The sequence below is a fragment of the Lissotriton vulgaris genome, chromosome 10, assembly GCF_964263255.1.
Source record: "Lissotriton vulgaris chromosome 10, aLisVul1.2, whole genome shotgun sequence".
Taxonomy (NCBI): Eukaryota; Metazoa; Chordata; class Amphibia; order Caudata; family Salamandridae; genus Lissotriton; species Lissotriton vulgaris.
This window is the reverse complement of record NC_141698.1, coordinates 73,288,235-73,432,413: the sequence shown is the minus strand read 5'-3', so window position 1 is coordinate 73,432,413 and position 144,179 is coordinate 73,288,235.

The following is a 144,179-nucleotide window of genomic DNA, read 5'->3' as shown; positions in this document are numbered from 1 at the left end:
CACGTGTATAACTGCCAGAGCTTACCCAGGCCAAGTTTTTTTATGCTGTCCTCAAGATACCTTTTAAAGTTGCTCTTCCCTCTTTGTAGGTTAATTTTGGACCAAACCTGTTGAGCTAATGACTCATTAGCTGCTTTCTTCAGCTTGTGGCAGCATTTTAGGAATGCCCCAGGCCTGGCAAGGGTTTGCCTAACAACCAAGAACTCGCACTTGACTTGCACTGATGATGCAGGTCTCGGATGTTGGAAGACTCGCTGAAATGGCTGTGCTATGATTTTATCCAGCAGGCTGGTGTGATTTTGCCTCCATATGGAAGGGTTGGCATCAACTTTGACCTGATTACTGTAACCAGGGTTTTTCAAATTATTACCCCAGAGAAATGTCGCTAGAGTTGAAAAAGCAAAGTTTAGAGCCAAAGCTTTTCCTTTGATAGTTTCCCTTTGCGATACAAACGAGTCCCTCGAGTCTATATTGACCCCTTGATAAACATAGCTGGTTGTTTCATCTACCATAGATCCATTGAGTAGCCATCTGCTCTGCTTGGAAATGCGCTGATCACATAGAATGACCTTGATTTTCTTAAGGTTGATCTCTAGCTGGTTATCAACTGCATACACCACTAGGCGATGGATTAACCTTTGTAACCCTATTCCAGTGCTGCTGAGAAGAAGCAGGTCATCTGCATATAGGATATTTGACAGCAGAAGACCACCAAGACTTGGGACGTCAGATGCCTACTCAAATAGAGCCAGAGAGACATCCGAGATGTATAGATTGAATAGGAGGAGGGCAGGGACGCACCCTTGGTTTAAGCCGATCGATGTCCTCACAAATGGGTTCCATCTTTGACCTTGATCTTAACCCAAGTATGATTGCCCTCAGAAGGTTATACGGGATCCCCCTGTGCTGAAGCTTTTTTTAACCACTTGTCCCCGAGGACACAATCAAGCTCTGCTTTCAAATCAACAAAGCACGGATACAGCTGTGTGCGGGTATCGTTTGCTCTTTTCATGATTAGTCCTACAGTCGTCAAATTTGAAAGTGTCCCTTGGCTCTTTGTGAACCCCATCTGGTTTAGGGGCAGCCTGCCTGTTTTAAGTGCCCATTCCGATAGATCTTGAAGCAGCAATGATAAAAACTATTTGAGGTCTACATCCAACAGTGCTATTAGAGAGTAGTTACTTGGGGATGAAGCCGATCATCTTTTGAAGATTGGATGGATGATTGAGCCCCTCCAGCTACCTGGAAGGATCCCACCAACTGATACAGCTTTAAATATCACAGCCAGAAAACTCACCCATACAGGTATATTTTATTTGAAGAGTGTTTGGGGATATCATTTGGTCCAGGAGTGCAATGAGATCTCGAGTTCTCAATAATCTTAGCTATTACTGGGACCGGATAATGCAGTGGGACACAGGCATTACTCGGCACTTGAGAGTACTCCCAAGGGTGGCTCTGAAGAGGCTTAACCAGTCAAGCTCTCTGCAAAGCGTGACTTTGAGTACTCTATCCAAGCATCCTGACTGATGCTAGCATTGCTTGCCGCCATTGTACCTTAGTCTGTTTCATTAACCAGTTTCCAAAACTTCCTCTAGTCCTTTTGCTTTGAGGCATGTAGGAAGTTAGCCCATAGAGTTTCTTGTCTTTTTCTGTTGATGGCCCATACCTCTCTGTTCAGGATTTTCTTGTCCCTACGTAATGATTGCAAAAGCTCTGGAATTTTGGGGGAATCACCGTAAAAGCCTGAGAGTTCTGCCATTTTTGGATCTGATCAGTCGGTGGACCTCAACATAATAATGCTCTTTTGATCACGATGCACACCCCCTTGTTCAAGCTTTGGGGAAGGTATTAAATTAGTTGGTGAAACATTCCCAAGTTGACATTGGGTTGGAATCCTTAGTAGCAGTAGTTTTTAAGATCTATACAGCGGTGCCTGACACATTGTTTATAGTTCTTGAGTTCCACTTTAAGCAGTTTAGGTCTTCAGTATGGGCATCTGTTTGCAGGACTCTTGCAGGGCCATGTTTGTTCTTATCAATTCCAATCCATATCATTTGGTGGAGATGATCACTGTCTGGTCAATGCGTGATTCTAAAATCCATGACCTAACTATATAGGGGACAGTTTGCCATGGAGTAATCCAAATAGGAGACAGTTTTATCTGTTGACTTAGTCCATGATTGTGAGATGTCACCTGGGAAGCAACCATTCAAGACTATCAGGCCAGCTGACTCGCAGACTCCTAACAGTTTTTGCCCAATCTTACCTTGATGACTGTAGCATGGATGAATTTGGTCTGACAGTGCCCTGGTTACATCAGCATGCTCATCGCCGGTGTGATGGAATAAGTTTGAGTTGTCGTCTCCAGTGATTAAAATATTGGCTGAGTGAGCAATGTTTTACAACTGCACCATACATGTAATAAACGTTTCCACTGTCGCTGATTTCCCTATAGGATGGATATAAACTTTTACAACAGAGGATGCGCCAGCTATTGAGACCAGTCATCCAAGTGCAGAGCCAGTAGCCATGGTTCTTGTATGTCCAAAACTGTATTTTTTTCAGATATATTATTATTTACACAAAGGGCTAAACCACCCTTTGATCTTCCAAAGAGACTACTTTTTTGTGAAATTCTGCTATACTCCACAAACCCTAAAAGGGTATGTTGACTAAGGCCCAAGTTTCCTGTACAGCTATGATATCAAAAGCATTCAGGTAGTCCACTACGAAGACATCCTCAATTTTTTAGTCAATCTTTCCAGATTCCATGTACATATAGTTAGGCCACTGCATTCCTTGTCAGCAGTAATAGGTTGCATCTTTATTCAATCCTTTGGGTAGTCGCGGATAAGTCAGAAGGGCGCCAGCTCCAGCACTCCGGATCATTTTGTCTCTTATAATCCTTTTCTGCTCAGCAGGCTGACACCCTAGCTTTGTGGGAATTGTCAGACTTGGGTGCTGGGCAGAAGTAGATGAAGAAGTGGAAGGAGGATAGCACCCAAGCACACTTCTCAGTATTGATCTAGTAGAGCCTCTTCCCTTAATGGAGCGTTCTTGCTGCCGAAACAATGGGGGGTATAGGGCAACATTAGGGGATTCACTGCACCAGCCTTCCGTAACTGGCATGTCCAGGTTGGACAAAGCAGTGGGTACGTTTCTTGTTATCACAATGTTGGGAGACAGAGGAACCAGAAAGGGACCATGTAGTGAGATTGCATTATTTCCTTTCCGAACAGAACTAGGAGTTGAGGGTGTAACCCGGCTTTGCAATGCAATTATACAAAGAACAGACTGGCAACAGTTCCATGCCAGCACTGGCTGCATGTGCTGCTACTGTCCTGCCCAGTCTCACTCTCCCGAGGTGCTCGCAGAAGGCGGAGCTCGCTAATGTAAATAGAAGAAATTTAAAGAACAGACACCCCATTCTGTGGGGCACCGATGACTGTGCATTAATGTTCTCCCAGAAAATGTTCCAATTTTGTCTCATGAACAGACCAGTGCTTAATTTTCAGTGTTAAGCACGGGTACGTATTTCATAGACCCAGGGCTATGGTGTTTGTATTCCGTCGGTGGTGGGGCTTGGTAGTTATTAAAAATAAATGTGCCTGTCCTTCATGGTGGCTGCCTGGTGTGCATTCCCAGGCAAGCCTATCCTGGTCCAGGCATCATGATGACCGTACATCATCACTTAGTGATGTCAGCACAGCTGTCTGTTATGTTTCCTCAATTTTGCTGATGCAGATTGGATCATTGGGTCTGAGCCCTGGCCCCTGCCCCCTGGCTACCGTCGCGGAGCTGAGGCAGGCTAGGGCTGTGCAGGTGCAGGAAGAAGTTTTCTTCAAAGGTATGACTTATGAAGAGGAAATTAGGTGTGCATGCCTTGCTGCATAGAAATAAAGCGGGCCTGCCATGCTCTGCCCTCATCGTTGTGCCGGTAACCCACCACCAACTCTAGTCAGATCACTCTGCCTGGTGGTCATAGGGCCGGACTGGGAACCAAAACTGGCCCTGGCAAAGAGCTCGGCCGGCCCCCCTGGGAGCGGCCGAGCTGTTTGCCAGGGCCGGTCGCGGCCGATTTTGTTAAAGGCCGTTCTGCAAAAACGGCCCTGTAACAAAAACAGCCCCCAGGGGCCCAAAATCGGCCCCCACCCTAGCGGCCCACCGGGGAAACGCCCGGTGCCCCCTACGGCCAGTCCGGCCCTAGGTGTGCTGCACTGCAGTGTCTAACAGCCAGCACCACCCAAAATCAACGTATTTGTGGGAGCACAGTATTCAGGAAGTAAAGTGTAACCTCTCCATTATTATCTTCAATACCAAAGTCCTCTGTAATCAGCCTCTATCATTATCGATGTTTCCTCATGTGAAAAACCGTTTTTTCACATGAGGAAACATCGATTATGATACGTTGATTTTGGGAACCTTTTCCATCGCTATATACGATTTGTTCGCTTTTGGTTAGATACAGAGTCCCATTTCTTAATAGCCCTGACGAAGTCTGTGGTTGACACCAAGAAAGACGAAACACATGTTGGCTAGGACCAAGTTTGGAATATAACTGTGAAGAATAAATGAAGTACTAAAAAGAAGATCGTCTGTTTTGTTCTGTATGTATGTATGTATGTATAGGCATTTATATAGCGCACTACTTACCCGGAGGGTCTCAAGGCGCTTCGACCGCTGCGAAACCCTTCCTGGCTTCCCTGAGAGATGGTCCCTTAATGGGTATCTCCAGGGTGAGACCAGGCATCCCCGGCGGTCTGGTGGGGCCGTTAGTGAAGATGAGGCAAGCTAATGCCCAGAGTTGCCGAGTGTGATCGCTGATCAGAGTGGGCACCGAGGCGAGAGAATTATCGAGTCCGCTGACCCTGGTCCAGAAACCTGCCGCGCCGGGAATCGAACCCTGGTCCCGGGCCGTCCTCTGCTCTCGGGTCTGCCGCCTCTAACCAGTGAGCCACACTACCTCACTGATTTAACAAGGACATTTATTTGTGCGGATTCAAGCTCAGGATATATTAGCTTTTTGCTTCATTGAGAGCTTCCGTAAATGGTGAAGGCACAGTCACGTAAGTGAGGTTGACGTGACAATGATGGTTCAGGGCAATGTGCAAAGCACTATGCAATCACACATGTGTTGTGTGTACTCGTACTTGCTCATGCGTTTGCTGATAAAACAAGCATTTGCAATGCAATAGGTCTTGCATTTGCAAGATTAAGCTATTGGCATTGTAAATGACAATGCCTTTTATTTATCTGTTTTGATAATTAATACATAAATAAAAGGCATTGTCATTTACAAAGCCAATAGCTCAAACTCTTGCGAGATCTATTTCATTTCAAAGAAGTGTACGCCAATGTCCCAGTCTGCTTGGAAAATGAAAGTGTGCATGGCACACTGAATGTTGCAGGAAAGCATATCCTGCCTGCAGTAGGGAAAACTCACTAAAGAAAATAGTGCTTATAGACTAAATAGGACATACCATGTACCAACAGAAGTAAAAGGGGCCAGTCTTCATGGGAGGTTACAAATTACGAGAAGGCGGTACTAAGGAGGGACTAACAAGCCTATTAACAAATCAGAAGCCAGCATTTATAAAGGACAGAGACACAAGTCAATAAAAAATATGGGCCGAGAGTGGGTGAAGCTTCAAAGTCCATACTCGAAAACAGCATGCCTCGTAGAGCATGCGCTGCCTAGGCTCGACCTAAAAAAAATATGTGAAGCAAAATCGGAGCTCTGCCCCTTTCCTATTAATTAATTTTTTTCACATTTACACAGACAGTTTGTCTGAGTAGTGTCATTTATAGGGGATTCATTTATTCATTCTAACCCATGTTATAAATATTTATATACAGATTCCCCTGTTGAGATGATGTAGCAAAGCCAATTGTACCATTTTCCAAGAGGGAAAGGGTATTTAAATCGGAACCTTTCGGTTCTTCGCAGATTTCGATCCCAAAACAATGACAATGTTAAAATACATTACATCTTTTATTTAAATTAAGTAGTTGCACAAGAAGTCTGTCTTTAATAGCTGTGCAGACAGAATGTGCTTCTATATATTAATTTAATTTAAAATTGCATTTGTATTCATTTTTTGAAGTTTTTCTTGGTTGCACTGAAAACGCCTCAATTTGAGCCCTAACCAAAGCACTGATTTATGGGGAACGTCATTTATTTTTCCTCAACTAACTTTGAACTAGAGCATCAGAGAGACAAAAACAAAAGGGAAAAGAAGGAAGAAGGAAGAAGAGAAAAACAGAAAAACAATGACAAAGACAAAGGAAAGATGAAAAATAACATGCATGAGTGTGGTAGAGATGCAAAAAAAACAGATGATGGACGGAATGCTGAATTAATCAAACATTCACCCCCAATCACAGATCTGGGTTAAGTCCATTGTTTTTTTTGCACGCCATGCCATTCCAGTTTAGATCCAGCCATATGCAAATCAGTCTTGACCCTGTTCCCATGGGAACAGTCCAGCCCGAACTGCCAGGCCTGGTCTTTCCTGGACCAGAAACAAGCATACTAGGTCCGGTTTCTGGGTAACACCCCTCATCAGCCAGGCTAGCTTGAATCGGTGGCATAGTGAACACGGAGCCACATCTGGGCATACCCTTCCCACTTAGGACAACAAATGCAAAAAGAACAGATGATGGACGGAATGCTGAATTTATCAAACCTTCCCAGCAGTGACAGATCTGGGTTAAATCCATCTTTTTTTGTATGCCACGCCATTCTAGCTTAGACGCAGCCATATGCAAATCAGTCTTGGCCCTGTTCCCAGAAGAACAGTCCAGCCCGAACTGCCATGCCAGGTCTTCCCAGGAACAGAAAAAGCATCCTGGGACCGGTTTCAGGGTAGCACCCTTCATCAGCCAGGCCAGCTTGAAGATGATTGAGATAGAGTGGCAGGGAGTGACTAGTGGTGGATTAAAGTGGCATGAGAGGTGGAATTCTGGGCATGTTCTTCTGAGCTACTTTGGGCCCGGCACTCATTCTTTTCCAAATTAAGCACTGGAATAGACAGAAATGGATTATAGTCAGGGTCACCAGAATTGCAGAGTTTTACCCGTAATTATGGATTTGCCAAATTTTCCACATAATCCATCATCTGCTGCACAATTTACAAATTTGATCAAAAAGCCATCTTAAATGGATAAAAAATTACTGAAAAGGCAGTCACATGTTGCTGCACAGTAGAAGGCCCATAGCAAAGGTTAACTTGTCACATTTCAGCTGCTTACTGCTCTATATGCATTTTAAATTGGTAATAATGATGTCAAATCTTTTTCCGGACAGAGGTAACGTGTAAAAAAATGACAAAATATTAAAGTAGCACTACCTCGCATTACACTGCAAAATGGAGTCAACCCTGCTGAAAAATGTGGACCTTCTGTGTTCCATTCCAGTGGCCCTGATTTTAATGCTGTTATTACCCCTTGGGTCCTAAACATACCTGATCGCCACCGCCACCATCCGCTTCATCCCGCTCTGCCTACTGCTTCTGAGACAGGCTCCCAGACTGCATTGCGGTCAATCATGATGCTGCAGAAAAGCAGCATCATGATTGGCCTGACCACTACAAATGTGCTCTCTCTGGCTGCCTGGGAGCCTGTTCCTGCTTTCTCCTGCACTAGCAACGCAGTTGGGGCTGGAGAAAGCTTTGCTGCACATGAGATGCTTGGCTGGCCTGAAACAACTGACCAAACACCTCATGCGCTGTGAGGGGACCCCACCACAGTGTCATCACCATGGACCCGCCCCCAAGACCCGTCAGGGGGATAAAATAAAACAATAATAAAACTGGTGAGAAACCTGTTTTATTGTTGTTTTATTTGCGGCTGGTAACAGGGGGGCAGCGGTGCTCCTCCGCTCTAATGGAAGGCCCATTGCTGAAAGGCCTGCAAAACACCAGGACATGTGGATTTTAGTATGCTAAGCTCCAACATCCACATGTTATGCCATATTTCAGGGGAAAACCCCATAATAGGTGCTCTTTATAGCACCAGATAAATACCATACCCAATGAAAGTGTTATTTCCCACTTGCGATAAATATCACACCTACCACCGGACTACTCGTAATGAGGGCCGATATTGTCTCAAAGGAGCCTTTTTGTCCAGAAGCTCTATACACTACACTACACTTCTCTGGTCCTTCAGATGCAGGTAATATTACAAGTAACTGGAGCTTTGCAAATGCTTCCCGGGATTGACATGCTAGGTGCAAATTAACCGCTTAACCGCAGCGGCAATTCCGCCGCAGTGCCGTGGTTTTATTGAGTGGAGGTGGCCGCGTCGGACAACTGACGTGGGCAGCACTACGGAGGTAGTGCTCACGACGGCCGTTGGCCGATGGGCGCATCGAAGGGGATAAAGTCAATCCTGTGGAGCACTGTTTATTCTATTGCCCCAATCATCTTTTCTAAAGCGCTTTGATACCCACTTGGGTCATCATGTTCACGCTATATAAAACTCCAAAATAACTAAATATACTTCACAAAGGAGCTAAGGGGCATATTACCTAGAAGTGCGTTAGAAAATGCACAACGCACATTCCCATATCCGCGGCTATCGCCGGATTTTTTTGCTGTGATAGCGCGCAATTATCAATGCGCATCACGTAGGCGAAATGAAATCTGGCGATAGTCGGTGATATGGCACATTAGAGCATCAAAACAAACGTTTTCATGCGCTAATGTGTGCATTGATAATATGGGGGGTTGGAATCAGCGTTATGATCCACACCCCAATGTTATTAATGCCCTAACACCTGGTCAGAGCAGGCGTTGGGAGACCTGCGATAAACAAGATTATCGCAGGTCTGCCTCTCCCAACGCCTGCCGTGGTGATAGGGTGTTCCTACCTCCAACCACATTTTACATGTGGTTGGACGTGGGAACGCCCACTTTGCATGTCATTAGCGATGTTTGTCGCCGACATGCAAAGTGGGATTGAGCCAGGCGTTAAAATGCCCTTGTGGATAGGGCTGTAGAAGTATCGCCGCTTTCTCGGCACAATTCGCCGAAAAAGCGGCGATACTTCCCCTTGCTAATATGCCCCTACGTTTTTAACAACCCGGTTATCTTTAACTGAACAAGGCCTGACATGGTGTTAGATCAGGTTTCGTCCCAGTTAAAGGTCCTTGAAACATCTAGATAACTTGGAATACGTGTAGGAAAGACTGACAAATGGGTACAATCAAACACTTGGGTCCCATGTATGTAATTGTGTGATGTTTCAATTTCTTAAATCCCAGTGAATGAAATTGTAAATATGTGCATCTGCACAACTATTTCATAACTTTGTAATTTTTATATTGGACCCTTCTTGGCTTATGCTGTCGACGGATTAACAATCTCTTACATAAAGATTCTATATTTTATTCATGTTTGCATCGGTTCATGGGCTATAACCTCTCCATGAAACATTTATTGAATCAAAAGTTTTTTTTTGCTTTGGTACTCAACTGAGGACCACAAATTTAAAGAACAATTACAGAACATAAGCATAATCAATATAATTTTAAAAAGGATTTTAAAAATTTATAAAAATTATAACAAACCCATTCGTCAGTTGGTTGTTTACATAATGCTAGTAAACTGTTTACTGTAGTAATATTGCATTTCTGGTATATCGGCTTAAGATATCTAGCACGTGCTTTAACTACACTTTCGTGTGGACAAACAAATAAAATATGCACAATATCTTGATCACCACCAAAACAGAGTTTACAAATGGGGGAGTCTCCTGGTGACCATTTAGATGTAACAGTGGAGACTGGGAGAATGCCTAAACGCAACATAGTTATGGACCTTCTTGCTCCATATGTAAGGCAGAGCCCCAGGTATGGACGTAATTGCTTATATTCCAGAGACTCTATGTATGTTTTGTATGTAGATAACTTACTACAATGCATAAGGTCTAAATCATAGCTTAGTCTTGGAGTAAAGCATTTCAGAAACAGTTTTAACTGGGGTTTTGTCCATGCTATCAGAATATCTTCAGTCAGGTTCGCTGTTTTAAACGCTTCAAACATGTTTTTTGTGAAGTTGAGTTGTCGCGAATCTGTTTTAAATATCTCAATCTTCAACAGGAATCTCAATGTTCCTTTCTTTGCGTGCAGAATGTTATAAGCCCATCGAATAACATTTGCTATTGCTGTTGCGTATGAACTTGTCAGAGCGAATTCCAATCTGAGGGCCTGTACCGATGTTGATGTGGAAACCTTTAATAATCTTTTCAAGATCTTTCCTTCGGTCATATCCATAAAAGACCATTGTTTTATAGGTAGGTGTTCAGTTGCATAGGACAGGACCGAGGGTATTTTTACTTTATACACCTTGAGTAATGAGGAAAAATGCCTACTTCCTGTGGCAGTATACATTCTAGAGAGTGCCCCGGCATGGATTTCAGATTTTTTCTTTAGATTGTTTATATGTTTAAGATTTTGTAAGTTCTTGGTAAAGATCCTGCCGAGGTAAGTATATTCATCTACTTCCTCTACTCTTGTCCCATCAAGGTTCCAGTGATATTTAGCGCTTTTCTTCCGACCAGAAAACACCACTACTTTTGTTTTAGTTAGATTAGGGATTAGAAAATGTTCCTTCGAGTAAACATTTAAAGAATCCAGTAAATTTTGGAGACCAAAAGGGGTGAGGTCTAACATAACTATATCGTCTGCGTAAAGTAGCGCGTGTATGCTCTGAAGAGCAATCTTTGGTGGCAGGCTCGAGCATTTTTGTAAGTGAGATGGTAGATCGCTCAGATATAGTGAAAAAAGAATTGGTGCAAGAAGACATCCTTGTTTAAGACCATTTGAAGTATTAATTGGTTTCGTCAGACCTTTTTCACTTCCCATTTGTACCTGGGACCAGGTGTTCGTATGCAATGTGATTATAATTTGCAATAGATTTTCAGAAATCCCCAGTCCTCTCAGTTTTCTCCATAACGTTGGTCTATCCACGCGATCAAACGCAGTGGAATAATCTATGAAGGCAGCATACACTGGTTGTGATTTCCTCCCAATGTATTTATCGAGAATAGTCTGAAGTATTGAGATATTATCTGTTACTGAATGATGGGGGCGAAAGCCAGCTTGAAACTTAGGTATTATTCCATTCGAGAAGCACCAGTCTTTTAATCTGTCCAGTACCTCAGCTGCGAATATTTTACCAGTGGCGTCCATTAGTGCAATTTGGCGGTAATTACTAGCTACATTTCGATTCCCTTTTTTATAAATAGGGATTATTGTACTTCCTTGCCATGATTTAGGTATTCTCCTGGTACAGAAGATAAGATTAAAAAGTGATGTTAACATCAGACTCCATTCCTTAGGATTTGACTGCAAAACTTTAATCGGTATCAGGTCAGGACCTGACGCTGAAGTGTTCCTGGCATTTCTTATGTGATTTTCAATAGAGTGTGCTGTAATTTTTTCTGTTGGTGTTAGGATGCTCTTCAGACTAATTTCAGAGGCATTGTTGCCAGTCTTAGTTGGGTTCGCTTTATATAGGTCAGTTAAATAGACTTCCCATTCCTGGGGTGGTACTGGTATAGCATATAACTTCTTTTTTGTTCCAGTTATTTTAGCTATCAGAGACCAATATTTTCTTTGGTTATATTGTTTCGCTGCTTCTTGAATGTCCACCCAGTTTTTGTCTTGTTGCATTCTTTTTTCGCTCATCTTCTCCCTTTTAAGCTGATTTTTTAACTTATTTATCTCTTGCTGTATAACAGATGAGTAATCTAAGAATTGTCCTCGTATAAGTTTATTTAATTTCCTCCTATGTATATTTTCATTAGCGTTCTTGTAAACTTTGTTTTTGCGTGGTTTCTCTCCGTAAAGAAGAAATCTTTTAAGGATTGTCATTATACATTCGAAGTTAATTATTTGGTCTTCCGAATGTATTGTGGTTAAAATGTTGTTTTGTAGAATCTTTCCATTTATATAGTCTAATGTCCCTGAATTCCAGAAGATTCGTCTCTGCTTTTTATCAATTTCAATATTCCCCTTGTGGTACATAATCGGAATAGAAGAGGCAGTTTTTATCGACCAACCAGTGTGTAGGCATAAAAGCGCATGGTCGCTTTCTTCTGTAAAGATGACTTTCAAGTGATGGAATGTGTCCGAAATCTCTATACTACATATTAAGTAATCGATGATAGAAGAGGATCCATTTCCACGCCTTGTGTAGGATGCCGGTCTATCACCTTCTACGTTACCATTCAAGATTAGACCGTTTATATTTGGTAATGATGCTAATAGCATTTTCCCTCTTTTAGCGGCTACTTTTCCTTTTGGGAATATTGGAATAGGTAGATCTATTGACTCATCTTCGTATATTTTTGCCCATTTGCCAATTTCATTATTAGAAAGTTTCCCGTTCACATCACCCACAATTAAATACGGAGTATTGTCTCGTTCTTCAATTATCTTGGATATTGAATCTATGGTTTCCAAGAAAGATGTATCCTGTATTGTGCCTGGAGGATTGTACATGTTGAAAAACAAGAGGGCTTTTTTTTGGTCAGAAATATTTGTTTTTAATATGATCTTGATACATTGAAAGTTGTCAGATTTCGAGTCAATTATTTCTTGTGACCATTGATGCTCCTCGCTTAAAAGAATAGCCAAACCTCCCTTGGCATGACCTCTGCTAGTTGTTGTGGCTGGGGTAGCATAAACATAGTAACCTTTCTGTTTGAATGAATTTATTGCCCATGTCTCCTGTATAGCTAGAGTGTCAGGGTTTTCTCTTAGTGCTGTAGTCATTTTGTTGGATAGTTTTCCGGCCATATTCCACGAGATAATCTTTAGGCAACTGTTAAACAGTGCATTGTGATTGGTGTACTAGTTTGTTGCTGTTTAAGGCCTCTGATATCCAGGCCCAGGATTCTGTTGTTTTTCTGGCCTCTTTTTCCTCATGATATTGAGTCCATACATTCCTTTGACCATTATTGACCTGAATTTTTAGAATGTCCTTCCTAGGGGTAGTTCGCCCCAATTCAGCATGATCAGAGGTATTTATGGTCCAATTGTTTGAGTAAGTATTGGTAGTAAAGTTTTGGGGACAGGTCAATTTGGTTGCAAAGCTCTTTGGTGGAAATATTTCAATAACATCATATCCATATTTATGCAATATTTCTTTTTCCCTTACAATGATCCCAGGAACAACAGTTGACCAAAAAGCGACTTTCGCGATTTTTTGATTTTCTTTTATAGGAAATGTGACTAAATCTATTTCTTTACTAGTGATGGATTGTAGCGTATAGATTTGTTGCAACAAATTGATTATTCTTTCTCGATTTAACGATAGGTCATCAGTAGGAAAAAGTTCTTCAAATTGTAGGTATTTGGTTGAGGGTTGATCACCACCTTGGGGTTGCAACTTATTAGTTCTACTTTCTCTATTTGTTTGATCTATACTGTTTCTGAGGGGAACATATTCAGGTGCTTTATGATTCAGTTGTTTTGTGGGCAATATATTTGTGGTTTCATTTTGTTCCACTACCATAGTTTGATTAGTTGTTACCTTTTCCAATCCTTCCTCAATATTTTGATCAATACTTTCGTTTTCAAATCTGATCTTTCTAGTTTTCTTTTTGTTGATTCTTCTTAGCGACCTCCTATTGCTCATTTTTCTTTTTGCCCTTCTGTTACTTTTCTTTTGATAGGGTTTTCCATTTCCAGCCTCATCTAGTACAGGTGCTAGAGTAGTTAGTTCATTTCCTTCAACGGTATCTTTTATCATTTTGGTATTTTTAATCGAGAAGATCGGGTATTCTTTGACTATTGATGAAGGTTCCTCTCTAAACAATTTCTTTAGAGAGTATATTCGGTCCTCATTAGGATTTTTCTGGGTCGTAGTGTTAGGTAAACATACTGATTTTTGATCGGTAGTTTGAGTACTATTGTCACATTTATTTTGAGATTTAGGAGTTGGAGTTTTTGTTGAAAGGAACGATTCAGAGAGATCTTTTGTTTCCTCTTGTGTCTGTATATTTTTTGTTAAATGAATATGCTCTTTTTTCCTCTTTTCTTCTACCAAGAATTTCAGAATGCCAATTTGTACATCCAGAGTTTGGTCAGAATTTTCTAAGATGTTACTTAAAAAAGAGAGGACAGATTCTAGTATTTCCTGTAAAGTATGTAGAGATTTTGAAATAGGTGTCGCCATGTTAGTAGAGTTCATATTATCTGGCAGAAATGTATCTATTGATGCTTCCAGGTCTATTTTATGATCAAATATTTGATTATGAGATTCCGTTTGCGGGCCAGCTGAGTTAGATGATATCTCAGAGATATTTTCTATTGGTTTTGTACCGTTCAAGTAGGGATCCTCGATGTCGAAAAGATGATTTATTTGTTTTACCGGTGTGTTAGGGATTATTTTAGGAGAGTCAGATGTCAATGTTTGAGATTCCTGTGTTGAACAAAATATCTGAGGTTTTGATTGGGACCCTTGATCAGTTGAAATTTAGATATTCTGTGCATCCGTAATAGGCAACTCAGTAGGCTCTTTAGCTGGGTTATTTTCCATTGTTATAGGCAATTCACGATCAGGTAGACAAGATTGATTTTTTGGAGTAGGAGCTGAGAAATAATTACTGATAGCTGGTGTACCAATTAACCGACCCTGTTTCACTGCTTTTACGGAACTTTGTCTTACTGCTTCCTCTGTACCCATTCTCTTCATAAAAATGGTACGCGATCTTAGTTTTTTATATGCCATAAATAATTATCACGGTCAAATAAAGTATATTGTAAGCAGTTACCGTGATGTTATCAGATGTGTTGTTTATCAGCGTCGGGAGTCGATGACAGGGACTTTTAGGTGAAGAAGCTTTTCCACGGTTCCGCAGATTTCTCTTGGTAGCAGGGTCTATATGTCTATCAAACTTTTAAAACCAGGTATTAGTATCACAGCAGATAATCAGGAGATGGAATAAGGGGGGGTGGCCCGTCCCGTCCTTGTGCGTCCTTGGACGGCCTAAGACGGCCCGCCCTTTGTCCGGGCTTCGTTCCGCGCTTGGTCCCGCGCGCGTCCCGCGTCGCGGGAGGCAACTCGTTTTTCTACGTTTCGTCAGGGGCGTGTCCGTGGGCGTGTCGCCTGGGGGAAGAGGAACCAGCTGACCCCAGCAGGGAGTTCTGGTCCTCGCAGTCCCCCAGGTTAGGCGCTCTGTGTTTTTCCCCCTTGCCTCAACCCTTCAGACTCCAGCTGGGAGCGGTGGACAGAGCATGCGGATTGCAGCTCACGCTCACACCAGCGAGTCAAGGGGAGGCACACCACGGAGAGATGAAAGATAGAGCGTCAGCTCTGGCAGAACAAAAACGGGATACAGTCAGCAACTTGGGATTAATATCCCTCGCCAAGCACAGATGAGCAACAGTTTTCGAATCCAGATAGCGGTGAATAATCTTCCTTCTGTCTTTACAGACTAGAGGGACCGAGCCTGAATTTGAGAACGCCCTGGAATTAGCAGAACAGCAGATTCAAGAGCGGTCTGTTGCAGTAGTCAAAACTGGAAAGGTTAGTTGCTTTCATAAGTGTTTATTTGACAGAGATATTTGGAAATTGCTTTAAGAAGCGTGGAAACCAAATTAAACCACAGCTTCTCCCTGAGGCTCCCAGAAAAGGTTGATGTCAATCAAAGGTAAAGGGACAAAGAGATGCAAACACCTTAAATTCATAAGCGCATCATCCATATTTGTTTACCGAAAAACTGGTAGTACAGCACCCTCAGGCTGGCTTCCCCAGCATCTAGTGCCCACAGATATTTTTCAAGGCGGCTGCCTGACTAAATGCCTATGGCTTAGCTGCTGAGCATCCCACTGGGAGCAGAGATGTTTCTTAGACCACGGGCGGATGGTCAAAATCAGTCTCTAAACTCACAATTGGATATAAATGTACCTAGTACCCGTATATGAAATACTACAATGCAGACTCAAGCAATCCCAACGTCGCCAAGTGACACCTGAGCTCCACGTCTTTCCAGATGGTGTGCTCAAGATCATTTCCAAACAGACAGTCAACAGGCATGGCTGGAATGGTGAACAGACAAAATATCGACTCCAAAATATCGACTGGACATAATATCGAGTTTTAAATATAGACTGGACAAAATATCGACTGGACATAATATCGACTACAAAAATATCGTTTTTCAGGTAAGTGAAGTAATATCGACTGTTTAAAATATAGATAGCAAAAATATCGAATTTTTAATAATATATAATATTTTATAGTGTATTTTTATGTAAAATATGTGTGAAAAGTGTGTATTAATGTAATAAAATATTTTATTAAATGGAATTTGTTTTTTTAATAATTGCGTTATGTAATTCTGTAGCGGGTTGTGGGTTTATAGGGGAATAGGGTGGGAAGTAATTTAATAATAATTAATTAATTAATATATGTTTGTAAATATTTATAATTAATAATTAATTGATAATTAATAATAATTAGTTAATTAATTAATATAATTGTGTACATATTTTGAATTAGTAATTAATTGGTAATTGATTAATTGTAATTAGTTAATTACATTAATTATAGTACATTTTAATATATATAATTTTGTGTTATTGTTAAGTAATTAATTGGGAAAAATAATATTAATTAATTAAATAATTACAGCTAATGTGCTAATATATTTACTTTATTGTTATTGTTAATTAATAATTAATTGGTAATTAAATAATATTGATACATTTTGGGTAAAGGAGTATTTTTAGGGTTCAGGGTCAGTTTTTAGTTTTTGGGTAAAGGGGCATTTTTAGGGTTCAGGGTCAGTTTTCAGTTTTTGGGTAAAGGGGCATTTTTAGGGTTCACGGTCAGTTTTCAGTTTTTGGGTAAAGGAGTATTTTTGGGGTTCAGGGTCAGTTTTTAGTTTTTGGGTAAAGGGGCATTTTTAGGGTTCAGGGTCAGTTTTCAGTTTTTGGGTAAAGGGGCATTTTTAGGGTTCAGGGTCAGTTTTCAGTTTTTTGGGTAAAGGGGCATTTTTAGGGTTCAAGGTCAGTTTTCAGTTTTTGGGTAAAGGGGCATTTTTAGGGTTCAGGGTCAGTTTTCAGTTTTTGGGTAAAGGGGCATTTTTAGGGTTCAGGGTCAGTTTTTAGTTTTTGGGTAAAGGAGAATTTTTAGGGTTCAGGGTCAGTTTTGGGTTTTTGGGTAAAGGGGTATATTATAGGGTTCAGGGTCAACAAATAAGATTGTAAATTTTTTTTTATTATTTTCATTTATTATTTAATTATTATAATTTAATTTAAGTATTTTTAAGTATATTTTAGTCATTAAAATTTAATATTAATTTAATTTAACACTGTTTTTAATAAAGTCGATATTTTTTACATCTATATTATTGTTAACGATATTTTGTACTCAATATTTTTGTACTTACCTGTTTGTAGATAGAAAGTCGATATTTTGTCTGTCGATATTTTGTCAACGATATTTTTGCAGGTCGATATTTTGGCAGTCTATATTATTTCAGTGATCCGGCTGGAATCATAGCTACCTTCAAAGTAACTGAGGGGCAAATTTACAAGACCCTATCGTCACAGGAACATCACTTTCTTTTAATGATATTCCTGTGGCAATAGAGGCTTTGCCTTATTTACAAGATGGACTTCAGCCACTTAACATGGCTTAAGGGTGTCTTTTAGATAAGGCACCCTTTCATGCTATAGTTAGCATGAAAGGGATGGGCAATGGGTGTTGCCATTGGCGTTCCGCTGCAATACCCATTGATTTTGACTTTGCCTCCTATTTACAAGGGTGGCGTAAATAGGAGGCAGCGCCAAAATTAAGATCAAGGAAAACCTGGTCTTAATATAACAAAACGAGGAGAAGTGCATTACTTCTCCTTGTTTTTGCTGCTTCTGTGTGTGCTGCTGTAGTGCACTGTGGTGCAAGGGGGCCTGGTTGGAGCTAGGCAGATTACTTTAGCGCCAGGTGCACTTTAGGGGTGCACTATATCTTTGTAAATATGGTGCATTTTCAGAATGGCGGAGCGTGGTGTTAGCGTTTTGTACTTAAAGCCATGCTCTGCCATTCCCTTGTAAATATGCCCCTGAGAACCCTCCTAAGGAACTAAAGCCACTGGGTATTGGCTCACATGGTGTGTTACTGTCATAACCTGGTGACCTACATCAAGGAATGCAACACAAAAGGATGATGGACGGAATACTAAACATTGTCAAACGTTCAACCACAGTCACAGATCTTGGTTTAATCCATCGTCATTTTGTTTGCCACACCATTCCAGCCTGGACCTACCCATATACAAATCCGCCTTGACCCTGCTCCCCATGGGAACAGTCCAGACTGAACTGCCAGGCCAGGTCCTCCCTGGACCGAAAAAAACATCCTAGGAACGGTTGTGGGACATCACCGCTCATCAGCCAGGCGAGCTTGAAACCGGTGGCATAGCGAGCAAAAGGGTGAGTGGTTGAAATGTGTTAGCACTCCGTCCATTATCTTGTGCTTGCTACCTCAAGAACTACCTGCTCTGAGGTCACTAGATGGCAACTAACAATAGTCATAATGGCTTTTGTTGTGTCTTTCAGAGCCTTCACCCTCTGTCCACTGATGGTGACCCACTGCTTAACCTTTTTGGTATTGTTAGGCATGTAAGCCTTTGGCACAATCATTTTTGTCACCCAGGGACACTAGGATAACCTCTGCTCTCCCCCAAAACTAACTGGGAAAGCCTCCTCCCGAGCACTACACTGACCGTTCCTGTTGTGCTTGCTGCAACAGCAGATGGCATTCCCCTTAAAGTGCCTGGGGCCTTTAGAGAACTCCTATGGATGTTCTTTACCTCCTTCTTGTAGAGGGGGCCCTGTCCAGGCTTCCGAAAATCCCTTCTTCGACACATTGGAACAAATCTAGAGGTCAGCCTCCTTTGTAAGTTCCCTGCGCACAATGAGTTTTGAATATATCAGACGTTGGCACCGCTCTGCAAATCAATTATTAAACGTGTGACCTTTCAAAAATAGATTGTACATCCCATCATAGTCACTCACTTTGCTGCCCTTCAATCAATCTTCTTGTGCCTTCCTAGAGTAATCCATGAAATCCACCCAAGACTGGTGAGACAGTTTCTGGCTGACACTAACCTTAAAGTGGTACTTCTCCATTGTGAAAACAAATTTAACAACAAGGGCTTCTTTAATGAGGGATGCGTCATCCTACCACCCTTAACTAAGGCCACTAGTGTATCCATCCTTGACGTGGGTATATGCTTCCAGAGGCTTTCCCCACATCCTCCTTAAGGACTCAGTGCATTTCCAAGCCCGCCTCGTAGGCCTCCAACCACTTCACAATATCATCCCCCACCACAATGTTAGGCACCAGGTCTTTGATGTGGATGCTTTTATCTCCTCTAGGCACCGTTGTCACCCTCATCACTGGACTCTGTGACACTCCTGGCTTTCAGGTCCAGTTCTTTCTGTTTTATCTCATGTGCCAACAAACTTTTCTTCTCCTCCAGAGCTAGCCGTTTCTCCTCCAAGGCTTCTGCCCCTTTCTCCTGCAGGGCCCTGGATGCAGCTTCTACTTCCATGGCAATCTTTTTTTCCTCCATGGCTAGAGCGGCCAGTTGCAGCCTCAGCTCTCTCTCAGCTTTCCCGTCATCGAACTCTTCAGGGGTCTGATTGTGTGAGAACGCATTGCTGCAATTAGGGGGATTCACTCCTGGGAGCCCTCCTCTCTTCTCTGGCTCAGTGTCCATCATCAGGAGGTTCCCTTCCTTCTCCACCTCTTCATCCTACTTTTCTGCACCACTGTCCTCCTGCCCCTGTGATGCAGACCGTAATAGGTGGACGGTGGACATCTTCTGAGGCTCTTAGGGTTATCTGGTACTCCAGTTTCTTGAAGCCTTTTGCCAGCTTCAGCTCCCTCTCCTTACACAATTTCTTAAGCTCTGTCACAGAGAAGCCTTCATTGTTGCTGAGATCATTCTTCCTTCTTGCAAAATCACAGATGCAAAATGTAAGGATGGGAGTGAAATTTAGGAAAAAGTAAAAATAAGTCCCCAATTAAAAACTAAAGTAGAGAGGAGGAGCCAAGATGGCGATCGGGACGGACGCGTAAGCTCCGGGCTCCGCGAGCCGTCCGATCCTGCATTGAAATCCTGACACGAATCCTGAATATCTCTCGCTCAAACGGAGACATGTGAGCTAGAAAGTCGCTGGCTTTCTTTTGAGACCTCCGCCGCTCATTTCCGTGGTGAATTGGTGCCGTTCTGCGGCCCCGACTCTGACCCGGGACCTGGAGCTGAATGCCTGCCACTGGACACGGCTGGGCGCTGTGGGTCGGGCGCGTCGCGGCGGCGCTGGCTGGGACAGAAGCGATATTGATTGTTGGTGCGGACTCCATCGCCTCCCCTTTCAGCGGTAAGGCTCTTGTTGGGTGGCCCTGCCTCCGAGAGACACTGGACCCGAGTCGCTACGACCCCCGCCCGCCTTGCTGATTACGGGCTGACCGGAGTCCATCTTGGGGTGCTTGCTTTACCGCTGCCTGTACACATCGCTGGCTGGAGATATTTCTCTCACCCTGCCCTGCCCTAGACCTGCGTGCCGCTGGCTTGTTGGGGGTTCCCACTCCTTCTGCTCCCGTTAGCAATGCCATTCCCCCCCCCCTCTACTCTGCGAGCTTCTTGCTGGGACTGCCGTGACGCCCCCTTCCCGGTGGAAGGAAGATGGCGGCTTCTTTGTTCTCACCGGGCGGTATCCTCGCTATAGCAGACCTGGCTGTTGACCCGGGGGAATGTTCGTGCTGTGAACGTCAGCCCGTATCACAGAGGGAGCCAACCTATGGCGACATCCTGACTGCCCTGCTTGGACTGCGAACTACGTGGCGGCAACAAGCCTATATCCTGGAGCAAAAGATAGTGAGAGCTGCCTCATGTATCCCGAAATTGGGTTCGAGTGCCCCCCCGCTGCCACTGCCTATCCCTGTCCAAGAGGCTGCTTTACACCACGCGCTTGGAGACGTGCTACCGGCCCTTGGATGTACCGATGTCTGTTCCACTATCGACGGGGACACTGCTACAAAGTCACCTTCCGTTTTTCTGCTGGAAACTGTAGCTATTCCTCCGACACTGTGGCACTCCCCAGAGACTTCCCGGGCGCTGGTCCCCCTCCCTGCCTCTGCCACCTTGACTTTTTCTCTGCTGCTGCGGAACACGTATCCACTTGGGGCCGGGGGGGCGACTTGCCAACTGGATATTGATACTGTTGATTATTGGGAGTGTTCACCTCCTCCTCCTCTTTGCCCTCCTTGTCGGGGGTGGCCATTTTGTTTCTTTGTTCAGCTGGAGGGGAGTGTACGGCGGTGGACATGCCTGGTTGTCTTTCGGCGCTCTGGTCAGGGCTGAAGATCCTCTGCACATTGACTGGCCGATTGACTGGAGATGACATGGCCTGGAACGGTTTTTGCCCTGTTCAATGTGATGGGGGGGGTTGCTTCTTTATTTGGAGGTGGTGGTAACAGCATCCTATCGATCCTGCATTCTTGTTTGCGGCACAGTCGGGGCCTCAATTGACTATCCTGATACCTAGTATGCCATCGGCTCTGTTAATTTTTGGGGGGTCTGACTTGCCAATAACGACTACTGTGACGGGGGGTTGCCTTCATGTCTAAGATCTGGGTCCGGGGCGACACGGGGGTCTGGAGGCGGGCTACTTGCTTATACTTGTCGTGAGGTCATTTAATTCTGAAGCTCCGTTTGTGATATTAACCACTGCCTTGCTCGCTAGCTTGGGGAGCTTGATAATGGCTGGCTCCTCCCCACCTTTTCTCATCTTTGGGGGGTTATAGACCAGTTTGCGTACTTGTCTTCCTCCCTATATGTCAAATGTGACACTTTCTCTTTTATGACTATTTTCCGACTTTGGACTTTACTTTCTCTTCTTTCTCTCCTCCTTTCTCTTTCTTGCTACATTTCGGGTTTATGGGGCGACAGACACTCTGCTGGGGGGGGGCAGGCCATAGCCTCTGCATGTGTGTAGGGTGGGGGGGTATGTTTTAGTTTTGCTCATTTCTATGGTACCTATTTATGATCTCTTTATAATTTTCTCTTTCCTTGTTCTGGGTCTGTACTGCGGGTTTGTAAGGAGTGGGTGGCGCTGTGGGTGGAACGCTGATGCGGACTGCTGCTCCTGTTGTTTAGGATTGTGCCGCCAAACTGTTGGGTGCTATCACTGCTACTATGTTTATTGCTGCCTGCAAGTGTTGCGAGCGGACTGTATGGACTCAGTACTCCTTGACTTAACTTTTTACCAATTTATGTTTGGAAAAAAAAACTTTTAAAATTAACCTTCACTGCTCCTTCTCCTTGGCGGCGTGATCTAACTTAGTGTAACTGCTTTATTTGATGCTATACTGCCTGATACCGCTGGGGGGGTCTAAATTGTTTGCTCTCGTGCTCAACTGTTTCGTGGCCGGCCTGACGGTTGTAGGCCCGTATTTGTCCTCCTTTTCATGCACAATAAAGGTTTCCAAAAATTTAAAAAAAAAAAAAAAAAACTAAAGTAGAATTTAAAAATCCAGAAATCGATTTGGATGTCAAATTCTAACAAGGGACTTTTAGTTTTGCACAAATCGCGAAGTGGCACTACAAAAACACAAGTACTGAATCCCACTGCTAAATATACATTTTAGAAATTGGAGCATTATTTAAGGGGGTGAGAATCCACTATAAAATAATAATCACAGCCCTCTGGTAGCTTGGCACAAAGTATGTATGCACTACTCGAACAGTGATAAAGTGAAAATACAAAAAAAAACTTTTTAGGAAAAGAGTACATCTGAATACATACAATGACACAAAAATGACAACAATGCTATAAGTAGAATGGGAGATTTGAATTTTGAAAGATTGAATTAACAATAGCACCAAAAAGCACAAACCGCCAACCGAGGTTATCTGGTCATGCTAGACCAGTTCAAAGTCAAATGTGTAGGCCAGCTGCATTGGATACAGGGACCAGGTTCATCTTGGTGGAAAGTTTGCCTTCGAACTCACAATTAGTTTCTGGAGAAAAATAATCATCAAATAGTCAGCGGTGAGTCAAGCTGCAAACTAGATCCGAAATAAGGCTTGACAATGGTAGGTTGTTAAAGAACGGGGTCCTGGTGTGGTCGTTGATGACAGTTGAAAAGCTCGGAGTGAACGGATTCTGAAGGCTGTGCCATGAAGGGGCATAACATCAACAGTTTACTGCTTTGTGTTGGCCCTGCACTACATTTGGAATGGGAAACTTTTCTGGAAGTCATATCTCCGTCAGCGAGACATACCACGTTGAATATGACTGGTGAATAAATGGTGATGGCTTTGGCTCAATGCTTGTCCCTCTCTCCCTCTGGTTCTCTGCAGAGAGAGTTGACAAAAAGATTCTAAGTTCAGGACCTGAGGAGCAGCACTTGCGGGCTAGGACTCACAGCAACAGTGGCCAGCAGCAGGGCAGAGGACAGGTCCAGTTGGAACTGGCGAACAAGGCAGTTGCAGCGGGAGAAGTCTCTGGAAGTTTGTTGAGTCCTTGTAGCTCAAACAAGAGGTCAGCCAACTGAAATTTATCAAACATACAAAATGTGATGAGAGGAATGCTTGCAGCAAGTTGAATCATTGACTATCACCTGGGGTAGCATTCAAACCCATCATTGTTTTGTACAGCATGCCACTTTCAGTTAGGGCCCAGCCATGTGCAAATCAGTCTTGACCCTGCTCCAATAGGAACAGTCCGGTCCAAACTACCAGACTAGGTCATCCTTTTAACAGGAAACCCAGCAACCCAAGACCAGTTTTGCCCTGATTTATTAATTATCTTTGGATCCACTTCAATAGCAGAGTAGGAATGTGCCATGTCTTGAAATTCTTCAACCAGAACATACCACTAGCTAACCATCATACCTTCCAGAAACTGTAAATAAATCCAGGCCATTTCCTGTATAGGCTGTACAGTGCAATTGTGGCTTGGTTGACAATATACTGCTTCCAAAACTGCTTCTATTCCAGAAAAACTACCTGGTGCAATTTGTCAGGCTCTTTGGGGAACCATAATTATTTAAATGCTGACTCAGGAACTTCATCTTACTTTTATCTTGGGCAAAGTGGCACCTGAATTTAGAGAACACATCTGACCAATCTTATCAAAGGCAATGTTATACAGCTCACACTCCAGCAACGTAATATGCACCATTGGAGTAGCACTGGTCTTCAGCATTCATTTATGACTACCACATATTCTGTGCCATTTTACCAATCTATCCACTTCTAGATCTAATCCTGGCCATTAATAAAGCTACAAAGTAGTCTCTTAGTTTCAGATATCCCAGATTGACCTATATGTGCATTCTTCTTAAGTTTATTTTCCACACCCCTTGAAAGCACACTTTAACCCACCTAGAATAACACATCTCCATCAACACCCAATTCTTTTAACGTGTGGTAGAATGACCTTAAATATAGTTTTATAGCCTGCTGCTGAGGGCTATTCCAGTTGTTAAAGGCACTGAACCCTAGATATATATATATATATATATATATATATATATATATATATATATATATATATATATATATATATATATATATATATATATATATATATATATATTCATTCACTGAAAAAAACATAGGTTTCAGGCCTTATATAGTTAGGAATTAACATATAAAAAACCATTGAAATTTCTCCTATATAGTTAGTTGGACTAACTATATTTGGCGCACCCGCAATCCACTGCTGATGATGTCACATATTACATCATTCATGACATGGTCAGTGACATCACTGATGACATCACTGATGACATCTCAAATGACATCACTGATGACATCTCATTTGACATCACTGATGACATCACTGATTACATCATCCAGTGACTGTGTTTTTCTGTAAAGTTTAAATATGTTTTACATATTGAAGAATGAGTGGATGTATAAGTGTCTGGATGAAGGATTTAGTAGGTGCGTGACTGACTGTATGAGTGAGTGATTAAATGTGTCTTACTGAATGCATAGGTTAGTGACTAAACTGTGTGAATGTGTGCATCAGTATGTATGTTGTTGTGTAAGCTGCTGCATGTGTTGATCAGTAGCTATATGAGTGGCTATATGGGTTATTGATTGGTTGCCCAAGTATTTGTATGGGAGACTGAGTGAGTGTGTGGCTGGCTGGGAGGTGTGTGACTCTGTGCAGATCAATGTGTACTTGTATCAGTGATTGTATAAGAGAGTAAGTATGTGTTAGTATATGTTTGAATAAGTAAGGTGTTGTGTGTATAACTATATAGATGAGGAAATGGAAGTGTGATTGATTCTTTACATGACTGACTAGGTGTGTGAGTAACTCCATGGATGAGTGGCAGTGTGTGAGTGTCTGCATAGGTGTATAAGTGCATATGATAGTGTTGCATTGATGAGTGACTGTATGTATGAGTGATTGTATGGGTGAATGAGTGGATGTGTGTGTAGACCTAGGAATCAGTGAGTGCCTATGTAGTAACTGGTATTGGTGTGTCAATGGTTTCAAGAATGGTAGTCTGTATTTAACACTGGGTGTATCAAAGGTTATATTAGAGTGTGAGGAGATGCATCGTATTATCACATGAATGATGTAATCAGTGATGTCATCAGTGATGTCAAACGAGATGGCATCAGTGATGTCATCAATGATGTGATTTGAGATGTTGTAATATATGACATCATCAGCAGTGGATTGCGGGTGCGCCAAATATAGTTAGTCCAACTGACTATATAGGAGCAATTTCAATGGTTTTTTATATGCTAATTCCTAACTGTATATGGCCTGAAACCTATGGTTTTTTCAGTGAATTTTAAAGGTTTTTTAAATGCTAATTCCTAACTATATAAGGCCTAAAACCTATGGTTTTTTCAGTGAATTTCAAAGGTTTTTTAAATGCTAATTCCTAACTATATAAGGCCTGAAACCTATGTTTTTTTCAGTGAATTTGCAAGGTTTTTTAAATGCTAATTGCTAACTAAATAAGGCCTGAAACCGATGGTTTTTTCAGTGAATTTGCAAGGTTTTTAAAATGCTAATTCTATTAGCGGATAACGTTTAAATATGTTAATATCCTTGTGGGACCACCTGAGCAGCCCTAGGGATCCTATTTTTGGACCGGAGCAAGATGCTCTCTGATTGTGCCGTATTTCTTGCCTTCTGCCCCCCTGATTGTGCCGTATTTCTTGCTTCTGCCCCCCTGATTGTGCCATATTTCTTGGCTTCTGCCCCCCTGATTGTGCCACTGTGGAGGGAGAAAGCAAAATGTGGATGACACTGAAACAAAAGTGATGAGTCAGAAGAGGTCTGACAGAAAGCCAATATGTGTTACATATATGTACGCATTTTTGTTAAGATTTTTTTCTGGAAAGCATGAGGTTGGTGAGGCAACTAAAGTTGTCTCTAAGCCAGGCCTAATAATACTTGTACTACACACACTCGTACTGAACAAGTATGTGATTTCGTAGCATTTTCTACATAATAATGGATTTTTCACATTTGCCGAATAATCAATCATCAGCTGCATAATCTGCAGATTTTACCCAAAAATGTTTTATCTAGCTCTAAGGGGTAAAAAGTTAGTAAAATCACAGCAACCTGTGTTGCTGTGCAGTGGAAAGCCCTATGAACAGATTGACTAGTCATCTTTCAGTTCCTTATTACTTGTATTTGGATGTTAAACTGGTACTAATGAGGCGCAACCTTTGCACACACAATGTTAACATGTATAAAGTTGACACAATATTAATATCCCACAATGTACCGCACTAGTGCCCATAATGTGTCTGTTCATGCTGCATAATTTAGTCAACAGTGCTGCATAATTTGGTCCTCCCCTGCCGCATAATTCCAGTGGCCCTTAATATCAAGGAAGCTTGTGCTGCTGCAGCTGGCCAGTACCTATTTGTGTTAGGAAAGCTTGCACTTCTCCTGTCCGTGGTGTACCTGTATCGTGGGGCATTAAAGCTTGGAAAAGCAATTTTCAAACAAGAGCCAAAACGATTGGCAATGCCAGTGCTTGTTTGTTTTCAGATTACAGGCACGTTTTAGCAGCCGAACCTCCATGTTTTAGACAATAAAGTGCAGGAATGTATATGTATTTAATGCTTTCCCAGATAGTTAGTAAAACTTATGTCCCTGCCACAGTGGCGTAACGAAATTTGAGGGGGCCCCCCTACAAAGCTCCGGCACCCCCGTACTCATCCTAACATAGGTAAATTGTATTTCACATACAAAGGAACTATAGGGTCTAATAAGGAGGAAAGACACAGCGCATCAGAGAACTTTGGGACAGGTCCTCGCTACTCAGGCAATGAGCCTTGGCACATCATCCTCGGTGACGGAATGCTAGATTTTCCCGCACATGTGGGTAAGTCTTAGCCAAACATACCACTCTTACAAGACTATCTGATCTCTTTGGCGTAGCAATGGTGCCATGGGCACTTGTGCAAGAAAGTAAATGAGCCCTTGTGCAAGAAAGTAAATGGAAACGCTACTCACTGGCTGAGAAGTAAAATACAAATAGCATGTGTGCGCATTGGCACCCTAGAGCCCCTAGACCCCGGTGCAACTGCACCTGCTGCACTATTTGTAACCAGCTGCTGCCTCATTTCATGACTCCCATCATACGCATATGGTGCGCGACTCACTCAGCGAGGCTTTGTTCAGTCCTCGTGAGTCAGAAGCGTCTCAAACTCTCACTCGGGGAAACCAGCACGTTTCCTTCAATTAGAAAGAAAGTCCAAGCGCCTCACACTTGCACAGTCAGTGAGGACAAACTTATTGTCGAGACAGACTTCAACCATCTAACCCTCTCAAACAGGCAGCTGTGCGGCCCACCTTCACACAGAGCCCAAACAGTTCACCCTCACAGGAATACCGAGCATCTCACCTTCACATAAGCTCACCCATAATACGTGACCCTCGAGTACCTCACCCTCACGCCGGCAGCTGCGGGGCTCACCCAACACCACGGGGGCCCCGCTGCCTCTCCGCTGGCAGCTGCGGGGCTCTCCCAACACCACGGGGGCCCTGCTGCGGGACAGGCAGCGTCTCCTCTTTTCCCGGGGCTCCCTCAGCACACGGGAGCCCCGCACCAGCCCAAGCTTCTCCCTCGGGCCGGCAGCATCACCCGGTCTCCCCCTCGGCACGGGAGACCGGACGGGCACATCAAAGGCTTCCCCCAGGCAGGGGGAAGCGGAAACCACGTCCTCCCGGCCCCGCCCACAACCAGGCGGCGGCCATCTTGAGGCGGCTCGGGTCGCGGCAGTGATTTTGGGGGGGCAAAACGAGGGGTGGGCACCCTCAATATTAAAATAAAGACATTAAAATAAAAGATAGAAGCCCCCCAAGACCCCCCCCCCAATTTTTTTTTCTGAAAAATCGCAGGCTGCGCGCACGGTGCGCGCTTACAGATATATAATTGTTTTCTCTTTTAATTTTCTCAGGAACTACTGGAGGGATTTACACTATTTAACCAAAAGCATGGTCTGCGTACCAGACTCTACCATTTCGACAAGTTTGGTGTAATTCCGTTCAGCGGTTCAAGCTGTAGCCGTGTCTAAAGGTCCTATGGAAATGAACATGGGGAAAACACGTTTTGGGACCCCCTTTTTTCTCAGCCCCCACTTGACTAATCCCCCCAAAACTTTCAGGGAAGGAGAGGAGCGGAGCGGGCCATCTTCTTTGAGAAATTTGCGAAGATTCATCAACCAGCGTCAAAGTTATTCCCAATAGAATGTTGCAGATTTCCTATGGAAACTAGGTCCTAACTATATATACCTACTGGCGATCGGATAACGAGGGAGAGAGCCTTTAGCAACTGGTTTAGCCAGAGGCAGATGGCCTAAAAGATTAGGATATTCAACTCACTAAGGGTAGAATGTCCTAAATTAAAAAGGTAGAACCATGAAGACAAACATTGGGATGTTGGATCTCCGGGCTTAAACCTGGAGCCATGGAGCTCTCACATTCCAATGTTCTAATATAGCCACCCCAGAGTTAAAGGCCCGAGCTGAAAGAGAGGGCCTTTAACAAGGGAGTGGGACTTTAATGCCGGTATAGCCCAGCTATGGAGGGCTATAAGGCTATTAGAAGATTCCGCCACTAGTGGGTAGAATATTCTAAGAAATAAAACAAAGGCCTCATGGAGCCCAAGGAGACTGAAATCCCCTCGGGCTTCATGAGGCCTTTGTTTCAAGCATCAGCTGTGAAGGACAACATTGGAATGTTGGAGCTCCGGGTCTACCGCACATTAGAGGCCCAGAGCACTCCATTGTTTTCAATGGAACCCCCAACATTCCAATGTTCAAATGAAGCTTTATAGCCCTCTGTAGCGGGATATACCGGCCATTAAAGGCCTGCTCCAGCGGTAAATGCCCAAGCCGAAGGCGAGGGTCTTTAACAAGGAGAATCCAGATTGTGGGAGCCAGGAACAAAGGCAGCTCCTACCTAGCAGGAAAAGCTGCTGCCGCTCGCGCTCCCATGTGAGAAGGTGCCAGGCAGTGCAGGACTGGGCTCACAATGCTGCCCTTATGTGTAAAAAGGCTATGGGTACCCCAGGTGGGACTGGAACACCCCTTTTAGAAACAAAAGGAGGAGAAACAAAAGCCATTGCATGCAGCACAGCTGGTAAACCCATTCATTAAAATTCACCACTCCAAGGAGGGAGCTCCCCATAATGCCCTGCAGGGCCTGATTTTTTATATGATTCTCGACTTGTGAGTCTAAGGAAGTGCTTGGGGGCTACAGGAGTGCAGCAGTTCCCCTCTGGTGTAACTTTTAAAAGTAACCTTATGTCTCCCAGGACCCAAAACGCATGACCTGGGGAGGCCTTTCATTCTCTTTCAAACACTCCTTAGATTGGAACTGTTGTTCTACACCATGGTGAGGCAACATTCTCTAGAGGTTGGTGCTGTGGCTGCATTTTAAATGGCCTAATGGTATTTGTGAAAGACTCATACACTTATAACTCCAATTCATCGATGATAATGCTTTATTGACAACATGTTGCCGAAAGTGATTTTTGATAAACATTGAAAGGCTTTATTGACAATAGTGTTTACATTTAGCCATGGTTATTGATTTCAGTAAAATAATGGTGATACGTAACAAGCATATACTATTGCTCTTCAGTAAATCATAGACTATCATCCAAACCAGTGCGTTCTGACACTGAAGAGTTGCAAGATACAAAAGCTAAAGCCCCATCGATTGCAGACCTACTAGTTTCTAACAATGAGTTATTGTCTGTGATAGGACACAAAATGGTTTTCAAATAATATGCCCAACTTGATTTTGAGATGATGGAGTAGTTGATCATATTGGGGGCTCTATTAAGGCCGTTCACCAATCTCCAGAAATCACTCCAGTTAGATTTCTTGCTGAGGAATAACGCCTTGGCCCAAAATGTGTGTCTGTAGAACTTCTTTCCTCTCACAGTTTTTTATACAACATTTTTAGATGTCACAAGTTTTGCAGACTGCATTGATCATTTGGGGCATGCCTCAGTAAACGCAGGGCTCTGTTTACCTCTTTTGACTGCCCTTAAGCAGAGAGAGGCGAATCATTTTATAATTGTATTGTACGCTGGAGCGAAGGCTACTGACTTATGTTGCTTGTGGTGGCTGATCATTGAGCACAAATCTAGAAGGGTGGTCATGATAAGTTCCTAGTAAGTAGTCAGGGATTGATCATGATTATTTGACCATTGTAGGATACGTACCGCAAAATATTCTATTGAGTTGATTGTACAGTCAGTCCATCAAATCCTCCCAAAGTTAATTGACTCCATGTTGCCAGGCAGAGTATTTGTGTGCTTGAAACAAATAGTGTTGAGATTAATGACCGCAGGCTGTTGGGATTAGAGAGAACCAGAGTTCTGTGCATCTCCAGCTGGAATCAGTCTTGGCCTTTGCCTTACATACTGCTAAGTCAGAAATACAGGGTAGGGGCCAACAACCCCCATTTAAGACTACTCTTCATAGATTCAAAAGGAGGCCATTTCTATTAAGCCATTTCACTAGCTTCAGTATGTTATTATTATTTTCATCAAAGATAATATAGCACAACAGCTAACCACATGGGGTTTCCCAGCGCTAGGGGATGGATAAGGTGCAGCCAGAGCTTACTAACTCAAAACATTCAGGTCTTAAGATGTTTCCGAAAAGTAGTTAGTGAAGCACAGCTTCTCAAGGATTGGGGCAGTTTGTTACAAAGCTTAGGGCCCTGGTAAGCAAAGGACCAGCCTACCATATGAGTCCATTTAACTCTCGGAACCATGTACAGTGGGCAGAGCATGAAGATGGAGTAGTTGGGCAAGAATCAGTACCATCGGGCCAGAATCATGACGCTGTGGATGGGCAAGGGTCTCATCTGGGAAATGCTTTGGTTGGATTTTGGAGGTTTGGCAGGATTTGGATGGGCTAGATGCATCCCAAATGTATATACTGAGGGATGCGCAGTGGGAGGCCCGATCTCCAGGGTCCGCCTCCGGCACTGTGCATGGGCAGCAGGACCCTGACCTGAGAGCTCCGGAGTGCGGGCCCTTCCATTTATTTTGCAGGGGGTCCTCCTCAAGTTTCATGACGCCACTGGGGATGTGGTATCATAGCAGGGATTGTGGTGTATGGCTGTCAGTTGGTTCTAGTCCCCCAGTTGTTCGCAGAAGCCCTAGGCATAACTATCACTGAGTTGAACTGAGTCATAACGTTGTGCATCCTTCATGAAAAGACAATCTGGGAGGCTTGGTGGATTCAAATAAGACATGTAAGCCAGACACATCCGTAGGACATTAAACCTCATCATACCAGCAGGAGAAATGAAATATACTTGAAAATAAAGAATAGTGAGTTCATTCATTTGTGATTTAACTGATGCATGTGTAGTGTATTTATTTTGTGCTACCTGTTTATCACAATAACTAGGGCTGATTTAGAGTTCGGCAGAAGAGTTTCTCGGTCACAAAAACGATGGATAGCCCGTCCTCCTTATTACAAGTGCATTAAATCCCATTGCACCTGGTGGTCCACCAAAGTCTAAATCAGGCTCCCAGTTACATAAGTTGCTCACTTTCCATCTCATTCTTAAATTGTATCGCACTCTTGGTTTTCCTGTGTTCATGAATGTGCATCAAATTGAAATTGAGACTAACAGAGGGCCCTACTTCCAAGAGACCTTATTGAACTCAGCTGCCATCTCTGTCTAAACTTTGACTGTGCGTGGTCATTTCCAGATCTGCTGCTCTTCCTTATGCAGAGACAGAAGAACTCCAGGGGAATTCAAATGTAATAAGTTGCGGCTTACCCCTATTACTATCAATGCATGCATACCATGGAGAAGACTACATTCCCCCTACCTTTCACTTGCCCATACTCCCCGCATCTACCGTAGAAAGAAGTGAAGGCGCTCCTTCGCCCACATCGCAACAAAGACCTGGTACAGCCTCCCCAAACACCTCCGGACCATCACCTCGCTTCTGGAATTCTGAATGGCCCTCAGTCCTCGCTGATCAAGTAAGCCTCCGGGGCCTGCAAGTGCCTGGATAGCCTATCAGGTGATTAGTCACGCTTTAAGAATCCGAAGTGATTGATTGAGGCAGACACTATGAACCCGAGGTCCAGACTACTTTTTAATGTGTGTGTCTACTAATCTCACTACTACATCAACCTCTCAGATCCTATGTTGAAGAGCCATGGCTCAGTGCATGCTGCCCCTGTGTCTGCTCTGGAGTTGTATAGACTTTTAGAGGTGGCTGTTTCAGATATTCTTCCTACTGGACAAGATCCTCTGCAAGAAGGCGAAGGATGCCTTAGACAAGGTTGGATGAGTGGAGACGAGGGTTAGACCTTTACATGGCAGCTGAGAGGGTCACTTACAAAGCAAGGGGTTGCCCGAAGAAGTTCCGCAAGGTCTGGGGTAGATGGAGACACTATCACGGAATGGATGGGGGGCTCTGAGGAAGTTTTGAAAAATTGTAAAGTACATGTCTGTACGAGCACACAACAGAGGTCTCAGTGTCCGAAAATAAGAAAAGATTGCACCTTGGCACTTTGGACTTTGGGTCAGATCGAAATGGAACTTAATAGAGCTGTGAAGTGGGGAGGGTGGCGGGTGGAAACATGAGTGTGCGAACTGCTGATTTCATGATTGTATTGTTGAGTTATAATAAAATGCAAATAAAAATACTTTTAAAAAAATGGATGCCTTAAACAAGTTTAAAACAGAGCTCCGACAAGCACAGATATAATCAACATGACTATGAATGACTGGGAGAAGAAAGGGGTTGACCCTCAGTCTGAAAAAAAGGAAAGGGGCCACGCCCTTCTTTGTGTGCAGTTAAAAACAATGGCAAGTACTTTAGAAAAAAAGCTCAGCAAAGTGGTCCCCTTCTATGCACATCCCCAGGGCAGTACATTGGTTTCCAGAGGCATTATGTAAAGGGAAAGTCTGAAGCATAATTGCCTTTACACCAGCAGACAAAGTCATTTCAAAGAAAAAAGATCTATCAGAATTGAAGTCTGCAATTCAAGCAGGAAGTACCCCAGACATGGGGGTAGTCAGGTATTCTTGAACTTTTTCTCAATTGGCCTTTAGTCATTCGATAATTGCAGGGCACTCATTTACAAGACGTGTGTGTTAGTACATAATTTTCATCATATGATGTTGTGAGACCCTTATTATCCTTTACACATGCATGGCTGTGTGATTAAAAGCAGGTTGATTGCATTCCATTGAGTCTCTTCCTCTGCCCTTTTCAGGAGGTGGCTCCACAATTCCTTGTAAACCTTTCAGTCTGTATACTCCTATCGTCTGGGAGGTGATACCTGGTATTTCATTCATCTGCATCTCATATTTGGACATCTGGGCCTTGGCGCACAGCCACAGAAACCTGTGTTGGTTGTTATTGGGCATTGCTGCATCTTGCTTTCCTCTTCACCTCACCTGATGCACTTTACTTTGAGCCTCTGTTTCAAGTCCACCCCTGTGCAGTCATCCTGTAGCCCGGTGTCATCTACATAGATATTTATGTTGTCAACTTCAGCCTTGCTTTGTGAGCCAGTCACTGCTGTCTTTCAGTGACTTTTCAAAATCTTTGGGGCATATTTACAAGAAAGTGGCAAAGCGTGTCGTTAAGGCAAAAAGGCTAACGACATGCTTCATCGCTTTAGAAACGCAGGGCTGCACCCTATTTACTAGAATAGGGTACAGCCCTGCGTTGCCCCCTGCGTTGGCGCTACATTTAGCTGCCTAGGGCCTACGCAGGCACCCTTGCTCCATAGTGCAAGGGTGCCTGTGTTGGTGGGAAGATTGTTTATGTGCAGGAAGGTCCTCCATCCTGCACATAAACGGCGTTTTGTAACTTCTATGTGTGATGCTTAATGCAGCACACATAGAAGGTACAAAACAGGATTTTTTTAAAGGATTGTTTATGTGCAGGAAGGGGCATCTTCTTGCACATAAAGAATCATTGGTGTTTTGCTGTTTCTATGTGTGCTGCACAATGCAGCACAAATGGAAACAGCAAAACGAAGAGATATAAAGCATTTCTTCTCATTTTGCCTGCTTAAGACCAGGTTTTCCCTGGTCTTAAATTTGGTGCTGCCTCCTATTTACTCTGCCCTTGCAAATAGGGGGTCGTGGTAGTCGTCAAACTCAATTGGTGTTGCGGTGGAACTCCCACCACATCACCCATTGCATGCCCCTTTCACGCTAAGTGTAGCATGAAAGGGGTTTAAATACCTACAGATTCAAAGTTGGGCGGCCGGCAAGGCAGATCTAATTGGACAGTATAATATGTTTGAAGAAAAGTTTGGGATGGAGAGCCAATAAAAAAAGAAGTTGCATTGTGGTATTGGTCGATCGTAGAGCTTGAAGATGGACTATTCACTTTGCCGGAGACCCTGTGGGGAGAATGCTTGCCGAAGATTGCAACAGCAGACCAATGGCAAGTAACTATGTTTACTTTATATAAAGTGGTTAAACCTGCAAACTTAAGGAGAAATCATTTGTTCACCCTCCACAGGGCATATTGGTCTCCCAAAAGGCTCTCGAAGTTCAAGACTGGCGGAATGGTGGCATGCCCTAAATGTAACAGCTTAAATGAAGATGATTTACATATGTTTGTCACGTGCCCGGGGATAAAGACCTTCTGGGATGCCGTAAGTTCTTGTATATCAACTATACTTGCCCAGCAGATCGAGGTAAGCCCTGAACTAGTCATGTCGGGAATGTTGGACCTACAAGGTAAGGGCCTGGACGATAAAACAAAATGTATTTTCTATGCTATATTGTTGGCCCAGAGAGAGATATGCAGAAACTGGGTTTCGACAGACCCTCCGACAGAGTTGAGTTGGTTAAGAGCGTTGAGTGCTATTGCTAGGTTGGATATTGTGGATCGGCAAAAGAAGAGATATACTTTTTGGACTCCTTTTCTGTTATTTTTTGGGTGTAGGGCAGATTTGTAATGGTAAAGGTAAAGGTGTTTCTGAAGTCCTATGATTAAGCTTTCTCAGATCTCGGCGGGTAAAAGTCTTGTGGAAGACCGGTAAAGGTGGTATACTTCCTCCTAAGAGCTAAGAAAACCCCTCATATGAGATAAGTTGCCCTAGGGCGGTACCGCGAAATTCAGGGGTGAAGAGATGGCAAATGAGGACAAAAACAAAAAAAAACCAACAAAAAAAAAGAAAGGGGCCTTATTTACAAGGCAGCGTTAAGCCACCTAGGGGCCGATTATGATTGCGGTTTTTCCGCATCCTCGGGGCCGGCGGAAGCCACCGCCGACCCCGAGGATGCGGAAAAACCGCTGCGGACTGACCAAGGACCCACCGCCACATTAGGATGGCTGGTGGGTCCTGGTTTCCGTCCGCAGCTTTTCCGCCGCGGTCGGCTTACAACCGCGGCGTAAAAGCTCTGATATGGTGACGGTGTCTCTCAGACACCGTCCGCCATGTCAGGATGGGCATTTAAAAGTGCTTTTCCGCGGCGGGTTTTCCGCCGTGGAAAAGCATACGGATCTTCACCTAGTGGGCCCGTTGCGGGCCCCCTAGGTGAAGGGGGGGTGGGGGGTGCACATGGGGGGTACCTATGGTACCCCCCTGCATTTGCATGCAGAAAGCGGCAGGCACCGCGCGGTGCCTGCCTCTTTCTGCATGCAAATGCAATGCGTGCCTTTTTAACATTGCCGCGGGTGCAGCTTGAAGCTGCACCCGCTGCAATGTTAAAAATAGAGGATGTGACCGCCAGGGTGGCGGTCACATCCTAATCGCACAGGAGGGGACTCCGCAGCCCATGCGGACGTCCCCTCCTCCTCAATGATCGCGGACGGACGCAAGTCCGTCCGCGATCATAATCGGCCCCCTAATGTGGCTTCACTAAGGCGAAGCTCCTATCGTCACCACAACATCGCTAAAAGAGACATTGTGGTGGCAATAGGGACTTGTAAATATGCCCCCTTATGTTGTCATACTGAAGGCCTAGTAGGTTCTTCCACTTCTTCTTCTAATCGTTGGCTATTATCCTGGAATTAAATCTCCTCTGTCAAGGCCTGTAAAACACAAATATCTGTACAATCAGAAGCCAATCTATGTTTACAGTGATTGTGGGAAGAGGCACAGGTACCATATATAAGATGTAAGGATTAATGAACCACCTGGTTGCCCAATCCATATATTCCTTTCTTTTCTTCTCCTTTTAAACAGAGCTCCATTTGGAAATTCTTTCCCATTTGATCATTACCAAATCCATTATCAATCTGAAGCTTTGATTTTTCATTTCATTTACCCATTCCCCCAGATTATAATTTGATAGTATTTTTTATTGTGCCAAGCTCGCAATAATGTTTTCGCTTTTTATTCATAATTGCAATTCCCCATCTAGTCCCTACAGCCTTGGTGTTGTTGCCTACAATGTCAATCTGTCATTTGTTTTTGTCTGTCCTACAGCCCATCTAATGATTCGTTTTCTTCAACGTCTGCCAGCGTGTCGGACCCATTTGTGGCATCTTATTCCAGCCTCAGCTTCTTAATAATAATAATACTGTAATTTATTAAGCGCGACAGCTACCCCCAGCACAGGGGTGTCCCGGGGCTAAGGACACTAGGTAAATACGGCCACAGAGGGAGAGTGCGTTTACTCAGGTCTACAATGCTGCAGTCTTGAAAAGCCATGTCTTCAAGTCTTTTTTAAAACAAGATTCTGACTTGGCGCTCTGCAGAGATGCTGGGAGGGTGTTCCACAGTGCTGCGGTTTTGACCGTGAATGCCCTTCCTCCCAGCCGTGCTCTCTTAAAGCGCGGAGTCTGCAGCAAATTGAGGGAGTTTGAACAAAACACCCAATTTTGTTTATAGGGGCGAAGTCTTACTTTCAGGTACATCGGGCAGTTGCCATTCAGAGCCCGATAGGTGATCGTCAAGGCCTTAAACATAATTCTTTCCACTACTGAAAGCCAATGAAGTTTGAGCAAATGCAGAGAAATATGTTGTCGGAACGGAATCTTGCAGACCAGTCTGGCCGCCGCATTTTGAATCATTTGAAGGCGATTAATTGCATATCTGGGGGGGCCGAGGTACAGCGCGTTGGCATAATCTAACCTTGATGTAACTGCAGCATGTACAACTGTTTTACGACAATCTTCCGGCAGAAAGTACAAGATTTTCTGAAGATTTTTTAACTTACAAAAACAAGTCGCAGAGACTTGTCGAATTTGAGCCAGAAATGTCAGATTTGCTTCCCATTTCACTCCTAGGTTACGAATCGAGGTGGCAGGGGATGGAAGAGAGCCCATTTCTGCTGGCCACCATAGTTCTGACTCAGGCACATTTCCTTGCCCAAAAAACAGCATCTCTGTTTTATCCGCATTTAGCTTCAGTTTATTGGAATTCATCCATAAGGCTATATGGCGTAAGCATCCCTTAAAGTTTCTGAAACCATCCACCATCTGCTCCTGAAAAGAGAAAACCAGCTGGGTGTCATCAGCATAGGAGATAACCTTCACCCCCCAGTTGGCAAACAAAGAAATCAGAGGAGCTAGGTAGAGGTTAAAGAGTAAAGGACTTAATGCTGAGCCCTGGGGTACCCCACGCCAGAGTTGTTTCGGTTGGGATTCATATGGCATAAGAGTGACTTTCTGAGTGCGTCCGCTCAGATAAGAGGTCAGCCATAAGAGAGCATTTCCCTCCAATCCCGCTTCTTTTATGCGATCACCCAGGATAATGTGGTCAACAGTATCAAAAGCTGCTGACAGATCCAGGAGCAAAAGCAACGCCGGTGCTCCTGAATCCAGTGGCCACCTAATCGACTCTGCCACCTCCAACAGGGCAGACTATGTGCTAAATACTGCTCGAAAGCCTGATTGAGTATCATGCAAAATCCCATTTTGTCGTTGAACCAATCTTTCCAGCATTTTTCCTGGAGCGGGTAGAAGCGAGATAGGACACTGATTTTTTAGATCGCCCGGGTCTCCATTCTGTTTTTTTTTCAATGGGAGTAGCATCGCATGCTTCCATTTGTTTTGAAAAATGCCAGTTTTCAAAGAGGTGTTCCAAATGTGTAGCAACCCGTCCACCAGTGATGGTGCTACCATCTTCCATAATTTGGGGGGGCATGGGTCATCTGGGGCTCCAGAGTGGCATATCTGAATTTCTATTAGAACATCCTGTGGCAAAATAGGATCGAAATCGCTAAGTCTGGGTCTCTCCTCCCGGGATGGAGATTTTGCCTCCTTCACAGTGGCCTCCAGGGCCTGAAATGATTCGTAGACCTTTGGAATTTTTTCATTAAAATACTTTGTGATCTTATCGCACATGGCTGGCGAGGAGGTTACTTCTATCTCCAGTGCCCTGGGTTTAACAAAGGATTAGACCACCTTAAAGATCTCACTGCTCAACTGCTTTGCATTTCGGATGCTTGAAGCCAAATATAATTTCGTCTAGCTGTTTTTAACTCCTTATGAAACGTTTTTACTGCTTCTTTATAGTTTGCCTTCATTTTTTCACAATAACCCAGTCTCCATTCTTAGCCAACAGAATAATAAATGCTGTAGTTTGTAATGATGTTTGACAAATTATACAATGTGTAATGTTCCCATAAGTCGGGTTGACAATACACTTTATTTTTCCGACTTCCAAAGTAGATGGGAACATTGCTTTTTTTAATTATTATTTTTTTTCTTATTATTATTTTTTTTCCTTCCTCTTCTAACATTTTCCTCAGATCATCATTACAATAAGAATGAGGTATTCTGGCTTTCTAGTGGTGAATACTGGGTGGCCGTCTCCTAGGCGCACTCCAAAGACCGCTTTCCCTCTTGAGCTCACAGAACAAGGGGCCTCATTTACAAGGAATTAACGCAGCGCTGTGCCGCAAGCCATTTGGCTGTGCCGCACAGCGTTAATTCTGAAGCACAAGGATGCATCATATTTACAACAATATGACGGATCCCTGTGCTCTCCCTAGTGCTGGTGCACAACAATTAGCTGCTATGTGCTGACACAGGTACCCTTCCACCATAGTGCAAGGGTGCTGGGTTGAGAAAATAATTGTTTATGTGCTGGAAGGTGTCCGTTCCTGCACATAAACAATCTGAAATGACGTTTTTCAAGTTCTATGTGTGCTGCAGCACACATAGAAGTTGAGACATGTTATTTTAAAAAAAAAAAAGATTATTTATGTGCAGGATTGGACACCTTCATGCACATAAACAATTACAAGAGATGATTTCCTTGTTCTATGTGTGCTGCAGGATTCAGCATTCATAGAAATAGGAAAAAAGAGGAGAAATTAAAAAAGTCTCCTCGTTAAGCCTCCCTACGCCTCCCCTGGGGAGGCATAGCATTCTGACACATTTTAGGTTTACAATTTCTCATAAATCTGGAAATACGGTAGAAGCTATGAGTGTTGCGTAGGAATGCCCAGAGCAAAACCCATGGCACGCCCCTTTCACACAAAGTGTTGTGAGTAAAGGGGCCACATTTACAAGGACCCGAAAAGCCATGCAGGGTGGCTTTACGTGTCCTTGTCAGTATGAGGCAGCAAAATGCACGGCGCAAGGGGCTGGTAATTAGGCCCCTAGCTTTTCATCAAAAAACTCTTCATCAATGCATGCGCACATTATGCTCTGTTCATTGACTCACCCATCCTCAGTACAACACGCCACCATGTGCACGCACTGACACAAACACACACCCTCACACACAGGTATAAGTAGTGGGTTTCTTACCTCACTACACATTTCAGCGCCTGATCTTGTGAAGCGCTTTGTTGGATTTAGAATAGATTTAGACAGTATAAGGGAGTGTAAACCACTGTTGCCACTGTAACAGCAACCACACTTTCAGTTGTAGGCCAGACCTACAGGCTTTGCCAATTCTTACTATGATGGGATTTGTGACTCCAGGAAACAATGCACAAGAGGCGCCAAGAGGCTATAATGTGCATAGACAGCACTTAGTGATCTAACTCTTACATTTTCCATTTCACTTCTTATTCCAGTCCTATTCTTAGATGTTCTGTATTCATATCTGTGTATAGTGCTGGAACCAAGACTGAGAAAACACACCATAATCTAAGCACTTGACTGTGATCCACTTCCCAATCAGTGTCAAAGCTTTGACCGGAAGTGGTGACCTCTTGAACTGAGACACTGCTTCGGACCTCTACGGGAAGTTAGCTGTGTGGTGCTCATAAGTAACTCGGAGGTCATCTAATTCCATGCTTCCACCTCCAGAATCATTTATGGTTACACTTTGACATTTGGTGACTGGTAATCTCTCCAGGGAACGACCCTAACATTACCCATGTGTGACACACAGCATATCTGTATGGTGTTATGGTGTAACCTGTGTAAACACCTACATTGTGTAGGAAGTTGCTTTGGCGTCTGGGTGCCCCCTGAGTATTGCAGGAAGACTTCCCAACTTGGGTAGTTAATCTATTATTTAGTTTTTTAAATTTATCACTGAACATACATCACATACATTTAAAACATATGCCAAAATACATAACACTAATTAAAAAATCGGTATTTAAAACTTCGATATTTTTAAACTCGATATTACTTACCTTTAAGTCGATGTTCTTGACCACGATATCCTTGGGAAGGGGCAGGGCTGCATGTCAGGACAGAACTAGTGTCTTCCAACAGGGTTACCAGAAGGGTGGGTGTCAGATGGTGAAGGAAGCCATGTTTGATTTTTTGGTGACAAAGCCTCTAATGAAAACAGTCTTCCGGTCTTCCTTTTTAGGTATCCATTCCCAACAATGAGAGTGGTGAAGTGATCCTTCCAAGTCAGGATTCTGCAAAGTCAGTCTTGAAGGGCCGAAACCATGCCAGATTTTAAAGATAATTACATTTATATAAATGGGGATATGCTAAAAATCTGCCATGTATCTGGCCCTCCAGGACTGACTTTGGAGAACCCTGCTTTAAGTGGTCAGGTCCAGATTCCACCCTTACTATGATATTTACTTATTATCTTTGGATCTGCTGCCATAAAACAACTTGATTAGAATCTTACAGCCACATGCATCAAAGGAAATTGCATTCGCAAACGGTGCGAATCTCAAAATGCAATATTGATGTATGTGCCTGTTATTTTCCAAAGGTATGTTCCAAGCGAAGGTACGGTTCACAACAGTGTTCGGGTTGATAGTTAACCCAATGCCTGTAGATCCTCAATACTGCTAAAATTCAGCAGGAATAGGGATAAGGTTAATGGAGTCTTTATCGCTTTATTATCTCATTAACAATAGTTTTCCCTTCGCCATGACCCCTTAACGTTAGGGTTGTTCAAAACTCTTTCTCAGACTTCCAACACCTCTTACTCCTGAAAATGTGTAAACGTGTTTGCAAATCTATGAGTATCATGGAGTAGTCCCAGAATGTTTAGTCAATTATAAAATCAAAACTACAAGTCTCAGAATACAAAGCAAAAGTCTGGGGTTCATGAGCTCACCCACTGGCTGCATGTACTCACAAAGGGACCAGTGGAGAAGTGTGGCTCAATGGTTAGAGCAGCAGACCCTGATGCAGAGGTCTAGCCCGGGACCAGGTTTCAATTCCCTGCCTCGGCAGGTCTTGGGCTCAAAATTCCACAGACCTGATAATTCTCGCCTCGGTGCCTATTCCAATCATGCAGTCCCACTCTGCAACTCTGGGCAATAGCTTGCTTAATCTCCACAACGGCCCCCACAACGCTAAGGATGCCTGGCCTCCACCTTGGGGGTGCCCAGGAGTGGACGCCTCACAGGGAAAGCCAGGATGGGTTCCACAGCGGTATTCGTACAAGCGCCTTGAGACCCTTGTGGGTGAGTAGTGCGCTATACAAGTATCAATTTACAATTTTACATGTGAGAGCTCTGGTGCCCCACTACAAAGATACGTCTTGGCAGGCATCAGTTTCCCTGCTTTCATGAATGAGCGGACAGTTCTAGGTTTTTCTGTGAGTTCTAATGTTCGCAGTTCCCTAATAAAATAATAATTATGAATTAATGACTACAAGTGACTGAATGCAAAGAAAAACCTGCACGGTATGATATAATCAAGCATGGACCTGGGAAGCTGGAGAACTCTGCTCATGCCATTTGCATAAAGGGATCTGTATAACACTGAATATCGTGGGGTACAATCGTCATATGCTCCTGCTCCTGCTTCTGCACCCACTGGGCACTTTGTTAATCCACTAGGGGCTTTTCAGCCCAACCTCTAATACAGATTGTGCTGGGGCTACGTGTGCACCAGTGCAGTCTCCAGGGGGGGTTTGCTCATTTACAACTTATTCTTATGGCCATGATCCTCTCACGTTTGGACTATGGCAACATTTTGTATAATGGGGTCCCCGCTTACGCCCTACGGCTTCTTCAACTTGTCCAAAATCAAGCTGCCCGTTTAGCCTATGGTCTTTCTAAATCACATCATGTCACTCCGCTTCTTAGATCGCTTCACTGGCTCCCTATTAGAGAACGCGCCCTTTTTAAGATGGGATGCTTGACTTTCCAGGCCCTTGCAGGGACGGCTCCAGCCTTCATCAACTCCAAGGTCAAGGCCTATATTCCCAGCAGACAATTGAGCTCCTCTTCCCTATCCCTCCTATCGGTCCCCCGGTTTCGGAAGATCAAATCGGGGGGCGCGAAGTTCTCAGTCCTTGCCCCCGCCTTCTGGAACTCCCTTCCTTTTAACATTAGGTCAACAGTGACTTATTTGGAGTTCTGAAGATTGCTCAAAACTTTCCTGTTCTTACAGTCTTTCTCACCCTAGCTTCCTTCCTTTTTCCCTTTTTTGTGGCCTGCCCTCTAGCGCCAAGAAACTGCCTGGTAATCGTGCGCTGAATAAATATTTTTAAATTCAAATTAAATTTACATGGAGGCATGCTCATGGTTGCCCTGTGGAAATTATATTATCTTTAATAGGGTGCACTGACCAGGTCTGCAACTGGCACAAACCAAGGAGCACAAAATACCTTAGGTGTCACTTGTGACTGCTGAAGAATACATAAGTCTTCTGTCTTTCTGCATGTGACATCTCTTTGTACAGGAATATTTAGCTCACGATTTTGTGAATCAATTTACATGTGCTGTTCCCAAACTTACACTTATGTTAAATAGGTTTGGTCCACTTGATTCATAAGTTTTACATGAGGATAATACTACTATATGTGTCAGATACACAAACTAGGTACTGGTATGTTATTCATCTAGCAACAATGAGGCCCTGAAATGGAAAAAAACAATATTTGGGAGTTTTTAGAAGCAATTGTGTAAAATTGTGGTCTATGGCAAAACCTAAAATGTTGCATTTGTGTTACAAACATACTTGCCAAGTTTTCCCACGTCATGTACGACACCTTCAGTTTGTTAGACCTGACATCCTTGGCATGGTATTTCCCCAAATGTTTTTCCTTCACAAATATTGTTTGCTGAATTTGTTTTTGTTGGATTTAGGACTTTGTGCAATTTACTACTGCAAACCATTGCTAAAGTGCTTGTGCTCTCTCCTTCCAACATGGTCAAATTTGACTGTGCTTAATTGGCATATTTAATTTACTTGTAAGTCCTTAATACATGGTACTACCTGTCTCGGGGGCCTGTTATTATAATGTTACTAGTGGGTCTTCAGCTGTCATTGTGCCACTCACTAAAGTGGCCTGTTAAAATACATCTAATGTCTGTCGTGCAGTTTTAACCTTCCATTTAGACCTGGCAAAATAAGCCTTTTGCAATTGCCTAAACCTTCCTTTTTTATTACCTATAAGTCACCTCTAAGGTGGGCCCAAATACTCATAGGACAGGGTGCAATGTATTTAAAACGTTGGACATGTGTTCTTAAGTTTTACATGTAATGGCAGTGAAAAACTCCTATCAGCATGTTTCACTGCTATAAGGTTTATCTCTCCAATTGACTAACACTGGCTTACCCCATTACATTCAACAAATGCTAACTTTGTATTGGGAGCTAATACAAATATACTGTTCATGCTCAAATGAATTGTATTTAAAATCCTCCTATAATGGTAAAGTCGGATTTTAAGTCACAATTCTGAAAATGCCACTTATGGAAAGGTGTTGTTTTCTTGGCCCAACAATGTGTGCCTTGTGTCTGTGTCCTGGCTCACATGACTTTGAATCGCTCTGATGTTGGCGCTTGTCTATTACTTCCAGACAGTAACACAAAAGGGGCTTAGATATGGACAGGGTGGGCCACCCTGGCAGGATGGCTGGGAGGGGCTGTACCCAGCTCCACTTATACTTTAAAGGGCTTTGCCTCCTGCACACACACATGGTCCTGACACAAACTCTGTCCTGCTGTTTGCCACCCACAGACAGTTTGGAGGCCTGACAAAGGAAGGGAAGAACTCTTCAGAACCAGATGTGGGGTTAGTACAGGGAGCCCCCTCACACAAAGGCTGGCACCAGCTATAAATATTGCACCTCTAAGCAACTCTTCAGAACACTCTTGGGCCTGTGGAAGTTACAAAACAAGAACAGCCCTGCTGTCAGAGGGGTACACTGCTGTTGAGGACTGTCTTGCTGTCTGAGGAGGAAGACTGGAAATGCTAATCTTCATCCCAAGATAACCGTGGGTGATCCAAGGGTCAGTTGGATGACCTCCTGTGTGAGCTGTATGGACACAACAAGCTTCAGAGGCCTCCCTGCAACTGTCCAACTGACCTGCTGCAACTGGACCTGTATCTCGACCTACCTGAGCCCATCTAGACTCTGCTGGAGGGTGTCCCTGATCCTCAAGAGGTGCCACCCCAGGTCCTGGACCCTTAGCTGGCATCAGATTGAACTCCCCTTCAGTAAAAGGTGAAAATCTGGACTTTTGGGCACCTTGTGACCACAAATAAGCCTGTTTGCACAGAGACTCTGCCTCCCACAATGACCACTAATTTGAAGCTCTGGTAAAATCTGCTCTTTGAACTACAAAGACTGCCAGCGATGACCTGTAACACAAGAGCCACACTTTGCACTACTGCAACAACAGCCCGCGATAGCCGTCAATGTGAAGCTACAGCAATGACTGCACACAACGCTTGACCGGCTCTTCGCGATGCAGCGGGGACTGTCCATGACGCCCAGACTGGACTTTGTGCTACAGCGACTACCATACGCGAAACTTTTCCTGCTCCTCGCAGCCTCCTCCATTGTGAACGGAATTCTTGGCTCTGGACTCAGAAGGTAACTCTTCAGCAGGACTACCTTGGTACCCGTATCTGACCTGTGCTCCATTGCGATTGGCCTGAACTTGTGTCTTCCCCCTGGTCTAGCATGACCAGAAGACCTCAAGTGGCACTTTGTGCTTCTAGGCACAATTTTCATGAAAACTTTCAAATTGAATATTTACTACTGATTGGATTTTTTGTTCTTCTGGTATCATTTTATTTATTAAAATATACATTTTTTTGGAACGGGTTTGGGATTTTTCCTGTGTTACCTTAATTACTGTCTGCTTGCTATATAAAACCTTCAAACATTGCCTATATGTTACGCCTAATTGCTTGGTGCCAAGCTACCAGACAGGTAAATACAGGTTAATTTATTGACTTTTTGTGGTTCACCCTGAGAAGGACTGCAGTATTTCCATTAGTGGGACTCCACCAGTAACCCAATCTCTTCCACAGTCCATCCTGGCTTTTTAACCAACAGCTAGTTTCACTGTTATCATTATAAGCAAGGGCTAAAAAATCAGAGCACTTCAAAGTGTAGAGGCTTAAACGGCCACATGCATCAAGGTATTTAGGAATCGCAAACGGTGCGATTGGGTAAAATCGGCCGTTTGCGATTCCTAAATATCTTTTTACTATGCATCAATCATTTTTGGAAAAATCGCTATTTTTAGCGATTTCCAAAAATGCAATTGCTACTAAGGAATCGCAAATTTGCGATTCCTTAAAAGCAATGCATGATTGTTTTTAAAATTGCGAATTCGCAATTAGGGGGGGCAAATTACCACGAGGGTGAACCTTGTGGTAATTTGCGAATAAGATTTAAAATGCTCAAATTAGCATTTTAAACACTGTCATGTTACAGACACACATGTCCTTAGGACATGTGTGTGTGAAACATGCACTTTAAAATACATTTCAGGGGGGCAGGGGGTGTCCTTTGGACCCCCCTGCACCCATGGAATGCATTAACATTTTGCAAATTCTAATTTGCGAATTCGCAATTCCCATTGATTCCTATGGGCAGATTGGAATTCGCATAATATTTGCGATTCAGTAAAAATTGCGATTTTTACCGAATCGCAAATTTTATGCATTTTCAATCATGCATCCCGTTTTGCGATTCCTTATTTGCGATTCCCTAAAAATCGCAAATAAGGAATCGCAAAAACTGACTTTGATGCATGTGGCCGTAAAAGCCTGAAGTGACTACAGCTGTCATACATAACAGTAACTAGGAGACAGAAAGTAGGTGTTGTCTGTTTTAGAAAAAAAGCGTGGGTTTAGAACGAACACAATGGTGTAGACTGTGCCCATATGCAAAAAAAAAAAAAAATCACATTTTTGGAATGTTCCAGTCACCGGGGTTTCGTCGCGCTGCTGCAATGTGATGGTAAGCGTCGGTGCAGAGGCTGGGTGGTAATGGTTTCTTTCAGGTACTTGTCACTCAGCGGCAAAAGGGCTCCTCAATTGGGGACTTTCTAGTAGGCAGCCTCCCTGACAACATGGCCTGAGGTAATACGAATCACGCACTCAGTCAGCCTCTGTTTTTCACTTTTTCACTCCGTTGTCATCGCTTCAGTCAACAAGAACAAGCCGGGCAGGATTTCCGCCTTCAGGCCAGACACTCGTTTTCAGCCATCTTGTCCTCGCCTCATAGTGACCCTCGACGGAAACTTCTTTGGGGCAATAATTATAAAGGTCAGATTCTTACAAAAAGTTGTAAATCATTCAGCATCATTTCTTCCTGGCCTTGCTAGGGTGCCCATTTTTTAATGTTTTTTAATGTTTGGAATTTGCACAGCATGGAATCCTGCCACATTTGCACATTTTTTTTGTTTGTGAATACTTTCACTTGTGGAAAACAAGAATAGGCCGTAATCTATTAAAGCATGCCAAACACACACATAAAAGGGTAAGAAAAGGTTTACCCTGGTCTTAATTTTGGCACTGCCCCAAATATACGCCACCCTTGTAAATATAGGGAAGCTTCAAAATCAATGGGTGGTGCGGTGGAACGTCCACATAGCTGCCAAGGTTTCAGATGGCTATGTGACATTTTCATAATTTCAGTGTAATTATGAGTGGCATTTCAACGGCTATGAGGGGCACTTTCTCAAGAGCAAAATTAAGCAATAAAGATAAGGGAAACGTATAAATATCACAAATTACACCCATTTTTGGACCCCCGCCGAGCTGCAACAGGACGTGAGAGGCCCAAACACGGATCTCAGCAGCCATCTGACTCTCGGATTCCAGCTGCCGCAGACAGTCACAGCAAGACATGATTGGGTAGCCCCTCCTAACGCACTACAGGGGTTCACCAGGGAGACGCAGCAGCAGTCTCCCCAGGGGAGAATTTTATTTTGTATTTATTTTACGATGATATAAAGTGTAAACAAGACCTGAGTAATATGAGTCAGGGCGCCTCATATTAAACATTTATTATTACAAGTGATTTACAAGAAGAGATACACACAGTAAAACACCCCCTAGAGGTACAGACATTGGTAGTGGAGTACAGTGGGCTACAATATCAGCTGCACAACACACGATCATCACCAACAAAGTCAGAAATACCCCCAATGAGATCTGCTGTCTCCAAGAAAGGACATTTCCTGGGTTAAAGGTCACTTTTTTTGGAGACTGATCATTGAGGGGTCAGCAGCAGCATCAACGGAACAAGGTACCAGGGCTGAGAGATGCAAAATGGATCATGACAGTTCTGTTATTTCCCCTTTTCTGAGTGAATGAATACTTGTCTTGTGTGTAGCACCTAATATCTGGTGTGTCACGTAGTATTAAAGCTCTTCTGGTACGAGCCACAGTCCTGCTTCCAGTGGTTCTTTGCAGGTCAGAAGTCATGCTCTCTGAAGTCCACAGGCTGTGAATGGAGCCCCAAAATGGGGGTGTGCAATGCACGGCACTAACACACCACAAGTACAGACACGAGGAAAGGGGATGTGCTCTCTCATGCAGTGACTGGAGTACAGCATGTGGGTGTGTAGTGCAGGATACTCACGTACCATTACCACAGACACGAGGACAATGGCCGTGCTCTCTCAGGTCCAGCATCATTAAGGGTACCTCAGCACGGGAGTGTACCATGCACAGCACCCCCACACCATGAGCACTTGACAAGATGCGAGGGCAGCCTTCACAGGGACGCCATGTTGTGGGGTTATGATATCAATATCTATTTATACACACACTAACCTTCAGGGGCGGCCTTAGGCATGTGCAAGCTGTGCACCTGCACAGGGCCACCAAACCCCAGGTGCCACCATGCCAATATATATCCTTAACATAATAATCCTCTGAGGATTGATACATATTTGCGTGGCGGCCCCTGGCAGGGATTTGGCGGCCTCCGGCTCTGTTCCACTTCCAAACACCCTGACCACCCCATCTTCACTGGCCTCCGCGCTCCGCCCCGCCTGGACCCCCTCTCCGGGGCCCCCTACCTACGCTCCCTGCCCAGGGCCGCCATGAGCCTAGAGCCGCCCCTGCTAACCTTAGTGGCCAGTACGAGTCTGCAGGCCAGAGGATGAACGTGACTGAGACCCAGGGCTGTGACGAGGAGTCTCCAGCAGCCTGGTCCAGTCGCATGGCATCCTGATAAGAGGTACTTGTGGGGGTGTGAGCAGCGCCGGACTGCAACTAAACTTACGAACTTCCGCCCGCTCGCACCACCCACTTAGTTGACTTAAATTCTGTCTCAGGTGGCAAATTGGCAATGTTCGGAATGCCACCACGGTGCTGGAGCCAATTAGAGCCCGTCTGAGCACAGCCTGGTTGGCGCGATCTGAACCACCTCCTGACTGGCAGATGAAATATATTGTAAACAAATAATAATCCAATGCCCAAGCAGAGCAGTGCAGTTGCACTGCACAGTGTAGTGTAGTCTGTCACACACTGTGGGCTCAGGCTGCCAGAGCAGCGCGCGGTCCGTGTTTTGCTTAATGAGCACTAATAGCAGCGCTCCGTCTCCGTTTGCCAGCCAACTTAAGAAGGCGCTATAAATCAGTGACTTCGCGTTTTGGTGCATTCATGCGGACCGCCACACCAAAATGCGTTGGACTAACACCTGCTGCGTCGCACTTGGTAGGGCTGCCACCACAACACCCATTGCCCGCCCTTTTCACGCTAAGTATAGTGTGAAAGGGTACGTTATTCACAAAGCGGCGTCAAGCCACGTTAAGTGAATTAACATCGCCTTGTGAATAAGGAGAAGCCCCCATTGCCACCACAGCGTCGACAAAAGTGACGTTGTGGTGGTGATAGGGGATTGTCAATATTGCCCTAAGTGAGAAAGGTTTCACAGAATGTCTGTGGGTATCAAGGTTCTGACAGAGTCTATGAAGAGTCTACCTTGATCCAAAGAAGGAAACACATCTATTACATGCTTTTCAAAAGGATATTTTGTTTTCTTTCTGCTTCTTAAGCACCTCTTAGCATGGTCTGCTTCCACTCATTGCTGCTTCTTTTTTTGTTTCTCTAATTTAGCAACACTGATCTTTGAACTATTCTGAAGCGTGCTACCTTTCACTTTCTCTTTAGACTTGCTCTATAAAATTCCTTTCATTTTCTTTTTTCTGCTTTGTCTTTCTTCTCCCTTGCTCCTGCCCCTCCCTTGCTCTCTTTCCGTCACTCAGTTTCTTATTGGTTATTTTTCTTATTCTTCCGTTACTTTCTCTACGAATATGATATTTGTCCTTTCCCTAGTTCAATCTCACTTTCAAACTCTCTTGTTCTTTCTGCAGAGATTTTTCCAAAATGTCACTTTCTCTTTTTTTTTTTTTTTTTTTATTTAAAAATATTTTTATTTAAAATACATTTTACATATACAAATTGGTCTCTCTTGACCTTTAGGGTCCTTTAGGGTCCTGCCTACTCTTTGCCCTCCCTCCCTTTGTTTTTACAGTCACAGTGTGTGAAAAGTAATTTTGCACTCCTATTGTTTTGTGAATGCTTCTTGAGCACATATCACATCATGCAATATGTTACTTAGCCCATATTTGGATGTGGCTTTGTATATCAATCTGAAGTGCTTCTCAGGCTTAAGGAGAACATGCTAAATGTTAAGACCTTCAACACATGAACAAATCCTCACCCTCAAACCCCCAAGAGTGGGAAAGGTTCCTAAGAGTTGCCCTTTCAGTATCTTTCATCTCATCTCATGTGGATCTGCCTTTTGATGCCATATAAAGTTGTTTGTTGCCAATGATATTTTGCAAATTAACAAATGCTTATACTTTTCAGAGTTTGCAAAGGTTCAAATTTTTCTTCAACTGAAACAACTTATTTGACACACAAGGGTCATTTTCACTATATTCCACTTAAGCAATGCTGCAAACGTATTTACAATTTGTCTCAAGAGGTTAACCTTTGCAAAGTTTTCCAATGCACAAAGACAGGTGTTTACAGTTATTTTTCTGTCAGTTTATCCTTTGCAGAGCTTTTTTTATGCACACAGCAGTGCTCAGTGAATGGACACTCTTTTAGAAGTATATCTTTTTTGAATAAATTGTGTTACTGTTAAATAATGAAGCTACTGGATTACATTTACTCAGTAGAGACTTGGGACCAGAATATAAGAAACTTAGTGATTTGGTAACTGTTTGCCAGCCACTAATATTGCCTTTTCCTATATGGTTGATAGCTTTATTTCGATATGTAGATATCATAAAAGCATTACATAGATATATAAAACAGCACATCATAAGAAAAATACTATTTCAAGTTAAAAACAGGTAAAAAAGAGAATGCCATAAAATACATTAATTAAAAAGGGATTAAATTGAGATGGAAAGTCTTTTTAAGTGAATCAGCTATGCCCATTTTAAAAATTTGGAAACACCACAAACTATGGGGGAGGAAGTGTCAGTTAGTAAAATGCGAAGTGCCACCATGTGCTGGCAAGTTCCCAATTGTCTACAAAGAGGTTTGAGCCAACGTCTTCTTGGGCGGGAATAATCGGGGCACTCAAAAAGGAAATGTGCCACCGTTTCGGGCCTAGTGGAACAGAGGGCACAATGGGGTGATACCTGCGCAGGCATGTTCCATCTAGAGAGCAGGTCTCCTAAGGGTAGGGTACCCACTCTGAATTTGATGTAAAGTGCCCGATCTGTTGGTATTGTAATCAAGTCCAAATAGGGCTCAAATGCTAATATTGCCTTTTCCTATATATCAAAAGCCATTCTAAAGGATTCCTTAATTTACCGACGCCAAATTGTAATTTTATTATTCCGATTTCCAAATACTGAATTGCTATTTAGATGTATTAAGGAATCATCATTTGAGTCTAGTCACACAATTGCCATTTTGCAGAGAATGAGATTTATGATAAATATAGGCTTCAGAAGTTAGGTTATTTTAGACCGCATTAATTAATTTAACCTACACCAAAGAATGGACAATTTCAGAAGCTAGGCCATACCTACCCATGTATGTACTATACTCATTTCCCCCCTAGCCCCTGGAAGTAACCAGGGTGTCACTGTAGCACCTACTATCATTTACCCATGGGCATTATTCAGGTTTATTCACAATTTTCTTGATATGATGGTTTCATGTATTAACAGTAAAGTTAAAAGAAATGTTCCCATCCAAAAGGGAACATTTCTTTTAACTTTACAGTTACCAGGTGCTCCATCCCTTTGGACTTAAGAGCCCCCTCTTCTTGATTTCAAGGTTCGGGTATTAACAGTCATGTTTTTTCCTAACACCCCCACAGACTTACAATATATCATTTTCTAGGATAGCACAGTTTCTCCATGTTATTGGATCTAGTAATACGCCCACTATCGACTAATTGCATTTATTTAGAAACAGAAAAAATCTACACTCACTGAATGCACAGGTGGTGTGTGATGCATCATGCATCATCCCACACATAGATGCACATTTCCCAGGCAGTAGCCATGATTCATACATGTTTAGGAACAGTGGGATTGGCAGACAAATACCTAGAAGATACTTTGCTGATGGATATTTAATAGGTAACTGTATCAAAACTGAGCCATACATGTGAACAATGGATCATCAACTTAAATATTAATATTGTTTATGTTAGAGTTACAGTGCTTATGCTTTGCAATGTTGCATCTTAACCCTATAACCCTATACCTAATGTGTGCACTAAATAACCCGATCTGTTGTAGAGCGCACGTTTAGATTTTTATAGGGCAGATTTAAGTGTCTTCATACCAGTAGTAGTGGGGCACTGAAATATAGTACTGTGATATATTTTAAAATAATTTCTACCTGTGTAAAGTTATATTATATAACAAGAAAGGGAGTACCCACAAATACTACAGACTCTGATGACAAAGAACTGAATTCAGCACCAAGTCAAGCTCAAGATGCATAAAATGGTAGCAGTAGGAAGAGCATGACAGGCAAACATTGCTGATCATTATTTTTAGGTAAATATTGACAATAATTTATAATTAATTAATACAAAATGGAACTGTCCTGATGCTTCAAAATAAAACACAACATTTCATTTCAGGCGTTTATATAAGAAATAACTGTGACATAACAATCTGTTTATTAACCCCTTGTATGCTGATGACGAACCCCAGCCGTCATGCACTACGGTGCTCGTGTGCTGATGACGGCTGGGGTTCGTCATGGCCCGCCCCTCTTCGTTTGTTTACCGCACAGCGGCGGAAACGGGCCAGCAGTGAAGGGGTTAATACTGCAACATAAATAAAGCTGCTGAAAAAAAAGTTTATAAAATTACTGAACATTTTTTTTAATGTCTTTTTATTAACTCACACAATATGAAAAACAAAAACAAAAAGGTTACACTGGGTGGCATCCGAACATACAGTAGTTGTTGTCACATCTTCCAAGTTACAGAATACAATGTAAATAGTATCAAATGGGGTCAGGGATCCTCCGACACAACATGATTGTCCCGCGTGGCATGAGGAGCACAGATATCTCCTCTGTAGCCGTTCCAAGCCCCCAAAATGTCCCCCCGCTCCTTGGGCCTACCCCTGGCCACGTACACAGATCGCGCTCTAAACATGCACCAGTCCAGATCCTCCATCCATTTTCCGATCTGTGGGGACTGATTAGCCACCCATAATTGGGCAATATTGCGCTTGGTAATAGCACATGCCAGCGTGACCCATACCTTTCCGTGAGACGTAAGATCAGTTGGTTCCCAGACATTCAAGAGACAACGGCGTGCCTCCAACTCAAGGCCAACGCCCCACACCTCACATATCTTGTCATGAACTGTGGTCCAATACCTCCGGATAACAGTATAGTCCCATAACATAACGATTCAGAAAAGGGGGTGGTGATGGACAGAGTATCTGAATTAAACAGAACACTCGTACCCAGTCAACAGATCAGGGCTTGATCCATCACCGTTTTTTAGCTCGCTGCACCATCCCAGCTCAGAACCTGGCTACATGCAAATTAGTCTGTCCCTGGCCCAGTGCATCATGGGAACAGGGCAGACCAAACTACCAAGCCAATTCTTATACTGGGAAGGAAACAAGCTTCCGGGGACCGGTTTCTGGCATTACAGCCGTCTTCGGCCCGGCTTGCTTGAATCCTGATGGTGCAATGAGCAAGGGACTCACATCTGAGTATACCCTTCCACGCTTATGGTGGACAAAACGATTCAGAAAAGGGGGTGGTGATGGACAGAGTATCTGAATTAAACAGAACACTCGTACCCAGTCAACAGATCAGGGCTTGATCCGTCACCGTTTTTTAGCTCACTGCACCATCCCAGCTCAGAACCTGGCTACATGCAAATTAGTCTGTCCCTGGCCCAGTGCATCATGGGAACAGGGCAGACCAAACTACCAAGCCAATTCTTATACGGGGAAGGAAACAAGCTTCCGGGGAACGGTTTCTGGCATTACAGCCGTCTTCGGCCCGGCTTGCTTGAATCTTGATAGTGCAATGAGCAAGGGACTCACATCTGAGTATACCCTTCCACACTTATGGAGTCCCATAACATATGCATAAGCGTTCCAGCCTCACCGCATCCCCTCCGACACTCACCACTCGCAGCCAAACCCATTCGCACCAAACGTGGGCCTGTAACATAGCAACGATGAAGGATCTTCAATTGCACCAATCGGAGTCGCATTTGTATAGCGATCACCCTTGGGGAAGATACAGCCTCCCTCCAGTCTTCCTCATCTAAGATCAGACCATCTGCGGTCCATGTTTCCTAAGAGCCACGAGCGGATCATCTGTGTGATTAACAAGCTTTTTATAGATCAGAGAGATCGTTTTTGTCGGAAGATGACCGTCCAACACCCGATCCTCCAATGGGGAAGCCTCCGGGGGCGTAACTCTCTGGGGGATACCGGCCAGCAACGCATGTCTAATCTGTATGTATCGAAACCGCTCGCTCTCTTACAATTGATGCCGTTCCTGAAGAGCTTCAAACGTAAGGATTCCGTCCTTGCCCCACATATCTCCCACCTGGGAAATCCCAATGAGGTCCCACTTGTCAAAACCTTTAGTCTTCCATAAACTACCCAGGCGCTCAGCATTCCATAGTGGCGTGGCCAAAGTTATTTTCCCATCCCATTTAAGGGAACGATTAGCCTCATGCCACACCTCCACAGCACCGCCGGAGGCCCAACCAAGGGAAAGCGCCCCTGTCTGGCATACAGTGCCCTAGAATACTCGCCGCCAGGTATCTGACCACGATCCATAGCGTATCCGGGGTCAAGCGGCGATCCGTAAATTGCATGATTGATTGCCGCCAGCTGAGACGCCTAGTAATACTTCCGGATATTTGGTAGGCCAATCCCCCCGTCGTACCATGGTAGCGTTAGCTTAGAAAACGCGATTTGCGGCCTACCATCCCAAAGGAGCTTCCGCTGGAGAGGCTCAATCTCCTTAAAGTAAGATGGGGAACCAGATCCATGGAGTTTTAGAGTGCGTACAGGAAGCGGGGAAGAGCCATCATTTTGAACAGGACGGCACGTCCCAGCAGGGAAAGCGGCAGCGACTTCCATTGCACCACGTCCCTCCGGAATCTAGCCAGCGGGGGCAACAAGGTATTGTTATACAATTACAGAACTTTTCAATACTTTCTTTTTTCTCTACCAAGTGCAAGTAAGTACCCGTGGTGACCTGGCCGCAGGAGGACACAAGGCCTCTGGTGCCCACTTTGGAGCCAATCTCTCAGAGCTACACCAGGTCGAAAATTTCTGCATAGCTTTTCATACATGGAATAATGACACAAATATGCAAGAAGTGTACACTCTGTAGGTCACTCTGTAGGTCACGTTGATTTCAATTACTATGAAAAGAACTCATGGAAGTAAGCAGGATAATCAATGGCAAAAATCTCCAACTTTGCAAAGCTTAGCAAGCAGGAAAAAAAAAAACAACTCACATCCTTAAATATAGATAAGCTTTTAAAGGTATGTCTAGCAATCTCCAGCTGCAATTAGTGTTCTTTATGTTGAGCATGGCAGTGCGCATGCGCTGTCTGCAAGATATGTTGTATAACTAAACGGCCTTAAATCCTGCCGGTTGCTTACCATAGGTTCACTGCAGTGTCGCTCTTCTTTGCTGCCTCCTAATTGGTTAGCAACCCAAAACATCAATTCAGTTTTTTAGCTGAGCAGCACCCCTTAACTGCAGATGAATTTCCCTTGACTAGATGGCTGTCCGATGCGATGCAGGTACTATTTCTTCTACCCTTCCCTCCCATTTGAGAGAGACTATGGCCCTGATTATGATGCCGGTCGGAGTCCGACCTCAATGGCCCAGACTGCAGTATTACAATTCGACCGTACATGGTCCTGTCCCATGCTCCAATTTCGATATGGGAGCTTGTGCTGTGGCCGGAAACCATCCGTAGCACAATCTCCCATAGAGAAATAGGAGATTCTGGTAATCTATGCACCGCATGGCAGGCACCTCAAGGTGCCTGCTACACAGTGCATGGATTAACAGGGGGGGCACCAGTGGTGCCCCTTCGCCCCCAACCAGAGGATGTGGGGTAATGGGGGCCCTGCTAGGGGCCCCTAAAGTCGCTTTCCAACAGGCTTTCCATGCAATCCTTAGGGATAACAATATGGCTTCCAACTGGTAATGGGCTCCTTGAGCCCGTTGGAATCCAGCAGGAATGACCGGCGAGTTTCACTTTCGACTGCTGGCATTGTAAATAATGCCGCGGTCAAAAGCGAAACCTACGATGTGAGCCGTGAAGCCTTCGACCTGCGTTCAGAGGCTTTCTGACTCACATCGTAATCAGGCCCTATGTGTGTTTGTTTTATGAGGCAATCTAATTTTCTGTAAATCGCAGTAGCCACTTAACTGAGGCATGATCCTTATTACAAGGCGCATTCCAAGGTTTTTTTTTTTTTTTTCGCTTGCCGTATTCTGCATGCGGTTAGTCTGGTATGCATTTATTTTTTGCACACCAATGACGTAGTAGTCACATCAATGCCCATCAACTTACATCACCTTTTGTTAGTTAAGTACATAAATAAATAAATTAACATGAATTACATTGCGACCGCTGCATCGGCGATTGGGTTGCAATCCCAAGCCCGCCCCGTCCGCCTCACCGCAGCACTCCCTCGAGGAGCCGCCACTGTGCTTGGGAAACAGCACATGATAATGAGAGCTCTGGAACCTTTGCTACCGCTACCTGTGTGCTTTGGAGAGCTAGTGTTCACCCCACATTCTCCCCTGCCGGTGCTTCATCACCAGAGGTCCTGTTTAGCTCTATGCCATCTGCTTCTGTTTGTTTTCTAGCATCAGTGCATTTCCTTCTTATGTTGTGTGCAGGAATCTTTCTGTTGGCACCTGCCTTGTGTGCTCGGGGTGCACACCATAATATGGCCCCGGCTGCAGCAGTGAACAACTTCTGCAGGTTATCTTCATAGGAGGAAAACTTTTTTAATGTTTAACATATACCGCAGTAATAAAGTGTGACTCACATTATTCATTGGGCAGCTAGTGGACACAAATAATATCTGTTTTTGTCCAATATCAGGTTTGATGCCCTGTGTTTTTCTTCATTTAACCGACAAACCTCCCCTCCTGCAGGGCCCCACCTTGCCGTCTAGAATCAATTATCCGTGACGAGCAACAATGTTTCTGTCGTCGCCCGCCTTGTGTGTTCACTGTGCTGTTACTGAAGCGCTTCTGTCTGTCTGCAATTTAAGTGGCCTACTTAAAGGAAAGTATCACTTAGCACAGAGTGTTTACATAAAATCCCAGGGCCCGATTAACAGAACTAATTTAAAACAGAATCCTAAACTTACTACTTTTGGTATTTACAGAAGTTAGGATTTTGTCTTAAGTTTGTCTTAAGACAGACTTAAGACAGACTTAAGTTAGGATTTTGTCTTAAGTCTCTCTTAAGTCTGTTTTAAGACAAATTTAGGACAAAATCCTAACTTCTGTGAATACCAAAAGTAGTAAGTTTAGGATTTTGTCGTAAGTTAGTTCTGTGAATCTGGCCCTAAGTATTTTATTCGGATAGTAGCTGCCACATTGGCTGTGAGATTGTGAATTCCACAGAGACCTAAATTTCTTCATCTAAAGACAACAACGAGTGAGCAACACCAGAGAAGACTATTCCCTATGAAATTTTACCCTAATTAGAATTCCCTTTTATACGTAGGGCATGCTGTAGGATTGCAATGCATGCTGACTACGTGTTCGACATTTCACTTCTATTCCAAACAACATAATTTCAGTCAATGCTAAACAATTCCATGCCACACAATTCAACTCTACATGTTACCATTCCACACCACATAATTCGACAACAAACCACATAATTCAATGTAACAACACAATCACACAACACACCACATACATCTACTTGACACCACAGTATTCCACATCATGCCACAAAATTCAACAGCACACCACATAATTAAACTCCACTACATACTCCTCCACAACACAAAATAGCCATCCACATAATTACACTCCATCACACTCAATCACACTCCATATAATTCCAGTAGATAAAATACCACATAACTACTATCCACATATATCCACCTCACTCCACGCTACATAATACAAATCCACTCCACACCTTACAATTCCAGAACTAACAATTCCAATCCAACACACATAATTCCACTCTACACCACATACATCCACTCCACTCCTAAGCAAATCACATTGATAAAAGACATTGTCATTTACAATGCCAATAGCTTTAACTCTCACAAATGAAGTATGAAATGAAATACCAGCATTTGTAAAGCGCACAGCTACCTCCGGAGAGGTGTCTTGGCGCTGGGGGCCATCGGGAACATTAAGCAAGCTATTTCCCAGAGTCACAAGGTGCTGGGCTAACTTGCCGCCAGCACCGGGGATCGAGCCATGGCCTCCATGTTCCGGAGTCAGCCGCCCTGCCCGCTGCACTACACCTCTCCTCTATGCGAGACCTACTGCATTGCAATTGCTTGTTTGTTTAGGAACTACAAACTTCAGCATGTGAGTTCAGCATGCAACTATGATAGAGATGTGTACATCGCACCCAATGAATTGCTGTCCATTTCATGCCCTCTTTATCTATTTATCAAAAAGATGTAGCTGGTAAGATACGGTTTATGAGCCTGATTCTTATTGAAAGCCATAAACCAGTAGGATTTACAAAATTCAGAAAATAATATATGTTTCCAGAAGCACACCTTTAAATATGCAACAGTTCTAGATTTCCAGGAGTACTCTTGGAAATCTTTTGTTAATTTTATTTTCACTTTCAGAAAAATAAACATGTGGGGCCCGATTCACAAAAGTAATCGGAGACAAAATCCTAAATTTACAAGTTTCGGTATTCACAAAGTGCATTTAGGGGTAGTAAAGTTAGGAATCCTAACTTTACTACTCCTATTGGCAGCCCTCACGCCGCTGGGCACTCTGCTCCCCAAGGGCATACCACTGGACTCTACTGATATCCAACCCCTGTCTACCACCTGCTGGGTGTGGCGTAAACTTAACACTATGCTATTCGGTGGCCCTCTCTATTCTCCAGCCATTCACTTACCTAACAATCCATTCCTCCCACTCACTTCCGAGGCGGTGGTGCAGCGCACTCTCACTAAACTGGGCCTGGACAAACTCGGCTCTCTATTCCCCGAGGGACGAACGTGCACACTAACAGAACTATCTACTCGTCCAGGGATGACTTCTATGGACAAATTTATAACCACCAGGCTACTGGGTGTGCTACGCTCTGCTGTTTCCTCCTTCCTGACCCCTCCTACAGAATTCACCCCACTCACTCTGCTTATTACCGACAAAGGGAGAACACACTAAGGGGGTCATTAGGTTAGCGGGCGGATCGGCGCCGCCCATATGGTGGTGGCGATCTGTCCGCTAAAAACCTCCCCTCGCTTAGAATTTCCCCCCACCACATTACCATGGCGGGGGGACCCTGGCGGACGGAAAGACCGTCCGCCGGTTTTCTGCCCGGTCAAAGAGTCGACCGGGCAGAAAAGCTGCTAACATGGTGGCGGTGTCTGGGAGACATACCATCCATATTAGCATGTAAGCGAGGAATTGCCTTTCCGTGGCGGCAACGCCGCCATGGATACGCAGGCGGTTTTTGCCATTGGGGGCCCGTAGCGGGCCCCCACGGATTCTGGGGATGGGAGGTGCACATGGGGGTACCTATGGTAACCCCCTGCAGTTCCATGCACAACATGGCAGGCACTCCCGGTGCTTGCCATGTTGTGCATGGAAGTGCACGACATGCCTTCTTGACATTGCGGCGGGCGGTGCTGAGACACCGCCCGCAGCAATGTCAAGAACGCAGGATGTGCCCGCCAGTGGGGCGGGCACATCCTAATGTCACTAATGGGACCCAAGTACCAATGGCGGGCGGTCACATCCATCCTAATGACCCCCTTAGTTACTAAACTGTATAAAGCTTGTTTGGCGCTCAAGCAGGCGCAGGACAGGGGGGTCCGGCAACGCTGGAAGGAAGATTTGGGGCACTCACTGACAGAAAAGGAATGGGTTTTCTGTCTTGACCTAATCCAGAAAATCTCACCCAACTACGGGCACAAGCTACTCCATTTTAAATTCATTGACTGGACCTATTTTACCCCACACCAATTGGCCAAATTTGACCCCTCCAAGTCGTCCAACTTCCCCAAATGCAGGGCACTAGATGCAGACTTTTCTCACATGACCTGGACATTTTCTCAGATCCAGCCATACTGGTTGGGCGTCTTTCGAATGATAACGAAAATAATTGTTGCCCCTCTCATCCCCTCTCCTCGGCTTGGCCTGCTAGGATTGGTCACCCACATTAAACTTTGTTACCGATGATTCGTGGCTACTGCCTTGATATTGGCTATAAGAGAAATAGCAGTCCATTGGGGAGCTGCGACTAGACCCACATTAGCAGCATCGACCCACAGCTTAGCCTATTGTAGCTTACAAACAGATATCTATGCTACACTCCAACCCCCAACGTCAAGACCTAAAGACATCTGGTATGTTTATCACACATATACTTACGATAGGCCACGGATGCAGCCACGGCTTCCTCCAGTCCTCGCTCCCTCATGCAAGACTGTGGAACTGTGGCAGACAGACCCAGCCCCGTCGTGACTTGACGCCTGACTGTAGTATCACATACCCCACACATTGGCCTAATACCATGCTACTGATATTGGGAAACATGCATGCATACCTTCCTACCGACACTGTTTAAAGTAATCACTGATGGCACCGAGGCACTGTAGCCCCCCCCCCCCGAATGCTCATGAATGGCTGGAGATGTCTGATAGACACCGCCACCATATTAGACCTTTTCCGCCACAGTCGGAAGGCAACAGCGGCGGAAAAGCGGAGAACAGTCTTCCCATCCGCCGCTGACCCCCAAGCCATCCTAATGTGGCGGGGGGTCTTTTCAGGGAGGATGGCAGTCGGATTGCCCCCGCTGGGCCGGTGGTGGCAACCGCCAGCCCGGCGGGGGCAATCCGTCCGCCATCATAATCGCCCCCCTAGTTTCCTGAGTACCTGTATTATTTGCGAGTAATGTCTCTGACCCTTCTCAATGTACGCACTTTCCCCAATGTTTGTTGGACTGGATTTAAATTAGTATGTAAATTTGCCCCTTCCGCACAACCCCATTCATGTACCTTCTCTAAAATTTGTTGGAATGGAGTTTTAAGAGTAAAACTATCCCCCTACTCCAGTGTATACACATTCCCCAACATGTATTAAACTGGTGCACTTGTTGGATTGGAGTTAGAATACTAGATTTGACCCCTAAACTAAATGTATGCCCTTTCTCCAACCAACGTTTGCTAAACTAGTAAACCTGACCACTCCAATGTATCCACTTTTTCCAATGTTTGTTAGATCAGAGACAGAATAGTATATATGACTCAACACCACGTCCTCATTCAATGTAGCTCTTCTCCAATATTTGTTGGACTGGAGTTAGAATAGTAAATTTGACCCCTAAACTTAACGTATGCCCTTTCTCCAGTGTTTGCTAAATTAGTAAACCTGACCTCACCAATGTATCCACTTTTCCCAATGTTTGTTAGATTAGAGCTAGAATAGTATATATGACTCCCTGATGTATGCACGTTTATTGTTTTATTTCTTTTCTTTTATGTTTGTGTGTGTTTATGAGGGATTGGGGTACACTGTTTATTAAATATATCAAAATTATGATATATTCGTAGTTTTTTAAATTATTTCAATATTATTTTTCAAATTTAAGGATATTAAATATGGTTTACCTTTTGTAAACACTATTCTCCGTGACACCCCACCAACATATGTAGTTTTTGTTAGACTTAATTTGAATTAGTAAATCTTACCCTCTCCACCCCATGTATGCATTTCCCCCTATATTTTTAGACAAATGTTATAATAGTAGCAAATCTAACTCCACCCAGTGTGTGGACTGCCCCTATGTTTGTTACACTGGAGTTAGAATAGTAAATTTGACCCTGTCCCCCCCAATCTATGCATTTTGTCAAATATTTTTAGGGTTGCAGTTTGAAAGGTATGTTTGAACTATTCTTTTGGTTTATTGTTTGGATGATTTTGGATTTGATTACGGTTATTACATGTTACTTCATACTGATTTTTTAAAAATATTCGAGCATATATATTTTTTAATTATTTTCTATTTATTAGGGTTTTACTATTTTTAAAACATTCATTATATTACATATATGTAAAAACGTTTTTAATGGTTTAATAATTATACATGTTTATATTGCATGTGGTTATTTAATATAAATTAATAACATTCTAACTTTTATTTTATGAACTATTTAATTTGCCTAATATGTGTTTTGTAATTCCGAATTTAATATTTGTTTTATTAATTGATACAATATAATAAAAGTTATATATAATTTGTAAAAGTGTATAAATTAATGTTTAAATGTATATTGCTTCTTTTAAAGAAAAATGCAATTGTTATGTTAAATTACCATTATGTTAATTACAATTTAATACATATATTTACTATTATAGTCAACGTTTTGGACCATGATATTTTGTTAGTCATTGTTTTTTTACTTTACACTATATGTAGGAAAAGAGGACTTTTTCATTGCCGATATTTTATTTGTACCACAATATTTCTGTGGTCGATATAAGGCCATGCATCTCTTTTCAAAAATTGGAAACGTGTTTTTGCTCTTATTTGCAAGGGTAACGGTGCATGTGAAAAACCTACACCTACAAATGAATTAGTTAGCGCCTTGAGACCCTCCCGGGTGAGTAGCGCGCTTTATAAATGCCGTGATTGATTGATTGATTGATTAGTCAGGACCCATGGGTGTGTTGCACTGTCACACTTGCATTCCGTTGGACTCTTTATGTAAAATTTCAAAGGCCATCACACAGCCTTTTTTGCTGCTCATCCAGTTCTGACATGCAGGTATTTCAAGCTGCAAAAAAGCGACTAACTTTCCATGCCGACGCCCAAGACCAGCTCTTTAGTGTCACTAAGACATGCAGGTGCCGGCAGCACTACATACCTCCATGTCAGCAAAACCCAGCATGACGGGGGTTTTGTGCATGCAAACGTCACGACACAAACTAGCATGGGCTGATTTTTTTGGACCCTTTCAAGAAACAACGTCATCATCTCCTGTTAGTGTTCGGCTCTACACGTCATTGCCACTGAGACACTGATATGTGGGACATACATTGTTCCCTCATCCAAACCTCTAACATTCTTGCCCACCATGGATACTTAGTAAAATGGTAACAACTCTCCTAATGGGTGAAGTACATAATTACACATGTTTTTGAGACTACAAATAGTGATTTGGGTTGTGTATGACCATAAAAAGTTTTTGTACATCTGCCCCTTGTTTGGTAAATCTAAAAAGGCAACATGCAATGTATGTGCTCGAAGATCCTTCTCACAATGTTACACATTGATGTGAGTCAGCCCTTGTGTTCATCTTTTTTTAAATTGAATTTATATCTCTTACCTTTTTGTGAACCTTCCCTTGGCTTGGGAAGAGGAGAGGTGTGTTGTATTAAGCTGCATTTCAAACCTCACAGGAAGCCCTCAGTTATACAAGGTTTTTAAAGGAGAAACACCTAACTATCCTGTGTCACCACTGGACAGAAATTCTTAACAAACTGCTGATGGTGACCTCTGGGTTAACAAGATGGCACACTGAGGCACAACAAACATGAAGGTTAGTGTAACCTAACATTTGATGACCTTGCAACATTTTTCTGTGAAAAAGTGGTAAAACTCAGTAGCCTCGAGGCTTTGAAGCTGTCCTCCATACAGAGGGAGCTTAAAATAAATCAATATCTTTCTTCTAGGGTGCCAGCCATTATATTATCATTTCTATGTGCATTTATTGTTGTTTGTACATAAACCTAAGATTGTTGCGCGTCAGTTTCTAAGTGACTAGATTATCACCTGTCTCTTGAATCTATAAAGCGCTCGGATTCCCCCAGGTCTAGCTAGCACTATATAAAACTTATAAATAAATAAATAAACTTAACAAACCTACACCCTAACATTAGGCCAAGCCACACATGTATACAACCTTCCCTATTTGGATACATTAATCCAGCGAGAAATTGAATATCTCTTCCTGCTGGTGTCCTGCAAGCAGAGGTGGACATGCCGGCTTACTCCAAACATGTCATATTTTTCTCAATTAAAGTCCGGGGTGGATTTTTGGTGTAATTGTAGGAAACTCAGGACCACTTTCTTCTTGCAATGGCCGCCCGTCTTTTTAGTAATAACTAGCTGAGCTCAGAAGTTCCCCTAAAGCCACCTGAGTTTCGGTGTTTACTGTCGTCTCTTCAGCACCATAGCAAATATTGTCATCAGATGAGACAAGTGTGAGATACCCTCACCTACCACTTGATTATCCCACCCAAAAAGACACTCCAGCGGGACACCAAAATCAACAATTCTAGTGAGATCTTTGTTACATGAAACTAAAACCGCAGTCAAAGCGTATGGGCTTGATTTACAGTTTGGAGGACAGGTTAGTCCGTAACGACTGTGATGGCTAACCTGTCTGCTGTATTACAGGTGCATTATATCCTATGGCGCTTGTAATAAAGAGTCCCGTCTGCGGTATCACAAGTGCATTTTATCAGACAGCACCTGTACTAAGGAGTAAGTGCTATCCCTCATACTTGTGACAGAGTATCCATCAGTCAAACTCTAAATTAAGCCCTATTTCTTTTAGTTCGGTTTATAGTCAGTTTTTCCACTTATCCCATTTTGGTGGGATCTGCAGGTTTATTTATAAGTCAAAACTAGGTTATATTCTATGCAAATTTCAGTAGGATTTCAATCAACCACTATATCCGCTGGTGATAGTTAAAGTCGGGATCCGACTGCAAATAGGGTATTCAGGCAGTGCCAAAGGACAGGTCTGAGCTGTCAGTGCCTTTTTGGCTGGTTTTCTGTGTGTCTTAGAGCCTGTTTTATGGACTAGTGGGGCAGTTTTTATTGTTGAGTTTCCTGATATTACCACAGACATTACCTGCAGCTAGTACTAACACCTATACAGCGTGTACAACTGTTCGGATTTGGAAATGTGGGTCACTTTTTAGCTATCTGATTCGCTTACAGGTGCAGTTTTTATTTTGGTGCCCAGGACTATTTTCTGTCTCAGTCCGAGCCTGGATAAAGTCCACTTTTATTTCAGTTTGCGAGAGCTTTACCAGTCTGCCTAAGATTATTCAGGCAACACATAATAAACAATCAAAGGGGCAATGGATCAGCCCCAAAGCTAGCTATATGTGGGGAGTCTTACCAGGGTTTTAGATTCCCCATCCTACAGCCATTGGGAGTTATAAGTGTCAATCTTGGCACATGGATTTTTCCCTTTTTATATGCCTCCTTCCATTTCATTTGTGCACTAGAAGCATAAGCTATTATACAGACATGTGCCCTCTTTTTATTTTGTGGCGAGCTACAGTGTGGGCATGGCGGCATGGGAGATTTATAGGAAGACGAAAAGTGCCACTCCCCGCTACTGTTGTGACTCTCGTCCTGGCTCAGGGCTGACTTTTAGAATGCGTGAGCTGGGCCCTCACCGTGTGCCAACCTTGAAGAGGGTGCTTGGCTACTTGCATACAGACCATACACAAGTCTCCCTCTTTTCAGTTCGAGAAAGTTTTATTGAAAGAATAAAGGTGCCAATATACAATATATAAGGTCAGCGAGTCTCCCTCTAACCCGGCTCCAGTGGTTAAGCCTATGCTGCCATTAATCATTCCTTTTTTTATACAGGTGCCCCGGTTTATCACCTACTACACCCACTGGCCCCTCGCCTAGAATTTGGCACCTGCACAAATGAAGGGAGCTCTGGCTGGTCCAGGTGACGGCTAAGAAGAAGTGTCAGCATTTGTGTAATCAGCCAAGGCCTGGCCATTGAAAATAAAAGTTGTCTCACTTTACTTATTAGCAGCAAAAAAAGTCGAGTTTGGACACCAACCAGCCAGGCAGAGAAGGGCTCAGCCGAACCCCAACTGACTATTATTTTTTTCTAAACTTGAAAATCTTCCCACTTTCTGGTCAATAAGGCCTGCAAGTGAAAAAATATTGTAGATTGTTTAGCTGTTATTTAATATCTTCCACAGCTTCTCTTTGTTTCCGTGTACTTGCCATTTAGTTTGTTCTCACTTTAATTGCAGGAGTACCAGTACAGGATGCTAAGAAAACATGCATTGGAACGTGCTACGAACTTCATTTTATTCATTTAATTGTTTACTTGCCTGCAATCATCCATATTCCGGCTGTTTACTACCCCCCACCCTGCCCCTCCCCCGCCCGCCTTACCGCCCCATGGAACTCCCTCCACGGGCCGCAACTGAACGTCAATGCAGTTATTGCTTTGCACTTCCTTTATCCTATACAGCAAGTTGTAGGCTACAGCTAGGATGAAATGTGGGCAAGGAAGCGGTCTCCAAATGTGATTCTGCCCAGAGCGAGGTCTGAGAGAAGGCAAGTCCTGTTTTCTCCAGTGTTCAAGGGAAGAGGGGCAGCGTCTTAACAGCACTGAACTCCCTTGGAGGGAGTTCAGTGGGTTGGAAAGGCGGGGCGGGGGAGGGGCAGGGTGGGAGGTAGTAAACACCGGAATATGGATGGTTGCAGGTAAGTAAACAATTGAATGAATAAAACAAATTTCGTAGCGCACGCTGCATCACATTTTGCATTGTAGACAGGGTTGTTTTTGTGTAGGAAGGAGCACCTTCTTACAAAAAAAAAATCCTCAAAGGCATTTTCCTCTTTCTTTGTGCTCTACAGAATGCAGCACACGTAGAAAAAGGACTTACGTAGAGAAATAAAGATATTTCTCCCAGTTACGTCTCTCCTGGGGAGGCATAGCATTTTGACACATTGCACCAAAATCCGTGGGTGGATGCATGGGAATACCCATGCTCCACCCATGCAACGCCTCCCTGGGGCAGAGTAACGCAACCTATCGATTTGCGCTGCATTACGTTAATCTAGATTTATTAAGCCATAAAGGGCCAGGCAAGGTGGCCTTGCATGGCTTCGTAAATTTACTTTAGTAGTTGCGTCGCCCTTCTGCCCCTTTGGGTAGAGCGTATGAATAATGTAGACCAGGTGACAATAATAAATACGAGTTGTCCACGAGATACACTTGTTTATTTTTACTAGAGCGGTGCTCTACCTACCTGAGCCGCAGCCAGGTGAGGCGCAGCACCTACGTCCGACCAATTAGGTAAGTGGACGACGGCCTTGATGTTGGGCTCAGTACATCATGTGTGGGTACTGGAGGTTGAAGAAACAGATTTTCATACCTATCATCGAATGTGATGTCATTTTACAAATGCCAATGTGTCGTTGTCTTCTCTAAGTGTTGTTGTGTTTGTCTGACAAGCTGACCTATTCCATTTGGATGTTACCTTTTTCAGAATCTTGGAGGACTGTCACAGATCCAAGGCGTCCAGGTGACACTTATGGATTTTATACACACTGGTGATTCTTGATTTATTCACTATAATGCAGTAGCGAAGTTCTGGTCCTGAAGAAAGCAGTGGACACCAGGTCCTCATGCTGCTGAAACATGTCGACCTTTTCTAGCTAAATAGTAGCTATTTGTTGAAAACTACTATGTTCCCACACAGGCTTTTATTCTTAAAAGTATGAGAGGTATCTAATAAATCTTTTTCCCTCTCCACTCTCCAATTTTGTATTATTCACAATTTTTTGCACTGACCCTATAACTCACTGCTTTTCAGTTATCATTGTGAGGTTACCTTTCATACACCCTTAGTTACACTGGGGCATCCGCTCAATTTTTCAATACTCATGTTGGATGCAGCAATATCCTCCTCGGTGTAAGGAGTCCTAAGTGATGACAAGGGTGGCACCGAACGATAACTGATGGGTACTTTTACACCCTGGAAGTATCACTTATTATTTGGGATTACGGTTTAGTTGGTATAAGGTTGGTGGTCAGACCCTCTCGATAACTTTCCTATTTAGACCCACAGTTACTTTGCGTTTTTCATAGAGCGTGGGGGCTCCAACACATTCACCTATGGATTTTGGCCTAGTCCCTGATTCACCATGAGTTGTAAACCTGCCAATGAGTCAAAATGCAATGCCTACTCAGGGGAGGTTTAACGAGGAGAAATGTCTTTATTTCTCCTCATTTTTTCCTCTTTCTACTTGTGCTGCATTCTGCAGCACCCATAAAAAGAGAAAAAAGCCTAAAACATGTTTTTTTGTGCAGGAAAGTTCCCCTTCCTGCACAAAAGCAATCCTACCTGCACGGGAGGCACAGTTGCACCATGTTGCAAGAGTGCCTGCGTTGGTGCTAGGCAGCACGTATTACGCAAGGACAACTAGAGGACAGGAATGTGCCGTATAATGTTAAATATCTTGCATTCTTGCCCTCTTTCTGGCGTGCAACGCTTGCACCAAGGGGTCTTGCTGCATTGTGTGATTTTGATAAATATGCCCTTTAATCTCCCCGCGCCTAAAAATGTGGATCTGACCTTGTGTAATGTAATCTGGTGCTTATGTAAAGAGCTCCAATCCCCATGGGCCGTGTTCAGGCTGTACGTAAAAAAACTGCAAAGAAATAAAAAAAACTAGCATGTACAGTGTAACTAAATGTCTTTTACGTCACATGCTGAGCAATGCACGCTTTTTCTCAGGCAAGACACCAAGTGAGCGAAGAAATCTGACACTTTCTCTCAGAAACGCACCAAAGCAGTGGGAAACAGAAAGTGTAACTTTCTCAAGGAAATACTGCCTGAAAAGCAAATTTTTTAATGGTTTTGTACATCCACTAAAGTGTATTGCAGTGCAAGAAGCAGATCTGATTCCTGGTAGGGCTGACTTTACTTTTCATCTTTCTTATGCTAGTGAGATAAGTGCGCTGTTTCAGGTGATAATGGCCCTCTCAACTGCTAAGCCCAATAATGTTGTTCCCTGGATAATTTACCCTTTCTTTTGATTTGAAACTGGGGGTCATTTATTTTTGTGATTGCTAATGAATTTGGGCCCATCTCTGCGGATCAGGAAAAATGCATATGAATGATCTTTTTGGTCATTTCTGATCTTATGAACAATTACTTTGTAAATGTGTTGTATTTGTATAGCGCAAACAGTAACCCGTAAGCATCCCGGCGCTTGTACTCCTACCACAAGGGAACCCCTCCTGGCTTTTCCTTGTGAGGTGTCCACTCCTGGGCATCCAATGGTGAAACCAGGCATCCCTTGTGTATCGGGGGCCGTTGTGGAGACTAAGCAAGCTATTGCCCAGAGTTGCAGCGTGGGGCCCATGCTTAGATTCGGCACTGAGGCGAGAATATCCGGTCAGAGGAATTTAAGCCTGATCCCGCCGAGGCGGGAATCGAACCCTGGTCCCTGGCCAGCGCTCTGCATCAAGGTCTGCCGCTCTAACCATTGAGCCACACTTCTCCACTTTAGGCCTCCACAGGCTGGACCTCCACAATGCAGCCTTTAGAAGCCGTTCACAAATGGTCTCTCATGTGTGGGAGGTAGTGGCGGCTCCTCTGGTATGGCGGAGGGGCGTCTCACCACTGCTAGTTCAGAAGTGCAAAAAAGAAAAAGAAAATGATAATAACAGTAAATTATTATCATGTTATTTTTCTATGCGTACTCAGAGCCAGGTCGGGGCAGGGCTGGGCTCTGTGACGCCAGAGCAGAGTGAGGAGTGGTTTGCACTTCTCTAAGTGCGCATGACGGTTTGGGCTGCCCTGTTGGGATGGCCAAACCGTCATGCGCACTTAGCAACTGTACAACACAGCCCCGTGAAGAACATGCCCAGACTCCCAGACATTGCCTAAGTGGCCTGTTGGATCATCGTGATTGGCTAGAAGAGTTCAGGAGCCTGGGTGCTTCCGGCGCTTTACAGCAGATGAAGAGGACAGAGGAGGGGCTGGTGGTGGGGCGGCAGCGCAGGTAAGTTTATCTTTTTTTTTTCCATTCCCACCCATCCTCCCCCCGCCCGACCACCCTTGATAAGAGGCAGCCGCCACTGGCGGGAGCTGTTTCACCTTTTCTCCGTTCAAAATACCAAGGAGGGTTAACTATAATATGGTTTACATGCAAGACCAGCTGAACAGGACAGCGACAAATGGCATTTCGAAGAGTGTGTTCACCTAGCTCTGTTCACACTCCAACTGCATGCGCCCCATCCCTGACACATTTTCTATTGTTGACAACCACGCGCTTTGGTGGACCTTTCCTACCCTTATGACATAAAACAGGAGCACATAATATGTTATGCTATTCGATCCGTGAAGGAGGGGTGCTCTCGCACAAATCCATATCACTAGGACATTTACCCCCAACAATTGTACATGAGGGGTATTATCCTGACCATGGACTTCCAATTTGTTGTGTATAATGAGAACTGTTTACATTGAAACTTTGCTTCCTAAACGCAGAACAACTTCTGCATTATTAAGTCTGGCTTGAACCTCCTTAAAAATTACATTAACGACAAATCTCTCACTGAAACTGCAACAATTTAGCACAACTATTTGCACTGACACTTCCTCTCAAGTATACGTCATCCATCCATCCATCCATTAATCCATATACTCCTTTTACCCTTCTATTTTTCAATTCAATCATCCATGCACTCATCATTTTAACCATCAAGCCATTCCTGCTCTCATTCATCCTGCACTCATCCATTGGTCAAGCTGTCTATTCACGCTTTCCATCCATGCCCTATTACTGCACTCTGGTCACTCACCCATTCATTCTTCCATGCACGGAGGCGTTGTCTAGATCTTCCATCGCTTTCCATTTACTCATCCAATCCTTCTATTTACCTTTCACTGTCTTATTCCTATATCACTCACTGATCCATCCTCATCACTGCATATAAAGTTGTTGATCTATGGAAAAACAGTGGCAGTTATAAAAAAAAGTGACTTGTTACATTTGCCAATGCTTGACTTTTTTGTATACTCATTATTACTTATACAATCTTTCATTTCATTTAACCTTCTGAAGCTCAGGTGGAAGAACCTAGGGTCTGATTAGGAGTATGGCAGTCCCATACCTATACCACATAATAATTCTACCTTGCTACCCTTCATCTGAGAATCTAGCCTCATATTATGGAGTACACATGATAAGTGACGTGCCCCTTAATTGCCAGTCTTGACACGGACGAGATATTACTCCTGTCAAAGATAAAAGTAAATCAGCACCCAGAATGGTACTAGGGGGATACCCATCTCAAATGTACTTACTCCATAGGATAAAATGATCTTTCTGGCAAACGCACAGCAATGTGTACGCATGCATGAATATTGTTACGCATGCAAAGGTGTTTTCTGATGAATCAATTGAAATTGACCTAGAAGCCAAGAACACCTCCTGGGTAATTTCTAATTTAACCGTGGCAGCTTCCCAGAAGTACTCCCTTAAAAAAGTCGCCCTTAATTCTGTGAATTCAAAAAGGTCTGAAATGTGTTCCACATATAAAGCATCATTGGGTCCAAAGTGCTTGGCAACGAGCACTTCAATAGCATTTTGTTTCCACAAGAGGAGAGGGGAGCAAGCAGGAACCTCAGCTGGCCGGGTCTTCTGAGGGTGGGAGCCAAATGTAGAGAAAGAGAGAGAGAGAAGGAGAGAGAGACAAATAGAGAGAGATAGAAGGAGAGAGAGATAAATATATATATATATATAGAGAGAGAAAGAGAGAGAGAGAGAGAGAAGGAGAGAGAGAGACAAGTAGAGAGAGAGAGAAAGAGAGCAAAAAAGAGAACGAAATAGAGAGAGAGAAATAGAGAGAGAGAAATAGAGATAGAGCGACTGAGAGAGTGTGAGAGAGCGAAAGAGAGAGAGAGAGAAATAGAGAGAGACAAATAGAGAGAGAGAGAGCGAAAGAGAGATTGAGAGGAATAAAGAGAGTGAAAGAGGAAGAGAAAGTGTGTGTGTGTGTGCGTGAGTGTGTATTTGTGTGTATGGGTGTGCGTGCATTTGTGTGCGTGTGGGTGTGCGTGCGTTTGTGTTGAGGGCAGGGGGTAGGTCTTGCTGCCACTCCTATCCTTCTCCTGGTGTCTTCCTGTCCTGATGAATCTTGTCGTTTTAGCTTAAATTGCATTAAGTAACTTGTAAATCTTGCAAAAACAATATATGCCTTCAAACATGCCACAGCCCTCAATTTTTACCCCTTATTTCACCAACCTCAGAAAACGACTTAGAAATCAAACACAAGATATTGGATTCCCATCTTTTCCTTTTTTCCCTAATGTTTTCAACATTGTGCACAAAAGTGAAGCAAAGCATCATATTGGAAACTGCCAGCTCACCAGGACACCCCCTTGCAGACCCCATCAAAGTATGAACCTAGCCCATTGCACCCTTAATTCAACATTAAAACATTTCTTCCAAGTAAAAAAAAATACATATGTCTAAAAAAGTGCTGTTTTTTGAGTTACTGAAAAACATCAGCTGACTATTAGTCCTATTAAGAAATTCATCTTCGGGCGTTGAATGTGTCCCCAAGAGAAAAAAAACTATGCATCTTACACAATACCAGTGTATTTGGGAAAGAACATACACCTTGTCAAGTTTGACAGTCTTGTCTTCTAAGTATGCACCTTGGTTATGAAACAGCGCTCCTATTACAAGAATGGACACTGGGAGGGGCAACAATTTCCCTGGTCCGGAGACAATGGTGAAATGTGACTAATTCGAGATTCGGAAGTAAAACTCAAGATGTTTTAAAAACTACATTATTTGCATGTATCATTTGTTTTATATTTATTGCAAAGCAATACTGGACACTGGTTTCAAGGCACTAACATATAAAAAAACGCAAAATAAGAAAATCCCTCATAGTCAAATAAACATCAGACAATGATCGAGTGAGAGCCTTCACAGGTCACATGAAAACAGCATTAAACACTAATACCAAATCCCGAACTTGACTTCCGGTGAGGTATTTGACGCAGCAGGCCAGCTAAGAGATCATCAGACTCGCTTATTATTTATGCACCTAACAGCCAAACTCAATGCATGCTAAAAAAACAAGGGTCCCCTCACAACCCCTCCCAGGGGTGAGTCCCCCTCCCCCCCTGCCCACTTAAATGCGTACCTTTTACCTTTACATCACACCACTGACAACGTGATTTGGTGCCTTAAAAGGTCACAGTTTATTCAGACATAACATGGTTGTACATTTCGCAATTTCATTGGTCATTCATAACATCCATGTTATTTTATACTTCCCTTGTCTTTGTACATCCATTGCTGTTATTTGCTCCCAAAGAGTATAGTTTTCCGAGGTGCCCCTTTGGCCGGGCCTCTGTGTCTGCGGTTCCGGGCTTCAACTTGCTACCGAATTTGGTGGGAATACAGTTGTCCCTCTTTATTTATCAGCTACACCTCTTTATTTATCAGCTACACCTCTTTATTTATCAAGACTGATTTGTTTATGGCTCGGTTCAAACCTGAATTGCAAGAGGAGCAAAAAAACAATGAATTTAGGCCCAGATCTTTGTACTGGGGTGAATGTATGACATTGTTCTGCATTCTGAACATCAATTGTGGTTTTTCTATTAATCAGCAGGGTTTTTTAATTTATCAGCTGTGCCTCTACTATCAGCTGTGCCTCTATTTATCAGCTGTGCATCGTGCTGGACTTGGCCCTTTTTGACTAAAGTTCCTTAAACGTTTTGCCATCATGCTAGATATTTTTCTGACATAATGTTGCCGACTTAGATGCTTTGGGCACTTTGCCACTGCTGATCAGTGTCAAAGTGCAAGTGCTCCCTGTTTAAAGTGTAATGGTAATTGGTTGTCCATGATTGGTATGTTTGCCTTACCAGTAAAGTCTCTAGTAAAGTGCCCTATGTGTGCCAGGGCTGGTAATGCAAATGCTACTAGTAGGCCTGCAGCACTAATTGTGCCACCCACACTAGTAGCCTTAAGGAGAGAACTCAGGCCTGCCTCTGCAGCGCCTGCGCGCAGCTTGTTAAACTGCCATGTTGTCCTGACAAGTTCGCCCACTTGCCAGGCCTCACCATTCCCTATTTTATGCACATCAGACACCCCTATGGTAGGTCCAAGGTACCCCCTGGGCAGGGTGCAGTGCATGTGAAAGGTCCGACATGTACTGAGGTGTGTACCATGTCCTGACAGTGAAATACTCTCCATTTCGTTTTTCACTGATGAAAGACCATCTTGCCCATAGGACAGACGGGGAGGCTGTGTAACATGTTTTCCAGCCTATCTTTCTAAAGGCTTTAGATGGAAAGGTGAAGTTTAGTATGCCTGAACTCACAATTCTATAACACATCTTTTTGTGAAGGTGGTTTTTGCATTGTATGTTTAGAAACCACTCTTTTACAAATGGCTGGGTTTTTGTGCTCTAACATTTCTGTGTGTCTCTGCCTGGTTGTGGATTGACTGTCTGGATCTGAAAGTGATAGGATCTGGGTCATGTCTTGACCCAGGGGAGTAGGTGAGAGAGCAACAGGCTGACCTGCATCTGGAGTGTAGGGGGAAGGAGTAGCTCCTGGAGGTGAAGAGGCCTGGGCTGCCATCATAAAACAATGGCTCCATCTCCTGCTGAATGATTGAGGATCCAAACCTCCACTAATCAAAGGAAGAAGGTGTCACTGGCAGGGAGACACCCAGAACTGGTTTGGACAGGGGTCAGTGCCCCCTGAACACAAAGACTTCAAATCATTTAGGGGTATAACTATGAGAGCTGAATCCCCTGAACATTGGAATTGGATTGATGAAGACTGAAAAGGGTTGAAACTACTTTATGGTCAAGAGGAACCTCTGCCAAGGAAGAAACAGCTGAAGGGACTGAAGGAAAAGACTGACCTTTGCTTTGTGTTCTGGGGCTGGCCTGCAGTTGGCTGATTTAACCAAGGAGAGGCTAAGGGACTTTGCTTTGTGCTGTGTCCCCCTGCTTGAAAGGACTTTGCTGTGTGGTGTGTCCTGAAGTAACTTGTCACAAAGGGCTCGAGGAGAGCTGGCTCCGTGTGGTGGAAACTGAGGAACACAAAAGTTTCCAGGTGTGTCTCAGTGACGCTGTGTGTGTGTGCTTTTTGCAGCCTGAGACCCTCGTAATAATTGCCCTGTTATCGTGGGCACCTGAAGTCCAAGCGTGTCTCAGCGACACTGTATGTGTGTGCTTTGTGCAGCCTGAGCCCTTCATGAGGATTGCCCTGTTATCGTGTGCACCCGGAACTCAAATAAGTTTCAGTGACGCTGTGCGCGTGTGCTTCGTTCAGCCTGAGAACTTCGTGAGGATTCCCAGGGGATCTTGCACACCGAAGCTCCAGTGAGTCTCAGCGACATTGTGTGCCGACATCCCCAGAGGAGCTGTGCCGCCGGCCCGAGCCTGCCGTTTCCAGAGCAGGACCTCAAACCAACCCCGTCTCACTGCCCGGAATACACAATGTCACATCGGAGGCCCAAGTTGCGGGAGGAGGAGAGGAGAGTGAGGTCGCACCCCCCAGGTAATGTGTGTTGCCGCCTGGGGTGGGGTGCAGGCTCGGAGAGAGATGCTCTCAGCCTTCCCCGTTCTTGCAGCGCAAGCCTCTGCTTCAGCTCGTATCGCGGCCTGTACTTGCCAAGAAGTGGTAGTACCGGGGCCGGAGTGTGGAGCTGCCCTTTGGTTTACACCATACCTATGTTGGGTGCATGTGTTGGCAGAAGCTAACCACGAGTCAATAGGAGTGGCGGAGAGACCATCTAATGCACCGTGATTGGTGCTGGAGTGTATTACGCATTGCATTATTTCTGCATTAGGAACTACCTGATTAGTGTATTACGCATTGCATTATTTCTGCAGTACGAACTACCTGATTGTTGCATTATGCATTGCATTAGTTCTGCATTATGAACTACCTGATTGTTGCATTATGCATTACATTATTTATGTATTACGAACTGCCTGATTGTTGTATTACGCATTGCATTATTTCTGCATTACAAACTGCCTGATTGTTGCATTATGCATTGCACTATTTTGCATAACGAAGTACCTGATTGTTGCATTACGCATTGCATTACTTTGCATAACGAACTGCCTGATTGTTGCTTTACGCATTGCATTATTTTGGCATTACGAACTGCTCGATTGTTGCATAACGAACTGCATTATTTTTATATTGCGAAGTGCCTGATTCTTGCATTACAAACTGCATAGCATTGCATTAGGGCTGCAGTGGATCATCTAGAATTGCTCATTAATACCGCCTGAACCTACAAGGGCTGGCTGGCCTAATAACCGACCAGGAGGAATATTACAAAAATACGCATATGTTGGATTTATATTGTGTGGTCTCATCGTATAACGTTTTATACAAATTTATACTTGTTTTTATGAAACTCGTGTGGAGTCCATTTGTGGTGTTGTCATTGGGATACCTAGAGTGTCGTTGCAAATACTTTACACACGTGCCTTGAAAATAAGCCTGGCTGCTCGTGCCAAGCTAACGAGGGGGTGAGCAGGGGCTATCTGAGAAGGTGTCCTTCCTTTCCCTGATGTGGAAGTAAGGGTCCCTATTTGGCCTAAGGTGCCTACCGCAGCCAACTAGCGATCCCCAGTTCTAACACATCTTTATTTATCAGTTGTGCCTCTATTCATCACCTATGCCTCTTTATTTTTTAGCTGTGCTTCTTTATCAGCTGTGCCTCTAGTTATCAACTATGCTTCTTTATGTATCAGTGGGCCTCTTTTTTGTCGGCTCTGTCTCTGTTTATCAGCTGTGCCTCTGTTTATCAGCTATGCCTCTGTTTATCAGCTGTGCCTCTTTCTATATCAGCTGTGCCTCTATTTATCAGCTCTGTCTCTGTTTGTCAGTTGTGCCTCTGTTTATCTGCTGTGCCTTTTCATTTATCAGCTATGCCTTGGTTTGTCAGCTGTGCCTCTTTATGTACCAGCTCTGCCTCTATTTATCAGATGTGCCTCTATTTATCAGCTCTGTCTCTGTTTATCAGTTGTGCCTCTGTTTATCTGCTGTGCCTCTTCATTTACCAGCTCTGCCTCTATTTATCAGATGTGCCTCTATTTATCAGCTATGCCTCTGTTTATCAGTTGTGCCTCTTTCTTTATCAGCTGTGCCTCTAGTTTTCAGCGGTGCCTCTAGTTATCAGCTGTGCCTCTATTTATCAGCTATGCATCTATTTATTACCTATGCCTCTTTATTTATCAGCAGTGCCGCTATATTTATCAGCTGTGCCTCTTCATTTATCAGCCCTGCCTCTGTTTATCAGATGTGCTTCTTTATTTATCAGTTGTACCTCTATTTACCAGCTCTGCCTCTTTATTTATCAGTTTTGCCTTTTTAGCAGAAGTAAATTTGGCAAATATGGTTATGTTTTTCATTTTGAAAACCCATTTTGCTCAATATCAGAACTCATCTTTTTGGTTGCTGGGCAATGTAGTCTTAGAGCATGTAAGATGATCATCACCTTCAGACCTCTGGATCCTACCTCTCAATCAGAGAAACAACTTTTTTGACTTTGGAGCCTGCCATCCTGCATTACTAATTTTGGCATAAGGCACATTTGGTGAATGTGGTATATCTCCCTGTACCTGAAATATGTAACTTAAATAGAAATATGTAATGTACAAACTAAGGGGCGGATCCACTGTGATTAAGGCATGGGCTCTGCCCCACCAGTTGTGGATGGATTCTAAATTTTAAGTTCCCAGTTTGGAAGCAGCTGGAAGTGTAAATACCAGTTGCCACTTCCTAAAACAATTGTCAGATACATTTCCAGTACCCACAACAGAGATATCACTGGCATGGATGGCATTATCTTCCTACATATCAGGGGTATTTTCAAGGATAATTGTGCAAGACCAACATGCTTTGCATGCTTTGCACAGAAGGGGCACAACAATATGATGGTGGGGTGGTTAGCCTATAGGAAGCACAGTGTGATGAGAATGACCAGAACTTTTCCACAAGATAGGTGGAGGTACTGGTTGTAATAGCTTTGCAAATGATGGAGCTATTTTTAGGTCTCACCTATGCAGCGTGCATGCGCTGCATAGGAGAGCCTTTAGCCGTCGCTCTGCTATTTTTTCAAGCACATACTCGTGCTTGTGGCGGCATCCACTTTGCGGGAGGGAGCGAGCAGCAACGCGCATGCTAATTGGCTGTTGCTCGCTCCCGCAAGGCGAATAGTGCCACAAGCACGCTGGTGCTTGAAAACAGCAGCATTAGTTATTCCCTCGTGCACAGCTCTCCTTCATGCACAGCTCTCTCTCCTGAATCAAGCTGCGGTTACACTTTTAGCAAGCATTACTTATTCCCTCGTGCCTCATGCTCTCTCTCTCCACTGTTTTTTGTTCTCTTGCTTTTCTTTTACACTCTCCTTTCTCCTCATCATTTTCTTTCCCTCCCTCTGTACTCTCTTTTCTGTCTCTTGTTTATCCTTTTTTTCTTTATCTGACCTCTCTGTCCGTGTTTCCTTCCAATCTATCGCTTTGTCATTCATATCTGTCATTCTCTTGTATCTTTTACTCTCTCTAAGTAGCATTTGTACTGCAATTTGGTACATTTTATTTTTCAATAAAGGGAGAAGACACATTCCTCCCAGGTCTGCTCATGATATTTGATGTTCCAGAAATATGTCCTTGCTATGGAGACTATCCATCTATTCAGGTACTCAGGAAAGTCGCCTGAAAGCTCCTAACATAAGGGCTCGCCGCCCCAGCATGTGCCATTCAGCTAGAGACAGCACCAAGAGGTCTTGGAAATGTCAGACTCTGTTATATTATCTTGTTATGTTTTGCAAAGCTATTACCATTATATCCTTGCTATGGAGACTATCCATCTATTCAGGTACTCAGGAAAGTCGCCTGAAGGCTCCTAACATAAGGGCTCGCCGCCCCAGCATGTGCCATTCAGCTAGAGACAGCACCAAGAGGTCTTGGAAATGTCAGACTCTGTTATATTATCTTGTTATGTTTTGCAAAGCTATTACCATTTGTACAGCGCCTTTAACCAAAAGAACAGTCCTGAAGCGCTTTCTTAATTTGACCACCATTTTTATACAGTTCTGGGATTTCCATTCATCAGTTTGCACAATTGTCTGTGTTGTGCTGTACATATGTTGTGTGCCATACAATTTTTTGTCTATTTTCTACCAGTACTCTAACTCATTGTCGACGCCATGCAGCTCACGAAGTCCCGACCTAAAGCACTTTGAATCCAGCCTCCTCGGGGAACTGTAATCCATCTGTAACGAAACTGGTGATCATGTAAAGGGCTCTGATACTGGTGAAGTTAGCGCTATATAAAACTCTCAAAAAAACAATAAACGGACCTGTGAATAAACAGTGCTTCCTGCAGCTGCACATTTGGGAAACAACTCTCTTCTGTCTGAATTTGCCTCCCTTTTAATCTTCTTTTCTTTTCTTGTTCGATTCTTTTATTAACCAAGAAATCTAGCGGTACGAAGGGCCTGCTTTTGTTTTGTGGGCGCCGTGCACCACGCATGCTGCATCTTCAAGGGGAGAGAGTGAGTGTGCTTCGGGCTCCTAAAAATACACCCTCCATAATTATATTCACTCTCTTTTGCTTGCACTCTGTCTCTCGTTTTTTTTTATTCTCCCACAGGACAAGGCAACATTAACATCATTTTTAAATGTACTTACAATGTTTTAATGTGCTTATGCTACTTATAAAATGCATGCGCGTGAATTTCGTTATTTTCAAGCGATTTTGAAAAAGTAATGAAACTTTTAAACAATGCCAAAGCTGTGGTTTAAATAAATCTTTAACTGCAAGACAGCAGTTAAACAACCGTGGTTGGTGGTTTTTGCTTTGGTACTTTATACTTTTGTCCCTTGCTTTCCTGTGAGAGCGTGCAGATTTTTGTATAAAAACTCACATTTATAACAAAACAAATTAACATTACAAAAACCATTCCTTAAAAACACTCTCTAAAACATTCACATAGCCAATAGGTCTTGCCTTTAGGACCTTACAAATGTTTTACCATACAACAGTTCATAATATTGCACCAAAGATATTATACTGCATAACTAAATACTTGAGAGGTCCCAAAAGCAAAACATATTGCCACATACAATAAGACCTGATATGTGTTTAGTTATCCAGCACAATATCCTTAGTGCAACAACATCAATTGTTGCATAGCTGAAAACGTATAAGGTCCCAAAGGCAAGTCCTATTGGCTATGCCAATACTTGTTTTAAGATGGAGGGTGATATGTTATTTTATTCTGGCTCTAGATGAGAATAGTAGGTAAGATGTCCTTAAGGCGGGCCAGTGTAAAAACTGGGACTCCATGGAAAAAAGCGTTAGCACCATTCAAGTGCAAGAGTTCGAGGCTGGAACAGCAGTTCTGATGTAACCTTCTGGATGAAACAGTTTCATTTTCTTTAGAAGAGCTGGAAACAGGCTGTCTTTCAATTTGTGGCAATGTGTTTCTTTATGGCAGAGGTCTTCAAACTTTTTGATGCCGAGACCCCATTGTAAAAAATGTTTAAGCGTAAGGTTCTGACACACATTTCTAGGATCTGGTACTCCTCATCATAGACAACCATAAGCGCCCCCGATTCCTACTGCAAATCATAAAATCATACAATTATATTAAACAGTGTTTAGAAAACCTAAGATCAGTGACCTTGGCGACAAACAAATTGCACCACAAACTAAGTGCATAATCTGTAAGAAGTTTTTATTAATTGCACACTCTATGTAGCTTATCTTTAGACCCAATGTATTGATTATAACCCAATGTACTGATTATAATGTTAGTGTAATATATGTTTTTATATGTACATAAATGTTTTTATATCTTTTTATGATTTTAATGAAATCGAATAAAGTATTTTGACTGACTGCCATAATCTGTAGGTCTTTTATACGCTTGAGTCATTGGTTTTATACAATTTATTTCAATTTCTAGATCACTGTTTACTCCACCCCACAAAGACTGTAGGGCAGCACTAATCTGGAAGACTGTGCTGGAATACCCTCTTCTGCATACACTGTAAACAGCTCGTTTACAGAGTGTGTCTACTTTGCGTAACCCCACGCATACACGCATTGCTTGGGAATTACATCAAGCCTCTAGCTGTGTTATATCATCCACATTACGTGACCTACCAAGGGAGTATACCCTCCCTCTCTGACTGCTGTTTGACAAGCTGATATGCAACCAATGTTGCTGTTGTAAGAAATGTTCTCTTAAGTCCTTGTCAGTGCTTCAAAAAGTAAAGGAACGTGACATTTAGATGAAATGCCTGAAGGCTAAGGAGTTTCCATTTTAAGAAGTCAGCGTGTCAGATTCATACCTCCCATGGAGACACATGAGGCCTCCCACTGGCTCTTACAAGAGCTATGTATGTGAGTTCATGCCAGTGATTGGTGGAATGAATCGATGGACTAGAATTGGGATGTTGATAGATTTAGAGGTGGGCAAATTTTGGATGATTTGCGTTTGCGTAATTACGTGAAATTTCAGGAAAATTATGCGAAGTTATGCATAAGTATGTGAAATTCAAATCTGTCATTTTTTTTAGCATGAAATGTGTCCTCAAATCAGTGTTTCACATAAGGACACATTTCGAGCTGATAAAGACAAGTGATGTGAACATCTGCCACTCGTTTTCTGGTTGTTCGCATTGTTCCCGTGCTTCGGAGTCATAACTTTACCGGGAATGAGGGGACAATATTATTCAACGTGAAGTAATAGTGTAGTTTCTGGAAATTTGAATAACAAGCGTAATGCAAAATTCCCAAAATTAGGTGAATTACACAGGCGTAGTTTAAACTTCACCCATGCCTGGATAGATTGCGGTCATATGGTTAACCAGTTTCAACTCTTCAATCTCTTCCCACTGCTGATGTCCTTAGTGCTTGGGGAGTACAGCAGGGTTAGCAATTGCCCACTGTGTTGCCCTCTCCATTTCACGGTCCACCACCTCCACCTTCTTTGTCCAGGAGTGGCGCAGATGACGTAAGGATGTGAGGGGCATATTATCAAGGAACGGCGTTAAAATTATCGCCGCTTTAGCGGCAGGAAACTGCCGTTAAAACGGCGATAATGGGCTTGATAATATGCCGTAGAGAATTCCAATAGAAGCCTAAGTTAACACCAGAACATGGGCTTCTATTGGAATTCTCTACGGCATAATATCAAGCCCATCATCGACGTTTTAGCTGCAGTTTCCTGCCGCTAAAGCAGCGATCATTTTAACGCCGTTCCTTGATAATATGCCCCTTAGTCCTTTTCCGTGCTGTTGACACAATAATGGAGCCTGCCACTGTATTGCCCTCTATCTAGGTTGCATCTTGCAATGAGTCCTTATATTTTTGTATACTTGGAACTCACTCCATACGAAGAAGTAGGTTCTCTGAAAGCTTCCCTCCTTTAGTTCAGAATGGCTTGAAACAATATGGTTACTTACCGGTAGGAGTAGTTTTAGAGCTTGTGAGGCTCATGACCTCTGGCATACAATCCATGCACACCTGTTTCTCAAAAAGCTAAATGTCGCCCGCCTTTCAGGAAACATTGCTTCTGACAAACACACTCAGATATGCAGGAAAAAAGTCACATTCACAAGAAGCTTCCAAAATACACTATGAAGTAAACAACTTGGAACAACTGAATCTATGCACAGGATTATTACTGAAAATCGAAGGCTGCGTGATCCTTAAGGCCTGGAGCCCTTGACATCAGCAGCAATACATTGAGTGTCCCAGGCCAGTACCCAAATATCTTTAATTTCAAAATGTAAAAAGTAGGTCAAGAGTTAGTTACTCATTTTAGACAAATATTTGAGAACTGTACCTCCTTGTTTTTATTGGGCCTTGCTACCCACTTTACTACATCTTTTCGCAACTGCATTTGTTAACAGTACACACCTAAACACTTATATCTCGGGCGTTCGTTGCCTTTTCTTTTTAAAGGAAAGCTTATTCAGGATCTCAGAATACAATGCATAACGGAGGGATGTTAACTAACCCTGGGCAAAGCAATATGCTACGCTCGTGTAGTTTGCGAAGTTTGCGCAACTTCGCACTACGTGAACTGCACGTAGCACAGTGGGAACATGCGTAACGTAGCGTAGTGCAGCGTTCATTTTTTGCTCGCTCGCGGTCCTCCAAGTCAAGTTGGCAACCGCGAGCAAGCAAAATGACATCCTCGCAAGACTTTTTCCTTGTTCGAGATCAGCAACATCAAGTTGCCGATCGCGAGCATGGAAAATAAACCTCCCAGCGAGATTCGCAATGCGGGGAGGTCAGGTTTCTCATTGCGAGTGATCAAGCATGCTCGCGACCGCTCGTGATGAGAAACTATCAGTCCGCGTTGAGAAAGCTGCAGATCAAGTAAAAGTCTACTCGAGCGGCAGAAAAGTACAGCTTGCACTGTGCAAGATAGCGTTTTCAATGATTGCACAGTGCCGGATGCTTGTCCGCAAGGTGCAATCATTGAAAATGACATCTTGCACAGTGCGAATATGCTACTACGCAGTTTGCGTAGTGCTACGCGTAGCTCGCGTAGTGCGAAGTGTACTTTGCGTTGTTACGCGTAGCGCTACTTCACGAACTATGCCCACCCCTAATGGTAACCCTACTTGGAACCCTCTCAGTTTATAAATTGCTCCTCAATTAGATCCTTTTGGGAACATTGCAGCATATTTACAAGCCCCTAGCGGCATTCCCCATATTTACAGGGTGGCGCTAAGCCACTTAATGTGACTTAACGCCACCTTGTAAATATCCCCCTTTTTGGCTGCATTTCTCAGCGGCAAAGGGGCTTGCAATGTGTGTTGCAGTGGGCGTTCCACCGCAACACCCTTTGCTTTTTGACGCTGTTCCAGATTACAAGCCAGGGGCAGCCAAAAAACAAGGGCCGGGTAATAGCTGGTCTTAGAATGGCAATACGAGGAGAAATTATTAATTTCTCCTAGTTTTTCTTTCTTCTATGAGTGCTGCATTCTGCAACCCACATAGAAAGAACAAAGCACCTTTATTGATCGTTTATGTGCAGGGAGGTGTCCCTTCCTGCACATAAACGATTAAGAATTTCCGTTAAGAATTTATCCAGCTGCTCCAGTAATCTTCCTAGTGATGGACATGTATAGAAAATATGTACAACATCAGCGGCAGGGTGCCCACAACTGAAGCATTTTCCCTCTGGGTCCCCACCCCATTTGGCAATCTTATCCGGTGTATAGTACAAATAGAAAATGGTCTTATAATGCTGAACAGTAAGCTTGGCAGATAAAAATAATTGTCCCGCTAGTTCAAGAGAAGTTTCTAGCTGTATATCCTGACATCCTAGTCTGTTCTCCCATTTACGCCCTTGCGCCACCAAATAATTAGGCTTAGTACTCAGCATAAGTGAGTATAGTGTCCCGATTCTAGCTGCCTTTCTGTTTGCTTCTATCAAAGGATTGGGTTGAATATTCCAGCTGGAATTCAGAAGGTAATTTCTAATTTGCAAATATTTAAAAAAATCTGCCCGAACAGAAGATATTTCTCCCTAAATTGTTCAAATGATTTAAGACCATCTTCCGAAAATAAATCCCCTACCAGGGTGATACCTTTAGTTCTCCAATTATGCACAACTCAATCCCAAAATACGCTTGGAAAAAAAGTTGATGCTGCCAATGGGGTATACCAAGATATTTTTTCGAACACATACATCTTCTTGATTGCTTTCCAGACTTTATATACGGCACAAAGTATCTTAAATCTAGTGCGTTTGTAATAACTCTAGTCTAGGTTCAGAAACAGACAGTTTTTTGCTTTAGTACCTAACATCATCTGATATATAGAAGGACACTCCGTATGTCTACAGGCCCTACCCCTGTAAGCAGTATATTCATATGTTGTAGCATATAAGCATAGTAGTAAAAGGTAAAATCAGGAACGGCCCACCCACCAACCGATCTGGGCAAAACCATATACCGCATTGCCCTCCACGCTTTCCCACGAGACCATAAAAATCTGCTACAAATAGTCTGTAGCTGTGCAATACTAGATCGCGGTATCTCCAACGGTACACACCGAAAGAAATATAACATTTTTGGAAGGATCATCATCTTTAATACATTACACCTCCCTACTATTGAAAGATGCAAACATTCGCACTGGTCGAGTTGCCGACGGACCCCCGACATCAACTCTCCCCAGTTAGACTTAACCAATGCTGCCGCCGAAGCCCGGATCCGTACTCCCAGATATGTAACTTCTTGTAAAACCCTTTGATCCGTGTATGAGCTCACATTCACACATAAAATCTGAGTTTTAAGAGTGTTTAACTTGTAACCAGATACGGTCCCAAAATCTGCTGCCAGTTGCTCAATCTCCTGCATAGCCATTGCTGGCTTCGATGTTACAACAGCCACGTGATCAGCATAAGCAAACACCCGGTATTGTTGGGCCTGTATGATTATTGGTTGAATCCTTGGGCTCAATTCAATCATTTTTAAAAATGGGTCAATATATAATGAAAATATTAATAGGGAGCATGGACAGCCTTGTCTTGTGCCCCGCTGAATGAGAACCGCCCCTGATTCAAGTCCCATGGTGCATATCTTGGCAACAGGTTGACGATATAGCGTTTGTACCGCTGTAATATACTGTTGCCCGAAACCACATCGCCGCATCACATCTCATAAGAAGCACCATGAGACTCGATCGAAAGCCTTCTCGGCATAAGGCTTTCGATCGAGAATAAGAATAAGGCTCAGTGCGCCCCCGGTAGCATTGGCATGATCTAATTGTGTTATTACCTGATTTACATGGTTTGTTGTTCCACGATTGCCATATCCTCCTCTGCAAATAAATTGTGTAGACTTATCACGGGTTCAAAATTACAATTTAGGTCCCCACCTATAATTAAACTTGTCTTTTCTCCTATTGAATTTAGAACGGAGTCCATGTGCCCAATTATCACTGACTCTTTAGAAGCTGGGCTAGGTCTATTATAAATATTGAGTACGTGTATTGTCCTTCCATCTTTAGTTGTGATTTTTACACTGACTATATCATGAGAAATTATACTTAGTTTTGATATTTTGATGGCAAGGGTTACTCTAATCCATATTACTAGACCCCCCCTATGGTCTCCCTCTAACAGATGGAATTGCTTCAGCATGAAAAGTCTTGTAGCCTACTCTATGTGGCGTCTCTAATGCCCAAGTTTCTTGCAAAAGGCAGATATCATACTGCTCAATATACTCTGTACCTGCACATTGTGGCCAAGATATGGAAATGTCCTTCTTACTGCGTGATTCGCACTCGGCACACGCTGTGAGAAGTGGAGTTTTGCCATTATCGACACTGAAATCCGGTGAAGAAAACGGAGGACAGGTACAAAGGACTCTGGGAACTGTAGTCCCATACAATTGAAGAATACACCAACGAGACTAAGCAGCAAAGGAAACCATAGAAAAACGAACATTCTTTAGGGGTTACTATTAACCACCAAATAAATATGGTACTCACCTCTGCAGCTGGGACGAATTGTAACCATTTAAAAACATTTAAGAGTGATGATGGACCTGTCCCCTTAAATCTGGAAGAATATTTACTTTGGTCCTTTTCAGTGTTTAAGAAGCTACGTTCCTTTAAAACCTGTAACGAACCCACTGATGTAGGAGCTACTGGCATTTGACAAAGAGTCATGGGACTCGAAACGCGTTATGCCTGAACTTTCAATTTTAATAAAATCAACCTGAAGAGTATTGCTGGTGTGGCCTGGATTGCGTCGCAGAAGCAGCACGTGAGGTTGTTTGTATATATATATATATATATATATTCCTGCAACAGCACAAGTAAGGCAGTACGTCAATAACATTGTTTATGTTCCATTTTCCAATTATGGCTTCCTGGAGGGGGATAGGTGATCGAGCAGATACACAATTGGAAGCAACTTGAAACATAAAATTCACTTTGTGTGTCATTGTCATTTTATACATAATTAAAACTAAGGGGGAGAGGGAAGCTCACTGTCGGACAGGTAGCATACCACAATGTAGAAAGTGTTTGGTTGTAAAGGTGGTATATTTGCTGGTAAGCCTAAATGTGAAGCATTTTGAGGTCGAGCGTGAGCGACCAGAGGGTTGCTCTTATCGGGCCTTGATCAGGGCCACTGGAATTATGCAGCAGGGGAGAACAAAATTATGTGGCAGTGTACACTAAATTCTGTTGCAAGAAAAGGCAAATTATGTGGCATAAAGCGTCAAATTTCATGACAGTATTACCTCATTATTTTGTCCTTTTTACACGTTAACATCATCTGGAAAAAGGTTTACCTCTTTAGTACCATTTTGACACCCCAATACAGAAATAAACAACACGAACATGACCAGTCATCGCTTGCCCTGCATGCAGCATATGTCACCACGTTTTTACAAACTTGTTGAGTTGTTTGAGCTAGAGATGCATTTTATTTGTTAAATTCTGCAGATAACACAGCAGGTGATGGATTATGTGGTAAATGCAGGACATCCATAATTTTAAGGAAAACCCACGGCCACAAAAATCATATAATTCCTGGGGCCTTGATCTTAAGTTGAGTACACATTGAGACAGAGAATGGTGGGAAATAGAGCATGGTCAGCTTATATTAAGCGGATACTATAGTTAAAACACAGATACCATGCTGAGTTTATGGTAATTACTAAACGTTTCTCAGTCCACCTCCGATGCTGTACACAACAGAAATAGAAGCTAGATTCACCATGTGTCAAACGCATCAGCATTCAACCTAACCGATCAGTGGGAAGTACCAAAGCTTGCACGATTGAGTGCTTAATGAAAAAGTAAAATATAACTGTCCAGCTAGAGGAAATCGACTTCTTTGTTTAGCTATGACTGATATGGGCTGGAGATTTTGCAAATTTAATTTTACGAACGCCGCCCTCTAGGTGGCTGGCTAGCTTTTTCATGATGGTGGATTGCGTAACAGTCTATGGCTCTCGCTGGAACTTTTGTATTCATCAAGCGCATGAACGCAGCGTGAATAAAATGCGCACAGGCAGAAATGGGTGCACGTAGATTTCGGCTCAAACACAAACCTGTTCAATTTTCTGGCGAGCAGCAAGGTCACTCTGATGTCAGAGCTACAACACATCTGCACCATTTAATTTATTAAAAGGATGCCGGACGTGCGCACCATTTTAGTTCATGATGAAGAGGGCAGAGGCTTGCTCAGTGAGGAGGCCCCTGGAGCGCAGGGGGCCCCTGGAGGACAGAGGCCCCCCGCAACGCGGGGGCTGCAGGGGCCTGTGTTACGCCCCTGCCAGGCGCATTGTAAGTTGGGGGATTAAGTCCCCATGAATACTGAGGGTCCCTGGGGTCCAACTAGCCCACCAGGTACCTCCAGTAAGCACCAAAGAGCTGCGTTGCAGACAGTTGTAAAAAGGGGCGTGTCCTGGGCCACCTCTCTGCAACGCAGCACAGGGACGCTTACTAGAGGTATCTGGTGTGGTTGTTGGCCCCCAGGGACCCTCAGGATTGAAGAGGAATTGATTCCCCAACTTAAAACGCGCCACAGGGCGTATTTGCGCACATGTCTGCTCAAGCCAACCCCCTCCCTTCACCACTGTGCAAACGCGCCTGTGGCGTGTTTTAAGTTGGGGGATTAAGTCCCCTTGAATCCTGAGGGTCCCTGAGGTCCAACTAGCTCACCAAGTACCTCCAGTAAGTGCCACAGAGCTGCGTTGCAGAGAGGTGTAAAAAGGGGCATGGCCTGGACCACCTCTCTGCAACGCATTGCAGTGGCGCTTACTAGAAGCACCCGGTGTGCAAGTTGGCCTCCATGGACCATCAGGTTTGAAAGGGAATTAATTCCCCAACTTAAAAAACGCCACTGGGCGTGTTTGCACACATGTCACCTTAGGCCCCTCCTCCTCCCTTCACCACTGTGCAAACGCGCTCTGTGGCGCGTTTTAAGTTGGGAAATTAAATCCCCATGAATCCTGAGGGTCCCTGGGGTCCAACTAGCCCACTAGGTACCTCCAGTAAGCGCCACAGAGCTGCGTTGCAGAGAGGTGTAAGAAGGGGCATGGCCTGGACCACCTCTCTGCAACGCAGGCCTGTGGTGCCTACTGGAGGTACCTGGTGGCCTAGTTGGCCCCCAGGGGTCCTCAGGATGGAAGGGGAATTAATTACCCACCTTAAAACGTGCCACAGGGTGGGTTTCCGCACATGTCACCTCAGGTCCCGCCCCCTCTCTTCACCACTGTGCAAACATGCCCTGTGGTGCGTTTTAAGTTGGGGGACGAAGTCCCCTTGAATTCTGAAGGTCCCTGTGGTCCAACTAGGCCACGAGGTACCTCCAGTAAGTGCCACAGAGCTGCATTGCAGAGAGGTGTCAAAAGGGGTGTGGCCTGGACCACCTCTCTGCAACGCAGGCCTGTGGCGCTTACTGGAGATACCTGGTAGGCTAGTTGGCCCCCAGGGGCCCTCAGGATTGAAGGGGAATTAATTACCCAACTTAAAACGCACAACAGGGCATGTTTGCCCACATGTCACCTCAGGCCCCGCCCCTCCCTTCACCACTGTGCAAACACAAACCGTGGCACGTTTTAAGTTGGGGGATTAAGTGCCCTTGAAACCTGAGGTTCCCTGGGGTCCAACTAGCCCACCAGGTACCTCAAGTAAGTGCCACAGAGCTGCATGGCGGAGAGGTGTAAAAAGGGGCGTGGCCTGAACCACCTCTCTGCAACACAGCCCTGTGGCGCTTACTGGAGGTATCTGGTGGGCTAATTGACCTCCAGGGATCCCCAGTATTAAAACACGCCACTGCGCGTTCCTTTCCTATTTTATGGGCTCTGGGGACCCCATCCCCCAGGGCCTGACCCCTATTTTTTTTTTAATGGAAGGGGGCCACGAGGCCCCCTCCCGAGGCCATATTCGGCCCCGGGGACCCATCTCCGGGGGCATGGCCAGTGTTATTTACTTTTATTTATTTGGAGGAGGACTGCGTGGCCCCCCTCCTCGGGTCATTTATGGCCCGTGGACCCTATTCCTTGGGGCCGGCCTTTGGTGTTTTTTTATATAATTTTATTATGTGAGGGCTCCCTCCCAGGCTACTTCTGGCCCCGGGGACCCATCCCCCGGGGTCTGGCCCCGGGGACCCCATCCCCCGGGGTCTGGCCTCTCGGGGACTGTGAGGGGACCCCTAATGCCCCCATGGTCGTTGCCAGCTCCCTGCGTCCTGCAGGAGCCGGCATTGCTTTTCCACATGGGGAGCTGCTGAGATGCAGCTCCCCATGTGGAAAAGCAATCTGGTTTGGGTTTTGGAAGAGAGAGAAGGTTTCCTGCTCTCTCTTCCAAAATCCAAACCACAGTTTGCTATGGCAGGAGCTGTGAGGCCCTGCCATAGCAAACATCAGTGTCCAGGGTGGGCACCCTGGGACACTGCAGGAGCCGGCCTTGGGGGGTGGCGGTCCCCAGGGCCATCACAGGCTCCAGGAGGGGGGGGGGGGCGCGTGGCCCCCCTCCCATCCCATGCACAGCTCCTCTGAGGCCATGATTCACAAAGGAAGTGCCAGGAGTAGCAGGGAGCAAGCTATAGGTCTCATCTGTGATCCCTGACTATCCCCAAATGATGTCCATGATTACCAATTTTTACCAGGGAAAAAGTGCGTAGAGGTCTAAAAGTCAACAAATATGGGTTCAGCAAAGAACACTCAAGGAAGCAAAATATGGGGTGACCCTGCAGAGAAGGCCTGTCCAACAGCAGCCTTCAGACTGCTGCTGCGACATGGATGTGACAGAGTGCAGGGACAAAAAGAAGGGTGTTAGCTCACTGACTGACAAGAACAGAGGTTGGTTATGGTTGCTATGAGGCTGCTGGGTGCTTTTGGGATAGTGTTCCATTGTGGATATTTTTAAGCGCAATGTAAGTGAATTTATAGAAAATGTTGATATTGTGTTTCAATGATGGTCTTAGAACTATACTCAAGTTAGGAGTTGCCTATTAGACATCTCAAAAAATGCATTAGTTTTTATATGATATGAAAGGCCCATTTTAGCCCATTACTTTCATAAATAGCCATACGCTGAACACACACAGTTTTTAATAACAGAGTATACATGATAGATGAAACGTATGTGTACACATGAAAATATGGCGAAACCTAACTTTGAAACGCCAACATTGAGAGTGCACCATGCACTATCTGTGTCTATGACTGTATGAGGACTACTAAGTTAAAACGCCTGCTACAGCACACTGCACCCAGATGTTGTTATTGCTTTTACTCAACATAACTGAACAAGATTTTTATCATATCATCATTTTTCAGAGCTCTAATTAGTGCCTGAACTGTTAGTAAGTAAAATGTTATTGTTTGATTAATTAAAAGCATTACAATATACATAATGTAAAGTAATAAGACTAGCAATCGATAAAAAAGATAACAAATACACTTTGACGCATTGTATACAAATAATAGTGATCCAGTCCTGAAAGAAAGTGTCTGGATTGTTCTGTTCACTATTGCAGAAAACCATACAGAAATAAAAATTCCTGTCCTTTTCCCCTGCACCAGCGCACAATGGGCTGCTGTGCACCAATGCAGGCGCCTTTGCACCATGGTGCAACGTTGCCTGCATTGCATGGATGATTATTTTTGTGCGGGAAGGTTTCCCTTCCTGCACAAAAACAATCATAAAAGGCTTTTCCTCTTTCTAGGTGTGCTGCAGAATGCAGCACACCTAGAAAGAGGAAAAACAAGAAGAAATGAAGATGCTTCTCCTCCTTGTGTCTCCCTTACGCCACCCCTGAGGAGGCATACGTTTTTTGGCGCTGCCTCAGACTCACAATTTCTCGTAACTCTAGGGCAGTGTCAAAAAGTCATGGATGTTGCAGGGAACGCCCCCGGCAACACCCATGGAACGCCCCTTTTACACAGTTTTCTGAATGATAAGGGCACATATTTATAAGGCCATGAAAAGCCATATAAGTGGCTTTGCGTGGCCTTATAAATACGCCAGTAGCACATCGCACCACCTGCGCTCATTGGCGCTGTAGGGCTTTCTTGCTCAGACAGATCAAAAGTTACTAAAACATGATGAAATGTGCTCCTATGCAGTAAAAGTGCCTTCGCACAGGTTGACTGGTCATCTTTCAGTGTTTATTGCTGGAGTTGGGTGTTATACTGGTACTAATAGGATGAAACATTTTCCCTGACAATGTTACTACTATGCGTAAAAATGCCAAAATAATGGAATGATACTGTGCCACAATGTGCCGCATTGCACAGCATCCTTTGCCTTTCTTGCCTAGTATTTAGTCAAGCCTGCAGGATGATATGACCACATACTTGCACAACACCGACAGTCACGCCATCTCCATGAAGTCTCTTAGTTGAACTAAAATATTTCTCTGGCATTGTTGTGAGGACTGAGCGCAATCCTTTGGAGGGTTGGTTCAGCTCAGATGCAGAGATAACCAAAACCCGTGTCAAATTAGGGAGAAGTAAGATGAATTGGCAAAGCACTTCTTGAAGTAACTATTTTAAAGGATGCCAGATCTATTCAAATGTAGCCCAAGGCGTTTCCTTTGATGACTCAGATTTTGAGTTCAGATAAAGCAGGACTTCTTAAAAAGAAAACCTAGCGACAGCTTCATCTTTCTATTGTGAACATAAAACACACCTCTTTCTCTGTACAGGACTAAAAGGCGGCAGCTCTGACACACGCCCTAAGCCTCCTGGCATGGCATGCCTCGAAATAGAGTATTTTTAGAAGTCTACCTGAGGTGGTGGCTTGACCTTTAAATTAAAAATAAGCTACTTTTGATCATGAGTTTTATTTTTTTTAATCTAAATGAAGACCTTGAAGGCAAAACATGTGTTAATCATATGTTCCTGTACCCTGCCAGCTCATATATTGTGTATTTTATGTCTGAGAACAGGTTTCTGTGGGAGGATAAGACCCTCCTCAACTTATCATGGGAGAAGAAGCACTTTTCTGAGGTAATGATCATGATCCAGGATGGGTTCTTCAACAGAAGTCCATCCATCAGCCAGAGACGCAACTCAAAATGATATGACTCTGAGGCAAAGCCCTACTGCCATGCATCTTAATGTGTCTTCTGATATGACATTATGCTATTGTATATGCAATAGTGATTTCTTACTGCATCTAGTTACAAGGAGAACTACTGGTTAACACAGACCCCTCCTGAAGGAGCCTGATGGCCAAGCATGGAACCCAGAAGTAAAAGCAGAGGCAATGCGGTTGCAGGGCACCCAACATGGCGGCCAATAAGCATCTGGGTTAGACAACATAGCGCTAAGCTGTGAAAGTACCATACGGCCTGGTGAGGAGAATAAGGGGAAATGTAGCCGCTGGCTGTGAAGGAACAGGGTTCTGGTAACCAGTGCCACAACCTACATTATGGTCAATTCTTTCACAATCAAATGAATCACACATTTAAAGATGGTTTCTTTATAGGAACGGAGACATTGCCCCCTAAAACTAAGAGAGGTGGGATATCAAGAAAGGCTGGATTTCTCCACGAAACGCTTCATTTAAACCAAACAAACATTGACAAAGCAATAGATCTCACCATTTACTAGTAAAATAGTGAGCTATATATGTGCATGCATCACCATGCATGTCCATATATGTGTCATTGCACAGCAGTTGTTTGTTTTCTTTTATTTTTGAATCAGTAAATTAAAGAAAAGTGTGTGCGAGAAAGCCATCTATATAAATATGATTTTTTTTTCAAGAGTTTGAAGACCTGGACCTGGAGTGTCAGTGGAGAACTAGAGGAGCATGTGGGGAACACACAATGTGTGTGTGGGGTGAGGAGTTAGTGCATTAGAGCAACAGAGGAGCTTGGAGAAGTGGAAGACATTTTATGATGAAAGAGGGGTGGGGCAAGGGAGTGTGTGTGGGGAAGCAATGGAGGAGTTTGGGGTGAATTTGAGAAAGTTGTAAAACGAAAATGAAACGAGGTTAAAAAGAACTGAAAAACAAAACTGGACAGAGAGCCATAGGGAGAGCAATGGAACTGCTGGTCAAGGGGAGGAGGGTGCAACACTGAGAGATTGGGTGGATATTTGAGGGGAAACAGCACAAGAAGGGACACCAAGAAAATACATACACTCAGAAGTAGTGCCAAAATCAAAAGAAAAAACTATAGCCCTGATGTGAGCAGTAGAAGGATACAAGTTATCTACTCAAAAACAACAGCAAAGAAGCTATGCTCCAGAGAGAAGAAACACAGGAAGAGGATGGAAAGCGATTGAATAGGAAGCAAGCAATTGAGACTGTCAAGAAGGCTAATCAATGGTAAGCAATTCGCGGTCCAAACCCCAATGTAAGTAATTGTATTTTACACAATAAGTATTTCACCAACAAACAACTGAAGGCTCTCTGTAGACTAGACCTAAAAATGATCAAGCAATAATTTGTGTCTCCACATTCAACCCTCAGAGCAATCAAATCACCAAATATACAACCAAACACTGACTTGCTATCATCTTATTATGGAATGCTTGTCAAAGCTAGGTCTGACATGTTGAGTGACCTTCTGGTACATGCCTGCCCTCCATCAATACCTAATTCAGTCTTAAGCAGATGTTGTGGGTTTTAGGACATTATGCATGTGGCAATGGTGTCACCTCCGGCACCACTATCAATACTAACATTATCACCCATAACAATGTAGTTGTGACCCTTAGGAAACACACACAGTCCAATACAAAGTGGGTTATTTCTGTCATCTGGTTTTCCTGCAAATTAATCTATGTTGAAAGAACATCACAAAAGGTGAAAGGTGACAACAGCCAACACAGCAGCAACACACACTGCAAGGTGGAAAATTCTCCACTTGTTGCTTGTTACTCAGAGAGGAACCATCCTCAGAAAGATATCCATTTGAAAGTCATACATTCTTTTGCTATACCCAACAGAGGTGGAGATTTGACAGCAATTTTAAATACCCATGAATGGAAATGGAAAGAACTGCATGATTCTATACATAGGGCATTCAACATCAATGAAGAAAGGAACTATCTCTTTACCGTTGAGGAACTTGGATATGTTGCCTACATTCCAGTTAGCAGTACTGTAACAGCATAGGTAAGTGAAGTCCTTTTGTATTAATTACAAAAACACAACCCACCTCTTGAAAGCAATCATTTATTCTGTTTCATTCTGTTCTGTAAACAATGATGGTCTTTTGAAGGAATAGAAGACGTTTCTACTCTCTGTGGCATCTTTATGGACAAGTAAATGAACATTCCTTTATAAGTGACATACTCTATAGAATGACAAAATTATTACATTAGCCTGATATTTATTGTGTTGAAAATGTCTATCTCCTTCTGGCCAATATAAGTCTTTCTTCTCTTTAGATGACTTTTAATATTTTCTGAACCACAGTTGCCCACTGTCTTCAATGAGTGGTCAAAAATTGTTTTCTCATGCAGATCTACTCAGCGTAACTTCATCCAGGCCTGTCCCTGATTGGTGTACTGACTTGTGAAACCAACATTTACACCGCACATGCAAAGGCTCCTCTCGTGCTGTACCACTGGTTCTGGTAAGTTTGTGCACTATTGTGGCTTTCATTATTCTAAATATTGAAGAACTTCATGACGGTAATTTTACATTGTTACACATTTATCTACCTCTAAGTTTCAGTCCCTGGACTGACTCCTGTTAATTACTTATCATAAGTCTTGTCAACTTTCTTTACACTAACTATACTAAATGTATTTACCACTGACCTTCATTGTGGTTCTTTTGTATTCGAGCCTGTACCCTTGTTGATACCCTTGTTGTACAGGTTGACCATTGCACGTGCACTTTTAATGATCTGAGTTGTATCTCCATGCTACAAATGTTTTCTCTTCTGTACATATTGACTTTGCCACATATGGTACATTTTTCTTCCATTAACAGTAAGTTTGTACCAAACATTTTTCCTTGATAATTAAAATTATGAATCTGGCACATTGTTTGAATTATAGCTCTTTATTCAATTGTTCTAGAGCCTCAGTAGTGTTTATCTCAGCTAACTCTGATCATCATGGTGGTCAGTGTGTCTTCTGGCTGCTAGGCCTTCAGCACATTTAGTGGTGTTATGAAAACTTAAAGTTCACCTGCACATGAACATTTTCTGTTGCTGTGGAGAAATATCTATTGACATATCTGTCCTCATCTCCGTATTTTACATGCATAATATATATTTATTGGCGCTCTATTCAAAACACTGCACAATGCGATGGATCTCTACTGAATATTTTCTTTTTGCCGGCGTTCCATTGCTATTACACATTGATGCGGGGAATCTGCGGAGCCACAGAACTATGCTTGGGATCATGGATCCTTAGTAGGCAGGGACTTAGACATCCTACCACCTGAGTACCCATACGCCCGGGACTGACTAGCTATAGTGTCTCACTTGCCCTTCTACTCACTGACAGAGGAAAAGCGATTAGACACCCCAGAACACAACACTCCTGACCCTCTTAGGAATTGCTGTTACAGTATACACACTTTAGCACTAACAGTCGTACTAGTTCAAAATAAGTTCTGATAGAGACACTAGGAAAGTGTAAAATGTATATTTTATCACAAATTAGGGTAGCATAGCAAGTAGTTCGTAAATCATAAATGGAGCTGTCGTTATAGACAACAGTGTAGCCTACCACCCATTCTATAAAAGCAGAATGAGTATATATCAGAAGATCTTCAGGTGTTTGAACCAGACCCCGTACCTTAGTATACACAGATGAAAGATCTACATCTCAGGCGCTGTCACGATCTTTTCCATGGAAAAGTCTCCCTCCAAGTGTGTGTTACCTATCTGTGCATACCTATATGACAAAAGTACAAGTTCCCAAACAATAGCTGCATTTGCGTGATTTGTATAGATGCTAGGGCCTGACCAGAAAAGAATAACAAAGAGCATTGTACTTTGACCTTGTCTACATGTTCAGACTAAATCCCAGGAAAGAACAGAATGCAAAAACAACAGCGTGTTCTGTGTAAATCTACAGTGGGGCACAAAGCAAAATATGTCTGTAGAGTAACGTGTGCAAAGCAGAGGACAATCTGCAATGTGCTCATGCTAACATAGGGAAAACGACAATGGGCCTGCATGGGACATATGACAACATACAAGTAAAACCAAATATAAAATCACCTAATGTGAAGTTTTCTGTTACCACTGTGTTATGGCAACTAAAATTGTATTAACTGAAATTAAATCAGATATATTAACAATCCATGTCAATGACCTCAGTGAAATGTGTATTTTAAATGGACTATTTTTAGGTGTGGCATGGCCATCCAGGCACTTTTCTTTCCAGGCTAGGTGCCTGCTTTTAGGACTGATGGGCTGCTGCAATCAAGTGCTGAGATTACACATTGTCCAATTATATCTGCAACCCCTGCCAAGGGCTAGCACTTTATCTGCTTGCCCCCCTGACGTAAAGCAGCACCCCTACACAGGAAACAACTGGAACTGCAATGCAGCTGTAAACACATATTCATAGAAGGTATTGTTTGTAGATATCCTGAATGGGAGATTGGAGTGAAAAGCCCACTCTACGCAAGACCAAAAACAAAAATAGATATAGAAGAAGGAAGCAGGCAGTTTTACATATCTCAGCAGCAAAGTGCTAAGGCACTTTAGGGCAGACCTGGCTGAAAAGCCTCTGCAGTTCAAAGTGCATGTAACTCCAGTCCAACTGATACCTGTCAAAGGTCAGTTTCTTTCAAACTGGAGAGTGAGGATAGGAGGGGAGTGAAGGAAGAGCACATGCTCGGACGGGTAGTATTCAGGGCAAGCCTTAGGCATGAGCAAGATGAGCTCAGGCCGCCAATATTCTGACGGGCACAGCAGGGAGCTGCCTGACTTAATGTTATGCTAACAACAGCTCGTCCTCCCCATTTGGTCTCAATTGGTTCCTGTTAAAGACTTTGTAATTAGCCCTTAATATACCTCAGCGTAATTGTTAGCACCTCATTAACTCCCTGCCCTTCTCCTCCCTCAATCGGTTCCCATTAAAGACTTTGTAATCAGCCCTTAATGCACCTCAGCGTAATTGTTACCACCACATCAACCCGCTGCCCTCCTTCCAATTCTGACATGACCTGAGATGTCCTGAAGCACACCCCATTTCTTCAAAGTTGTCGTTCAAATGAGTTCTTTGTCAGTTTAGCGTGCAGCACCCGCATAGGTGCGTCGTTCCTTCCGCACCTGAATATAATAGAACTGAGAATTGGTGACCCGCCGTTGTAGTAGGCCAAACAAAGGTTGCACAGCTGTATGTACGTCGGTTTTTTAAATCATACTCTTCCACCATAGTAATCCAATTTAAATCATTTATTTTCCATAGTTTCTCAAATTTCATCCATTTTTTTGAACCATCACGGCAAAAGTTAAATTCATCAACTTTTTGGTTTGTTATATTTCACATCCCGTATTTGAACTGATGTTACCCGCCCCTCCTCTCTGGTCATAGGTGTTAGTCATCACGTGTCTACCCTCCCCCAACCAATCCCGGTGACTCCTATTCTACTGATCTAGAAAAAATAGTGCTCATCATACTCCAAAAATTACTACAAAACAAACCCTGTGCAACTTAAAGTAGTATGCCCGTAACAATGCATGTTCCATGTCCAATTCCAACAGGTCCATATGCATGATTTCTCCATTGCATTAATCAGGTGAATGTCTTTCGACGTGAGACGCGATTTCCTTTTGTAGTTTCTGTTTTTTTTGCAATTCGGGACGAGTAATGCGGCTAAGTCAAACGAAGCTTGAAGCGTGTAGGAGGGGAGAGTTACGCTATGATTTTGAACATCAGGTACGCGAGGGGATTGGGAAGGTGGAATGATCACACAAAGGAGAGGACTGGATATTGGGGGTTGCTTTGAATTTGGTTACGATAGGGGAGTTTTGTTTAGAGCATGGAGCACGGAGATATACGAATTATGATTTCTCTCGGGGGATGGTTCACCGAGAAGTGGTGGAGTGACAGCATGCGCTTAAATAGAATAATGTTATGGCTACGAGAGGATAAATCTGAGGATGGCACTTCATGAATTACACTGTTGGGTTGAACATTGCAATCATTTAAGGGGGATTAGGGGGGTATGATCTAATGGGACTGTTTAGCCTGCACGTTTTTGATAAAAATGTTCTTATCAATGGTGTGACCTATATACAACCGCGTTTTAAAACCATGTATTCTTCATTATTTATAGATACTCCTGAGGAAGGTTATTTTAAAACCGAAATGCATTGAGTATGATGAACATCGAATCTGGTGAATGGTTAAAATATTCGTTGAATGTTCCTGTATAGGCCTGGATGGGCAATACATTGAAATATAACAAACCAAAAAGTTGATGAATTTAACTTTTGACGTGATGGTTCAAAAAAATGGATGAAATTTGAGAAACTTTGGAAAATAAATGATTCAAATTGGATTACTATGGTGGAAGAGTATGACTTAAAATACCGACGTACATACAGCTGTGCAACCTTTGTTTGGCCTGCTACAACTGCGGTTCACCAATTCTCAGTTCTATTATATTCAGGTGCGGAAGGAACGACGCACCTATGCGGGTGCTGCACGCTAAACTGACAAAGAACTCATTTGAACGACAACTTTGAAGAAATAGGGTGTGCTTCAGGACAGCTCAGGTCATGTCATTATAATATTCGTTTCTACCCTGATAGCACCCCGGGTAAAATTGCAAAAAAAACAGAAACTACAAAAGGAAATCGTGTCTCACGTCGAAAGACATTCACCTTATTAATGCAATGGAGAAATCATGCATATGGACCTGTTGGAATTGGACATGGAACATGCATTGTTACGGGCATACTACTTTAAGTTACACAGGGTTTGTTTTGTAGTAATTTTTGGAGTATGATGAGCACTATTTTTTCTTGATCAGTAGAATAGGAGTCACCGGGATTGGTTGGGGGAGGGTAGACATGTGATGACTAACACCTATGACCAGAGAGGAGGGGCGGGTAACATCAGTTCAAATACGGGACGAGTAATGCGGCTAAGTCCAACGAAGCTTGAAGCGTGTAGGAGGGGAGAGTTACGCTATGATTTTGAACATCAGGTACGTGAGGGGATTGGGAAGGTGGAATGATCACACAAAGGAGAGGACTGGATATTGGGGGTTGCTTTTAATTTGGTTACGATAGGGGAGTTTGGTTTAGAGCATGGAGCACGGAGATATATGAATTATGATTTCTCTCGGGGGGATGGTTCACCGAGAAGTGGTGGAGTGACGGCATGCGTTTAAATAGAATAATGTTATGGCTACGAGGGGATAAATCTGAGGATGGCACTTCATGAATGACACTGTTGGGTTGAACATTGCAATCATTTAAGGGGGATTAGGGGGGTATGATCTAATGGGACTGTTTAGCCTGCACGTTTTTGATAAAAATGTTCTTATCAATGGTGTGACCTATATGCAACCGTGTTTTAAAACCATGTATTCTTCATTATTTATAGATACTCCTGAGGAAGGTTATTTTAAAACCGAAATGCATTGAGTATGATGAACATTGAATCTGGTGAATGGTTAAAATATTAGTTGAATGTTCCTGTATAGGCCTGGATGGGCAATACATTGAAATATAACAAACCAAAAAGTTGATGAATTTAACTTTTGACGTGATGGTTCAAAAAAATGGATGAAATTTGAGAAACTATGGAAAATAAATGATTCAAATTGGATTACTATGGTGGAAGAGTATGATTTAAAATACGACATACATACAGCTGTGCAACCTTTGTTTGGCCTGCTACAACGGCGGGTCACCAATTCTGACTCCTTCCAATTCTGTCACACCTCCTGCTGTTCAAAGCAACGCCCTCCACACCCACAACAAACACCACATTTTCTTTCCACCAATGTCACTGTACCAGTCAATCCAATTTAGGTCCAGCCATGGTAGTATTCTAGCAATGGTCTTTGCACTGGTTCTGTACAATGTGGAATCTGGCATGATGAGGAGGCTGTACAAACCTGGTCAATGAGAATTCTCAGAGTGTTAGAAGAAGTGCATCATTAATCACAGTAATGTTGATATTTGCATTACAGTTATACTTTCACACTAGGGGGAGAAAATCCATCTCTCTTGTGTGGTTCCCATTTATTGCTTCTTTGAACATCTAGACTTTAATTTCTTGCCTTATGATTTGACTCTTTTTTATGCGAAGCCTGCTGAACAAGCCACAGAGCTGGGTGTGGTCTTCTGACCTTCAATGCAGTTGTTGTTACATGGTGCTGGCATGTCACATTTTAAGAGGCCAGGCAATTGGTACTGGAGGGTATTAAATATTCATATGTCAACCACTGTAAGCTACACTTAAAAATCATGCTGGCTATAATCATTTGATTATAATATTGAAAATTAACTACTTCTCCACCCAAATGTGACAAGGTAAGCAGTGTAATTACAAACCTCTCTTCTCATTACACAATTCAATTTTATTTCATAGAATAATGATTTCTTTGTTGGTGAAATTGTCTTAACTACCTGTACATGGAGCCTACAATATCTCGTATTTTGCACTTTACGTACCTTACTGATTGGTTTAGAGTGGATATAGGTAAGCTGCCACAGCTATTTGAGAAGGTAAAACTAAATAAAGAATGCAATCATTCAAGTGACCTACCTTGCTACTCCGAGGGAAACTCATCAAGTTTGATGATTTGTCAGGAGTGCACAGAAACTCATTTTTTTCAAGATGTAAAGTGAACTTCCGTCAAGATGCCAGCTCTGATCTAGGGAGCTATCACTAGGCCATGTTGGATTTTCTCTATGCGAACGCCAAAGGAAGTTTTCAGGTACAAATCTTTCTTTTAAGGTAAAAACGATATTGTTTCATACTTAACCCCTCCCCTGCTGATGACGGAACCGCTCCGTCATCAGCCACGGCGGCGCTGTGCTGATGACGGAGCGGTTCCGTCATGGCCTGCCCGACGCTCCTGCGCGGCGCGAAATCCGCGCCTGCGCTGAGCATTCTATTGAGCGGGCGGGGCCATGACGGAACCGCTCCATCATAAGCAAAGCGCAACCGCCGCTGGTGACGGAGCGTTTCCGTCACCAGCATGTGCCAGCCGCATTTCCGCCCCGCCCCCTTAGCACTGTGGCAGAATAGCCGCCGCAGTGAAGGGGTTAAAGGTGGTGTAGCCTAGAGACAAAATTTTTAATGAAGCAGTAGTACCACAGGCTTGAACCCTCAAATTACTCTTCAAGAGTCACTGCTCCTCATAACCATCTTAAATCATTAAAGAAGAAGGAAAGAAGAATGTAGAAGCGAAGAACACTCTCTTAGTGTTGCCCTGACAATCTCCCATCTTTTTTCTTTAGACAGAGGAGTCTTCAGCCTGCTGGAATCCGTTTAAGATCCATACAGCCCGCAAGATGTCTCTTATGATTTTGGAGGCGATGACCTGGGAGGTCCTGCGTGTCCAGTTGTACTCTTTACCTTTCATCTAAGGCTGTTAGGTGTAAAAGAAGTTGAAAGCAGCGTTGTAAGTATTTCTAAATTTGAACTAGTTTGATGTGAAAAGGTATATATTGCAACAGGTTTGAATTAACACCTCACATCAGCTTGCTCGGCTCCTCATGAGTTATCCATCACTTCCTTAACCACTGTGTGTCGAAGACAACTACTGATTTGGAAAGAGTTTCTTCAGCAACTCAAGCCTGCTATATGTTGCTTTTTATACAATCATCGTTTTCCTCTGTTGGAAAGTGGGTTATTGGTAGGGGCAATTGTAGGTCTGCCACTGGCAATAAGGCCACTAACACATGGTAGGACTCAGCATAGGTCTTAGAAAATTAATCCTATGCTCCATCCTTGGTAACGTGGCTGCGAGCAGACAGGCTTTACTTCAAAGATATACAAAAGGGAATGATGGACGGAGCGTTTGAGCAAATCAAACACTCACCCCCAGTCAACTGATCTGGGTTTAATCCATCACCATTCTTTAGCTCACTCAGCCACCCCAGTTCAGACATGGCCATATGCAAATCAGTCTGACCCTGTGCCTCATGGGAACAGTCCAGCCCGAACTGCCAAGCCAATGCCTGAAACCGGTCCTGGGAAGCTTGATTCTGGTCCAGGGAAGACATGGAAGAAATCTCCTTTGTGGTCAAGGAGTGACCACTCTGTTCAAATAGGCACCAAGTGCATCATTGCAGGTTTGCATTTTTGAGGCTCCTGCTGGATCCCGAAGAATCTGTGACTCAGGACATAGACTTCCAGACATCTCTGACGCTGACCTGTGCCCCCAGCAAAGCTGAGACCTGTAGCAGACACGAGAGACATGGGACTAGAACTCCTGGACATCCAGCATTTTGCAACCTGCACCTACTTCCCGAGGTATCCCAAAGTTGTGCATTGGGGTGCTTGAAGCCCCAGCCCCAAGCACTTTTTGCACCAAAACTCAGAGGCCCACACTCCATGAGGGGAAACATCCTTTACGACGCAACTTTTACCACGCAGTGCCTTTACAACGCAGGTTTTTCAACGCAAGTCATTACAACAAATTGCGCTGGGGGGCGCTGAAGGATAGGTACTAGTTTAATTTACTATCCAACACCTTCCCTACTATCCACGGGGACTGGAGTTGGAATAGTAAATGAAACTATTCACTATTCAGCATCCCCCAACGCAAGTCATTGTAACCACTTGCGTTGAAAAACCTGCGTTGTAAAGGCATGCGTGGTAAAAGCATGTGTTGTAACAACATACATCCCTCCATGAGTGTCCCGTGGGCCCGCTTTGTGCATTTCAGCTTGACGCGTCTTCACTGTTCCTAGTCCGTTAGCTAGTGAGCCCCCAGGAAGACCAATCTTAAAACCACTTTCTTTTCCTGGTTGCTCCAGGCTTGCTCCAGCTTCCCTGCAAAGGAGAAGTGCCTCAGTCCTTGCTGGTTTGCACCAAAGACAATCTTGAAATCTTGCATGGATTGCGTTTGCCAAGGCTTGTTGGGTCCAATCTGAATACCGACACCGCAGTCAACTAGATCCTTTGTGGACCAGCTTGAATCCAGCTCCTGGTCGCGTTGATGCCTCCTGGTCCTCGTGGCTGAAGAGACAAACTTCACCTTTTCACCTGAAATCACCCGACATCAGGTGGCATCTTCCTATCGTCGCCCTGGTCACTGGATAGTGGCCCAGTTTCTGTCTCCTCTGCTTTCAGGTTCTTCACATCTCTGATCCACCCATGGATCCACCCAGACACTTTTCCTCTGGTCAGCTGCAGCACTTCTTCGCAGTTCTCCATTGGAATCGACAACGAAACCCGACACGAAAAGACACCGATGCACCCGGCTTCCCTGGGTGAGGTAACATGAGTACTCCGGTGCTCCCGTGGGTATTGACTCTCCAAGTGTCCTCATCTAAAAGGGTTCCATCGCAGTTAACCTCCTTGTACCCTGAATCTTTAAAATTGTAATTGTTTGTTCTCAATAGAAAGTCAATGGTAACCCGCGGCTGTGTTTAGACACTGCACGCGTCTCCTGTGGGCCTCCTACATCCTAACCTTTGGTTGTTCTAGAAGCCCCAGTGATTCCCCAGGCCCTAGGCCTGCTTTTTACTCCTAACGTGGTTCTTATACTACTATTTTAGTATATGGTTTGTGAGGCCCCTATGGCAAAAAGTATACTGTGCAACTTATCTTATGCTAATTAAGTTCCTTGTATTGTACTTTTACCTCTGACCTCATAAAGAGTCCAGAGGGGTTGTGTTTAGAATAAATACATATATATTTGATATATACCTTGTGTGGTATGCTTTCATTTGGTACTCAAGAGATTATAAATGGTAAAACAACTTGCTTAACTCGTCTCCAAGTCTTAGCCTGAAGGCTGCTCTCCACAGCTACCCCTAGTATAGCTGTCTATAAGGTTGACTTTATAACCTGAAAACCTTATCTTAAGTGTGAGGAACACTTAACCTCTGCGCACTGTTGCTATTACGGTTCACTGAAGGGAACACCGCTGTTTTTTAAAAACACATTTATAAACACAACACATTCACTTGTGATTTTTAGCTCAGACGAGCTTCAAAAATTGTTTATCAAAGAAAACATTCAATTGAAAATCAATCCTAACATTTTACAATTCTAATAGAGTGTTTTTACATTCAACACATAATTGAGCAGATACATAAAATCCAAAAAAACGAAATTCAAAACTTTGATGTAGACGACTTGTCTTTTATGCCCAATGCATTTCAAGCTCTATGAGCTCTTCGTCAAGGGCCTGTGGACTGAATATATTTGTCAATTAATAAACTGGAAAGTATCTACAGAACATCACAATCTCATATAGTACAGAGTTTCAGTATTTACAAAGGTTTAGTAGGCAACCTTAAAAATTGTGAAAACCCAAATGCCAACACCACTGTGTGTGAGAAAAAAAGGAAAAGGGGACAAACTCACTGATGTTGCTGTAAAGCAGGCTCATCCGATCTAAATCATGGGAAAATCAAGTCATTGTAAACACACGCACTCGGAACTGTTGTTCTCACTTAGAGGTGAGCGTTAGGCGCATTCTGTTTGGCTAATGGAATTAGTAGAGTAGCGCTGAGGGGTTATAGAACCCGGATTATAGTAAGACCCTGGTTTATATATCCGCAGGAGGAGGGTGAGGCACGAGGGTGCAGAAGATTCGTTTCTTAGCACATACAGTTGATTCCAAGGTAAGAAGATCCATTCGGTTTCATACTTTGTAAATATATTGAAGCACACTTTAGTTGGAGCGTGTGTTTACAATGACTTGATTTTCCCATGATTTAGATCGGATGAGCCTGCTTTACAGCAACATCAGTGAGTTTGTCCCCTTTTCAGTTTTTTTTCACACACAGTGGTTTTGGCATTTGGGTTTTCACAATTTTTAAGGTTGCCTACTAAACCTTTGTAAATACTGAAGCTCTGTACTATATGAGATTTTGATGTTCTGTAGATACTTTTCAGTTTATCAATTGACAAATATATTCAGTCCACAGGCCCCTGACGAAGAGCTCATAGAGCTTGAAATGCATTGGGAATAAAAGACAAGTCGTCTACATCAAAGTTTTGAATTTCGTTTTTTGGGATTTTATGTATCTGCTCAATTATGTGTTGAATGTAAAAACACTTTATTAGAATTGTAAAATGTTAGGATTGATTTTCAATTGAATGTTTTCTTTGATAAACAATTGTTGAAGCTCGACTGAGCTAAAAATCACAAGTGAGTGAAGTGTTTATAAATGTGTTTTTAAAAAACAGCGGTGTTCCCTTCAGTGAACCGTAATAGCAACAGTGCGCAGAGGTTAAGTGTTCCTCACACTTAAGATAAGGTTTTCAAGTTTAGGCACGGTTAGGACAAACGTGCCACCTCGGCAGCACGCTTGTATAAAGTAAGATAACAATTCAAAAACAGTTGAGGTTTTATACTGAAAATTTGAGTGCTCCTCTCATCTTTAATACATTTTGTGACTTTATAACATACCATCAATAAGGGTTGATTGCACTGGTGCAAGGTGCCCACTAGAATAGTGGACATCATATATCAGGCCAACGTCCCACATTGGAGGCAGCGGAAGGATAAGAGCTTGCACTTGTTTTACCAAATAATCTCGAGAATATCATTTGAAAAATCACATTAAGGTACCTTTAGGTACATATAAATCAAGACTTATAATACATAAGTTCTACTGAACTTAGCAGTTGTAGGTGATAAGGGCTTAGCACACCCTGACTACAACTTCTAGAGAGGTTCTAGTAGGAAACAAATAGTGTAGGTAGGTGCACACACCACACCTCACTAGTCATGGCTTTAAGGGCAGGAGCTAGTGCCTCTCTGCCAGATGTCAGCAAAGAGACAACTAAATATGACACATTCACTTTCCAAGAATTGAGAGGATTGTGTGCCATAAGAAAATTAAAGCAAGGACAGAGTCCCACCACCCAACACCTGATAGATATCTTAGTGGCAGATGACTTAGCAAAAGCATCAGATCCAGGTAATCAGGCTGATAGGGATGGGTGCCATTCATCATCAGAAGAGAATCCTAGTGGGGCTCCCCACTAGGACTCTGAGGATGATGAGGATGCAGACCAGAATGATGGCTAATTTACTTAGACTCTTCCCCCTGCATCTGCTCATACCTTCCTTAATCCTACCATCTGCCTAAATTGGGAAGTTCAGAGTTGTAAATGGCACTGTTGTTTGTTCTCCTCGTAGAAGAACATAGTTTACGACTCCTCCCCCTGGCCAGGCGTTCCTATGGAACAGCACACTGCCCTGCCAGCAGAGCATGCTGACCCCAGGGGCTGTATATCATCTCTTCAAGGCAGCCTGGCTAATCCAATTAACTCTGACCATTCAGGGCAGACCACTGGAAGGCTGAATTTGGACTTACAAACAAGAAAGTCTTATAACTTCTTGTATGTACACTTTAGGAGAAATTCAACAATATGATATTGTTGGATTTATTGATACCATTCTGGGAAGTCTTTGAATGGCATTTCTAGCCCTCTCCTATCAAGAGTTATTAATCAATAACTTCCTACCATGGTAACCTATGTAACATGGGATTTGCAATGGGAAAAATGCCTTGGGTCATTTTTCCAGCACCAGGACTTACAAAAACATATTTTATAAGTCCTTGCCTTATATTTACAGTTACCCCACCCCATGTGCAACTAGTGGAGACTTTAGAGGTTCTGAATCTGTAGAAATATTGCAGGTCCTCCCTCCACAGTGCTCATAGCATCAAAGTCGCATTTGAGCAGCACTTTACCACAATGTGGGGAGTGAAATGTGAAATTTCACTTTACCCAGTCATATAGAAACTAATTTTATAAGGGTGTACCTTATAAATACCTGACCCCCCACCCCTGGGATACCTAGGGGAGACCCTGGGGGTCCCTAATATGCCAACACATTGTAGGTTATCCATTTGTAAGTGCCCCAAACACCAAAGTCGAGTTTGGGCACAATTTACTTTTTACAAGTAGTCCTGGCAACAAGGGCTGTTTTTAAACTGACCTCAAGCTTCAGCAGTGCACATAAGCAAGTACAGAAAAAGGCTGCTGGCCTCTAAAATGCCATGCCCCAGGGTACTGGGGACTTCTAGGTAGTTTCAATCCCCTGCCCTATTATAAACTAGTGGCCTGTAGGGGAGGTCATGCCAATTACAGGGGTACCCCACCATACCATTGTGTACCCTAGTGAAGGTAGGTGTTTTAACTGTATTCTAATGTGTCTCTTTCAGTATAGCACTGTCACTGGGCATGGTTAGCCAGAGCTCAGGGTCAGTCAGAGTCAGTTACCACCAGTACCATTCAGTAAAATGTTGGGGGGTGCCCAGGGCAGAGGATGACTTTGCAACTCCCTCGTTTTAAGAGCACTTTATTTACCCTGCCTTTGATTTGGGGACTTTTTTTTATGACTATTAACTCTTGATCCACTGACCCAGTTCTGATCATTTATCTACATTGACTTGGATCTTAAAGTTCTTGAAATCTTTTGTGGAATTTTGTTTGTGTAAATTATAATCACTGTGCTATGGGGCTAATGTTACACCACTGACAACCACTGGTTCACCACTTTAACAGCATCAGAAGGTCTGACCTATTCGGTTGGCATACCTTCTGTTCCTGTTTTTCTTGTTCATGACAATCTCTAAAACTATTCCTTGCAAAAACACAATTATCTCATCTAGCTAGTATTTAGGAATAAATATCTATATAGTGTCCCTCTCAAGAGAAATAACATCACTTTAAATTTTGGTGTCAGGATATAATGTCCTTCTCTTTTCCTGTGACAGTCTGTGCAAACGATCATAAGTATTGTGTACCAATCCTCTAGACAGCTGCTCAATGTGCCAGATTAGTTCTCAAATATTAGCCGGTTGGGGTTGATCACTGATTCTCAACCATATACTGTTCATAGTAACACAGCCCACAGTGCCAGGGGGCTGTTCAGTGTGCCATGGATTCTCAGCCAGGAGTGGAGCAGGAGTTATAAATTAGGTTGAATACTTATTTGATGCCAATGAGAACATTACCTAGTACTCAAACTGGGGATGGGTGTAACATGTGTAATTTACTGTAGCATGATTAAGAAAAATTACAACAAAGTTAAGTCATATTTTGTGCTTAGGAAATTGGGTTATTGGTTAAGGAGGGTGAAACCATACTCAGCAACCAACCAAAATCTCTGTCAAGGTAAAGAACATGCAAACCACAAATAAACAAATGCTTAACTCTCTTGTAGCTTGGCACAAAACAATCTGGCTTGACTTAGAGGCAATTTGTAAAGAATTTATGCAGCACTACAAACAGGAATAAAATGAAACACAACAAAAGAAAAATCTCATACCAATCTAGAAAATACGCTAAAATAATAATAAATGATTTGTGACCAAAAGGCAAAAATCAAGTCAGTAGTACCAAAGATATGCAATTTCAAAGTTGTAAGTAAAAATAGTGCTAGAAGCACAAAGCACCAACTGCAGTTATTTGGTTCTGCTGGACCAGGAAAAAGTCACAAGTTCATGCCAACCATGATGGAGCGCAGACCGCATACAGGGTCCCAGTTTGACTTGATGAACAAAACTGGGGAAGCTTGCAGCACCTAATAAAGCTAAGTTGAGCCAGTGAGCTTCACTGGTTTTTAACAGTGAGGATATACGTCTATATTCTCACAGGGGTCCGATGGGCACTTGCAAAGACATTACGGCACTGATAGTTCATTTACACTTGAGTTCTACTATCTTTTCTTACTTCACTAGGTTTGCAATTTCTTTAAAAGAATAAACACACTTTCTTTTTCTGTATGAAGAAAGAGTAGCCTATGATGATAAGTGGGTATGCTGGCGAGTACCAACCAGCAACCCCCTTGGTGTTACTACCCAGAGGTGCTCTCTCTCCTCTCCCACACTTTTTCCGGTCACTTCTGGGTGGGATTTGCGTTATGATGGTTGTATGACATTTTTTAAAAATTTGATACACCACGACACTCTGAGTCATGATAGGGAACACACTTTAGGGAATTGGAAAGTATTGGAAACCCTTTAAGTGTTGCATTCTCAGTATTAGGTGTACTGTGGGTCAGGCTAATTGTTGTTTATAATGCACCAGCCTGGCCTTTCTTTCCCCCTGTGGCTCCTATTGCGTTGTTAATGAACAAAACACCTTAAATCCTGGTTGCATAGATTTGGGAGATCCTACATCGAGGATGTGTCGTGCAGCAGCGGTTCTGAGGAGCTGTGAGACCGCGATGCGCTGTCCTGAGTTGCCATAGAGGATGCTGTCGACAAGGATCTTGCAATGTGAAGTTCTGAGTCAAACATGTGTCATGCAACAGCAGTTGCGGTGCATCTGTTCTGACCACAGGACCATGACTGAGCTGACAGAGCACCTTCAGGCCCACTTTCAAGTCCAGGACTGGGGTGTCACCACTTGGGGGGTAGGCCTTGCATTAGGTAGAGTCCAGGAGCTGGGTTCATGATGTTTGGAGTCTTTTCTGACATTGAGGCTCTGCTCTGGAGGCCCTTGGAGTCCCTCAGGGGGTCCTTGATGATGATTATTATGAATCTGGTACATTAATTTAATTTGAGCTCTTTATTAATTTGTTCTAGAGCCTCTGTAGTGTTTATCTCAGCTAACTCTCATCATCATGTTGGTCAGTGTGTCTTCTGGCTGCTAGGGCCTTCAGCACATTTAGTGGTGTTATCAAAACTTAAAGTTCACCTGCACATGAAACTTTTTTGTTGGTGTGGCAAAATATCTTTATACATATCTGTATTTTACAAGTGCACTATGTATCATTTATATTTATTAGCACGCTCTTCAAAAAGGCTATGCGCTGCGATGGGTCCCTAGTGAACATATTTTTTGCTCACATTCCAGTGCTATTTCCACATACGAGTAAAAGCAAATGTAAAGTCACCTACTGTTGCCACTGCGTTATGACAACTAAACTTGTAATAAATTGAAGTAAATCAGATATATTAACAATCCCTGTTAACGTCCTGGATTAAATGTGTGTTTTAAATGGACTATTTTCAGGGGTGATATATCCATCCAGGCACTTTTCCTGCAGGCTAGGTGGCTGCTTTCAGGACTGATAGGCTAATGAGTCCAAGCAATGAAATTTGAAAAAGCCGAAATATATCTGTGACCTTTGAGGAAATACTTCCTGCTCAACTGACTCTTAGTTTTGAGTGCACCTCCCTTTCTTGCGGACAAGAAAAATCCCATACCAATCTATAAAAATGGAGTAAAATGATAATAAATTATTTGAAACCAAAAGGTGAAAATCTAATCAGTAGAACCAAAGATATACAATTTCAAACTTTTAAGTAAAACCACAAAGCACCAACATGCCAGACCGGGAAAAATTCACAAGTTCAGGCCAACCACGATAGAACGCAGGCCGGATACAGGGACCGAGTAAGGTTTTGACGAACAAAGTACCTTAAATCCTGGTTAAGGAGTTTGGGCAATCTCGCATCAAGGATCTGTTGAAGGGCTGCGGTTCTAAGGAGCTGTGAGACGGTGATGTGCAAGCCTAAGTTGCCATAGATGATGCTGATGACAAGGGGCTAGCAATGTGAAGTTCTGCGTTAAAGATGTGTCATGCAGGGGGGTGGTTTAACAGCCAAAGATGGCGGATGCTTGAGCCTGCAGCTCCGCGCCAGCACAACATTAATTGTGTCTGACCGAGCCCGCGCTTTGCTCATAGCAGCGCTGTAAGCACTTGCTTACCACCCATAGAGGTGTTTGGAATTTCCTTCCTCCCCGCCCTGCTCATAGCTTGTCTGGGGTCACAGTAGACTGGTGTCAACCTTCTGTGAGTGCCCCCAGGCAGAGCCTTTATGAAGGGCAAGTGTGGTAGGTGACAGCTCTCCCCCCTCAACATGTCAGCGATGTCCCAACACCTAGTCTCCTTTGTCTCATTGTCTGAGAGCAATACACAAGATCACCTGCGAGCTACACCTAGTCATATGGGGCAAGAAAATGCCAATTTACTAAAAGTGGCCTTTTCAGAATTATGACTGAAAATACGTTTCCATCAAAAAGGGTTTTAAAATACAGTTGTTTAGGCACCATACTCAAAATTCCTACTTGTTCCCAATTGAAAGGTAGGTCCTAATAAATGTAATAGGGTAACCCAATGTTATCCTAAGGGAGTGGTAGGCCATGCAGTAGTGAAAAACGAATGTAAGAGTTTTTTACTACCAGAAGATAAAAATACACGTCGAACTTTTTAAATACACTGCACCTTGCTCTGTGGACTGTTTAGGGCCTACTTCCCGGGTGACTTTAATGTATTAAAAATGAAGGTTTAGTCCTGGGCAAAATGTTTATTTTGCTTGGTTGAAATGGCAGTTTAAACTGCACACACAGGTTGCAATGGCAGACCTGAGGCCCTTAAAGTGCTACATACGGTGGTGGCATAAGCAGTGCTGAAGGCCTACTAATATAAATTAATTTACAGGCCCTGGGTATATGTAGCACCACTTTGTTAGGGACTTACAAGTACATTGAACATGCCAACTCAGTTGTTACCCAATTTCACCATGTTTAAAAGAGAGACTACACACACTTTAGAACTGCTTAGCATCGGTAAAGTGCACAGAGTCCTAAGGCCAATAAAAAGGAGATCAGCAAAAAGGACGGTGAAGGCAAATAGGTTTGGGCATGACCCTGCAGAAAGGGCCAAGTTTAACAATGCAGAATTATGCAAGGAGCATAATCTTATATTTATCATTATTTTTAAGGGTGGGTGGCAAATTCTGTCCCGCTTGCGGAATTGGCGAAAATTCCGCGAACAGCGGCAGAACGGAATGAGTAGTAGATGTATTGCACAAAATGGTGTCATCTTCTTGGATAAATATGCAGGCAGGGCAGGATTCATTCTGGCACGATGCTCCTGGCCATCACAAAACAGATATAAGCAAAGCAAGTGCCCAAGATTCAGCTCAAATTCAGTAACTCATTAATCAGCCCAAAAAGTTTTTGACCACTTTCGAGGCTGGGCAGGCGTGCTTTCTCCTGGTATGTACCGTAAAAAATTAGCTGTGATCCTTGATGGAGGACTTCATCCATTAGTTTCTCTAGCGCAATCACTGTGTAGTCCTTGTGACCAGGAGGTTCTTTCTTTCTCCTCATCTCATCTGCTGCTCTGATCGCTCTCTGACCCTTTTTAAACAAGAGGCATGTGAACTCGCATAGAAGCCCCGTCCGTTTGGCCCCGCTCCTGTTACAAAAATTAAATCTCGACAGGAAGCCCTTACAGATAAAGCAGGTGTCCAAGTAGAAGCTCAAATTCTGCAATGGAGGACAGGGCTAGAAGAAGCCCAAAAACCTCATTAGCTCGGTCGAGGCGGGGCAGGTGTGCTTTCTCCCCATATCTACTGTCGTAAATTATCTGTGATGTGATGTTTGATGGAGGTCTTGGCATCCCTGACTTTCTTGAGCGCAGGCCCCATGTAGTTCCTGTGAACAGGAGGTTCTTTCTCCTCATCTGCTGCTCTGATCGGTCTCTGACACTTTATAATCAAGAGGCATGTGAACTCGCATAGAAGCCCTGTACAGAAGGCATTTAGTCGTAGTAAAGTTAGGACTCCTAACTTTACTGCTACTAAATGCCTTCTGTGAATACCAAAAGTAGTAAGTTTAACCAAAAGTAGTAAGTGCATTCTGTGAATACCAAAAGTAGTAAGTTTAGGATTTTGTCTCAGTTTACTTCTGTGAATCGGGCCCATTGAGTTGCTGAAGTACTACTTTTAAACCAGTAGTTGTCTTCGACAAACAGTGGTTAAGGAAGTGATGGATAGCTCACGAGGAGCAGAGCAAGCTGATGTGAGGTGTTGATTCAAACCAGTTACAAAATATATCTTTGTGGACAAAGCTAGCTCTGACATGTTTCCTTCAATACATAATCCAGTCTTCAACAGATGTTGTGGCTTACACTGTGTTTTAGGACATTATGCATGTGGCAATTGTGTCACGCAGGCGCTACTATTATTACTAACACTATCACCCATAACAATGGAATTGTGTCTCAGAAAACACACAGTCCAATACCGAGTGGGTTATTTCTGTTATCTGTTTTTCCTTCAAATCAATCTATGTTGAAAGAACGTCACAAAAGGTGGAAGTTGTCAACAGCCAACACAGCAGCAATACACCCTGCAAGGTGGCAAATTCACCAAGTCACATATTCTTTTGCTATAGCCAGGGCAACTGGAAGTATGCGATTGTGCGGCCGTGCAATTTTCGCATAATTATAGATTTGCCCCATTTGTCCCACAATTCATCATCTGGCGCATAATCTGCTGATTTTAAAAACAACAAAAATGGTTTCTTACCCAAACAGTTCAAAGGTTACTAAAAATGCAGTGACAAGTGTTGCTGCGCACTGAAAGGCACTGTTCAAAGCTAGACTGGTCACCTTTTTGTTGCTTATTGCTATATTTGGGTATTAAAATGGTGCTAATAAGGTACAACCAATGCCCAGACAGTGTTCTTTAGATAAAAAATTAAGCAATTATGCAGAAACGCATTTTAAATTTTGCTGCATTATGTAGCATATGTTTCCTTTTTTTCTGCATAATTTTGTCAACACTGCCACAATATTAGACCTTCTCCTGCACGCATATTTCCAGTAGCCCTGGCTATACCCAACAGAGGTGTGGATTTGACAGCAATTTTGGAAACCCATGAATAGAAATGGAAAGAAAGTCATGATTCTATACATAGGGCATTCAAAATCAATGAAGGAAGCAACTCTCTCATTACCGTTGAGTTACTTCCATATGTTGCCTACATTCCAGCTACCAGTACTGTAACAGCATAAAAAAGTGAAGCCCATTTGTATATATTACAGTAGTGTTTACCTCGGCTACCTCTCATCAGCATAGCGTTAATCTGTCTTCTGGCTGCTAGGCCTTTAGCACATTTAGTGGTGTTAGGAAAACTTAAAGTCCACCTGCACATGAAACTTTTCTGTTGCTGTGGCAAAATACCTTTTAACATATCTGTCTTCATTTGTATTTTACATGCACACTATGTACTTTATATATATTTCATTGGCACCCTCTTCACAATCACTGTGCTCTGTGATGGAGCCCTACTGAATACCTTTTTTTGTTGGCGTTCCATTGTTATTTCCACATACAACTAAAACCAAATGTAAAATCACCTAATATGACGGTTTCTGTTGCCACTGCGTTATGGCAACTAAACTTGTATTTACAGAAAGTAAATCAGATATATTAGCAATCAATGTCAATGTCCTGGGTGAAATGTGTGTTTTAAATGGACTATTTTTAGGGGTGGTCTGGCCATCCAAGCACTTTTCCTGCAAGCTAAATGGCTGCTTTTAAGACTGATGGGCTGCCACGACCAGTGGGAGCCTTCTGGTGCACACTGTGCAGGCTCCTAGATGCCAATCCTAGCGCTACTCTCATGCTGGGAATAGTAATACCAGCATGAGAGAACCGCTGGGATTGGTCTGAACTGCCTGGTTTGCCGCACAGACAGTGCCTTGCTCATCCCGGCTGTACAACACAGCTGGGTGGAGAAATACTAAGTGCGCATGACAGTTTGCCCGGTCTATGACGGCCCACCAAACAGTCATGCGCAATTAGTAGTGCCCATCACCCCTCCTCCCCACTGCTGCACAGAGTGCATGGCCCGCCCCAACCTATGGTGCAGCTCACTGCAGGTAGGAAGAAGAATGAAATGATAATAAAGTTGATTTATTCTCATTTTATTTTTCATATGTTCAACTTTGTTGCTACCTTGTGGGGCGACGCTCCTCTGCTGTAACGGAGCAGCCACCCCTCGTACCTCAGCGGAGTTCTTGGCAACCCCAATAGCCCCTGCCCTCCTCCTTTCTGCCTCACATCTCCTGCCATCACACTGCCATGACCTCCGCACACCCACAACATATACCATTTTTCTTTCCGCTGAGGGCGCTGTCTCAGTCAATGCGATTTACGGCATGACACGTTTTAACAGGCCAGGCAACTGGCACTGGCGGGCATTAAATATTCATAATTCAACCACGGTAAGCTCCACTCAAAAAAGTTATTATTGTTCTAATTATACCATTGAGAATTAAGGCAAGCCACTGCTCCACCCAAATGTGACAAGGTAAGAAGTGTAAATTACAAAACTTTTTTCTAATTGCTCAATTAAAGTGTTGTTTCATAGAATAGTTATTTCTTTGTTGATGAAATTTTCCTCAACTACAGATAGGCATACAAGTACACAGAATCGGAATCAGTAATCAGATTTTTTATGTGTAATATATGATATTTTGCAATTTACTTACCGTACTGGTTGGTTCAGCTGGATATAAGTAAACTCACATAGCTGTTTGAGAAGGTAAACCTAACTAAAGAATGCAAATATTCAAGTGACTCACCTTGCTTCTCCTAGATAGACTCATCAAGGTTGATTATCTGTCAGGAGTGCCCAGGAACTCCCTTTTTTCAAGTTGTGAAGTGTGAATTCAGTCAAGATGCCGGTTTTGATCTAAGGAGCTATTCCTACCCCATGTGTGTTAAAAGCAGCAGGGAGTTTTCAGTCTCAAATCTTTCTTTTAAGGTAAAAACTATATTCTTTTGTAGTAAAAGATGGTGTATCCTGGAGAGCAACATTTTTAATGATTCAATAGTAGCACAGGTTTGAACCCTCAAATTACTCTTCAAGAGTCTCTGCTCCTTATAACCACCGTAAATCATTAAAGAGGAAACACAAAGAATGCAAATATTCAAGTAACTCACCTTGCTTCTCCTAGATAGACTCATCAAGGTTGATGATCTGTCAGGAGTGCCCAGGAACTCCCTTTTTTCAAGTTGTGAAGTGTGAATTCAGTCAAGATGCCGGTTTTGATCTAAGGAGCTATTCCTACCCCATGTGTGCAAAAGCAGCAGGGAGTTTTCAGTCTCAAATGTTTCTTTTAAGGTTAAAACTATATTGTTTTGTAGTAAAAGATGGTGTACCCTGGAGAGCAACATTTTTTATGATTCAATAGTAGCACAGGTTTGAACCCTCAAATTACTCTTCAAGAGTCTCTGCTCCTTATAACCACCGTAAATCATTAAAGAGGAAACAAAAAGAATGTAGAAGCGAAGAAACTCTCTAAGGGTTGCCCTGACAATCTCCCAACTTTCTTCCTTGAACAGAGTAGTCTTCATCCTGCTGGAATCCGTTTCAGATGCATACGGCCTGCAAGATGACAAACTCTGAGGCCCTGCCTGTCCTGTAGTGTTCTTTAGCTTTCACCTGAGGTGTTAGATCTGAAAGACGTTGACAGCAACTTTGTAAGTATTTATAAATATGAACTAGTTTGATGTGAAAAGATATATTTTCCAACTGGTTGGAATCAGCATCTCACATCCGGTTGCTCTGCTCCTTATGAGCTATCCATCACTTCCTTATCTACTCTGCGTTGAAGACAACTTACTGGTTTGAAAGCAGTAATTTCAGCAACTCAAAGTCACTTTTTGTTCTTGGGTCTTATGACTAGGTGTAGCTGGCAATTGGTCTTTGCCTATTGCTCTCAGACACTAAGAATAGGTGTTGGGACATCTCTGACTTGTTGAGGGGAGGGAGCTGTCAACTACCACACTTGGACATCATAAAAACTCTGCCTGGGCATGCTCACAGAGGGTTTGATACTAGTCTATTGCGACCCCAAGTACGATGAGACCAGGGTCAGGAGGAAGGAAATTCCAAACATCTTTGTGGGTGGAAACCTCCAGAACCTTCTCCTACTTCACAGTGGGCACCAGGTATGAATAGTGAACTCTTATCTCCAACTCTTCAGTACACATCTGGATCTGTATAAGACTCAGATGGACTGGTGTGCTGCTCGCAAAGATGAACTGCTATTCTGTCGCCCTGCTTTCCTGGTGCCCTGTTGCCCTTCTGCCCTGCGTGAAAGCAGTAGACCTGTATCTTCAACCCAGGACCACCAGAGTGACTCCAATGGCCTCCTGATCAGAGGCTGAGGGAAAGGAAAGGCTACAACCACCTTGAACCCAGCATCTGGACTCTGTCTGCTGTGAGTCTACCCCCCCCCCCCCAAGTGGTGACACCTCAGTTCTGGACTTGAAAGTGGGCCTGAAGGTGCTCTGCCAGCCAGAGTTGTGTAGTCAGAATCGACGCAGCACAATGCATTTCCTTACTGCACGACTTCGGAACAGTTGCTGCATGACACATCTTGGATGCAGGACTTCGCAATCCTCTCGTCAACAGCATCCTTTATGTCAACTCAGGACTGCACATCACAGTCTCCCAGATCCTCAGAACTGCTGCTCCATGACACATCCTCGATGCATGATCTCCCAAAGGTCCGTAAACAGGATTTAAGGCACCTTGTTCATCAAGCCTGTATCCGGCCCGGGCTCCATCTTGGTCGGCCTGAAATGATGACTTTACCCCTGTCTGGTGTGCCCAGATAACTACAGTTGGCGCTTTGTGGTACTAGGGACTATTATTACTGAAAACTTTTAAATTACATATCTCTGGTTTTACTGATTCGATTTTTGTCTTTTGGTCTCAAATAATGTATTATTTTAATCTATTTTATTAGATTGGTGTGGGATCTTTCTTGTGTTATGTTTCAATTAACTACCATTTGAAGTGCTGCATAAATACTTCACGTGTTGCCTCTAAGTTGAGCTTGACTGCTTTGTGCCAAGCTACCAGAGGGTTAAGCACAAGCTAATTTGGGGTATGCTTGTGTTTCACCTTGATTATGGTTGCTACTTGAGTAGGATTTTACCCCCTCAACCAGTACCCTAATTTCCTAAGCACACAATATCACATAATTGTGCTGTAATTTTGCATAATTACGCTACACCAAATTACAAATTTTACGCCTACCCCTAGTTACCCTACTGGGCAATGTTGTCATTGGCATAAAATCTGTATTTGCAACTTAATTTATAACTCCTACTCCATTCCTGGCTGATAATCCATGGCACACTGAGCAGCCCCCTGGCACTGTGGGCTGTCTTACTATGAACAGTACATGGTTGCAAATCAGTGATCAGCCCTAACCGGCAATTATTTGAGAACTACCCTGGCATGTTGAGCAGCTGTCTAAAGGATTGCTATACAATACTATATCATTGTTTGCAGAGACTGTCCCAGCAATGACCAATGGCATAATATTATCCCTTGCAGCCCCCATTGTGAGGGGCCCCCAAAGCTACAGGGAGCCGCCACAGCACAGTGGAGAGTTCAGAATAGACCAGATTGTTTGGCAGTGGGGCAAAGTAGTAGGTAGTGGTTGGGAGGGCAGGACCTTCATGTACTTTGCAGGGGGTCCCCTTAAGTTGTGTTACGCCATTAGTGATATGTTGCCTACATTCCAGCTACCAGTACTGTAACAGCATAAAAATGTGAAGCCCATTTGTATATATTACAAAAACACAACCCACCTCTTGTAAATAGTCCTTTCTTCTGTTTGATTATATTCTGTCAACTATGTGTGGCTTTTGACGGAATAGAAGTTGTTTCTACTCTTTGTGCCATCTTTATGTAGAAGTAAATGAACATTCCTTTATAAGTGGCATACTCTATAGACTGGCAAAATTATTACCTGTGCTTGCTGGTTATTGAGTTGAAAATGTCTATCTCTATCTGGCCAATATAAGTCTTTCTTCTCTTTTCTTTATATAGCTTTTATTATTTTCTGAACCACAATTCCCCACTATCTCCTCTGAGTGGTCAAAAATCGTTGTCTTATGCAGATTTGGTCAGCATACCTTCTTCTAGCCCTGTTCTCCATTGGTGTACCAACCTGTGATGCCAACATTTTATATCCCACTTTCAGTGTAGCAACTCCCTTTTATTCTAGAGACCGCACATGCAATGGCTCTTCTCGTGCTGTAACGCTTGTTCTGGTAAGCCTGCTCATGTTGTAGCTTTCATTCTTCTAATTATTGAAGACCTTCTTGGCAGCAATTTTGCATTTATACACATTTTTCGACCTTTCATTCTTAGCCCCTTGATTGGCTCCTGTTATTTACCTATCATAAGTCTTCACACCTTTCTTTACACTACCTATACTAAATGTATTTACCACTGACCTTCATTGTGGTTCTTTTGTAGTCCAGCCTGCACCCTTATTGATCCCCTTGTTGTACAGTTTGTTCAGTGCATGCACACTTTTAATGATCCTAGTTTTTATCCCCATACTAAAAATGTTTTCCTCTTCTGTACATATTGACTTTGCCACATATGGGACATTTTAGTTTCTTAACAGTGACTTGTTCCATACATTTTTACTTGAGAATGAGTATTATGAATCTGGTACATTTATTTAATGTGAGCTCTTTATTAAAATGATCCATAGCCTCAGTAGTGTTTACCTCGGCTACCTCTCATCAGCATAGTGGTTAATCTGTCTTCTGGCCGCTAGGGCCCTCAGCACATTTAGTGGTGTTAGGAAAACTTAAAGTTCTCCTGCACATGAAACTTTTCTGTTGCTGTGGCAAAATACCTTTTAACATATCTGTCTTCATCTCTGTATTTTACATGCACACTATGTATTTTATATATATTTCATTGGCACCCTCTTCACAATCACTGTGCTCTGTGATGGAGCCCTACTGAATACCTTTTTTTGCTGGCGTTCCATTGTTATTTCCACATACAACTAAAACCAAATGTAAAATCACCTAATGTGAAGTTTTCTGTGACCCCTGCGTTATGGCAACTAAACTTGTATTAACTGAAAGTAAATCAGATATATTAACAATCCATGTCAATGTCCTGGGTGAAATGTGTGTTTTAAATTGACTATTTTTAGGGGTGGTCTGGCCCCCAAGGCACTTTTCCTGCAGGCTTGGTGACTGCTTTTAGGACTGATGGTCTGCCACGACTAGTGGGAGCCTGCTGGTGCACACTGTGCAGGCTCCTAGATGCCAATCCTAGCGCTACTCTCATGCTGGGAATAGTAATACCAGCATGAGAGAACCGCTGGGATTGGTCTGAACTGCCTGGATTGCTGCTCAGACAGTGCCTGGGAGCCTGTGGCTTTTCTCCACCAGGCTGTACAACACAGCCGGGTGGAGAATTGCTAAGTGCGCATGACAGTTTGGCCGGCCTATGACGACCCGCCAAACAGTCATGCGCAATTAGTAGTGCCCATCACCCCTCCTCCTCACTGCTTCACAGAGTGCATGGCCCGCACCAACCTATGGTGCAGCTCACTGCAGGTAGGAAGAAGAATGAAATGATAATAAAGTTGATTTATTCTCATTTTATTTTTCATATGTTCAACTTTGTTGCTACCTTGTGGGGCGACGCTCCTCTGCCGTAACAGAGGAGCCACCACTTGTACCTCAGCGGAGTTCTTGGCAACCCCAATATCCCGTGCCTTCCTCCTTTCTGCCTCATACCTCCTGCCGTCACACTGCAATGAGCCCCACCCCCACAACATAGGCCAAATTTTATTTCCGCTGAGGGCGCTGTCACAGTCAATGCGATTTACGGCATGACACATTTTAACAGGCCAGGCAACTGGCACTGGCGGGCATTAAATATTCATAATTCAACCACGGTAAGCTCCACTTAAAAAAGCATGCTGGCTGGTTATTATTGTTCTAATTATACCATTGAGAATTAAGGAAAGCCACTGCTCCACCCAAATGTGACAAGGTAAGAAGTGTCAATTACAAAACTCTTTTCTGATTGCTCAATTAAAGTGTTGTTTCATAGAATAATTATTTCTTTGTTGGTGAAATTTTCCTCAACTACAGATAGGCATACATGTAAACAGAACCGGAATCAGTAATCAGATTTTTTATATGTAATATATGATATTTTGCAATTTACTTACCTTACTGGTTAGTTCAGGTGCATATAAGTAAACTCACATAGCTGTTTGAGAAGGTAAACCTAACTGAAGAAAGCAAATATTCAAGTGACTCACCTTGCTTCTCCTAGATAGACTCATCAAGGTTGATGATCTGTCAGGAGTGCCCAGAAACTCCCTTTTTTCAGGTTGTTAAGTGTGAATTCCGTCAAGATGCCAGTTTTGATCTTAGAACCTATTCCTACCCCATGTGTGCAAAAGCAGCAGGGAGTTTTCAGTCTCAAATGTTTCTTTTAAGGTAAAAACTATATTCTTTTGTAGTAAAAGATGGTGTATCCCGGAGAGCAACATTTTTAATGATTCAATTGTTGCACAGGTTTGAACTCTCAAATTACTCTTCAAGAGTCTCTTATCATAACCACTGTGAATTATTAAAGAGGAAAAAAAAGAATGTAGAAGCGAAGAAACTCTCTAAGGGTTGCCCTGACAATCTCCCAACTTTCTTCCTTGGACAGAGTAGTCTTCATCCGGCTGGAATCCGTGTCAGATGCATACGGCCTGCAAGATGACAAACTCTGAAGTCCTGCCTGTCCTGTAGTGTTCTTTAGCTTTTGCCTGAGGTGTTAGATCTGAAAGACGTTGACAGCAGCTTTGTAAGTATTTATAAATATGAACTAGTTTGATATGAAAAGATATATTTTCCAACTGGTTGGAATCAGCATCTCACATCCGGTTGCTCTGCTCCTTATGAGCTATCCATCACTTCCTTATCTACTCTGCGTTGAAGACAACTTACTGGTTTGAAAGCAGTAACTTCAGCAACTCAAAGTCACTATTTGTTCTTGGGTCTTATGACTAGGTGTAGCTGGCAATTGGTCTTTGCCTATTGCTCTCAGACACTAAGAATAGGTGTTAGGACATCTCTGACTTGTTGAGGGGAGGTTGCTGTCAACTACCACACTTGCACATCATAAACCTCTGCCTTGGCAGGCTCACAGAGGGATTGGTACTAGTCCATTGTGACCCCAGATAAGCTGGTACCAGGGCGGGGAGGAAGGAAATTCCAAACACCTTGGGGTGGAAACCTCCAGAACCTTCTCCTACTTCAATATGAGCACCAGGAATAAATAGTGGACTCCTAGATCCAGCTCTTCAGTACACATCTGTAGTTGTGTAAAACTCAAAAGGACTGCTGTGCTGCTCCGCAAGATGGCGGGCTACTCTGTTGCCTTGCTAAACTGGTGCCCTGTTGCCCTGCTGCCATGCGTGAATGGACTGGACCTGTATCTTCAACCCAGGACCACCAGAGGGACTCCAGTGGCCTCCTGGTCAGAAGCTCAGGGTAAGGAAAGGCTCCAACCACCTTGAACCCAGCACCTGGACTCTGTCTGCTGTAAGTCTACCCCCCCCCCAAGTGGTGACAATTCAGTCCTGGACTTGAAAGTGGGCCTGAAGGTGCTCTACCAGCCCACCAATGGTTATGCAGTCAGAACAGACGCAGCCCAATGCATTTCCTAACGGCTCCACTTCGGAACCACTGCTGTATTACACATCTTGGTTGCAGGACTTCGCATCGTAATCCTCTCATAGACAGCATCCTCTATGACAACGCAGGACTGCGCATCGCAGTCTTGCAGATCCTCAGAACTGCTGCTCCTTGACACCTCCTTGATGCGGGAGCTCCCAAAGCTCTGTAACCAGGATTTAAGGTACCTTATTCATCAAGCCTGTATGTGGCCCAGGCTCAGTCGTGGTCGGCCTGAACTTATAACTTTGCCCCTGTCTGGTGTGCCCAGATAACTACAGTGGGCACTTTGTGGTTCTAGGGACTATTATTACTTAAAACTTTGAAATTACATTTCTCTGGTTTTACTGATTGAATATTTGTCTTTTGCTCTCAAATAATGTATTATTTTAATCTATTTTATTAGATTGGTGTGGGATTTTTCTTCAGTTGGCTTTCAATGTATTACCATTTGAAGTGCTGCATTAATACTTTAAGTGTTGCCTCTAAGTTGAGCTTGACTGCTTTTTGTGCCAAGCTACCAGAGAGTTAAGCACAGGTTAATTGGGTTTTTTCTTTTGTTTCAGCTTGACAGAGATTATGGTTGCTACTTGAGTAGGGTATCACCCCTCAACCAGTACCCTAATTTCCTAAGAACATAATATCATGTAATGTTGCTATAATTTTGCATAATTATGCTACAGCAAATTACAAATATTACACCTACCCCTAGTTTGTATACTGGGAAATGTTGTCATTGGCATAAAATCTGTATTTGCAACTGAATTTATAACTCCTGCTCCCTTCCTGGCTGAGACTCCATAGCACACTGAGCAGCCCCCTGGCATAGGAAATGATACATGGAGCCTTCTTATGCTTGAAACATTGAGGGGAGCCACTGGTTTAGGTTGCAATTGGGGGAGATTGTCAAGATGGCCGCTCTGTTTGACAGGGTGGAATCTGTGGAAGGGTAGGTCAGCTTTGTAGGGATGACCCACATCTTGACTCCTTTTGGTTTATTATGATTTATGTGGAGCACAAGATGTTCTTTACATTGTGACGGTTGTAAATATGTATCTCGCTTGTTAAGTCAACGTGTATGTTAATACCTGTGGTCTGGAAATCTGTTGGTTTCCAACCCCACTTATACCCACTGCACCTTGCTTATATTTTTGTTCTTGTTCTTTTGGTTGTTCGTCCAATAAATACATTGTTTTCCATTTGGATAAATACCAACACAGGTCTTAATGTGGTTCGTTGTACCATTGCTTTATGTTGTTTTGTCTTGACAGGGACCTTTGTCTCTTGTAATACATTGCCCACCCTCGGTCTCTCGCGACTCACAGGGTTCCCTTGTTTCTTTGTAAAGTGCCTGTAAAGTATGGGCCCTGGGATAGCTGCTCTAGAAGTGTCCATAGTCTGGGCTGCCCCTTCAGCATGAGAAGATCTTAAGAGGTGGTGGGCTTACCATGGACTGGATACCACCACTAGCCTACTATTGACTTTGGATTTTTCTTTCTGTACTCCTTGCTGCCTTGTTGGGCCTTTTTTGTTTGTTTTGTTGTGCAATGTGAACAAAAATTTATAAAATGTGGTGATAAAAAAAGAGGTGTCCACAATAGTAGGGATTCAGAGGCAGGGACTCAGCTTGAAGGTGAGAAGAACAAAGTGCTGCAAGAATGGTGGTGTCTGCAGGATGGGATAGGCAGTGTCGGGTGGTTGGTGGGGGTTGCTGACATTGTTTAGTTTCAGAACAGGCATTGCTGGTTTTGAAGTGTGCTCAGCAATGGTAGCACCACCAAAGACAAATGCCAAACGTTGCGAGCAGCTTACTCATCAAGCAGGGGTGTGGCTTGGTCGCCAAGATTAGAAGAGGGGTGCGTGAACGTCAGGTTTCCAATGATCAGGCTGGCATATAATGTTAAAATACATTATACGGCAAGCCGGGTGCATGAGAGCAGTGGAAAGGGAGAGACATGCTGATTGGTAGGAATACTAAAAAAGAAAACAATATTTTGTAAAATAACCAACATTTTGAGGACTTTCAAAACCGAGAGGGAGAGAGTGTGAGCGCGTTTCTGTCTGAGTGTACGTAAAAATTAATGGTGAAATCTGACAAAATTCTCACCATACCCGACTGAAAGCACCTGTACCCAACTATTTATCATAAAATACATTTATTAGCGAAGTGTATTACCCCAAAGAAACCCCCACACCATCAAGAGACAGATAAAATCATTGATGTATAATTCAGGCATGGCCATAAGTCATATGCCGGAACACATGTCTGGCAAGCTCATTATTTCTGCACACTGGTGTCTGTAGTCATTGCACGTGGCATTCTTCTTTACAACATGAAACACTGCAACTGTCGGACAAACATCACTCTTTACATCTGCCTCATAGATGAACGGAGGTGGCAGCAAGAGTACATGTTGGGATGATCTGGCGCACCCGCATAATTCTGACAGATAATGCTTCAATTGTAAAATCAAATGTTCTCTATCAAATCCAAAAGTGTGTTGACTGCCAAAAGGTTTTTCTGGATTTCTTATGGCAATCAAGAAAAATATTATTATCCAAATCATTGATGCCAAAGCTACCATGGGAGAAGCCTGAGTCCCAGATAATGCTCAATATTTTCAGCTAGACAAGTAGTAATATATGTTGGAATGGGAGCAAACTGACTCAGAAAAATAGTGGTGCTTCATTGACAAAATCATAATGGGGACAAGCATAAAAGAGGTACCTTGTGTTAAGACAGAGCATAGAGCTGGGCGGGGGCTTTATTTGTCACTAATGACCAATGCACAAAGGGGTACTGGGATAAGTTAGCGGTGGTGAGGGACTTTCCCTTTACCTCTTACTGCTGTGGTGTGAAACCCAGAGTTTTCACCTTGAATAGACAAAACCCTTTATGGGCAGTGGACACACATGGTCCCACTGCAGTAGGGCTATAATAAACCATGGATAAGATCCTTTGCAACCCGCACTGGCAATTTTCCCCTCCGCAAATGGGAGAGATACAGATACACCCATTTGAGACACACTGGGTTCTTCAGCCATCTGACTGGGTACAAGCAGTTGGTGGTCAGAAAACCGGTGTTAAAGAATTGGTGTCAGTACTGAATATATTGCTTCAGAAACCAAAGGATGCATTGTGCATTGAAATTCCTGGGAAAGAAACATTGGGAGAGAGCGAGCTAGGGAGACCCTTGATGAAACAAGAATGGGAAAAACACACATATGAGGGTTTAAAACTTCACTAGAGTGTGTAACTCTGTAAAATCAACTTTGATAAGAGAAACCAAAATCTTAATCTTTAACATGCTGCTACTGCACCCCGACCAAGCTATGGGAGTGGGATAAACGAACGTCAGATACCTTCTGGAGGAGATTAAAGGAAAGGAAAACTCGATGCATGTACTGTGGGAATGCCACAAGTTACAGACATATTGAAAATTGATTTTAAACTTTGTAGATGGAATGTTTGACAATTCAATACCCAGATATCCTACATATGTAATACTCAGATGAGCTAACCAACTTTTATACTGTCTATGCTCAAGGAGGGGTAGACAAATTTAGCTGGTACTCTGTGCAGCCAAACAGCGTATTTTAGCAAGGTGGAACACAGGTAATCTGCTGGATATCAAACTTTGGCTATTCAAGATTTTGAAAATGATGGACATGGAGAACCCTGCTAAAGTATAGTGCAAAGGACCCCTGAATTTGAGAAAGAATGGGCATTGATATACTTAACCAAAGAATTTGTCGAATTCTCCTATTCTGAAAACGTACTTGTCCCTAACATATCTAGAGAAGCTCTAAATGAGACAAACAAATCAGACACTGGTTGAAGATGAGTCACCCAAAAAAGAAGATTGGATGAAAGGCATTCTAGATAATCAGAACAACTGGTAGCATGGAAGGGTGAGTGGAGACATTAAATGAATAACAGTTGGAGTTACTTTACTATCCTCGCTTGCTGGCCAATGAATGTAGACAAGTTCTTTGGGATGCTTTGACAAAACTAAATAAAAAGATTTAACCCTAAAAGGGTTTTCAGGCTTAGGTCATCTCTAGTCATCTCTAGACTTGAATATGGCTGCTCTACCCTCTCGGGTCTACCCACGATCTCCCTGACACCCTTAAAAGCATGCCCCAACGCAGCTATTGACTACTAACTGGTTCAAGGAAATCCGACCATATTTCTTCTCCCCTGAAGGCTCTGAATTGGCTTCCTCTACAGGCCATAATCCAACTCAAGTTGGCATGTATCACGCACAAGGCACTATACTCAAACTCCCCTGCATATCTTGCCCAGAAACTCGGGTTATCTGGAGGAACCAGGAACACACGATCCTCCAGAGACCTCTTGCTCCAACTTGCACGTTTTGGGAAAAAAAGAACTTGCAATCAGGCTTTTTTCTGAGGCCGCACCAAGAATATGGAACTCTCTCCCGCTCGCCATTAGAATAATCCCTTCTCTGGCTCGCTTCAAAAAGGATGTCAAACCTTTCTAATGGGCAAATTCCTCGCCTATACTTGGCCTCCTACTCATCCAGAGACCTTGCCCTACTTCCGTCTAATGCATCCCCCTGGAGTACCTCAACACTATCCACCCCGAACTTCCGGGCATCCCTCCATGTACCCAGGGACCTACATTGTCTCATAAAATGCAAATGTTAATTTAACTGCTTGTCCTATATCCCTTGTGTACCCAGCCCCCCTTCTAGTATGTTGTATATTATCACCATCGCTGCTAGTGATATTTTGCTCCTGTGCTGGGATTTTCAAAAGTCCATTATGTATGACGAGCTGGGGTCATCATCAGCCTGGTAGGAGGCTACTTCATGACGAGCCCAGTTCGTCATGAGCCTGGAAGGGGTTATTGCTGATTCCTGTAAAGCGCTCTGATACACTAACGGGTCAAGTTTGCGCTCTATAAAAACTTCAAAAAAATAAATAAATGCTTTGACAAAACTAAATAAAAAGATTTAACCCTAAAAGGGTTTTCAGGCTAAGGTGGTGCAAAAAAATAATATGGATTTATTACAGCTAGTTTCAACCCTCAAGGTAGAGTACACTGTACACACAACAGAGGCATTGTAGAACATTGGATTCTAAAATATGAATGAACAGCCCACGCGACTTGATGACTAAAAAGATAAGATTTTATAATATGTTGGTTTCTACTTCTGTATAGCATACAGTATCAAATAGTCCCGATATAAGATCACACACATAGTTGCAGTTATATTGGAATTCCACCGTACAAGAGGGCTCTTACTCCAGTGCAAAACTGAGTAATTAAAATGTGGGCCCACATTTACTACTGTGTGTATGGGAGCTCGCACTATGCATTACAATTTAACGATGCACTTACAGCAGTTTGGAATGGGAAGTAAATTGATGCAAATGTTTGTGTTGTATCGCATCACTCGAGCCTCAAACAAAACGCTAGTAAATGTTGGCCTTGGCTTCAAATTCTTTAAATTAATTTGTATTAGTTATGTTGCAGGACCCAGTAAAGGTTAACATTACAACTTGTTAAATGGTTGATGTCATTCATTATCTTCCCTACTGTTCACAACAATTATTACTTCCCTAGCATGTTGGCTCTGAGCTGAAACTGCAATACATCCTTTCACTAGGACTCACGAGATCAAGAGCTGCATATAGAGGTCAACGGTGGTCTCTACCTTTGCCATACCTGATGTCAGGTCAGATGAGCTAAAGCAGCAATCCCTTGCACACGCCAACAGTGTATGTTATATATATTATTAACAGTAACAAAAAACATGCTTGTTTTCTTCTGCTGAAACAGTCGCTTCAGTTTAGTCTTGAAATCCTTAGCCAACACGTCTTTCGTCGCACCTAATGGTTGTGCGTAGCGACTTCTTCAGGGCTATACTCTCTTTGTATGGACCCTTAGTTCCAGTTGTATTTCGGACCCGGAATGGGCTCTAGAGCTCCAGTGATAATTACACAGTACCAGGCATCAGAGTATCTGTATACAAAGTCTAGTGTATTCCAGAAGTCTTTTCTAAATTTTGGATCTGGTGTGTGTAAATCATTAATCAATCTAGAAGAATGGCGACGTGGTGTTGTAAAATCACTCTTGGGGACTAAGTATGTTCCTCGTACCAGCAACCAAGACTTTGCTGGCATGTAAAAAAGCCCTCTGTTCTGTAGCAGGGCTGCTTCCAGCGTGTCCACAGAAGAAACTAAAGGTCAGATGAGTATGCAGTTGCTTGACCACTTTGGGTAACTCTTTAGATTAATGGTTTGTGGGTTCAAGTGATTGATTCTTCTAGATCATGGTATGATCAACAGGTTCATCTGGAATTCTGAGTTGAGAGTGGAATCAGACGTTTTCACATATTTAGGAGTCTTCTTTGCAAAATCAGTAGTGCAATGTTGGGCTCAGGCATTACCCCCACTACTAGTCTCACCAAGTGAAGCAAGGCCTAGAACATGGTCACATCTTCCTCTTTCCATTATGGTATGTGATACAATGACAAAAATAATCTCCCAGGCTCATAACTGAAACTACAGTCAATGGCAGCAGTAAATGACTGCCCAGTCAGATATTGTCTTCTATGACAAAAGTAGTATTTATACACGACTGCCTTTAGTGAGTAGCACTTTCTACTTTGCCGTAGCAAGCTGGGTGTCCTCAGCACTCATCCAATGTGACTGTAAGTTTCCTTTGATACTTCCCATGGGTAGGGTGTGGGATCAACGGCTTCTCGTTCCTATCCTCAGTCAGTATTCGGGCTCACCCTGGTCACCTCCTGACGGTCGCATCAACTAGTCTGCGATCCCTGTCCTTCCCAGTTCCCACCTCCGGCATATAGGTTCACCACCCCAACTGCACACTCGGGCAATGGCCGATCGGCTTGGCAATAAGGTTCTCTTCAAGGCTGGCCCCGCTGACATGTGGGGGCACTGACTCTCCGCCGCACAGGGCAACGGCCCGATCTACACGACTAACTTCACAACAGCCCCCTCTGGCATACAGGGTCACAGACTTACACACTGCACACAGGCAATGATCCTATGAGCACCGTTAACTTCATGGCAGCCCCCTCTGGCATGCAGGGTCACTGAATTACTGACCGCACATGGGAGACAGCCTGATAGGCACACTTAACTTTACGGCAGTTCCTCCTGGCATACTGTGTCACAGACTTACAGACCGCACACTGCAGCAGCCCAATCGGCATAGTGGTCCTCTCCTTAGATCCCCTACAGGGATCCACTTGCCATCCTCCATTGGACTTTGCTGCCTCTAGCAATCTCTTCTTCCTCACAGGGCATACTGGTCTTGGCAAGCAGGCTGTCACTGGTGCTCCAGGCGGCAGTGCCAGGTGGTCCTGGATTTCCCTGGATGATGTCCCCTCACCCGGCTGGATGACAGGCAGGCCTCAACCCCCCAGTCCTGTTCACAGGCAGTCTTGCAGAGCTTCTCCTCGAACAGCTGCCTGGACGCTTAACAGTGGACAATTTACGGGGGCCTCGCGCTCCCTTTCTTATAGCCCATTTCCAGACACCAAGTGCTATTTAGGGTCTGATTCTTTGACGTTTTTGTTGGGGTCAGCTTCCTTTTTGGAGTGCCCACTCCTCTGCCCTCATGAAAGCAGTCTGTCACAGCAGGAACAACTCTAACTCTGATAGCTCCACAGCACAGGTCATAGGAGTGACTAGATAGAGACACCTGGATGTCAGCCCGAGTGATATGGGTATCAAAATGATTCTCCAGGGCCTCACCCCTTTTCCGTATGATTCTCTTATCAGCTCCATCACCTTCCTGAGATGGCCCCAGGCCCCTTTTCAGCGACCTCTCTCTGAACCATAGAGCATCATTTCAAGTGTACTGAAGAGCCTGGCTCTCCTTCCTCCAGTGGGTGTTTCCCACCCAGCTCACAGGAATGCAGCCATCAACAAATCTCTCTGGCGGATTCCTCTACCTCCTCATGCTCCTCTAGTCAGTACTGGGTCGCCGAAAATGGAACCCAGTATCTTCTTTGTATCGTACCATTTACAGGAACACATACACCCAACACATGCTTACTACAAACCAGCTGTGAACAGTGCTACATACTAACTTGATGTGGGCCAAGGTTGAGTTAAGCTCACAGCAGCAGGACTTTACATCAGGGAGCCTCCATGCCTCATTCCAGTGTCACAGGTCGAAAGGGGCTGTTCACTTCTACTGATCAGGAGTGCACTGAAGAGTGGGTCTGAGGTTTTTGTTTTTATACATGGTGCTTCTTTTGAAGTAGAGTTTCCCCCTTACAGAAGTGTCTGGAATTTCCTTCCTTCCCTTGTCCTGACTCCAAGAGGTCTGGGGTGACAAAAGACTAGTGTGAAGTACTTTGTGAGTGTGCTGTTGCAGAGTCTTTGAAGCACATGTTTTGTAGGTGACAGCAGTGTGCCTCCCATCTACTGAGAATGGTCCATCTTGCCAACACCCAATCTCCCCTTTGTGATACTGTGTGGGAGGAATACACACAGGCCAATTGCCAACCAAACCTAGTCATGTGACTCAGGATGCAGGCGCCAAAGGGTTAGGAAAAGAAAATGCCAACTTTTCAACTTTCTGAAAGTGGCATTTTCAGAATTGTGACTTGAAATCCGAAATTCCTAAGAAGAGGATTTAAATTACAATTCTTTAGAGACATAACTTGACATTTCTACTTGCTTCCAAAAACCAAATTCGGAAGTTTTTCACTAACAGGACATGTAAAACTGAAAATAACATGTCCAAGTTTTTCAATACAATGCACCCTGCACTATGCGCTTTTTTAGGCCCTACCCTAGGAGTGACATATGTATTAGAAAGGAAGGCGTAGGTCTGGCAAAAGGTTGTTTTGCCAAGTTGAAAGGACGGTTTAAAACCGCACGTACAGGATGCAATGGCAGGCCTGAGATGTTTTGTTTTAAAGGGCTACTTAAAAGGTGGCACAATAGGTGCTTCAGGCCCACTAGTAGCATTTAATTTACAGGCCATGGGGGCCTGTAGTACCACTTTACTTGGGACCTATAAGTAAATTAAACAGCGTCGCCCCACTTAAACCCCCACCCCAGACGAAAAATATTTTTCGTCCCCATCCCGAGCTGAGCTTCAGTACAGCAGGGAGGGCTGGTATGGCACTGTTTAAAGTGTGCATGTCTTTTTGGACGGCAGTCTTGTGATGGCTAGGCACACATACACACTTTAAACATCTCTAACCCAGCTGTCTTAAGATAGTTGGGTTACAGAAAGCCAAACCCTCCAGAGCTCTGTGGAGTGCCGAGTGAGGCCGCTTCCACCAATGCTAGGGCTGCTCTCATGCTGGAAAGAGCAGCCCTAGGATTGGCAGAGGGATGTTGCTGATGTGTCCAAAGAAGAGCTTCAGAGAAAGTACGTCGCTGAGTTCAGGTAAATGTAATTTTTAAAAATATATATATTATTTTAAGTGCCGGTGTCCGCCACCCTCCTCCGCATAGCTGCCAGCCGCCACTGAAATTAAATGTGCCAATTGAGTGTAAATCAGTTTTACCATGTTTAAAGGCGAGAATGCAAGCACTTTAGCACTGTTTAGCAGTGGTAAAGTGTACAGTCTTAAAAACCAACAAAAACGGGTTTAGATAACAAAAGGGGTGAAGGAAAAACGTTTGGGGGTGACCCTATGGAGAGGGCCAACGGTGAGGCGGGTTGCATGTGTAAAGGTGAGCTCCATGTCTCTAGCAGGATGATCTGCTTCTTGCTTGATCTATTTTAACATGGTAGTTACTTGTAGTTAATTTACAGTCTCAAATTAAAGTGTAGGTCTCTGTTCCCCTCATAAACATAGTTGCTGTGAAGTGGGGAGAAATGCACCACCTACTGCTCGGAAACATTGAAAAATATTTTGTGAATTGTATACATTCATTAAGGTACAGACAGCTATAAGTGCATAGATCTCCAAATGTAAGCTTACCTTTTTGAATCGGGCCCACATCTTGTGGTGGAGTTATTGAGTGAGGGCCCGATTCACAGAATGAACTTAAGACTCACTCCTAAACTTACTACTATTTTGGTATTCACAGAATGACCTTACTACTTTTGGTATTCACAGAAGTTAGATTTTGTCTTAAGTTTGTCTTAAGACAAACTTAAGACAGACTTAAGATAAACTTAAGTCTGTCTTAAGTCTGTCCTAAACTTGTCTTAAGTCTGTCTTAAGTTGGCGCAAGATGGCGCCTGCTAGTCAGACTTTCATGTGATAGGCTCTGCTCGGTCACCCCGGCGTCTACTCTATCTGAGGTCTGTGGCGGTTTCCAGCGGCAGTTCTTCTGATATTTCGGCGATTCCACGAGGCGAGAGAGGTGGGCAGCCCCCCGATGGCACTGGGGGGCTGTGAGAGGTGAGAGGCTGCAGTTAGGAGCGGCGAGTCGGCGTGCCGGCGTGGATTTCGCGGCTCGGCGCTACAGAGTGGAGAGTAACCGCGGAGCGAATGGTGGGCGGAGCATGCCGAGATTCGCTGTGCCTGGGATTCTACATACTTTTACAGTAAGAGCACCGTCAGTGACCGTTTTTCTGTGCTAGAATTTACTGGGAAAACTGCATTTTTGAACTTTGGAAGAATCTTTTTACGTGTGATCCGGCAGCTACTTCGCTAGTTAATTACTGGCCCTACTTACTTATTTTATATATAGCCTCTAGTTTTTGCTGCCATTTTGTTAAGCGACTCCGGTTGGCGATACGACTATCAGGTCTGCTTCTACCTTTGCTGGGCTATGGGACCGAAAACTGCCCGCAGCGGGAAAACCAGGGCTACTGGAGAAAGCCAGGTTGGGACTCGTGCAGCCCTTGCCGCAAAGCTATCGCAGAACGCAACTAATAAAGAGGTTTGCAGCAAGGACTCGGAAGCTGATAAATTGACTACTCCCAAGATCCCACAAATGTTTCAAACCGCCTCAGGGAAAAAGGCTGTGACTTCTGTAGCTAGATCCATCGGCCCTGGAGATTTTGATGGTGATACCACTTTGGTTGCAGCACTTGAGCAGCTTGTAGTCTCTCCAGCTTCGCTACAGAGTTCTCTACCACTGCCGCGATAAGCCGTGGCCGCTAACCAGATGATTGCTGATGGGGGTGAAGGTGGTGATCATAATGTGGTTAATGCCGCTAGTGCTACTGGCGGGGACGATGCAATAGACCCTGTGAGCAGCCAGGACAGTGAATTTTACTCTCTTTCTGTAGCAATCAGATGGAACGGGTTATGATGGTGAATTAGAAGAGGAGGCGGATTTGTCAAAACCCGAGGAAGTCGCAGAAAATACTACGCCTATTATACAAAGGGAGAACAACATCTTAGGTGACTTAACTGGTGACGCAGATACTGTTAGGAAGCGGTCCGTTTATAGGGATATTGCCAACTCCGCTGAATTTTCCGACTGGGCTCTCCCAGATACTGAACTGCCTTTTGAGAGACTAGATCTATCCAAGCAGTCTAGCGGTGGTCTGGAGACCACTAGTCAAGTTTCGCTAGAGGAGATTTTTAGGTCTATTTCGGAACATCGGCTAAAGGCTAGGGCTGAGCATCTAAAAACTCATACTGCTTGTCGAAAGCTACAGAATTCTGTTCGACGTCTGGCAAAGACCTGCAATGACTTTACGGACAGAATGATGGAAACTGAAGGTCGTATCTCCACACTGGAAGATCAAGTGGCAAATCATAAGGTAGAAATGGCAGATATTAGGGCGCATAAGGAAGATGTACATGAAAAGTTGTCCAATATGGAGAATCGACTACGTCGCAATAATCTGCGCATTCTCGGGGTCCCTGAAGGGCTTGAGGGGCAGGATACTTGTAAATTTGTAGTGGAACTTTTCGAGGAGACATTTCCAGAGGTGAAAGAGTGAAATTGGCCCGGGCAATTCAACGGGCACATCGATTTCCATTCCATCATTGACCAGCTAAGAGCGGGCAAGCTGTTCAACATCCATGCGCCATATTGATTTCATTAAATAACTTCTTGGCAAGACAGACACTCTATGACCTTGCTAGACCCGAGAAAAAGAGATCTGGAAAAGGGACTGAATTCTTTGTACGCCCAGATTATTGCCACTCTACAGTGGAGAAACGTTGGCGGCTTCGTCAATTAATTGAACCATTCCAATCTAAGGGCCTACAGGTTTTTCTTTTACAACCAGCTACTTTAAAAACGGTCCATAAGGGACAGAATCAGTTCTTCACTTCTGAGGCCTCAGCTAAGGAATATCTTCATTCTTTGGGTTGATGAAATCGTGCATTTGGTCATTTGTTACTTGTTACCTGTGTAGATATGTGTACAAATTTGGGAAAGTGCACGTAGATCAACTGTTGATAATTGTTTAGTTTTTTCTTCTATTTAAGGATATGGTGATTTACTAAGGGATTGGCCGAGCATCAGAGAATCTCTCATATTCATCTAAAGGGCGATTGGCCCCATTGCCTTGGTTATTGGGGAGGGACACTTGTGGGGGGAGGGGTCTGTTGGGAGGGAGGGGGTATTCGGGGAGCATTCACAGGGTATGGGGCTGGGTAGTTTTGGGGTTAAGGGTGTAAAGGATAAAATGTCAGTTCATAGCATATGTTTTAAAGCTGCAGGAATAATTCTATTTTTTACTATGTATATTAAAGACCTACGTCAATGTAGGGGTAATGGCTAGTAATAGTTTGCGTATATGTTCGTTTAATGTATGTAGATTGAACAATGTGCTTAAGCGAAAACGTGTGATGCAGGAGCTTCGGTTATTTAATCCTGATATTATATGTCTTCAGGAAACCCATGTGCCTTGGGATAATCGGAGGATATTGATGGAACTGGGCTATACATTATTAGTGGCATCAAGACAGGCTATTATGAACCGCCGGGTTGCAATTCTGGGGCGTCAAATGATAATTGCCACTGGTAAAATAAAAGCTGATAGTTTAGGACGGTGGGCAATTGCTGAGTGTACTGTTGGGGGGGCCACGATCACAGTATATACTGTATACGGCTCGAATTTAGATGATACTGAGACTCTTGATTTTTTAAATGTTGAGTTGGCATTGTGGGGTACACCCTTTTTATTGTTAGGGGATTTTAATATACATGGCAAACTCTTTACTTGGGATCCTCAATTTGCTAGCAATAGTGGTCGTAAGATGCATGTTTTTAGAGCATTACGGCAACTACTATCCCAGCATGGTTTAGTTGATGGTTGGCGTCCGGACTGGACGGTTGTTCTCAGACAGGATCCGTATTGGGAGAGGTACCAGACAGGGCTGCCCCCTCTCCCCTATCTTATTCGCCTTGGCGATGGAGCCGTTGGCAGAGATGCTCCGCAATTCCGGAGGCACCTGGGGCATTCCGCTGGCGGACGGCATTCACTCGGTGTCTCTGTATGCCGACGATTTGTTGTTATTCGTCAGAGACCTCACGCGCATACCAGCGGCGCTCTCAGACATCTTTCGGACGTTTGGAGACATGTCGGGACTCCACGTCAACTGGGCCAAATCAGGGGCCTACGCATTCGATGGCGAGATGCCACAGTGCGATGTACACATGATGGGGGAGACACTCCGATGGCACCCGACGGTATTTAGGTACCTAGGGATCTTAATATATCGAGACCCTATGGATCTCCTGGAGGGGAACCTAGTGAGGGCCATCTCCTCGCTCACGGCCCAGGTCACTTTCTGGAACTCCCTCCCGCTGAATGTGCCAGCCAGGGTGGCACTGACCAAGATGATAATGCTACCCCGGCTTCTCTATTATTATACTAATTTACCAGTGTATGTGCCGGTACGCATATTTAAGGGACTGGACACCCTCACCAGACGCCTCATCTGGAATAAGGGGAGACCCCGGGTCGCGCTACGGACCCTGTATGCACCCACAGACGCTGGTGGCCTAGCGGTTCCCAATCAGGAGCTCTATTACTTAGCAGCGCAGCTGCAGTGGGTTGCCTATTGGCTGAGCGGTAAGAACCTAGCGGACACGGCCACGGCCGATACCATCCTATCCCCCGTACAGGCGCTCACACTCTTCCACCCACTGATGCTGGGCCGGCCCCCCACGCAGGTCCATGTAGCAGTGTCAAAGCGGTGCTTCGCACGGAGCCTCCGGCTCACCAAACATACGGTGCCCTATGCTCCGAACCTACCCTTGCTGGGGACACCCCTGGGCGCGGGCACACTGTCCTCGGCTGAGCTGCGCAGCTGGACTGCAGCAGACCTGGATGACCTGGGCGGCCTGTACAGCGACGGAGAGCTGTTGCCCTTTGAGGCCTTGGCCACGGACACAGAGCTACCGGTGGGTCAATTTCTGACACACGCCAGACTACTCCATGAGTTGACAAGGGCGTGGGGTGACCTCAGCCACGAGCCGTCCACTCACCTACTCATCCAATATCTGCATGTGATGGGAGATGGGTCCCACATTGTGCATTGGCTCGCACAAGCCTTACACAGCCATACGCAATTTTCTTCCCAGAAACTGAGGGAAAAATGGACGACCGACCATGGCACGGACTGGACGGACAACCAATGGAACGCTATTTTAGCAGGCGCCAGGGTCATTCCCCGCAACGCGCGATTCAAGATTATCCAATACTATATCATCCACCGTGCATATCTGTCTCCGGACAAACTGAATCGTTACTTCGGGCTCACTACATCGGCATGTCCCAGATGCGGCCTCCTGGACTCAGACTTCCTACATGCACTCTGGAGCTGCGCTCACCTTACCTCGTATTGGTCTGCGGTCGCAGGTATGTTAACAGCGGCCACAGGCGAAACCCTCCCCACGACGTGGGAAGTGTGCCTATTGGGACTCTACAAGAGAACCAAGCAGACCAAGCTACGGGCACGCTTCTGGGACTTGGGCCTCATTACGGCCAAACGTCTTATCACACGACGTTGGAAAAGTCCCACCCCGCCGCGCCCTGCAGACTGGCGTCGCTCTTTTGCCAACTGGGCCTGTGCGGAGAGTGTGTCACTCCATAACCGCGGTCCTACGGAAATACCCGATCGCCCAGGACTGGGACGCTGCCCTGTTTGCATATCACTGCGCGTGCACCCAAGCCGGCATAGAGTACCGACTCGACGCAGAACAGGGAGAGCCCACTTGATTGCTACCCATACCTGGCACAGACTCCGCCGCCCCTTTCCCCCCCCCCCTCCCGTCCTCCCCCCCCGTCCCGCGCGCCTCCCCTCCCCCCCCTCCCCCCCTCCCCCCCTCCCCCCTCCCCCACCCGATGACTGGGGCCTTGCACGACGGAGGTGTCCCCTACCGCTCTCGCCCCCCCGCCGCTCGCCCCCCCCTCCCTCTTGCCTTACGGCCGCGGCGACGCCGCCTCCTCCATGGTTCCCGCCTCTACACGACCCCCATAGGGTGCACCACACACAGCTAGGATCCTAGATGCACTACCACACACACGAATGCTAGTCCAACAGTTATTGAAATGTTCTTCCCTCCCCCCTGTTTTCAGCTACCCAGTTGACTCTTTTGGTTGACACAGAGGCCGTTCATACTATGCTCTTGATAACGCCCGAACACCCTTCCTCGTCTGCATCTCACATAAAGCTGCTTAGATGCGCCCAGGACTAGGGAGCGGGCACCCAGCGACCCATACGACATCGGAGGGTATGATACTGCCTCTATCCCCTGCTACATTGACCAGGGAACTCCATTTCAAACAATGACTGTCGACTTTTCTTTTTGAACACGCTAGTTCCTTGTTGCAGTGCTACGAACTGCGGGCACTGCTCCATGAGTCATTTCCTGGCACCGTCATTTATGAACTGATGCACTTCCACCAGCAACTGTTTGTTTTCACTCATGTGTAACTGATATGTCGACATGTACTATCTGCTGGGTTACTGTTTGTAGCAATAATTCATTGTTCTGATACTGTATGAATAACTACTGGCTTATCTGTGAAACTAAATAAAGTTTGAGACCGTTGGTCTTAAAAAAAAAAAATTAGTTGATGGTTGGCCATTGGTTAACCCGGGGGATCCTGGGTATACATTTTTTTCATCTCCCCACAATAAGTTTGTTCGGTTAGATTATATTTTTTTGCCTAGATCATTTACTAGTGGTGCACGTATGCAGGTAATGCCACGTATTACGTCTGATCATGGCCCTGTTGTTATGGATTTGCCACCCTTTATTATCCAATGGGTACAGCTGTCATTTTCATTTAGTAAGAAATTAATATCTGATGAAGAATTTGTATGCCACATACAAGCATGGGCTAAGCAGTTCCTGGAGTATAATAGAGGTACAGCTACTCAAGCAAGGGTCTGGGACTGCTTTAAGGCTGGGATACGGGGTGAAACTTGTAGCTAATGCTGGTCTCAACAGAGGAAACAGAAAGTTGTTATGGAAAAATTGTTGCTAGATTTAAAAAATGCAGAGCATGAACTTATTTTGGCAATTCGAGAACACCATGATAGCCAATCTGCACAGACCAAGGTCGCATGTTTTAAGGCAAAGATTAATGGTGTTTGGAGTCGAGATATAGCAACTCAGTATAAAATTAACAGAGCTGAGCGATATGAGTATGGCGAATCTGTAGGCAGATGCCTAGCTCAAAGACTCCGTGGTCGGCAAACATCTCAGCGCATAGAGGCTTTAGAAAACGATCAGGGCTGCTTGGTTGAGACGACGGATGGCATAATGCATGTTTTCCAACAGTATTATAGTGAATTGTATACCCAAGAATATCTATCCCAAGATCAGATTGACCAGTTTGTGTCTAGATTTGATTTATCCGTGGTTGGGCCACTGTAAGAGAGAAATTAGATGCCCCCATCACTATTCTGGAACTTGAGGCAGCACTTAAAGACCTTGCGCTTGGGAAAGCCGCTCGGCCGGGATAAACTTCCTCTAGAGATATATCGTTTGCTATTTTCTGTTATTAAAGATGATATGCTGGTCACTTTTATTGCTGCTCAAACTGGTACCCCTCCTCCTTCGTGGGATGATGCAAGTATAGTGGTATTTAAAAAGAAAGACAAGCCCCCACATCTTCCGGGGTCATATAGACCCATATCATTAATTAATGTAGATGCTAAGGTATACTCTAAAATTCTCGCTACTCGCTTAATTCAAATTGTTCTAACACTGGTATCTTATTATCAACATGGGTTTCTTCCGGGCAGAAGTACTGTTAATCACCTGCATCATTTTATTGCTACTTTGGATTATGCGCCGGCATTTCACAAAAATATTGGCTTGGTGTTTTTGGACGTGGAAAAAGCTTTTGACCGTGTGGCATGGGCATTCCTATGGGCTATAATGGTTAAAATGGGGTTTGGGTCCCATTTTCTGCTTGCCCTACAAACTATGTATAAAGGCTCAAGGGCCAAGATCTGTGCAATGGGGCAAGAGTCATCTTTTGTCTATATTACCCAGGGGACACGGCAGGGATGCCCATGCTCGCCGTTATTATTTGCCATCTACATCGAGCCATTGTTGCGAATGCTTGAAACTACCTCACTTATACAATCGATGGTTGTGGATGGTCATCATGTACGGGTTCTAGCTTACGCTGACGACATTGCGGTCGTCACATCTGACCCAGAACAAGCATTACGGGAAATCGAAAAGGTAACACAAACATTTGGTACATTTTCTGGGTATGAATTAAATATCTCCAAAACCCAGGTAGTGTGCACTGTTGGGCTATGCCCTAATGATTTATGAGTTACACATGAGGCTAAATACCTTGGAATTAAAATTAGCATGTCGCTCCAAGAGATAGTAACTGTGAACTGGGGGGTATATATTGCGATCAGTCAAGCGATCGTTAGAAAAGTTGGAATGCCTTCATTTAACGATGGTAGGGCGACTAAATGTTTTAAAGATGTGTATTTTACCTAGGGTACTCTATTATTTTCGGACGGTACCACTGGAGTTGTCACGTCTACAATTAATGCAACTGCAATCTATTACAGATAGGTTTTTGTGGGGTTAGAAATCTCCCCACCGGGCTTCAAAATTTATGACATTTCCGCTTTCAAGAGGTGGATGGGGAGTTCCGAACTTTGTTTTTTATTATCTCGCTTGTCTTCTTCAGAACATGAAAATTCTGGTGATAGGGGGGGAGACACCGGTGTTTGAAAGTCCTAATATTTATTTAATGTTATTAGGATGCAAATCTCGACAAAAGTTGTTACGATTTCTTGAACCGAGTTATTATAAAATAACTAGATTTAAGATCGTACTAGCTGCATTTAAAGGGTGGAGGTGGGTACGTAAAATCATTGTTCTTAATCGTATTAACTTCTATACCCCTTGCGATTCGATAGAACTTTTTCCTTCTATATTTTGGGACACTAAGATGCGGACTTGGGCGAATAAAGGGATTGTTTGCTTAGGTGACATGTTTCATGCCGGTAGTATGGTTACATTTGATGAGTTAAAGGATAAAGATGCGATTCCTCAGAATTATTTTTTTAAATATCTACAGTTACGTGACTTTATTTCTAAGCATCGTAGTATTTTGCCTATAGGCATTAACGATTTTTTTGAAGTGTTGAACAAGCCGGCCAGGATTGGGACTATATATGATAGTTTGTTGCGCACACAGCGTGAGGACTTTGATATACAAGATGAGAAATGGAGTACTTGAAATGGCACTTCTGGACGATTTGTTCAAGAATCTATCGACATGGCTGGCAAAATTATTCTGACGGCCAACTTACGGTCTCAACATTACAAAACTTTGTTCAATTTATATCATACACCGGCTAAGATGGGGAAGTGGGGTGACATGCATAATGGGAAATGCTATAGGTGTCAAGCCGATATGGCCGATGCTGTACATATATTTTTTGATTGTAATGTGTTGAAACCATTTTTTTTATCTGTTGCGCAATTCTTGTCAAATATTTTTAATTTGGAAGTGGTGATATCTAGAGAGATGTTGATGGTCGGATTATGTAAAGATATGGATACTCTGTCGCTGTATTACCCATATCGGTTTATTTTCTTCATGGCTATGGCAGTTGCCCGATTATGTATCGCTTCTACATGGCTGAAGCCTGATGCGCCCTCATATGAGATGTGGCGGGCAAAGTTCTATAATGTATTCTATTTAGAATTCAACCTCTACCGCATTAAATCATTGAAGAAAAAACAACTAGGGATTAAAATTTGGCAGCCTATGATTCACCACTTAGAAAGCGAATGCCCGGATTAATTACTATATTTGTTGATATATTTATGGAATCATTGTTCAATCACCTTGCTCTTCCCTATGACGGATTTCTTTTTTCTCTCTCGTTATTATGGTTTGTTTTTTTGATGCTTTACTGAACTTGCAGCACTGTACCTATCTAATAGATTGATGTCTATATGGCTTGTATCTGTACTTGTATTGGCTTGTATTTATTTTATTTATGCTTTGAACTGAATGACAATAAAAATAAAATTAAAAATAAATAAAAAATAAGTCTGTCTTAAGTTTGTCTTAAGACAAACTTAAGAAAAAATCCTAACTTCTGTGAATACCAAAAGAAGTAAGTGCATTCTGTGAATACCAAAATAGTAGTAAGTTTAGGATTGAGTCTTAAGTTCATTCTGTGAATCGGGCCCTAAGATACAGAAGGCCACACCCGAGTGTTCCCTAAGATACAGAAGGCCACGCCCGAGTGTTCCCGAAATGGTTCTTGTTCAACTACACAGAATAGATCGCATCAGTGTTCACCGAGTACATTTTGCTGTATTGGCTGAGTTAGATTTACAAATCTGTGTCCTAGATTCCGAGTCCTGCGTAATTGCATCTTTATTTATTGCATGAATAATAGTAATCAAGAGATTTGCCCTGAAAATGGGGCATAACATGCAGATTTCCATGCTTACTTTGCACCACCGATTTCACATGTCCTAACATTTACTGGGCCCTTTCCACCCTGTAACTTTCGGCAACTTTAACCTGGCGAAATGTACTGAGTGAAAAAAAATCGATTGTTGAATTTTAAGTACAAACACATTTTAGACAACAGTGGAAACAGCAGTTTGGACAGAAGTTGGAATTTTTATGAGGCGCTTGCAACGGAAGTCTTAATATATTTAAAGACTATTTTAATAATACAATTTTAATGAATTTTTCATAGTGCTCTCATTTACAAACTTAAAGCAATAAAAT